General features: G+C 44.0%; 1 protein-coding gene and 2 pseudogenes across 1 annotated transcript; 1 reads left to right on the plus strand and 2 right to left on the minus strand.

Annotated features, from left to right (window-relative positions):
- Positions 1-5,651: 5,651 nt before the first annotated feature.
- Positions 5,652-88,861, minus strand: NID1 (nidogen 1). The gene is made up of 20 exons (XM_041746919.1): positions 88,487-88,861; positions 61,743-62,042; positions 59,678-59,904; positions 57,014-57,387; positions 54,474-54,623; positions 50,242-50,493; positions 47,738-47,938; positions 45,522-45,767; positions 44,830-44,973; positions 38,883-39,008; positions 33,636-33,785; positions 32,495-32,617; positions 22,295-22,522; positions 19,845-20,017; positions 15,734-15,860; positions 12,094-12,265; positions 10,868-11,025; positions 9,528-9,651; positions 8,738-8,850; positions 5,652-7,673 (listed from the first exon to the last, which is right to left on the minus strand). The coding sequence occupies exons 1-20, from the start codon at positions 88,709-88,711 to the stop codon at positions 7,552-7,554; spliced, it is 3,735 nt and encodes a 1,244-aa protein (XP_041602853.1). The 5' UTR covers positions 88,712-88,861; the 3' UTR covers positions 5,652-7,551.
- A 19,908-nt stretch (positions 88,862-108,769) lies between these two features.
- LOC121487032 lies at positions 108,770-115,794 on the minus strand (annotated as a pseudogene).
- Positions 115,795-116,056: 262 nt separating this feature from the next.
- LOC121488015 lies at positions 116,057-117,171 on the plus strand (annotated as a pseudogene).
- The last annotated feature ends 3,177 nt before the right edge of the window (positions 117,172-120,348 follow it).

Below are 120,348 nucleotides of genomic sequence, written 5' to 3' on the forward strand. Positions count from 1 at the left end.
CACTATTGTTCTGGGCTCCCTTGCTTCCTTTGGGAGGGTCTGTCACCCAGGTGTCCCCCATGCAGTACCCAGGTGGTGCTGTGAAAGGACATGAGGGGCTCAGGGATGTAGCTCGGCCCCATGCTACCCGCCTCCTTGGAAGCTCTTGAGGAAGAAGATGACAGCCGGGGGCCACAGATAGAGGTTTTCGCTCCAGCCCCTTCCTTGCCTGGCACCTGGCTCCCAGGGAGCCCAGTTCCTGGCCTTCACCTGCTTCTGCCAGGTCTAAGATGAAGATGGACTCCGCAGTCTCTAGCATCACTCTCTACTCTTCCAGTCTTCAGGAGCACCTACATCCCCCATGACATGGGGGTGCACAGCACTAAACGTATCTGGGCTGCTCACAGACCCTCTCACTCTTAGGAGGGGGACATATCAGACTCTACTTCATGCCTCTTAAGAGTCAAATATTCTAAATTTTACCATTTATGTTTTTTTTAAGTCAGGAGCCTTAATGCATGGTGGTTGTTTTTTGTTTAAGATTTATTTATTTGAGAGAAAGAGAGAGTGCACATGCGCATGTGAGCTGAGGGTAGGGGCCAAGGGAGAGAGAGAATCTCAAGCAGACTCCATGCTGAGAGAGGAGCCTGAAGCAGCCAGGTCCCAAGACCCTGAGATCACAGCCTGGTTGAAACCAAGAGTCGGCACTCAACCCACTAAGCCACCCAAGTGCCCCACAGTGGTTGTTTCTTCAAATCCATGAGTAGATAAATGAAATAATGGAAGCCTTGCTGGGATTTACTAATCAGACCCCCAAACCTTTAATTCCTCAGGTAAGAAAATTCAGTTGCAAAATGGCCTAGCTAATAGGTAAGGAGATTCATTTTACTTTAGGACGACTGACTGATTCACAGCCTGCTTCTAAGACCCAACGTTCTCTGTTCCCTCAGAGAAGCCTTTTTAGATCAGTTGTGCCCTTATTACTTATTTTGTCTTTTTAGGTGTACAACCTAGGGATTTGACAATCGTATGCATTATGAAATGCTCACCACGATTAAATATAGCTGCCATTTGTCACCATATGTCAACTGTTATCACAATATTATTGACTATATTCCCTATGCTGTACTTTTCATCCCTGTGATACATCATTTCTCTTTTTTAAGGATTTTTATTTATTCGTGAGAGACACAGAGAGAGGCAGAGACATAGGCAGAGGGAGAAGCAGGCTCCCTGTGGGGAGCCGGATGCAGAACTCAATCCCAGGACCCTGGGATCACGACCTGAGCTGAAGGCAGATGCTCAACTACTGAGCCACCCAGGTGCCCCTCTTTTTTGGATTCTTAAATTGCATGTGTGTATGTTTGTGCATGTTTGTTAGGTAAGTTGGTCATTTGAGGCATCATCCTATGGAGTGACCTTTCTCTCTTCATCTCACCCGTGAACCGTAGCCTTAAAGACCAGCCACTAAGGCTCCATATGCTCCGGAGGGGATATTCTTGGGGTTTTAGCAGAGAAGAATATGAGCCAGAAAAGATGTGCAAGGCCATGCCTATGGGCAGAGGAGACCCCACTGCCCTACCCACAGGAGGGCTCAGAGCAGAGGGGGAGGGGTGGCGTAAAAGGAAGAGGGGGTGACCCACTGGCTGCCCTGTCCCCCTTGGGGAGTGGAGGGACTGCTGCACCTTACCCATCTGCATAGTGGGTGAGGGAGGGCTGAGGGAGTCACTACAGCCTCTGTAGGCCAGGAGGTCAGGGGAGGAGGCTGCAGACACCCATGAGGACCACAGGACCAACAATTCCAAGACCCACAGAAGGACACCCTGTAAAATGGAGCCGCCAAGCCCAGGCACCACCAGGGGGGATTGGAAGGCCAGCCTAAGACTGATGGGGCTGGGCTGGGGGCATCCTACACAGCAGGTCTCAAGCTGCAGAGTTTAGGCTGGGGTCTGGGGGAGAATCCTGAGGAAGGAGGGGGTAACAGGACTCCTGAATCTGACTTGATTTTGAATCCAGAGTGACTGAGAAATTGCTGCATCGAACTAGACCTCCGCTACAGTGAGTTGTGGACAATGCAGGGCTCAGAGATTGAAAATCAAAATGAGCTATGGGACACATAGGTTTTTTTTAGTACTTTTTTGTACATCTGTATAATTTGTACCTACGAGTTATGCTGTAACATGTATCCTAATTGGATACAAGTATATGTAAAATGAGTATGAGATAGCTTTTTACTTTTTTTTTTTTTTTTTGGAACAAAACTACAGACAAACTTACTCAAAAGTAGAGATCACAGAGTTATGAACTCCTGTATCAGTAAGGGTCTCAGCAAAAGATAGATGTGGTCACATTAGGATAATTTGATCAAAGTTTAAAGTTATGACTGGGGTATGGGGAACCAGACTGAGGGGATAGACCCAGACAATTGTTACCTCCCTGATGCCCAGAGAGACCAGAGGAGGAAGTGGTTCTGGAGACCCTTGCAGGGTGTGGGGAGGGGGACCGTGATCTCTGGTCAAGAGATAAAGCCAGCCCTGGTAGCAACTCAGGAGGGAGTGTGAGGTGGGGTAAAGATCTCCTCTCACTCTCTTCCTTCCCTCCTTTGCCTGCTAGGTAGCCAGGGGGCAAGGAGCCATAGATGCCGTCCACATGGTTTGGCCTCTTGGGGTTCAGATCAGGATGGGGAGAGTAGACGGACAAATGGAAAGTATACGGCTTAATCTCATATACCAACACCCAGTTGCAACAAGTGTATTAGGTTTCTTTTGTTGTTGTAACAAGTTACCAGACATTTTGTGACTGCAAACCCACCATGGAAAATCTCGCAGTTGAGCTCAGCATGCCTTAGGTGGGTCCTCTGCTGAGAGTTTCTCAGGGCTGCAAACAAGGGGTCTGTAGAGCTGCACCCTTTTCAGGACACTCTGGGAAGAACCCGCTTCCAGGCCAATTCAGGTTGTAGCAGGATCCAGGTCCTTGTGGTTGTAGGACTGAGGTCCCAGCTTGCTGACTGTCGGCCAGGAGTTGTTCTGAGCTTGTGGAGGTAACCCTGCTTCTTGGCTTATAACTGCCTTCCTCCATTTTGAAGACACTGATGGTCAGTCAAGTCCTTCCCAGTTTTCAGCCTCATCTTGTCTGCTTTGTGTTTTTGTTTTAGTTGACTCTTCTGCCTTCCTCTTCTGGCTGTAAGGGCCCACCTGCATTGTCCAGGATACGGTATCTCCCTGTTTTAAGCTGCTAACAACTTTAATTCTATCTGCAAAGTCCTTTCACAGAAATATGTAGACTAGAATCTTGGAATCTTTAGAATGTAGCCAACTACTACAGTGATCAGCATTTTGCCACTCTTCGGTCACAAACTTTTTTCTTTTTTTAATTACAGTGATTTAAGAAGCTGTAATTCACATGCCATACAATTCACTCATTTAAAGTGCACGCTTAACAGTTCTTGATATATTACCTTCCCAATTTTTTAAAAGTTGTGGTAAGATATATATGTAACATGAAATTTGCCATTTTAACCATTTTTGAGCATGCGATTCAATAGCATTGAGTACATTCACAATGCTGTGCGACCATCACCAGTATTTACATCCCAAACTCTTCATTACCCTAAATAAAACTTTGAAACCGTTAAGTGATAACTCTCTGTTGACGCTGCCGCCAGCCCTGGTGACATCTCATCTACTTTTGGCCTCTGTGAATTTGCCTAAGTGAGGAACCTCATATATTTGTTCCTTTGTGTCTGGCTTATTTTGCTTAGCATAATGACTTCAAATTTCATCCATGTTGTAAAGTGTTGGAACTTCTTTCCTTTTTACGGCTGAACATTCCATTATAGGAGAACAACACATTTTATTTATCCTTTCATCTGTCAATGGGTACTTGGGCTGTTTCTACTTTTGGTTATTGAGAAAATGTTGCTAGAACACTGGGAGCAGGTATCTGTTAGAGCCCCCACTTTCAATTCCTTTGGGTATATAGTTAGAAGTGGAATTGCTGGATATAATTTTATATTTAGGTGGTTTTTTTTAAGTGGGTTCCTTGCCCAATGCAAAGCCCAGTGTGGGGCTTGAACTCACAACCCTGAGATCAAGACCTGAGCTGAAATCAAGAGCTGAATGCTTAACTGACTGGGCCACCCGGGTGCCCCTATATTCAACTTTTTGAGGAGGAGCCATAAAAGTGTCTTCCGTGATGCTGTGACATTTTACATTCCATTGGCAATGCATAAGGATTCCCCTTTTCTAAATCCTCTTCAACACTTGTTATCTTCTGGGGTTTTTTGTTCTTGCTGTTTACTTGTTGTTTTTTTTTTTTAATAATCATCCTAATCGTTGTGAAGTGATATCTAATTGTAGCTTTGACTGGCAATGCCCTGATGATTAATGATGTCGAGCATCTTCTCATGCACTTATTGGCCATTTGTTTATTTCCTTTGAAAAAGTGTTTATTCAAATCCTTGGTCCATTTTTGACTCGGCCAGTTTTTTTAATTATCATTGTTGAGTTGTAGTTCTTTATATATTCTGGAAACCAACCTTTATTAAATATAGGATTTGCAAATACTTTCTCCTCTTCCATGGGTTGATTGTTTTTCCACTCTCTTGACTGGGTCGTTTGATGCACAAAAGTTTTTATCTTTGATGAAGACCAGTCTGTTTTTTTTTTTTTTCCTTTTGAGGTTTGTGCTTTTGGAGTCACATACAAGAAATCACTGCCAGATCTAATGCCATGAAGATTTTTCCATGTGCTGGCCCCCCAATAATTAAAAACAGCAGTCAGTAATCAGAACACACAAGCCAATTTTTGGAGGATAGGGTTGTTATTGCCCACGCTAACTCTGGCAAGCCACCCTAGGAACTTGACCTGCTGTCCCCACAGCCCCACAGTGGAGCTGCATGATAGGGAATGGTTGTCACGATTAAGTGAAAGCTGAAATTGGCCACAATTCAGCAGCCTCTTCATCAAGCTCTCTCTTGGGTGCAGCAAGTGTTCTAACTCCATCTCGAGCTCCAAAGTAGTTTATGCAGACAGCTCCTACCAAGTCAGTTTTTTCTTGCTTTGCTAGAGATGTATTCCTGGAGCATCCCACTGTATCACCTTCCCCTGCTTAGGTAACTAGGTGTTATGACCAGAATGAAACTCTGGAAGTTTTCAGTTGTCCCCTTAGCCAGTTCCATGGATGCTGTCATTTCCCAAATGGGCTCTTATGCACCACTTCCATTCTGTCCACCACAGCAGCTCTGAGCACCTCACTCCTGCAACTTCCGAGCCCCCTTTACTCTGCCCAAGTTAGAGCTCCGTCTCCATCCCACCAAGGGGCCAGTGTGGAACAGACCAGGGCTCTCAGGCCATGGCAGTGCCAGAACGTGTCTCTGTTTCTCCCAGAGGTGAGGGGGAAAAACACACCTCATTGTCACAACTGAGTTAGGAAACTCTGTTGCTGCAGTTGAAATACATTTTTCTGAAAAATGAAAACAATGTCCAAAAGGGTAGTTTGGGGTCTCTGATGGAATGATTTCTTAAGTCAACGAGCCCCTAAGTCTTTGGTGGGAAACCAACCGCCCCTCATAACCTTGGGGTATCCACAGGGTGTGCACAGTATTAAACTGCTATCTTCTCGTTGTGAATCAGCCCCCAACTATAAATTTCTCCATTCAAACAAGATAAAGGTTTTTTTTAACAAAAAAATTGTTTAATTTTCTGCACTGATATTTGTACAACTGTAAACTCAAGGAATCATCTGATACTTGTATAAACCTGGAGGAATAGTTAATAAGCACCTTCATTCAATGGTTTCCACAGTTTAAGAATTGACCATTTGAAAACTTGTACAATGAATCTAGTAAAATGAATAAAAGTTATAAAATTATATAAAATTATGACAAACATTTGTTATAGAGGGCTCGATATGGGATGATAAATATAAAAAAAAACTGAAACTAATTCAGGGGGCTGGGCTGGATAGAAGACCCATGTGTTCCCCAAATCTCGTGACTCTCAGGGATATATTTGCCTCTCAAAACAAGCTCCAATTATTCAAGGTAAAGGGTCTTTCCCAATCCAGGTGCCATTGGGATGCCAAAGCAGATGAGGCCAACGCAGGGCAGGGGTACAGGCTTAGGGGGATGAGCTCACTGAGGTTTGCAGTAAGGGGAAGCACGTCTTCCCCAAGGAGAAAAACAAGCAAATTCTTCTATGTCTTCAAGCCTAAGTGTTCTTTGGCAAAAGGGACCGTTTTTTCTTTGGGATTATTAAAGAGCTTTTCTCATTGCTGTTGTTAAATACCTTTTTATATCCTTTCCTCTTGATCGATCTCCTTGTGATAGTTTCTGCTGAGCCTTCTCTACTTCCTTACCCTAATCTTTACTGACTCCAACTCCTTATGCTCAGCTTTGAATCCAAGATTCCTATTGTTCTGCAACTCTGGGAAGCAGCTGGTAAAAGATAGCACTAGCTACTTTTCTGGCCAGGAGAGGTTTCTAAACAAACCGTGGACATGTAAACATGACAGGTGACAATGGTCCCTTTAAGTACACCAATGAGCAATCAAGGGTCTGGATCAATAGCATAAATACTTGATCTGGCCCTTGTAGATGAGAAGACAGCCAGCAAGGGCCATGAGTAGAGGGAGAAGCTAAGGAGACATGAGCTCATGTTGGCTGAGGGCAGGAGGTGAGGCCCTGGTACCAGCCCGCAGCTATGCCTAAAGCCAGGGAGGCTGGGCATTGGTGCCAGCAGTGGGGTCATGCTGCTCAAGAGACCAGATGCTGGCATCCAGGTGCTCTGAGCAAAGAGGAATAATTTGGTAACTGCTGGTGAACTTAAGGCACATCCAAAGAATCCTCATTCTCAAACATCTGACTCTATACCTTCAAATTCCTACCACTGGACTCTCCTTTGATGGAAGTCTTTATCTACCAAAGGCTACTGCTGAAATGCCAGTAACTTATCTGGGAGGGGCTGCCCATTATCGCCCACAGATATCCACACGGCCCTATGACAGGGCAGGTTTTGAACGAAAGGTGGGACAGGATGCAGGCGGTACAGAACTCAGGGGGGGCAGGAAGCTAGGAGTTGGGAGAGGGAATTCAGAGCACCAAAAGAAAAGGGGGGGGGACAGTTAACTCCCTCCTTCATTCACAGCCTTGCTTAGGTGGCCCTGGCTGGTGCGTCAGGGAGTTAACAGGATGGAGTTAACAGGAGTCAGAGTGAGGCTTATGAGCCGCTCACAGGGGGCTTATAAGGCTTTAATGCCACAGGGGAAGGGGCAGCTCATGTGTGGGGAGGCTCCACTCACCATGGGGATGCTAAGCTGGGGAAAGGTTCCAGAGCACTGGGATGGGCATAAAATCCTCACTCGGAGGTGGTGGGGTTCTGTCTGTTTGGGGGGAAGAGGCTTTCTCATTCTAGAAGCCCAGGGCATCTGTTTTGGGAAACAGGGGAACACCATTGGGGCTCAGGCTGGGTAGGATCTGGGCGTGGAGGCCAACAGGCCAGAGAGTTTTCAGTCTGGACCCTTTTAAGGAGGGTGCTGCCGAATACGTGCAGAGAGAATGAGGCACTCTTGTCTTCATTTCCGCTCGATGCAGTCAACTCCCAGAGTGTTGTCAGGGCAACGGCAGGTCCTGCTTCCAGGTGTGGCCAAGCAGAGGTGGGTACAGCCACCATTGTTCACTGAGCAATAGTTGTGACCTGAAAAAGGCAAAATCAGTTCAAGGGCCACAGAAGAGAGTAACCTACATATTAGCCCCAATTTTGATTTCCACACCAAGCATGTGGGTGCTCCAGGAAGAGGGAGTCCTCGTCATTTAAGGATTTACCAGATGGGCAAAACTCAATTCCTGAGTTGGGGACTGATTTACCATCAGAGCTGGGAGCTCTGGAGCTGGGATTTTCAAGCACAGAGTGCTCTCAGTCTAGCCTGTCCGCTCGGCTTTGCATCAGCCTGGAGATAGGTGGCAAGCCATGGAGCGCAAGTCTGGGGAGGGGTCTCAGAGAGGTGGCACAGCAGATTCTAGAGCCACACTGCCTAGCTTCCCCACGGCTGTGCCACTGTGAGCTGCGTGGCTTTGGGCGAGTGGCTTCGGTTCCCTTATTAATAAAATGGGACAAGAACGGTACCTACCTCGTGAGGTTGCTCTGAGGATTAGTGAACTCATGAGTACCCAGCACTGAGAAGGCTGGGTTAATACACATGGTCATGATTATTAGCAGCAGTGATTTTTTTTTTAAGATTTACTTATTTATTTATTTATTTATTTATTTATTTATTTATTTATTTATGATAGACACAGAGAGAGAGAGAGGCAGAGACACAGGAGGAGGAAGTAGCAGGCTCCATGCCGGGAGCCCAACGCGGGATTTGATCCCGAGACTCCAGGATCGCGCCCTGGGCCAAAGGCAGGCGCCAAACCGCTGAGCCACCCAGGGATCCCCAGCAGCAGTGATTATTAATATGGCTGTTAGGTCAAACGGATGGACTCTTGAAGCAGCAGAGATCGTAACATGGATGTTCCTATTTGGAACCTGAAGGCTGCAATCTAGACCCAGCCCAAGATTCAGTACTTTCCCTCACCCTGGTCCACCACCTCCACCTCATCCTCTCATGTTTTCAGTGTGGCTCATCTACTAAATAATGAAGACCCTTGAGGGAAGGGGCTGTGTCTCACCTGCCATATGCTCAGGGCTACGAGAGCCCAGGCAGGGAGCAGCCAGGGCCCCCCAGCCCCTGACTAGTAAGAGCACAGGTGGGTTACCTTGGGGACACTGAGACAGGGCCGTGGTGACACCATACAGCCGGGTCTGCTTGTGGGGGTGGAAGGCATCCGTCTCTTTGGAAATAGCAAGATCTACAGCAACCACGGAATTCCTGTGGAACACCAAAGGGCAGAAGATAAAAGACACATCTGATGGCTCCAACTTTCTGCCTACAAGGTGGCCTTTTCTGTGGTTTTGGGGCCACGAAGAGACACGCTGGCCTTACTGCCTAGCCATCCCCACCCCCTCCTCCTGGGGAGGGACAAGCCTGCATCTCTCTGCCTTCTTAGAAAGGACAAAGATTAGCAAGCTCTCCCCTCAACTCTAAATTCCAAACTGGGAAATTGGCTTTCCATCCAGATGCCCTGGGCCCCGGTTGCTTGCTTGGCTTGACGCCCCATGTTTGCAGGAAGGGGTGGTTCAGCAGGGGCTTTGGGAATATTGCAGTTTAAGAAGTGTAATGCAATAGGGGCCTGGGGTGGGCATGGAGCCTACCAACCAAGGGACCCCAGGCCAGCTCTCGGCGAAAGAACAGACATTCTCCCAAGTCCAAGTATACATACTTGAAGCTGCCCAGCCAGGAGCATCAGATGATAAACAGCACCTCCTACCCCCCAGGTGCCCTCTGCCCTCACTCTTCTTCCCCCTCCTCTCCTGACAACCAGAAGGCCGAGGCAGACAGCAGGTGTCTCTGGGCACTGGAAGGTCAGGTCAAGAGGCCACATGGGGAGGGCTTGGCCTCCCAGAGACAGGGCAGCAGGGCAGGCTCCCCAGCCCCCACTGACGTACGTCTTCCAGTCCGTGTAGTACAGATTCTTCCCATAGCTTGTAACAGCAAAAGGGTACTGGAGCCCTTCAAGAACCCTGCGTCGGCCAGACTGCTCAGGCTTCAGACACTCTACCCGATTGGTGCCTGTGTGAAGCGAAAACAAGTGGTTTATTGTGCAACCAAGAAACGGCCCCTTTATGACAAAACCAGTAACGAGGGCCGGGGTGAGAGTAGTCGGTGTTACAATGACAGATCCTGGAGAACACATGAGACCTGCTCTTGAACAGCAGAAAGCTTTTGCCCTGCCCTGCTCCTCTCACTAGTCAACACCCCCCCCTCCATTGGGGGATCCATACCTGATTCCGATGCGGGCTGGGGCAGGGGGGCCTCTCCTTGTTCTGCCCATTCCCAGAGCAGCTTGGGGATTAAGTAGGAATGATGACATCTTCCAGCTCTCACTCAAGTCCCTACTGCCTGAAGCCTCCCAGCCCCTCCCTCCCTGCACTCCAAGCCCTTAACCATCGTTAACATGCCCCATGGTTGCAACTGCACATGGCCCCACATCAGCGCCCAGACTAGGGCTAACTTAAGCCTTGCATTGTCCTTTAGTTGTGCAAGATTTATTCCTGTGCTCCCTGGATGCAAGATGCAGTCCCTGCACCCCCGTGGCACCTGACGGTGTTGGGAAAAGGGTAGGTACTCAGGAGACACTTAACGGATGACTGACTATACTCCCCCACTAAGCATCCCGCCCACATCCCTCGATACCCCAGGGTAGGGGCTCTCATCAGGATTGTACACCTTTATTTTCCTTGGCTCCAGGTCCTGCCTGGGAACCCTGAGGACAGCTGTAAGCCACAGAAATGTAAGTCACGAATTGTATAAAAGATAGATAATAATATAATGAGGACTGGCTCTATGGGTCAGCAAACTTTTTCTTCAAGGGCCAGATGGTAATTAATTTAAGTTTTGGGGGCCGAGAGGCAAAATTGAGGACATAATGGATGCATTTACATAACTTCTGAAAATGTACCATTTAAAATGTAAAAATCATTTGCAGCACCTAGATATAAGCAAAACAGGTGGCTGGTTGGCACTGACCCATGGGCTAGAGGTTGCTGATGCCCAACTTAGCCAGCTGAGAACTTGCCCTGGATAGTGAGCATCAAGCCTAGAGAAACAATACATTTCAGAGAAAAGATGGACCGCTATTTTTGTGCAGGAGAGTAAGACAGCTATCTCATGCCCCCTTCCCTGTAACAGATACCAGCCCAGAGTGGGTAAGAATAATTGTTTAACTTAAAAAAAAAAAAAAAGCACTGTTCCAACCCCAGGGATCAGGCCTGGGGCTCTTCATCACCTGCATCCACCCAGCAGAGCTGAGATGAGTAGGCATCAAATGTCAGCCCATTGGGCAAGCCCAGGTCATCCTGCACAAGAATCCTTCGGTTGGTGCCATCCATGTAGGAAGTTTCAATTTTGGGGCTATCTCTGTTCCAGTCTGTCCAATAAAGGTTCCTGGAGGAGGAAAAGGAATGGAAAGAGGAAGAGAAATAACAAAGATGGATGAGAAGAAGTTTATTAAAACAACTTTAAAAGAACCTATGATGGGGCACCCAGGTGACTTAGTGGGTTAGGTATCTGGCATCAGCTCAGGTCATGATCCCAGGGTCCTAGGATCGAGCCCCTTGAGCAGGAAGTCTGCTTCTCCCTCCCCCCACCATAGCCCCCACTCATGCTCTCTCTCGCTCTCACTACCTCAACTAAATAAATAAAATCTTAAAAAAAAAAAAAAACACCTACGATGAAGACATTGTCAGACATTCAAATGCAGGATGGCTAATGGGTCTGGAGGTGATGAGACACCGTTTCCTTTGCAAAGGTACTTAGATTTGGTTCTTCAATTGAACGTGGTTACTGTTACTAATGAATTTACTTCCCTTAAACATAACTGACATATTGTATCTTGCTAAAGACAAATTGTGTCTTGTTCCAAAAGACAGCACAAAACAGAACACCACAGCAGAGACAAACACATGGGAATTCCTGTATGCTATTCCCACACATGGGGGACACAGCAGACCCAGGGGTTCAGGGTGGTGGTCAAGTGGCCACAGAACTAGGGATGTGGCCTCACAGGGAACGGATCAAAGTGTAAAGGTGCCAAGGGCCTGGTGTGGATTTAGAGCGTATTGTAGGGAAAAAGAAAGCACTGATATGAAGACAAAATCCTGGAAAGGGGTCTCCGAGGTAGCCGTGTTGTGTTGGCCTGAGGCCCAGGAGTATGTTTATGCTACTCTGATACCGTTCTGGGGGTGGAAAGAGCACAGGTGTTAATCCACATTCAACTCAAATGGAAATAACCAGTTTCTGAGCTGTCAACTTACAGAGTCTCTTCTTAAAAGATTTAAAAGTGGAGCATGGGATCAAGTCCATGATCATGGGAAATTGCAATCCTGTTCATCCTGTAACGCATCCATTTCAGGAGAGCGATGCTGGAGTTAGAGCCTAATATTTGAGGATATCCGAAAGAACAGTTGCAAATGGAATGGACACACACACACAGAGAGATTTATACAAAGATACCCTCTCACGGAATCCGTGACGATGCCTCTGGGATTCACCAAATCAGTCTCAAACAGCACCCGGCGCTGGGTGCCATCCAGCTTTGCAACTTCTATTCGATCCAAGTGAGAATCAGTCCAGAAAATGTTGCGGCCAAGATGGTCAAGGGCAATGCCTTCTGGACTTCCAAGATCTAGAACCAAACACAGAACATTTCTGGGTTTTGTAAGCAGGTATGATGAAGTTTTTCTGATTGCTCAGTGTTATTTCTCTTGGGTGCAATCCTTGCACTTTGGGAAAACAAATGGGTATGTGAAATGCCTGTTGCTTATAAGCTAAGCAACACTCAAAGCGACAAATTAAAAAAATGTCACTCATTCATTCAGCAGACACCTACCTTGTGTGCCCCACTGGGAACCAAGCCCACGACAACACCTAAGCTGTGTCCCCGGCTTCCAGGAGCTTGCAAGCAACCACAATTGAGACTGAGTTCTGTTTTTATGGGAACATGGAGGAGGATGCTGGCCTTGGCCTGGGGAGACCCAGGAAGGATTTCCTGGGGTGGGGTGGTGTCACCTCGTGTAGCTGGCTCCCAGAAGACCAGGAAGAGTTTGTCAGGCGAAGATCCTGGATAAGAGTTAGCCAGCTAGTGGGCCCAGCACAAAACTATAAAGGAAGATTGGACCCAACTTGAAGTGAACTATATATCATTTTGCATGGCTGGTGTCCATGAGGATGGGAGGGCTGCCAGAGGTGTAGGATGCTCATGTTAAGGAGCTTAGAGCTTATTCCACAAGCAAAGGGGAGGCATATGAAGATCTTAAGAGGGGAATAGCACAAAACAGATTTGCCTTATTCATTAGTTATTGGAGGGAAAGGGTCATCTCAGAGAAGTAACAGCAAGAAATCATAGCTGTTGTTATTTCTATAGAAGTTTTAGGAGTACAAAGAAGGGGATATCAGTGATCACAAGTAACACTCCCAGAAGTCTTCTGGGTTATAAGTAACTGATTTTCAAGCCAGGGGTTGCCACAGGGTAAGCTGACAGCAATACGAACCTTCGGTGCCACTTAACCTAACCACAAGTTCAAGACTGCAATGATTCCCCGACTACAAATGAAAGCAAATTAAACATTAGGACTGTAGCTATCAGGGTTCTGCTGGTGTCACTTAGGGTTCTTTCTCCTCTACTGACTAGAGAATTGAAGATCACTTAGTATGGTTGCAGTGTAAGCAGGAAGGGGAAGAGGCCAAGGATGGGATCCAAGGTTTGAGGAAATCATCCCCACACTGTGTTTCTTCATCAATGTGTAAGCAACTCAGACCCTCAGCTCTTGTATCAGCCTTCACTGGACTCCTAATATGACTGACTGCAGATGCTGGGAATACCAAAGCCCCACCCTCCCGGAAAGGACCCCTGCCAGAGGAAGTTTATTAAGAATTAGAAACAGCCCTAGAACAAGGTTTTTATTATTCAAACTAGCAGTAGAGATTTGTGAAGTATTAAAACATTTCCCACATCCCTAGGGGAGAAAGGACAGCAAGCCTGACCTCCAGAGACCTCTTCTGTCTTTCTGACAAAACCAGAATAAACCATTCTGGGGTATATTTCCTCTGCCAGTGACACAAGCCATTCAAACACACAGATAGAAAAGTAGAGGGAAAGGCGGCTCAGTGGCACTGCCTGACAAGATGCCCAGGGCCCTCAGAAACTCCGTGTCGTTCTGTCTCCTTACAAACAGCTCTAATCCTGACTTAGAACCCATGAGCAACCAAATCTTCTCCTCCATCCAGGAAAATGCTTCCTTTTGAACTCTCATGCCAAAGAAAGGTCTGTGCAGTTACTGTGCAGTCAGGGAAAGAAGGGAAGATAGCAAGGCAGTATATTCCATACTGCTTATGTCAAGAGGAAACAAATTATGACACTTATTAAAGATATTTGGCTAGGGGTTTCACTCAAGGAAAGAGAGACAACCTTACTATTTGGATCACATGAAATAAAGAAGAGCTCCCCACTTCCACCTTCACTCACAAGGGAGGCACCAACTTGTTTCATGACAAAAACTGAAGGGGAAGTCTCTTTCTCTCTTTTGAAATAAAAGAAAATTTATGCCCAGTGATCTTCCTTCTACAAAGATCACATTCTAGTTTAATTCTGTGTTTTCACAGTGGACTTTTGCCTGGAATGTTTCTTGCTGAGCTTAAAGCTTTCTTGGATGATTATCAGTTCCAGAAGCAACAGGAAATAGCAGTGATGACCTCCTCCCCTCTTCCACTGGGTTTTAAAGTCAAAGCATAGATAACAGCAACATTTTTAACAGAGAGAGAGAGGACACCCAGAAAAAGGCATTTTCAAAATTCTGTTCATTAAACCAAACTATGAGAACTAGCAGACATTAAATAGCACCCTGGCTTCCAGAAAATGATGCAGCAGCCTATGTCAAAAGCTAGATGTATTTAATTCAACCTCAGCTTGATTCCTATTGCATCATCTTTTGTGAAGGAACCAAGGAAGGAAGAAAAATAAAAAAAAACTGTATGACCAATACAGGCACAGGGACCCTTCCAGAATACCAACTGCTAAAAACATTAAATTAGAAATTGGAAAAGCAACATTCAGCCTCAAGGAAAAAGAAATACCAAGTGAGGCTCAAATGTTTTGAAGATGTATCTTTGATTTGAGTGTTTTGCAAAGGAAGCAAAATGATTTTACATGAGAACCATCATTGTCAAGACAATGTCTTTTCATTGAAAATATCTGCAAGTCAGCTGAGGAGTTACTGACTTAGTGACATGTAATATTTGACTTTTTCAGTAAAGGGGAATTTATATAAGTCCTTGGATTTTGGTTGTAATGGCCTTCAATCTTGATAAAACATATCTATGTAAAATAGTTATGACTTGTTGAATGGAGACATAACAATAACACACAAGTCCTTGACTTAAATCGACCTCTGTAAATTAAGAAATTGAGGTTAAATGTTGAGGGGTCAGCTGTGCCAAAGTGTTATGCACTTCATTATCAGTAACATAACTAAAAATTGAGGAATGTTTATGAAACTTCATCCTGCTTTACTGTACTCCTCTGGCACAGGCAATCTGAGCAACTCAGGGAGGGTAAGGTAGAAAAGACCTCCTTCCACCATTATGTTACAGGCTGAAGTGACAACTTTTGACCTGAAAACCATCTTGGGAATAAACAATTATCAGGGATTATATTTGCCAATATATTTGTAATTCTCCCAACTTCATGATGCATCTGCCTAATGGAGCATACCATGGGGCAGACATTCTGAGAATCAATTCTAGGCTCGACAGATAGAGGAGAAATATATATCCTAAGTGGAGGGTTGAGTTTGGCCCTTATTGTTCATTAAAACTTGCTAGATAAGTGTTAAGAGAAAGGCGTGGGCACTTACCCTATTTTAATCTTATTCTTCTTAGGCTAGCAACAAATCTCAGCTAAAGTGTTTGTGATTTAATGAAGAGTTCGTGGATGACTTTTCAGAGAAAGCTGGAAAGGGTGGTGTTGAGGCTGAGAACCCAGGTCCACTCAAATAATGATATCCTGTATGCAACCACACACTCCACCCCTCTGCTCTCCCCCAAGAGCCACTTGGGCTGCAGGAAGCCAAGTCGAGAAGGAAGAATTCTTGCCCACCTTGTCGAATGATGGTGGTTGGCTCTCCGCCATGCATACTGGCTCTCCCAATGGAAGGCTCACTGATGTCAGTCCAGTAAACCATCTTGTCCACACAGTCAAAGGCCAGTCCAATGATGACTTTATCCTGGAAGTGCAGACAGCTGTAAGAGTGGCCCACCCACTAGCAACTGAGTGACCAATGATGGTAGGACTCTTTCATGTGATTACAGGCATCTGGACTTTTTTAATGAAGTGTTTTTAGTCCATTTAAAAATGTTTATTACTGAGTTGTAGGAGTTCTTTATGCAGTTCAGATAAAAATCTTTTGTTGTATACATATGTATGCGTGTGTGTGTTTCTACTCATGTAGCTTTTTTCTCACTTTTTTTGTTTGTTTTTATTTTTAAAATTTTCTTAATGGTATTTTTGAAAAGCAAAAGTTTAAAATATTTATTAAGTTCAATTTATTATTGTTTCTCTTATGACTAATACTTTTTTTTTAAGATTTTATTTATTCATGGGAGACACACAGAGACAGACACACACAGAGACACAGGCAGAGGGAGAGGCAGGCTCCATGCAGGGAGCCCAACGTGGGACTTGATCCCGGGTCTCTAGGACCACACCCTGGGCTGAAGGTGGTGCTAAGCCACTGAGCCACCTGGGCTGCCCGACTAATACTTTTTGTATATTATCTAAGAAATCTTTACCTATCTAAAGATCATTTTAAAAGAGACACGAATAGGGCACCTTAGTGGCTCAGTCAGTTAAGAGTCTGTCTGCCTTTAGCTGAAGTCATGATCTCAGGGTCCTGGAACCAAGCCCCAAGTCAAGCCCCAGGTCAGGCTCCCTGCTCAGCAGGGAATGTGCTTCCCTCTCTGCCGCTCCTCCTGCTTGTGCACGCATGTGCTCTCTCTCGCTCTCTCTCTTTCTCATGCAGGCACAGGCACACACACGCACTCTCTCAGATAAATAAAATCTTAAAAAAAAAAAAAAGAAATAATGGAAAGAGGTAAAACCACTCTAAGACAATTAGATTGTTTATGTAGAAAATCCTGGGGAATCTATAAAACTATTATAACTACCAATTGAACCCAGCAAGGTTGCAGGGTACAAGGTCAATATAAAATTGTATTTCTATGCACTAGCAAAAACTAAAAATTTTAAAACAGTAATTCTTATATTTGCCCCCCCCAAAAAAGTATTTAAGAACAAATATTTTTAAATGTGCAAGATTCTACACTGAATATTATAAAACATTGCAGAATAAAATTAAAGAAGAGCCAAATAAACAGAGATGAATTAGTTTAATGGATCCTAAGATTTAATATTGATATCAATTTTTCCTAAATAGGCTTAAAAGAGACACAAATAGGGCACCTATTGTGCACATTTTGATATCAAAATCTCAGCAGGCTTTTTTTCCCCTTTGGTGGAAACTTACAAGCTTACTCTAAAATGTCTGGGTGGCTCAGTGGTTGAGTGTCTGTCTTTGGCTCGGGTCATGATCCTGGGGTCCTGAGATCGAGTCCCACATCAGGCTCCCCACAGGGAGCCTGCTTCTTCTCTCTCTGCCTGTGTCTCTGCCTCTCTCTGTGTCTCTCATGCATAAATAAATAGAATCTTAAAAACAAATAAAGTAAAATAAAATGTCTGTGGAAATGCCAAGTAAATATATAAAGAACTCCTACAACTCAGTAACAACAAACAAGCCAATGACAAAATGAGCAAAGGACGTGAGTAGACATTTTTCCAAAGATACACAAGCGGTCCATAAATGCATGAGAAGATGGAAATATCGTTCGTTAGAGAAACAAAAATTAAAACCACAATAAGACACTACTTCACAAGTATTAGGATGGCTACCGTTAAGACCAAAAAATAATAAATGTTGAGAAGTTGGAATCTTTGTACTGTGCTCGTATGTCTGTAAAATGGTGCAGCTACTGAGGAGAATGCTATGGCAGTTTCTCAAAACATAAAAAATAAATCTATAGAATTGCCATATGATTCAGAAATTCCAGGCCTGGTTTATATTCCAAAAAAGTGAAAACAGATATGTGTACACCCATGTTCACAGCAGTGTCATTCGTAATAGCCAACGGATGGAAGCAACCCAAGTGTCCATCGATGGATGAATGCATAAACAAAATGTGGTAAATCTATGCAACAAAATATTATTCAGCTTAAGAAGGAAGGAAATTCTGATACCTGCTACAACATGGATGAACTCTGAGGATATTTTGCTAAGCAAGCAGGTTACAAAAGGATACCACAGAATTCCAAAGGCATGGGGTATCTAGAGGAGTCAAATCCATAGAAACAGAAAGTAGACTAGTAGTTGCCAAGGGCTGGGGAAGGAGAGAGTTATTATTTAATGAGTACAGAGTTTCTGTTTGGTTGATGAGTGGCTGGTGGTGATGGTTACACTGTCACTGTGAAGTGGTTAAAATGGTAAAAACATACACAAAAAAATCAATTAAAAGAACACAATGAATATTAATCCTGGTGTCAGCACCCTCCCCTCCACCTATTCCACCTCAATTTTTTGCTTTTCCTAGTGTCACCTGACATTCAGGCTCTCCCTTGATCTTGGGCAACAATGACTGTCACAGGAAGCTCAAGCCTCTCCCACTACCTGAGCGTGTGCACTGGAGGACACAATGAAAGAATGATGATGATTGTCCCTGCAAGGATTTATGTTTCACTGAGGCAGCAGAAGAACCCAAAGATCACTTACTCATTCAGAAAACAGTTTTTGAGTGCCAAGCCCTGTTTTGGCTCTAGGAATCCAACTGTAAAACAAATGCCTCCATGAAAGAGATGGACAGTTTCTGGTCTCGCGTGCTTACATTCTTAGGGGGGACATATATATCAGATACAGAGCATATATGTTGATATACAATGTACTAAGCAGTGTGGAGTGCTATGGTAAAGACCAAGCATGACAGGGAGACAGAGCAGTGCAGACAGGGTGGCCAGGACAGGCCTCCCAGAGAGGTGACATGCCAACAGAAATCTGAACAAGGTGAGGCAGGAACTGCACAAGTGTCTGGGAGGGACAGGACTCCTGGTGGAGGCACAGCAAGTGCAAAGGCCCTGAGATGGGGATGTGTGTGGTGTGTTGAGGACCAGCCACAGGACCAGACAGCTGAAGCTGCTGAGTGGGAGGACGATGACAGGGAATGGGGTGGGAAAAGTAGCTGGAAGCCATGGGAAGAACTGGATTTTATTCTGGGTGAAGGGAGAACCCATCAGAGGGTTTTGTACAGGGGAAGAACATGAATCCAAGAAGCTTTGAAAGCCTTCTTCACTCCTTCTGGGACCTGAGGGCCCCCTCTGCTCTTGCAACCCCTGTCTGCTCTTGCAATCCTGCCCCCAGGTCTCAGGTCTGGTTTCTTTCTGAGCAGGGGTCAGGATTGCAGATGAAAGTTAATGGCGGGATCCCTGGGTGGCGCAGCGGTTTGGCGCCTGCCTTTGGCCCAGGGCGCGATCCTGGAGACCCGGGATCGAATCCCACATCAGGCTCCCGGTGCATGGAGCCTGCTTCTCCCTCTGCCTGTGTCTCTGCCTCTCTCTCTCTCTCTCTCTGTGACTATCATAAATAAAAACAAAAAAAAAACAAAAAAAAAACCAGAAAGTTAATGGCTTTTCAGAAGTGTCCAACCTCTAACAGACAAAAATCCCCAACTCACAAAGTGCATCTTTGATGCTTTGAAAAGCTTTAAGATGAAGCTTTTTATTGCCTTGGGGCAGATATGAGGATCTTTAGTTGATGATCTGCCAACTGTGAGCTCCTTTATTAATTTAGCAGGAATGGCGAGGTGGGACCTGGGAGACACACACGGACCAGATACTCAAGTTGTGTGGTGCCCCTAACCAAGGGGTCAGATCGCACAGTGGTCTCTGAAAGGCCTCCCTGATTCTGCTCCCATCCCCTCAGGGAGCTCCAGAGGCAGCTCGAGAATATAGTGGCCCCATCTAGAGATGCACACCTGGGGTCACACAGAACCCAGAGGCTCCTAAGTCCCAAGGCTCAAGCTCCAGAGCTGGATCTAACTACACCCTGCTTGATTTTCCAGGTCACTGGAGCGGAAGTTGTCACCAACTGCAATTAGCCAGCACTCACCGGAGCATGAAGCAATGTCTTGGCTTCTGTCTTCTGCATGATGCTCCCTTCCAGGGGGAGGTGCTCTATCTTCCCAGTCTGAGCAAAGAGTAAATGGGTCCCAGGTGGCAGGGGAATCACAGCAGTAGGAACTGAGGGTCCATGATGAATCGGGGGAGCTACTGTACTTAGACCTGTGTGGCAGGAGAGGTCATTGAGCAAGGCCTATGGGCAGCAGGAATGTATGTGGTGAGGCACGCATGTGGGTGCACGTACACACACACACACGAATGCCACCTTCACGGCACCACAGACTGCACAGCCACATAATGCCCATGTTGCATCTAAAAGCACAAGGAGCAGAAAGCCCACAAAGAGCATTTGTGAAGAAGATAAGGCAGGGCATGAGTTGAACATGAAAGGTCACATGAAAAAAACAAAACAAAAAAAAAAACAAAAAAACCCAAGGCCTTAGCCTTCTTCTTAATAGAAACAGAAATAATGTAACCATTCATGCCCTGCTGCAGGCACTGGCTGCCACAGTGAACCAAAACGACAGCCAGAGCAGTCCCCGAAGCCCCTGCCCCTGCTCACACTCCACTGGAAGATGCTGAGCTTCCCAATGTCGACCTGCCCTACACACCCCATCCTGCCTGGTGGGCAAGTCTTGGACCCAACTCAAAGGGCAGGAACGCACCCCTCCCGGGCTTTCTGGATCAGGGGCTAATGCTCCCCCACGTTCGGCTTCACCTCCTAAGTGCTGAATCCCAATGCCTGACATGACTCCCTGGCTCCCCTTGACAAAAACATGCCCTGAGAAGGGACAGGCAGCCTGTGCCGCAGGGTGAGGAGCCCGGAATGCTGAGTCCTGGCTCTTCCTGGGCTGTGTCTCCTGCTCTCTGAAGACAGAGCTGGACCTGGTCCTCACTGGGACCACTTCCACCTCTTTCTCCTGCCTGTCTTGCCCAATATACCCAGTCAGTGATGTAGACTGGTCTGGCTGATTTCTTTACTATCTCTGGAATCCATCCCTCTCTCCTAACTCACTGCCAGCAGGCCAGGTAGCTCCCTCCCTTAATGCCAGGCACTGGGACAGCCCCCACCTCCCCTGCCGAGCCTCTCACCCCATCTCAGCTTCTACCGATCAGCTAGCAGTATTTCTAAAACCCAAACCTGGGCAGCCCCAGTGGCTCAGCGGTTTAGCGCCACCTTCAGCCTGGGGTGTGATCCTGGAGACCCGGGATAGAGTCCCACGTGGGGCTCCCTGCATGGAGCCTGCTTCTCCCTCTGCCTGTGCCTCTCATGAATAAACAAATAATAATCTTAAAACCCAAACCTAGTGGGACCAATGTCTACTCAAGACCTTCCCCAGGCTCCTGGCTTCCCTCGGTTTCAACCCCAGGCCCCTCAGCTGGGCATCCAAAGCCCTCACCTTGGCTCCCCTCCTCTCTCCAACCTCTCAGCCTGCATCGGCTGCCTGGAATTGGCCTTCTAGCCGCAGCCTCTCTGGGGCTGCTACCTTGGCCCCTGCTTGATAACTTGGTTCACACCATATTGCTCTGGAACACCTTCCCAACTAGCCCCCCATGCCCACCTAAGCCTCCGGGTTTCCCGGGCTCCTCCTCTCTCACAGAGCTTCTCTCCTGCCCTACACCTGCTCACCTGGCCCCTGAGGTTCCTCAGGATCTGAAGCTCAGTTAATGCTGGCTGGATGAATTAATGACCACTTCCTACTCACTTAGCAGCCTTTTAGCAGCTTCAAGAAGCTATCTGGTAGAGGATCAATCCTTGATCATTAGCTCAATTGTGAATGGAGATTCAAGGACTGATTGTATTTGGTTTTGGTCACTTGTTGACAATTACCCATTTTCCACATTTGAGACAGAAGCAGGATTTTAGAGCTGGAAGCCATGCTACAGATTGCTTTGCTCCTCCTTTGGGTGGAGGCTGAGTAAACAGAGGCTGAGGCATCATGGGTCCCAAGCTGCATAGCCTGGCCAGCCCCCCACAGGCCCCGGCACCTCCCAGGGGAGGCCTTCGGTTGGTCTCTTCCATGCCTGATACATCCCATGCAGACGTTGGAAGGCCAGGCCACCATGGTAGGGAGTGTACTCCGGGGGGCCCTCAGCCCCCACACCCTCTGCTACCACAGCAGTACAGCTGCAGCCAGCCCCGCTGGCATTTGTGCAGAACAGGTACGCCCAGAAAAGGAAGAGAAGAGGTATGGGGGGGGAGGGCAGAGTGATGGAGGGAGGAGGATGCATGATGAGAAAGACAGAAGAGGGGTGCAGAGGGCAGAGAGGGAGGTAGGGAATGGGGTCCAGGCCAGTGGAGCAGTACAGGATTTAGGGCAGACACAAAGTGCCACCTGTGTCCTGGGCAAGGCCCCCCGATGCTCATGGGCACTGCAACTCTGGTCCCTGAGGCCTCTCTCAGACCCAAGCCCCAAGCTGCGCTGCCCTCCAACTTACAGGGGGGCGTCATCCCAGGCCTGGTCCTGGTGCCCTCCAGCTCCCGGCCGTCGCGATCCACACACCAGCAGTGGCCAGTGCTGCCGTGGCACTGGGTGGGCGTGTAGTGCCCGTGCTCGTCACACTCGGGAACAAACAGGCCCGGCATCACGGGCTGCTGTGGGTCCGTCAGCCCTGCTGCCCGGAGGATGTGTTCTCTCTCCAGCTGACATCGGGTTTTCTCCATTTCTACGACAGAGACAAGGACAAGGGAGGTGGTCAGCCGGGTCACCGGCCAGCATCCAATGGCCATGGCTGCTGGAGACTGCGCTTGACTCTAACCCGTGAAAGCTGCTGGTTTATGGCTGGGTTCTATTTTGTTCATTTTCTAAACTTTAAAATGTCATATTATTGAATGAATTTAACAGTCAAGAAGACTATATTTACATCTTTTCTTTCTGAAGCGGTTTTTTTTCAGTTTGTAAAAATTAAGACAAAACCAACAGAACATAAAATTAGTTATTTCAAAGTGAGCAATTCAGTGGTATTTAGTATAGTCTCAATGTTATGCAACCACCTCCTCTTTGAATTTGGATCCACTGCCTTCAGCTCCAAAGGAACCTTATACTTAGAAGCTGGTGCTCTCCACTTCCAGCCCCTGGCAGCTGGTGACCTGCACTGTCTCCCATGGATGGTCTATCCTGGACATTTCTAATAAATGTAACACATACGTGTCATGCATGTGACATGTGACCTGGCTGCTCTCACTCAGCAGAAGGTTTCTGGGGTTCATTCATGGTGTAGGATCCATCAATGTATCATTCCTTTTTTGGCTGAATAGTATCCCCCTGGATGGCTATTCCACATTTTGTTTACCCATTAATCAGTTGATGGGCATCACCAAAATTTGTTTTAAGAAACACGGTTTCTCTGAAATTTGTCCTTTTTATCATCTCAAGCTTCTTGATTATACACATGGAGTCGAGGTCAAAGATTTGGGAAACCAACACCCCAGGGCACATTTCCTAGCATTTGTGTTTCCTTTTTTTTTTTTTTTTTTTTTTTAGATTTTATTTATTGATTCATGAGAGAGAAAAAGAGAGAGACAGAGACATAGACAGAGGGGGAAGTAGGCTCCCTGTCAGGAGTCTGATGCAGGACTTGATTCCAGGACCCCAGGATCATGACCTGAGCCAAAGGCAGATACTCAACCACTGAGTCACCCCCGGTGCCCCTTGTGTTTCCTTTTAATGATGAGCTGTGTTTGGCATGAAACATGGCCTCTTAACCATGCAACTCAGATCCCTAGGCAAGGAAATACTTCTCTGTTGGTGGGGAATTGCTGACAGGAAGGTGTGGCCTGGAATCAACGATTCCCCAGTACACAGAGCTGTAGCTGGTTCTGCCCTGCTGGGGTGCAGCCACCACAAGGGCAAGACCAGCACCGCCCTCACCCCTGCAGTATCCACTACACAGAGCAATGCTCAGACACCAGCAAGGGACACTGATTGCTGAGAGCTACACTTTGGCCAAACCAAACCAGGACAACTGCTTCTATTTTTCCAGGCCTTTCTCTGTCCTATTCATTAGGTAACACACCCTCCCCCATGACCCTGCTTCCCTTCAAAAATCAGCTTAGGCATTTTAGTTCCTTCAGGAAGCCTTCCCAGGCCCTCCATGTCTGGGCCCCCTGTGCCTCCACAGCTCCCGGTGGACCCTGGGCTCATCTGCCCTGGAGCTCTCGTCACACTGATCCTAAGACTCTGCTCCTGGTTTGTCTCCCTGGGCAGATTTTACTGCATCTCCTTCACCTCCACTCAGGAAGCACCCGAAGAGCAGGAGTGGGGATGCTCACGGGAGTAGCTCAAGGAACTCACATCAGGAGAGAGGGGCCAAGCACAGTTACAATCTGGTGAGTGAGTGTCTTGACAGAAGAGCTCAGAATAGACAGAAACCCAGAAGACATCTTCTCCACAGGTCTCAGAGAGCAAAGGGGTGCCAAAGGGCCATTTCTGATCTTCACTGTAAGAGCCTGGACCTAGGACCAGGCTCACTGATTTTTCCTTTTAAGGGGCAGAGAGTAAACATTCAGTTTTGTGGCCTGTATGGTCTTTGTCACAACTACTCCATTCTGCCGTTGGGCCATGGAAGCCACCAAATTTAATACATGAACAAATGAGAGTTCCAATAAAACTTTATTCACAAAAACAGACAGTGGGCCAGATTTGACTTGGGGGACTGTAGTTATCAACCCCTGCTCTTGGGCATTACCTGTGATGTTAGGGAGAAATTTTATATGAATACACTAATTCACATATTACTATGTATTAACTAATATATTAATGTATCGGTAATAACATATATTGTAATGTAATATATAATATATTTCATAGAACTTTGTGTCTGAGAATAGTTTTTGATTCTTAGTTCCACCACTTTTGGTGTTATCTTCGGCATGTCAGCAATGCTGGACGAGTCCTACCCCTCAGCTGTAGAACAGCACTGGCAGGAGTAACTCATCTCATGTATTATTTTGAGGAGTATGTGAAATATGAGGAGACTGCACACAGAGGGAATTTTAAACTCTACAAATGTTCCTGTATGAGTATATCTATCCAACATGGCCTTCATGGTGGCTTCAGGGTGGGTGTTGCCAGTAAATGCTTAAAGTATCTTTTGTCTATGTTGCCAATTCCCACACTAGCCTGCTTCCAGTGATTGCTCCCTTGATCAGAAGTAGTGAACATGCCAGGAAAGTGTGTCCGTTGTGTTGAACCTGGCAAGAGAGAAGTGTGTATGCCTTTCCTTTTGTCCTAAGGGCTAATATAAACAAACAAACAAATATTTTATGTAGGAAGAGGTAAATAAGGATACAAAGAAGCCATCTCCTTGAGAATGAAGATGGTGGGCTTCGTTGGCTCTTGGATGTAGAACACGTTTACTTCCTCAGTATCTTGCACCTGCACAGGGTTTTAGAGTTCCTATAGAAACAGTATCCAGGGCAGCCCCCGTGGCGCAGCGGTTTAGCGCTGCCTGCAGCCTGGGGTGTGATCCTGGAGACCCAGGATCGAGTCCCACATGGGGCTCCCTGCATGGAGCCTGCTTCTCCCTCTGTCCGTGTCTCTGCCTCTCCCTCTCTCTCTCTGTGTCTCTATGAATAAATAAACAAAATCTTAAAAAAAAAAAAAAAAAAAGGATTAGGCATTCAGAAACCTGCAAGTAGGTTGACACCACATTCCAGGTACGTTTTTGTAGGTAATCACTTTGCCTGAAGAAAAAAATGAAACTGGGCCTTAGCAAGGTCACAAGGTAGAGAATGTTCCTTGGTGTCTGTTCCTTGTAAGGCATGGAACAATAAAAAAGAAAAGAAAGAAAAAAAAAAAAGAAAAGAAACTGTATCCACTCACACATGTTTTGTCTAATTCTCTTCTTGAATCCTACACAACTGGCAACTATAGTTTTTACACCAAATGAGAGACCCAAGACTCATATTAGGGAAGGGGTTCCCAGGCCACAGCGCTAGAAGTAGCTCATTTCAAGCTAGAACCTGGCTCTTTGGATTCCTAGTCCAGTGCCTGCCTGTCCACACCCATGAGCCCAGGGCCCAGGATGGCTCAAGCATGTTGGACGTGTTACGTCAACGTGATATATACTAGTGAGCTTAACACACTCGCTGAAATTATCTGTGGCCCACAGACTTATTTTCCTTCGATCGACAGCTGTATATGGTGCTGCCTTTCCAACTAGGAAACAGGCCTGTTGCTCTGCGCACTATCAACCACACCACACTTGTGAGAAGTAAGGGGTTGCTCCATTTTATGTGGCTGATAGTTTTGTGTTGATGTGGTGTTTGGCCAACATATGAAATCTCAAGTGATCTAGAATTTATGGTAAACCTTTTAAGTGCTGGAGGAGAAAACTTACCAATTGTGACTCAGGAAATGGAATTTCCAGTGTGTTTATGGGAAACTGTGATGGTGCTGGGTTTTTAGGGATAGCCTCTCAGGCCCAGCCAGAAGGCAGTGGGAACAGCTCCAGGATCCCACTGAGGATCCCAGCCTCCATGAGGAGTTCTCCACTGTGAGTGAGGTGGGGAGGAGTAATAGAGACACATTTCCTGGCCCTGTTTCTGGCTGATAAAATGACAAACCTGGGTAAGATTCCTTTTATTCATCTAATTGGATCTGCTTAGGGTGAGGAAGCAGTCAAGACCTGATATTTATCCAGGGAAGAGCAGAAAGTCTGGGATGACTTTCTCAAGGTTGGGGACAGAGTAAATGAGAGGAAAATGAAATAGATGGAAAAATAAGTAAAAAATCACCTTTTAAATCTCTTCACTTGTGGGCACCTTGGTGGCTCAGTGGTTGAGCATCTGCCTTTAGCCCAGGGTGTGATCTTGGGGTCCTGGGATCAAGTCCTGCATCAGGCTCCCTGCAGGGAGTCTGCTTCTCCCTCTGCCTATGTCTCTGCCTCTCTCTCTGTGTCTCTCATGAATAAATGAAATCTTAAAAAAAAAATCTCTTGACTTTCATTTCATTCCCTTGCCTGATTAAATTTCTTTTTCTGTGTTAATTCAAATGAATAAGTATTATAGCCAATGATACACTCAAAGGGGTAGAGGAACTCACTTGGGGAGCCTTAACTAATTCAGCCCCTTCCTGCCCAGCCTGCCCCCACGCCTAGGGGCTCTTCTGCGTACCTAGATTTATCTATTATCTATTATTAAAAAACAATCTAAATAAACACCAGAGACTTTAAGAATGCTTTTTTTTCCCAAAGGGTCTTACTCAATTTTGAGAAAAATTGCTATAGGAAATTCTCTTATATAAAGAGTTCAAGGAACCTTTTTGTAAACCAATTATTCAGGCCTCATGTTCTTTGTTTATAAAACAAAGGAGATGAATTACAGAATTTCTAGAGTCCCTTCTAGGTCTCACAGGGAAATTCCAGTTTCTAACATTGTTTTGACATGGTTTGTTTGAGGCAAAGCACACATAGAGACACATACAAGACTATAACAAATAAAAAGTGTACGTTGAACTGTTCCTCCGTTTTCTTCCAAGTTGTATTATCCTAAACGTTTTCATCTTTCCTTATAGCCCTGCTCTCTGAATTCCTGAATTATCTTTGTGTCTAAAGATATGTGGTGTGTCTCTAGGTGCAACACACTGGTAAGTGTGACGGGTGCCAAGTGTGAAGAGATGTGATCAAACATCAGTAGGCTCCGTATTTGCCCTTAAGGACCAGGCTTTACAACTCTAGCCAGGACTTTGAGTATGCCTCTTTGATCCGCTAATAATCCACTCTCCTACTTTCTAAAACTCTAGCCAATTACATTCCCCCAGACAAGGTTGGTGGCTACGGTAGCCAGCCCCCAAGAGGGCCCCAATCTCCCACCTCCTGGTATTCTCACGTTTAGGCAATTCCCTTTCACACTGTCAGAAGGTTGGCCTGTGACTAATAGTATCACCAGAAGTGGCAGCTTGTCACTTCCCAGATGACATTACAAAAGACCGTAGCTTCCATCTTGGGCTCTCTCTCATCACTTCCTCTAGAGGGAGCCAGCTGCCACGTCCCTGTGAAGAGACCCAGGCGGGGAGGACCTAAAGTCCTCAGTCCAACAACCCGTGAGGAATGGAGGCCTGCCAGCAACCATGTGGATCCTCAGCCCCCGATGAACCGCAAAGACCATAGCCCCAACTAATGCCTTGACGACAACCTAATGAGAGACCCTGAACCAAGACCACCCACGTAAGCTGCTCCTGAATTCCTGGCACTCAGAGCTGTGCGATAATAAATATTTACGTTTTAAGCTGCTAACTTTGAGAATCCTTTACTATATTACAATAGATAACTACAATTGACCCTTGAACAGCATAGGTCTGAACTGTGAATTTTTTTTAAAAGACTTATTTATTTATTTGAGAGAGAGAAAGAGCATGAGTGTGTGCATGCACAAGCAGAGGGAGGGGCAGAGGGAGAGAGAGAATTTCAAGCAGACTCCAAGCTGAGCACGGAGCTGATGTGGGGACTGATCCAGGGACCCTGAGATCATGACCTGAGCTGAAACCAAGAGAAGGATGATTAACCAAGTGAGCTACTCCAAGAGTCCCTTAATTGTGGATATTTTACCAAACACTATGTAAATGTATTTTCTCTTCCTTATGATTTTCTTTTTTTCTTATGATTTTCTTAATAACATTTTCTTTCCTCTAGATCACTTTATTGTTAGACTACAGTATATAATACATACACAGCATACAGAATAGGTGTTAATCGACTGTTCATATTATCAATAAAGCTGCCTATCAATAGTAGGCAATTAGTAGTTAAGATTTTGGGCAGGTAAAAGTTAGACACAGATTTTCAACTGTGTGGGGGGCAGTCAGTGCCCCTAACCACCATGCTGTTCAAGAATCAGCTGTAATATGGTGGCCTTCAAATTTTTTGGCCAGGACCCAGAGGAATACATTTCACTGAGCAACTCAATTCACACATATGTGCACACATCTCACCCATGTATGACATAAGTGTCATTTCACGAAATGGCACTTTTTTCTACTATGTACCCTTTACATAATCTGATGCTTTCTCAATTATTTTCTATTCCATTGCATTGAAAAGAAAATGAGAACAGCAATCTACTGAACTGATTTCACAATCCACAGGCGGGTTGTGGGCAGAAGTGCAAGGGGAACATATCTGAATTTCTTGTCTTGCCTGTCATCAGCTGACATTGCAGTAGCCATGAATTTAACTGACTGATTCACCCTCAAAGCCAGTTTCATCTGACTTTTTAAACTACTCCCCACTGTATACAGTAGGTGCCAAATTAAATACTGACTGTCCAATTCCCTGCACTTCATTGTGTTTGGCAGTAGGAGTCCACATGACACTACACATTATTTTTCTCTCTGCTAATATTTCATACAATATTTTAGTCAGATAAAGTTAAGAAAAATATGATAAAAACCTCTCTGTTCATATTCTAGCAGAAAAAAAATTACTAGAAATACAAAGGCAGTCCCTGCACTGCCCTCCCCCAACCCCAGTGCCTCTCTTCCACCATATAGGTAATCTTGAGGCCCAAGTTTTTGTTTTTCATTCCTATAGATGCATTTTGTAGCTTTCTTACATACATATATATTAGATAAACGGGATATAAATTATATAAACGAGATCATACTGTATATGTGCTTTTTCCTGTTTAACATGTTTTTGAGATTTATCCATCAACTTTAGCTCACTCATTTTAACTGCTGTATATTATTTCATTGTATGAATTGCACTAAAATTCACTGGTCCATTCCTCCTGTTGATAATTATTTAGTTTGTTGTTGTTGTTGTTACCAACAGTACTCAATGAACATTCACATGTATTTCTAGTGTGCATTCTCTCTTGACGATATAACTAGATGTTGAATTTCTTAAGAGAACGAGAATGAATACATAAACAATCCTAGTAGATAGCTCTTTTTGGTTTTATTCTTGTCCCATCGTCATATCCCAGCCTGCAGGGCTGAATTTGTTTCTATTTAGTTAACAGAGCCTTAGGAGGCAAGGAGTGAGATTAAAAACAAAACAAAACAAAACAAAACAAAATGAAACATCTGCTTCTTTCTGAACTGGCAATATGAAGCAAGCCCAAGGAAATAATGAATGCCAGTTATTTTCAGTAGCTGCTAGAATGTCTCAATTGAGATCATCATGACCTCTTCTCTATGCCACCTGTCTATCAGAATCTATGGGCATTGTGATGGTTTTTACCCATAACTTCAAGAACAAAAGGTTGGTCTCAGTTCATCTTGGCGGGGGGGTTGGCAAATGTTTCCTGTCAAAGGCCAGGTGGTAAATATTTCAGGCTTTGTATGCCTTATAGTCTCTGCCACAACTACTGAACTTAGTCCTTGTAAAATTAAAGAAGCTATCGGCTATGCATAAACTAACAAGCATGGCTGTATGCCAATAAAACTTTATTTACAGAAACAGGAGCTAGGCCAGATTTGACATGCAAGCAGTAGTTTGCCAATCCTTGTTCAAATCAGAAGAAAACAATGTGGACCAGAAACATGTAGTATTATATACCCAAAGTTTATCTATTATTTTTTTCCTTTTTGATGGGCAATCATCCTAAAAATTGGTCACACCTAGCCCTGTTGAAAGCGTGGAAAAATAAATACTTTTATATATACCACTGGTAGGAATGGAAACTGGTGCGTTCATTTGTTTCTTCAACAACTATAAATCTGTAATGGCCATCATGGGCCACATACTCCACTGGATACTGGGGACATGGAAATAAAATGCATATGTACCCAACACTCACAGACTAGTGTAGACAGACATTGAAATAGTTATTAATTGCTTTAAAATGTGGGGGTAAAATGGATATTGTGTGAAACACTATATAATTGTGTATATAGAGAACATATTTATAGCGGCACACTTATATCTGGCCAATAACAGCAGCAGTCATTACAAATAAGTAACCACATGACTCCAGTCTGAGGCATCAGATGTATTCTTAATCTCTTGATGGAATATCATGAGGTTTAGGGGACCAAATCCAGGCTGGAGTCCATCTAACAGACCTGGTTTGAGTCTCACTGCTAGCACTTACTATTGGTGAGACCTTCATTCTACCTTTATTTTTCTAAGCGTCAGTATCCTCTATCAATGGAGATTCTAGTAGCATTCATTTTTATTTTTTATTTTTTTTAAATATATATCCTTTATTTTTTTATGTATGATAGTCATCCAGAGAGAGAGAGAGGCAGAGACACAGGCAGAGGGAGAAGCAGGCTCCATGCACCGGGAGCCAACGTGGGATTCAATCCCGGGTCTCCAGGATTGCACCCTGGGCCAAAGGCAGGCGCCAAACCGCTGCGCCACCCAGGGATCCCAAGCATTCATTTTTAAAAGACATTTATGGGGGTGCCTAAGTGGCTTGGTTGGTTAAGTGTCTGATTCTTGATTTTGGCTCAGGTCATGATCTCGGGGTCATGAGATTGAGCCCTGCATTAGGTTCTGCACCGGGTGCAGAACAAGAGTCTGCTTGTGATTCTCTCTCTTCCTCTCCCTCTGCCCCTCCCCACCCCTATCCATTTGCACACTCGTCTCTTAAAACAAAAAAAGATGTTTATGAACATTACATGAAATAGTACAGGGGAAGCACCTAGCACACAGTAGGTTCTACACAAATGGCAGCCAATTACACTTTTTCATTCAACAGCATTTGCTGAGTGCCTCCTAAGTTCCTGGATTGATCCCAGATATGGACCTAGGACTGTCACTATCCTTATAGTCTAATGAGATGCCACACAAGCGTTGGGTCAGCAGGTAACTTCAGAAACTGCACAGTCCAGGTATGACAGGTAATATGGACAATTCTATAGAGTCCTCAGCCTGCATCTCCCGCCAGGGGTGACCCTTCATCCCTGCTCTTCACCCTTGCCCCAAGCTCTATTCCCCATGACTCTGAGAGACTGGAAGGGGTTAATCTTATGCGCGATTTTGACTGGGCCACAGGGTGAGTATATGCCAGATATTTGGCCAAACATTCAGGTGTTTCTGTGAGGATGTTTTGGATGAGATTAACCTTCAACTTCATAGACTGGGTGAAGGAGATTGGCCTTAACCAATCAGTGGAAGGCTAGAATAGAATGAAGAGGTTGGCCCTTCCCTGAGTAAGAGAGAATCCCTCCTTCCCAATGACCTCTGACCTGGGACACCAGCTTTTCTGTACTTTTGGACTCAGATGAAACATTGGCTCTCTAGTTTGGGTGTCTAGTTTGCTAACTGCAGATCTTGCTACTTCCAAGTCTTTATAATTGCAAAAACCAAGTCCTTATATCTCTTTATAAACAAACACAGACACACACACAGATGCATGCACACACACATCCTATTAGCTCTTTCTCTGGAGAACCCTGACTACTGTAGAACAGTTCTTACCCTGAACTGCTTGCTCCAGTTCCAAGGATAACCAAACTCTAGGTTGCCAGGACAGTTATGGGCTATGTGGCACCCCCTGGAGTTGAGCAGTGCACAACCTGCATGATTGTACACTGCAGCTGTTCTCTGATCTCCCACCTTAACAACTCTTAAGACTCTCCATGGAGACTCCAATTTCCTCACCTCACCTCCTCTCCCAGGGCCATGTACTCAATACTCAGGAATATGGCAATGGCCTACCAGCTCCAAATGTCTCTGACACCTTACCTCCAGGCACACAATGGAAGCCGTCTCCGTGATAACCAGGTTTGCACTGGCATGTGAAGGAGCCTGGAGTGTTGTAGCAGAAGGCATCGGGGTGACATCGACTTGGCTGGCATTCATCCACGTCTATAAAACAGCCATGAAGCCCAGGGACAATGAAATATCTTCTGGAATTCATAGTTTACACAATCATTTAAACCACTTGCTCAACTCTGGGGGACTCTGTTTCTGCTCCAGGAACAGTGATTTGAAAATTTACTAAACATTACTCATCAAAACGCCAACTCCCTAATTTCTATCTAGCGTATTTTTAAATGTGTTCATTTGAATGATAATGTTTTTATGGAAAATCAAGCAAGCCAAAGGAAAAAAAAAAGAAGACTGTTTTGCATTATTAAAGGAGCCTGCTTATCACAAAGGAGAGCTACAAAAATGTCCAAGAGTTTGGAGGCATTATTAACCCCTGACAGAAAAACCTCAGAGACAAGACAAGAAAACACATGTTCAATGAAAAGTAGCTCAGAAATTATCATCTTAGAAAAGCTTGGCCTTTGCAGGAATACCATATTCTGTAATGTTAAGTAATTTTGCATATCAAAGGGTCAGGGTATTTTTTACAGTGATCTTATCTACGTCATCTTTAAGAACATCTTGTCAGCCAACAATAGACTGACCTCAGGTCTAAAAGAATTCTGCATCATCAGTTATTCTCTGACTCTGTAGTCATTTATTCAAGAAGGGGACTTGGCTTATTTTGAAGCAGAACGTGAGAGGCGGCCAGGTGGATGACGATATGTACTTTAGTAAACAAAAAGCTGGACCTCATGCCCCTTGTATACAAGGATTGTTTGCCTTTTCGTGGAAGAAAACTCCTCAGTTCCTAGCAGACAGCAAGGGTCTCATTGTTGCCTAAGTGAGCTAGTCACATAGAACAAAATAGTAGAGGAGGGGGGCTAAGTGTCTTCCCCAGGAGAAACAGCCCTGAAGGAAAATGGAGGGTTCACACTATGACAGAGAGACAAAACGCAGCCCATTTACCCAACAGAGTTGAAAGAATAATTCTCTTAATTTCTGGGTGAGTAGGAATAGGCAAATGGGATTTTTTTCAGGTTACACAGGGCGAAAAATCAGAGCAACCACGCACCTTGGCAGGCTCGGCCATCCCCAGAGAAGCCTGGTAAACAGGAACAAGTGTAGGAAGACCCTCCCATGTAGACACACTGGGCCCGCTGGGGTATGTCACAGTCATGGAGGCCAGTTTCGCAATAGTTGATGGGGCGTTGGTCCACAGTAGCTTCAAACAAAAGGTTGACACACAGTGTTTGAAGAGAGGCCGCCAAGTGGTCCCAGTGCCCTTCTAAGTTCCCTCTGCATCACTGGTTTAGTCCACTGAGAATGCACCTAGATCTCGGACCTCCAGACGTCTTGCCAGGCTTCCTCCTCTGCTTCCCACTGTGTTGATATCCCTGGATTTCCTGTTTTCTCCCATCTGCCTCTGAATAGTCTGCACAGATGGACACCATGGCTGGTCGTTCCACCTGGTGCCCAACCTCTGGGGCTCTATCTCAGGCCATTCTCCATACCAGCTCTCCCAAACCCAATTTTCCTTTCACCTAGATGTGGAGATGGGCCATCTACAAGTGTATGTACACACTTCCTGTGGTGACTCTGCTGGAGCATTTGGAGCTAAGGATCTGAGACTTCCACATGGTGTTTGTACCGTTGGCCCACCAGGCAGGTAGACCATGGACCACAAATGCTGAAGTCAAAGTCATCCATTTCCCATGAAGGAAGGAGAAATAAATTTTTCCAGGTGTCGTGGAAAGACTGTGGGTTTTGGGGGTAGGCACCCCTGGGTTTCTACTAGGTACACATGTGTCTGCCACGTGACTTTGGATATGTTATATAATTTCTCAGAGCCTCACATTCTTCCTCTGTGGGAATTACTTCCTGCATGCCAAGCATAGGGAGGCTCAGTAGATGGAATTACCATTCCCTACAGCGTCTTAATGATAGAACTCAGAGAATGAGGGCTCAGGAAGTAGGTGAGTGACCTAGGGGATGGCCAATAATACCAAGATGGAAGTCAAGGGCTGAGGCCTCAAGGGGTATTTTCTTTTTTTTTTTCAAGGGGTATTTTCAATGGCTGGTACAGGTTCTCTGGGCTTCCCAAGGCACTACTTAGCTTCTGGTTTTAAAGCTCTAAGACCCAGGACAGAATCGTCTCCCTCAAAACATCAGGACAAAACCTCTTCTTCCCTCCAATGAGTCCCTCAGTGTCTGGATTATCCCAGAGAAGGATGGCCTCTCTTCTTTGTCCTCTTCACTGAGTCTTCCCAAGATTGATTCCAGTCTTTCTTGTCCTTGAGAGAGAGAGAGCTCTAAGCACTGTCAGGGGACATGTCAGGGAGAGGATACTCTTCAAAGGTCTATGGGAAATAAGAGGAAAGCACTGAAGGCTGGACATCCAGCCTGTGCACTTGGTAGCTTAGACTCCCGAACTCAGGACTATTAACTGACTCCCTGGAACAGGTACCAGCAAATCACCTCTCATGGGTCATAGGGTCACTGGATTTTAAATTACTATAAGTGGTCCAAATTCCTGTCTGGAAAACAGTCACCCAGATGATACCTAACAAGTCCAAGAACACACTCTGCTTTCTAGGATCCCCCAAGTGTAGGGAAGTACATGCAGACAAAACAACCAAGAAATGAGTTTCACTCTGCTTTTTTTTCTCTATCTCTTCCAACACATATCTATCTCACTGATAGCTTGTAAGTGGTCATTTTATAAGTGATGTTTGCTCATGGATCAGTTTGCTCCACTCTTATTAGCAGAGGAGCGCATCAATACAAGGTCAGCGGGCATAGGCTTCAACGTTCCCTCCCAGCAGTCATCGTCACACCTGTGTTTCTAAAATCCTCGAATCACTTCTAGAAAAAAGCAATTTATAACTGAATTTTTAAAATACATTTTTCTTTACATAAGACCACTTTTCCACACCAAAGCAGTTTGCTTCTTAAAGAAGTTTTTAAAAGTCAGCTTTATAATCCCAAATGGTTTAGTTCCACCTTTTAAATTTTTATTTTATTTTATTTTATTTCAGATTTTATTTACTTACTCATGAGAGAAACACAAAGAGAGGCAGAGACATAGGCAGAGAGAGAAGCAGGCTGTGGGGAGCCCGATGTGGGACTCGATCCCAGGACCCTGGGACCATGACCTGAGCCAAAGTCAGATGCTCAACCACTGAGCCACCCAGGCATCCCTACTCTTCTATTTTTAAAATAAATGATGCATTTTTAAAGTGAGGTTTCACATCAGCTAAAAGTGAAAAGCATCAGGACGCCTGGGTGGCTAAGCAGTTGAGCGTCTACCTTCAGCTCAGGTGATGATCCCGGGGTCCGGGATTAGTCCCGCATCAGGCTTCCTGCATGGAGCCTGCTTCTCCACCTTCTGCCTATGTTTCTGTCTCTCTCTGTGTCTCTCATGAATAAATAAAATCTTAAAAAAAAAACAAAAGGGAAAAGTGTCTTCTACAGTTCTCCAGAGCCAGCACACAATCCACAGCCATGGCAGTGGTCCTTAGTTCTCAGGACCATCAAGGAGGGCAGTGGCTGGCCCATCCCTGCAGCAGAGAAGCAGCTGCCCCAACAACCTAAGCCACCAGAAGGGCCCCCAGGATGCCTGGCTGTGCTTTCCTCAAAGGCTCCCAACCCCACAGAACTGGCAATTTCTCTACAACTCTGATCCCTCCTGTTCAACTAACAGGAAGGTACATGGCGGGGGGGGACTTTTGGAAAGGTGAGAAAACTAGGCTCAAATGAGTATTAAAAATTAACTAGAGGGGCACCTGGGTGCCTAACAATATCACAGGCAAGGAAGGGAGAACATTGGGTGAAGCAAGGCTAAACCTAAGGCCCTCTTCCTGCCCTGAAGGATGGGCAGGTTCACAGTGTTGTGCACTGCGCAAAGACAACCACGTGAGCATTCAATGGAACCTCAAATTTTCCCACCTTCTACACACAAAGCCACATATCCTAGGGCTGTGGCCACTCAGAGGGTGTATCTATGTCTTCACATAAAGGTGATTTATAGGCTGTTTCCTTTGTGTGAATATTCTTTGCACATTCTAGTTAACTGTAAAAGTTGGCATGCAGCGGAAAAGAGAAAGGTCATGGGTTTACAAAAAATGCTGAACGTGGAGTTCCATGAGGCAGCTCCTCCCAGGAGGGATCCTCAGGAAAAGATAGTCACTTCTGGCCAGCCCACATCCACTGCATGAGCCCCAGCCCTTCACAGCTGGCAAGGTACAGGGGCTGTCTCCCGAACTGTCCAAATTCTCTTCTCTCCCTTTCCTGCTGTGACCTGGAGAAAATCTTTCCAACTCAGGCTTCCAACACTGGATACAGTTTTAATGAGAAATTTCAGCAGAGGTGAAGCTGCCCGTTTGATTATTCAGTGACAAGCCAGAGTGATTTGTTTGAATACATTTAAGCAGACTTGGCTTTACCCCGTGAGCCACCTCTTCACACAGTGAGTCTCATGGGAGCTGAATAATAGGGGTGAAGAGCCAAGCAGGATGGAATTGTGTGGGGCATACAGGCAGGGGGATAATCAGGAAACCTCACGATGCCAAGCCCCGGGGACACACAATGATCTTCACATTTGTTTCTAAGCAGTAGGATCCACTGTTCAAACAAAATGTCATTCAGAATTTGATGTATGGAATGCCTGGGTGGCTCAGTGGTTGAGTGTCTGCTTTTGGCTCAGGTCATGATCCCAGGGTCCTGGGATCAAGTCCTTCATCGGGCTGCCCACAGGGGAGCTATGCTTCTCCCTCTCCCTATGTCTCTGCCTCTCTGTGTCTCTCATGAATAAATGGATGAAATCTTTAAAAAAAAATTTTTTTTGATGTATAGAGAAATGAAAGGCTGGAGGTCGGGGAAGAAGACAAATCTGCTCAGGCTTCCATGGATCCTCACTGGCAGCTCCTGAGGCATCACGAAAGGCTCCAGGGGACACAATGAATTCATGATCCAGTCCAAGGAACTGATGTCCAGACACGTGAAGTTTGTCTTCCTCAAAATCCAATGCCTTGGAGTAGACATTTGCACCCCACCTGCCCTACAGGGAGTGTGCACGTTGGAAGTGGTTGGACACAGAAACCCAGGACATAATTCCTCACAGCCATCTACCCCAGGACTGCACCCTCCACCCCTTGAGTCTGACTCCAAATGTAATATAAATGGTGCTGTGAACAAATAAATAAAATCTTTTTAAAAATTAATTAAATAAATGGTTGCTGTCATGAAAAATAAACGTTCGAATCTCCTTTATTTCAAAAAGCATGGAAGGAAGTCACACCAAATACCCAGAAATGGTTGTTCTCTATTGAAAAAGAAAAAGAAGAAACCTTAGCAGAGCTGACATCTGCACTCTGTACAAAGGGGACTGGCTTCTCTAAATCCACAGATGTTTGGGTCCTATTCAAACTATGAGAACTGCCTGTTCCCTTCCGCCCTCAAGACATCACCTCGCCCTGGGACCTCGGCAGCCCCATCTGAGCTTCAAGACAGAGCCAACAGAAAGCACACTAGGCTTTAGTGAACAGTAAGGAAGAGGCAAGGAGGTGGCTCACTGATGCCACAAAAGAAGACTGTTCTAAATTAGTTAGAAATGTGGAGTTCAGATGGCCCATTCAGCATGCTGCCCTCCAGACCCAGAGATATCCAAGAAGCTTTGAACTTAAAATTCTTGGAACCAACAGGTCAACGTGGTGGCAGTAGGAAAAAAGTGGAAAAATCAAAACAATCTGGCTCTTTGTGGTTGGCCTATCACCACCACCAGCCTAAAGCATTATTAGCCCAACAAATAGCGTCGACTCATTTACTCTGACAAGGCTAAGAAAGTTATGCTACCACATGTGGCTTATAACATCGAAATCCACACAGAATGGCCCTGAGTGAAATTTTAGAGGTAAATCAGGACAAATTCCATGTAAGGCAGTAATGACCCAAGCATCTATTAGATGCTTCCTGCACGTTAATCTCGAGACCACTAATTAGAAGGAGAAACAAGTCTAATTGTCTTAATAGCTTTTAAAAATACAATGAAAAGAATTAAAAGGCATTTTATAAGAAGGGATGTAATGCCAAAGCTTACAAGACGTGAGGTGACACAACGGCTAGTTCAGACAATAATGTTGCTTGTCACTTAGGTGATTCTCCAGGTGGGTGGAGGGAATTCATCTTTGGAAACCACTTCCCAAACAACAGATGCTGGCACCTGCCGTCTCACCCAGGATGGATACCTGGGGCAACACATTCACACAGATGCTAACACACACACTGCAAGAAGTGTTTCTGAAAAGTTACCCACAGAACTTACCCACACATGTTCCCTCCTCTGAAAACTGATAGCCCTCCACACACTCGCAACGGAAGGTTCCGGGATGATTGTTGCAGATCGCATGGCTGCCACACACCGAGGGCTGTTCTGAACATTCATCAATATCTGCAACGAATTTTTTTTAAATGTAGACTTAAAAAAAAAAGTTCTTCAAATATCACTAAATATATAAAATAGAAAGCATTTTGGCCTGCAAATGGATCCATTCTAAAAAAAATAAATAAATAAATAAACAAACTTTTCTGTATTCTACAAGTAACGTTAATCAGATTTTTCTGTTTATTTATTTATTTATTTATTTATTTGAAAGTTAGGGGGTGGGAGGGGCAAAGGGAGAAAGAATCTCAAGCAGACTCTGCGCTCAGCTTGGAGCCAGGTGTATGGCTCCATCTCACGACCCTGAGGCCATGACCTGAGCTGAAACCAAGAGTCAGATGCTTAACTTACTGGGCCACCCAGGTACCCAAATAATATTTTTTTTCTATGCATAACTTTGGGGGGTGACCTCAAGGCCTTCCTCCTACAGAAATGTACACTTCCCCTGCCTCTCCTAAGCTAGGTGCCAAGCCTGGGGTACACTAACATCAGAGTGCCAAATACACGTTAAGAAGATGTGTAGAAGTGTCCACTGTGAATATGGCTCCTAAAACTACAGAGCATAATTAAATATGCTACCCCAAGATATTTCCTTTCTCCCATTATAGTTACAAAGCCAAGTTGAACAATTTAAAGCCAAGTCGTGAATTTTGAATGCTATCTAGTGCATAACGTGCTAAAAGAAAGACCATTAGCTCATAAGGTTGTAAATGAACTAGGAGGGTGATGCCCTCTCAAAGGACATCACCAAAGTCATCACATGGGATAATACGAGACCAAAGAAAACATATGCTGTGGAGTGGGAGATAGCTAGGCTCAAATCCTGCCTCCTTTAGTTACCAGCCTGTTGTGGTCTTGAGCAAGTTACTAATTACTCAGCCTCGTTTGTAGAGTTTCCCAATTTGTAAATTAACACAATACTACTGATCTTGAGGTGTTCTTCTAAGGATTAATGAGATTGGATGTAAGCAGAAGAGCACCTGGTATGCTCTGGAGACATGGCTATTATTATAATTTTTAGGCATTCATCCTATACAACCAGTCATGGGGACAGATTTGGCTGATTCTAGGGACATGGCCCTCAGATGGCCCCTAGATATAAAGATCCAATCTAGTAGCTAACACCACAGCAAGCCCGATTGGCCCAGACAAGAAACTGAGCTAACTTGTCATTACTCTGATTACCTGTCCACAGATGGACTAAAATAAACACAATCACACCAGGTCTTTCACATGCCAACCTAATTCTCAGAGTGTATACAGTTACCTCTGGCATTTCTGGAACCCTGAGGCACGGGGATGTCATTTTATGATGGCTGAGACCAAATTCTCTCCTCTTCTCACCCTCCTCCAATGCCTTCATGTGAATCTTTCACACTTGGAAGACAAAGCCTCACGCATCCACCTCTGATGGTCAGCCAGCCCAGCCCACCTCTTCACTGGTGAGACAAACCCCTTACTGGCCTAGCGGACCACACTGTGTGAGATAAGCATTTTTGCCACATTGGCCCCATGGCTTGATCTATACTCATGCCAAAGCCCAAACCAAATGATATTCAGCTTTTTCAAAATATGCTGCAGTGCCTGTGCCTGTGAATTAATTAAGATACAAGATCTCACCCAAGAGGACTGCTCCAGACAACCTGGAAGGTTGCAGAACAAAGCCCCTCCCCAAGCAGCCTCTTGGGGGTATGGGGATATTCAGCAAGTGTGAACCCCATAGCCCCATCCACCAGCTGTTGCCCCAGCAACGCAGGAGAAAAAAAAAAACATTCCAGCTATCACGGTCTCAATGCGCCATAACTCTCAGAAGACACTCCCCACACAGATGTCTGGATGCCCTGTACAGAATGCAGGGCTCCAGAGCTTAGATTCAACTGCCAAAGCCCAAGAGTGCAGAGCAACAGTTTTCAATCAAAGGAAAGAGAAAAATCACCCGGGGAAGTCTTCCAAGGTCCATTCTCTGCCTGGATGTTTGTGGTCAGGAAATCTGTGTGGTTCAAAGAAGCTACTTCAGTGATCAATCCCTCACACCCTACCTACTGCTGGCCAATAGGATCCAGGGGCCCTGGGATAAGGGAGGGATGGCCCCAGCACATGAAGGTGTAGATATATATACATGTATGTATATGTATATATATGTATCTCCAAGCAGGGTGGAGCAAGACTCTAGCAGTTTCCCTGCTAATAGCCCAGAGTCCTTACATGTATAAATTCTCCCTAATACCTAATTTAAATCCTCCCTTCTGTAAACTGAGGCTAGGACTTTAATCCTTCCTTTACTGGAAAGAGTGAATTGGCGATAGCCGCCCCTCATAAAATTTCACAAAATCTGCTTCAAGTTTATTGTTCTCTTCTCTGGGAAGAGATTTCCTTGCACATAGATCATCCTCTAACCCAACAGGAAAGTCCTGGATAATTCTTGTAATTACTGCTTTCTTCTTTATTTTTTTTTTCAGAGTGGCTACTTTTAGATTTTCAACAAATCTAAATTTGTCTCTTTTCTCAAGGCCAAGCTCTTTGAGGAGAAGAGTCTCATGACTGATTTGTTAAGTGCTTTGTGTGCACTCAAAATTACTCGAACAGAGATTATCCAGAACTATCTCTACAGACTCCCAATTGAGAAATATATGGAAGCCATTCTGCTAGGCAGCAGAACTCTATGATTTTTCTGGAAACCTTCTCCAAACCACCTTGGAGGGTCGCCATGCAGTGTCTAACCAACACTGGGCTTGTTGAGGGTGTCATCTATCATCACGTCAGTGTTACACAAACTGAATTACAAAGGCTCATTCTCATTCTCCTCAAAGGCACTTTCCAGGTCAAAATAATACACGACATGATTTGCTTAATGCAATTTCCTATTAACAGCCTCATGTCTCAATGCATTAACACTTCGAGGCATGTTCTAGTGACCCAGAACAAAAGGTAGCCTAACTGGGAATATACTCACATTCCATGGTGCTAATCTGCCAGAATGAGGACTAACCAGAAAACAAAAGCAAGTCTGCACATGACCACCTGTCTTCCAGAGCGGGCACATCAGAGGGTTTTCTATGATAGCAACAGATAATGTAAGGTATGGCTGGTTGTGCCTTGTGAAGTGAGGCAGGCATTGAGATGAGATGCTAAAGTACAAGAGTGGAAGAATTAGCCAGAGGTCATGGTACAGCAGCAGTGGGTTGTAGTATCTCCATGCTTTCCTAACATTGAGTTGGCTTATGAAGTTGATGAAGAGCCACATAAAGACTAAGGAGGTATATGCTTCGAGCAGAGAAATTAGGGAGCCCCATCCCTGCATGGTGTCTATCACCATCTTCACTGCCTCAGGAGGGTTCTGCTCACAAGAACACACTTGTGTGCCCATGTGGGCATGTGCATCTGTGCAGTCGCATGTGTGTCCACACATGCACACACACACACACACACACACACACACACACAGTACCATGCTGCTTCAAACTGGCCTGAACCAGTTCAGCCATTCAAGATTGTTGGGCTATTTTGGGAAATTCTGGAAAACTCTGATCATTAGAGGCAAGTAGGAACAATGTCCCCTTCCCAGTTGTATGTTACCAGGAAGATGAGCCTCAGATTGAATTCTACCACCTGTGTAAAGTCATCAGCAGTCTGGCTAAACAGTTCGGTAGTCTTTTCCTATAAGCCCAAGTCCCTGCTCCCTATTATTTCAGATGGCACACTGAGCACCTCCCATAGAGTTTCACCCTGAGCCAAATAAAGCAATATACTGACAGTAGGATCCGCCAACCTTTATGTTAAATCAGCACATGAAATCTGCCACTAATCAGAGGGTTGGATTCCAGACCTAGGGCATTGTCCCCCAATGTCAAGGCTGCCAGGCTCACCAGATTCTTATATTCCATTCAAGGGGTTGCTCATCTTTCTAGCCAAACACCCATGTGCATGCCACTCTTTCACTGAGGGAACTTATTTCTAGCACTTCCTACATTTGCTAGTGAGCCCTCTGCTGCAGATTTAAGTGGCTCACCTTGAAGCACTTGACATTCTTACACTAGTTGCCCCTGCTATATGGACTCTTCACTGAGTTAGGAATCAACTAACTAATCCTTGGTAGTGGCCTGAAATTTAGTCACAAACATATAAGCTGTCTATGTGTAAGTGTTAAAAATGAAATTATAATTAAAGAAGTTCACTGAGAAGCAGCATATGCATGTTTGAGTCAGTTAAGTTCCAGTGTTTCAGTGTCACTGGCTCATGTTGATGAGTCTCACTGATTCTCAGCTATAGAAGTAGGAATGGACCTGCCACCCAGTGGAATGGCCACTACCAAAATAAATATGTAAATAAACCACAGGAATACGAATTGGCAAAAATGTGGGGAAAGTGCAGCCCTTGTGTGCTGTTGGTAGGAATGTAAAATGGTACAGCTGTTGTGGCAAAAAATATGGAGATTCTTCAAAAAAATCAAACATAGAAGTACCCTATGATCCAGCAATTCCATTTCTGAGTATATATACTCAAAGATCTGAAAGCAGGGTCTCAAACAGGTATTTGTACACCGATACTCATAGCAGCATTATTCACAATAGCCAAAAAATTGAAGCCACCCAGGCATCCGCAGACAGGCAAATGAAGGAAAAAAAATGGTAGTGCATGCACACCATGGAATGTTATTCCCGCCTAAGAAGGAAAAGTTCTGACCTAGGCTACAACACGCTTGGATGAGCCTTGAGGACGTTACGCTCAGTGAAATAAGCCAGTCACAGAAGGACAGGGACTGTGTAATACCACTCTATGAAGTACATAGAGTAGTCAAATTAATACACAGAAAGTAAAATGGCAGTGGCCAGGGGCTGATGGGGGCCACACAAGAGATTAGGAAACTATTGTTTATTGGGGACAGAGTTTCAGTTTGGCAAGTTGAGAAGAACTCTGGAGATGGATGGTGGTGATGGCACCACTATGTGAATGTACTTAATACCATTGAACAATATGCTCAAAAATGGGGTAAAACCACAAATTTTAGCACAATTAAACATAATTTTTATTTAAAAAAATCTTTTTAAGATTTTATTTATTTATTTATGAGAGATACACAGAGAGGCAGAAACATAGGCAGAGGGAAAAGCAGGCTCCCTACAGAGAGCCCGATACAGTACTCAATCCCAGGACCTGAGCCAAAGGCAGATGCTCAACCACTGAGGCCATCCAAACATCCTAAACATAATTTTTTAAAAGGCAAAAATGAAAGCATCAATCTCAACAGAGTTGCTGGAAGAAATGAGACTGTGTTTGTGGAGTATCTACACCAAGAAAGCCTGGGCTCATTACAGTTAGTTCTTTATTATTAGTGTGATACACAGCACTGACTTTAGCTTCCCTTTAACGTTGTGTGTTTTTAGGGTGCCTGGGTGGTTCAGTCAGACACTGGTGAAGCGTCTGCCTTCGGCTCAGGTCATGATCCCCGAGTTCCTGGATCAAGCCCCACATGGGGCTTCCTGTTCAGGGGGGAGGCTGCTTCTCCCTTTCCCTCTGCCTCTCCCCCAGCTCATGCTCTCTCTTGCCCACTCTCTCTCTCAAATAAATAAAATCTTAAAAAAAAAAATAGATCTGTGTGTTCTTAAGGTGAAGTAGAGCATGGCCTTGTGAATTCTCCTCTGCTGCTGGGAGTCTCTGCATTGGATCAGGTGGAAGAAAGGGACACTACCCCTGACATTACATGGGGACCCCAGGGCTGGGTACATCCACCCCTGCTCCCTCGCTTCACCTGGTCCTCTGGTTTGTGAACTCTGGATGCCTTCTCCTGGCCTATTTCCCAGCCCCCACAAGTCAGAATGAATGGCCATACCAGAGCAGGTCCTTCCGTCCCCTCGGAAGCCAATGGAACACTCGCAGGTGAACTGAACCCCGGGGCCAGGACGACAGGCCGCGTTGGTGTCACACCCATGAGTGCCGATGTAGCAAGGATTCTGAAGGGCATCAGGGGAGCCATCTGCAAAGGAGAGATATTGAGGCAAGTGAGTAATTCAGAAATGCCGGCAGAGAAAGGAAGGTCCAGCTAATGACCCAGAGAATGGCCAAGGGTTCCTGGAACAAGAAACCAGCCTGCTCCCGCGTCACCATGGGGCAGGATAGGTGAACTAACCCTCCAGATCCATGCCTGTTTTTGTAAATAAAGTCTTACCTGAAACCAGCCACATCCATTCACCTGCATATAGTCTGTGGCTACTTTTGTGCTATGGTGGCAGAACTGAGATCTTGTGACAGACACCCTATAGCTGGCAAAGCCTAGAGTGTTTGCTGCCTGGCCTTTTAAGAAAGAACGTACCACCCCCAACGCCTAGAGCTCCAGTTGTCCAAGGAGGGAGAAAGACACCTGCCCTGCTCCTGCTTTATGGAGCTAGGCAAGGACAAACTTGGTCAGCTGGGGAAGTGCCCTGGGTATGAAGGGAACACCAAAACAACTAAGAAAGAGAAAGACCTTACTGCCAGACCCCAGATATACAGAGCCCCCAGGGCTCGAAGAGCTGCCATTCCTACCCCTCACGGGACCAATGGAGTTGCTTAGTGCATAGCGCAGGATCTTCTCCTCCTGGTTGTATAGCACAAACACGCTGTCCACAGAGAGCTGCTGGGTGCTGGGCAGGACCGGCCGGGAGGTGTCGTGGGCACACTCCTGGAAGGTGATGGTCTGGCGCCACTGGTAGGTGTAGATGTTGGAAGAGGCAGCACCACCTTGCTCAGGCTCTGTCACGGTGTACTCCCGGGTGGAGGAGGACGTGATCACTGGGGTGCGGTGGCAGAGAGAAAGCAGACAAGGTAGGGAGACAAATGAGGCAAAAAATAGTCTTAGTTGAGGGCTTTAAAACCATCGGCGGTATTCCCTGTCCAGATGAGAGACTGGATGGAATGGGTTACATAAGACCATTTATTTCAGCATTGGGGCTCACTGTGTTACCTAGATTTTCCATATTATTACGGTATTGTTCATATTAGTCATATTTACTGCTTCCTCTTATCAAGAGTTCTTTGTAAGTTGTAAAGCCACCCAGAAGCAACCCAGAGATAAGAGGTCTGCTGAAAGAGCACACACTTGAAAGCAGATACACCTGAACTTACACTTTGCACCACCACTCACAAGGTGGACAATCACAGGTCAGTTACAACTTCTTCAGCCTCCGTTTCTCTTACACTGTGGTTTGGGGTGAGGATGACATAATGTATGTAACATTTCCGGACCCATGCAGGATAGTACTATTAAGATAAACTACCACGTATGGAGCACTGACCACGTGACTAGCAGAGAGCTTTATATAGGTTATCTCACTTGGGATTCAATAAATAGTGGCTGCTATGCATAACCCTAGATGAAACAGTTCTCTAATACAAAGAGAGAGAGACACTAAATGGGTTTCAATATCAATTTCTGAAAAATTACTAAAATGCTGTGAGCATACCTTCACAGAGAACAAGACAGCCTTCCCTGCTCAGGAGAGAGCCTGCTTTTGACCCATACTATGAAACTTTCAACTTCCGATTAAAAAAAGAAGAAGAAGTATAAAAGGTCCTTTATATTTGTGTGCTCTGCTGTAGTTCACAACAAAAGCCAGAAGATAAATAAAATTAGTATAAGCTGCCTCCTGTCCAGCTCCCACATGCTACGCTGCCAGAAACACCATCTGGTCACAGGCTGACTGCAGACTGGGGTCCTGCTGCTCATTCCACCTCCTATTCACCAACCCTCAGCATCCCCAGGAGAGCTCAATCAAGTCACAAAACCTTGGTAATTAGTACAACCTTTCTGTATGGCAATTTAATAAGAGCCTTTAAAAAGTTCCTATTGTTTGGCTCAGCAATTCTATTTCTAGGAATTGAATCTTAGAAAAGAATCAGAAATTTAGTCCAGACTTTTGATGATGGCCTTTTGACTGATTATGAGATGGGAAAATTGGAAATAACTTAAGCTTTAGAAAACAGAATGGCTTAAATTAACAGCTGTATAATAGTGTGGTATAATTGCAATTTCATTTAAATAAAATTGCTCTACCCAACTGTAGAACACGTAATAATATGGCATCAGTGTGAAATTTCTTGACTGTGATCATTGCACTGTGGTCACATAAGAGAATACAAAATGGGTGACTTATTTAGGGAGAAAGTCAGAAGAATAATATTTCGGTGGAGGATTATAATGACTATAACTTACTCTCAAAAAAATGTATCATTTGGTTGATATATATACATATATATACATATATATATACACATAAGATATGTATATATCTTATATGTATAAGATATATATGTATATATATATACACATAAGAATGGCCAAGTAAATATGGAAAAATGTTAACAATTGGTGAAGCTGGGTAAATGGTCGATAGAACCTGTGCTACTTTCAACTTTTGTGTAAGTTTGAAATTTTATATATAAATGAGGGACAGGCTGAAAGGAAATAATTTAAATCTAATAATAACTTTGCCCCAGTTTTACCACTACGCTTTTTTTTTTTTGCACTAATTTCCTACTAGTGTGTACTATGTCTGTAATTAGGGGAAAAGGTGACTTTAATAACCTAGCACCCAGATACTTCCCACTAGGAAGCCCAGGGGATGGCCCAGCCCCAGGGCTCCTGCAGCAGTGGGTAGGTCTGGAGCCAGTGGGGAGCTGGAGCTGTGCTCGTACCCCTCCCACTCCCCCACTTCCACCCCTCTCATCTCACCCCCCCACTCCACATGGCAATGGTGGCTCACCCCCACGAGAGTAGTGGTAGAGCTCTGTGTAGGGCTCGATGTGCACAGAAGAGCCAAATGGGATGTGCGGCACGTGGCCCTCCAGCTCCGTGTTGATGGTCAGGTGTCCATGTTCGTCGATGCCACTGAACTGCTGCTTGATGACCAGCTTGCCCGGATACCCCACAAAGGTCACCTCGGCCTGGCGGGTGAACTCACCTCCTGGAAAGCAACGTGAGTCATTTTGCCACCTGGGAAGGAGTAAAAATGACTCCTAGGCTCAGGGGTTGCTCATGATGGAGGCTCACACCTCCTCTACAGTTCGGTTGGCAGAAATGGAGCCCGTGATGCTGGGGACAGGGCTGGAACATCCCTGTGGCCCAACTGAGTCATGCACAGAGGAGGGAAGCTGCTTCCCAGCCCCACACCTGCATTGGAGATGGGCTGGCTCAGGACTAGAGCTGGACAAAGCAAAGGACCAGAGTTGGTCTCCCAGCTGTGCTAGGTACTAATGGAGCAAATCTGAACAAGTTACCTAATGTCCCGAGCCTCCATTTCTTAAGGATAAAAGAGTGATACATGCTACCTGCTGGAAACTAGATGAGCTAAACTATGTTTAGAAGTGCTCTGCCAAATGTCAAGCTTTCCAAGATGTTAATTATGGTGATAACTATTGTAACACTTCAGTGTGCCAGTCAGGATGGGTGAGTTGCTCAGGGCAAACCATTGCCAATACCAGAAACCACCTGGGGAGTACTTACTATGGGTGTTGGCTCAGGAACTCCCCTTGGTCTGTGCCAGGCTGCAGCCCCAAAGAGGCAGCAAAAATACTTCTCCTTCCAGCTTCTTTTCCTTTCCACATATGCATACTCCCATTACAGCTGGGGTGCTGGCACACTATGGATTCAGGGCTAACTCTGGCCACTCAGGCCCACAGCCCTTGAGCCAAGAATGCTCTTTACATTTTTAAATGGTTTATTAAAAAGTCAGAAGAATAATATTTCATATTACATGTTATCATATATATTTCACATATATACTATGTGAAAATTACATGAAATTTACATTTTAGTGCCCATTAATAAAGTTTCATTAGGACACAGCTACACTTGCTCATATGACATATTATTTATGATTGCTTTTGCTCTGTGATCACTTAACAGAGTTGAGCAGTTACAACAGAGGTCATATCGCCTAGAATATTTAGGCAAAGCAAATGTTTACTATCTGCCCATTTGCAGAAAGTGTGACAACTCCTGCTTTATAGTACCCAAGTCCCAGGCGGATGTCCAAGTGCTAATCCACGTCCTGGGACATTTAAGGACCACGGTAGTAAAAGAGATTTACTGTGGTAGGAAATTTGTAAAGACTCCCTCAACCCTGCTGAAGTTGATGTTGTTACAAAATACCACCAGTTTAAATGAATCCACAGAGAGAGCAACACCAATTTGAAAACCTGTGCAGGGATGGAGTAGCGTCTGTGGGTCTGACTGCAAATCTCGGCTGTCAGGAAAGAGCATGTTTGCATGAGAACGTGAACCTGGTTATAATACTCAGGATATATATGCCTGAAGGATAGAGAAAAAATATTAGGCCATACAGTTGATATCTCATGGGTAGGTCCACCCTTTTTCAAATATGTATCCTCTTCTTTCTTAAATGGCCACATTGCAGGCAACTATGTATTTAATGTCCCATGACTTTTGGAGGGTTACCATGGCAAAGCCTAGAGACCCTGGTACACGGCCTTTTCACAATAAAGCCATGGTTGAGGCTCCAGCAAGGTGAAGAGGTGGGGGAGAAAACAGATCTAGGTAGTCAGAAGCTGCAGATGGGTACCAGTGACCCAGAACAACAGGCTCCAAATCCTGGAAGTGGCTAGAGAGGAAGGACACAGTCTCTTAAACCCAAACTATTCCAGGAAAAGGCCTCCAGCATGCACTGGGAAGCTGGCCTCAGCAGAACATGGGAGAGGCCATGACCACACTACAGAAATGTCCCCCCAACCATCTGCCCCCGGGTCTGCTAAAGACTGCACTGTCCCTGATAGGGCACAGCCTCTGGGAAAATTAGGTTTTCTAAGACTCAGGAGGATTATGTTTATCAGGCTTAATTCACTAGCTAGAAACAGCAGATTCCTTTTCTCCAAGCAGATGCTAAAGAAATGTCAAATATCAGATCAGATTGGCTGGGAATTTGAGGCAGGCTTGATAACAAAAGGAGGGAGACTGTCACAGCCCCACACTTTGGGGTTTGACGATGTATGAGATGACATCATTTGCTCTGCTGGAGACTTCTAACTCACCATGAAATCACTCCCTGATCAAAATCCATTCTAGATAGCCTTCATGAGTACACGTTCATGAAAAAAAAGTATTGACCATTTTACCTCAACATCTTAGGTCTAGAGCCACAAAATGCTCATCAGTAAGTGTCTGCAAACCTAGAGTTTCCTTACTATTAACCCCCAGGCCTCCCAGGCACACCTGTGGGGTCCACTGATTTTACTGTTGAAGATAAATTACCTGTTATACTGAACCCATTCTTGAATGCATCCTGTTCCACTGCAAACATCCATCCAATGATGCCTCCGATGGGGGCCAGAGGAAGCAGAGAATAGCCCACAGTCTCGGGAATGGTGCTGATGGCTGTGTAGGAGCGCCCGTGGTTCATTACCACGTAAGAGTGGAGGTCGGTGTTCTCAAAGACGATCGGAACTGGGCTGTTCCCCACAAAGATCCTTCCTTTCACCTTGCCATTAACTCGCTGGGGGGAACCTGAGCAAGAAACGAAGAAGCCAGCTTTTTTTTTTTTTTTAAGATCTTATTTATTTATTCATGAGAGACACAAAGAGAGAGAGGCAGAGACATAGGCAGAGGGAGAAGCAGGCTCCCTGCGGGGAGCCCAACGCAGGACTCGATCCTAGGACCCCGGGATCATGCCCTGAGCCAAAGGCAGACACTCAACCACTGAGCCATCCCGGTGCCCCAGAAGCCAGCCTTTTAAAAAAGAGTAACATGCCTGGTGGGACCTGTACTCTAAAGCAAAGAGATAGAAAGGCATTGGGGTAAAGGGCTTTGGGATCATTGAGAGCAGTTGCCAGGACAGTAGTCACAACTGTCTGTGAGCATTGGAAATTCCAACATCCTTCCTCTATCCCATGCTGATCCATAACGGACAGCACGGAAGTAGCTCCAAGGGGAGTCACTGTGTGATGAAGGAGCTTCAGGGTCAAATTAAATCATCTTAGGAGAACGGTGTCAAGAGTGATCTTGATCACTCTTAGGTGTATAAGAGACAGAATTCGTAATTTCACTGGTTAGTCCTGGGAATCTGGGACATTTGGCAGCCTGATCTATCACACACCTTAATACACAGCTCTGGCTCAAATATGGTTCTATCACTGAGAGTGAGGACCGTCTGGGTCCCGGAGCTTCATTCAACCCAAGCTCCAACAGATGTGGGCACTGCAGATGTCACAGGACACACAGACATGGCCTCTGGCCAAGGATCGGCTCATGGACTGGGGTGTGTTTGTGGTTGACTGTTGCATTCAGAAAACTGGGAAAGATGTGAAACCTACTGTGGAAATGTAAAAGCCTTCTTCACAAGTTACCAAAGAGTATATATAGAATAGTTTTTGTTTTAAAAACACACTAATAATAAATGTTAGCATATACCTCGGGGAAAATACAAGAAGAGATATACACAAAACTGCTAACAGGGGTCAACTCAGGGCAATAGGGTAAACTTTCATTTTTCTGTAATACGTGCCTCTATGCTTTGTGAGTATTTATAACTTGCATACATTACTGTTTAATCAGACAAATGTAAGATCTAAAGAAATTAAGTCATTTTTGCATTCAAATAAGAAAACTGAAGGTTACCACATGACCCAGAAATTCCAACTCCTAGGTGTCTTCCCAAGAGAGCAGGAAACATATGTCTATACAAAAACTTGTACACAAATGCTCTTAGTAGCATTATTCATAACGGCCAGGATATCCGCTGCTTGGTATAACCACGCAACAGAATACATAGCTAGAAAAAAAAGGAATAAAGTCCTGGTATGTGCCAAAACAGGGATAAGCCTTGAAAACACCAAGTGAAGTGAAAGAAGTCAGACGCAGAAGGTCACATATCATATGATTCCGTGGAATGAAATGGAAATATTTTGGAAGAGGATAAGCCATAATGGCAGGAAGTAGATGAGCTGTGGAGAGGGGTTAGTGGATACAGTGTTTCTTTCTGGACTGATAAAAATGTTCTACAGCTAGACAGAGGTGACAGCTGCACAACTTAGTGAGACTAAAATCCAGCAAACCATGTACTCTATTTTTAAAAAATATTTTTTTATTTATTTGAGAGAGACAGAGATAGCAAGAGAGCAGGAGCGGGGAGAGGAGAGAGAAGCAGGCTCCCCAGTGAGCAGAGAGCCCAATACAAGGCTCAATCCCAGGACCCTGGGATCATGACCTGAGCTGAAGGCAGACCCTTCACTGACCAAACCCCCCAGGTGCCCCAAACTGTGTCCTTTAACAAGGACGTTAATTATATCTTTAAAAAAACTGAAGGAAGAGGTAAATAAATCACTTTGGACTGTTCAGGTTTGATGCAGAATTAAATTCGATCAGTTATTGATTGCACATACTTTGTTTCTCTTCATAGATTACCAGGGACAGGACTTTCAGATCCACCCAGCTCCTTCACCTGGCCTCAGCGGTTTTCTGCACCCAGAAAGTTCTCAGTAAAGTCTGTTGAATAACACTGGACACAGGGGCTTGCACCTGAGCCTCATTGCTCATGATCAGAAAACCCTCTGCTATGTTCACTATGCCCAAGCTGTTAAACAGGGTCACTGACAAGCCAAGACATACTTGACACAGACAGTGTTTCAGCACACAAATTGTGTCATTACATTGGGGAATGCTATGAAGTTGGAAGACTAATATCGAAAAAATGCATCCCCCAAACAATTACAGAAACAAGCAAGAAAGCCAAGTGAAGGAAACCAAACAAATTTTTTCCACCAAACCTTGAGCCAGAAAAATGTTTCAAAAGTAGCAAGAATCCAACAAATATGTAAACCACAGAAGTATTATGGGGCGGGTATATAATGTCAAAATATGCAGCTGAACAGTTTGTTACATCTGAGCTTGTCACCAAACACAAACTGCTCAGCATTTCCAGCTCTGATACTTGGCATGGAAAGAGGGAAGGAGAGGTTGCTCTTTAAGAATAAGCTTTCATTGTAAATTCTGGAAGTTTCTCTCCGGGTGAGAGATGTACAAAAGCCAAGCCAAAAACAAGAAACAGAGGCATACCATACTACCTGGGGTGGTGGGATTTAAAAGAAAACAGAAAACACACTTACAGAAGTTCAAAACATTTCCCCAAATTAACATGAAAGGTATACATAATTTTCTTTCATCAGATGGTATTTAACAGAACTCCCTTTATCTCATTGCGATCTAGAAGGAAACGTTTTTTTTGTTTGTTTGTTTTTTTTTAGCAAATTAAAATAACTGATTTCACTACAGCTATGGCCAGGGATGTGAAAAACAGAAACTGTTCCTCCAACTGAGTTTCAATTAGTTAAATTTTGCAAAGCAGTTGAGATTCTTCAGCACGAAGAAAATGACCAATGAGTGACAAGTGAGGTGATGTAGCACCTAAAAGGACCAATGTTCAGTATGGTAGGGTTTTTGTGGCTTTTGTTTTAATTTTAGTCTATGCCCCCAGGCTCCCAGAGGTCTTACTCTCTGAGTAAACTATTCTCTTACCCCCCTAGACTTCCACCGAGAAGACTGTTCTGCTCATCTGAGAGCATCAAGACTGGTTGGTCCTCTTGGGGGTAGAGCTTAGAACTGATACTGACCCACAGCTGAATCCATTTTGGAGTCAGCCCCACAATGGATCTGGTGCTCCAGAATTAACTGGTGTACCCCTTACACTCCGCCATCATCATGCAGTGATTTCAGAGGCATGAACAGAGGACAGTGGGAAGGGATGGGTGATTGGAATATACTTTTCCCTACTACAAATTTTGGTCCATGCCTGCCCACCATGGCCCTGCTAGAGTTCAACAACCATTAGGACAGTCAGGCCTGTGATCAATGCCACATGGGAGGTTGGAAAGAAATGGAAGAAAATGAGAGGCATTAACAATGCCTGGCTGGTCCAGGCTACATTATTTAAACACTTCAGCCTTTGTCCCATGTTAGGGGCCGTTGTGAAGATGGGCTCCCAAGGCATCAAGATGGAGAAAAACATAGCACAGGAAAGAAAGAGGCCTCACTTTATTAGAAAAGTGGGCATTCCCTGAGAAAAGCCCTTTAGAAAAAAAAAAAAAAAAAAAAAAAAGCCCTTTAGAGAAGATGAGAAAAATGGGAATGAGATATTAAATATCATTTTAGATCTAGTATCTACTAAAAACACTACCCACCTTTAGAGATGTAGCCAACATTTCAAAACAAACACCATAACAAAAATTTCACTCCCTCCTTCTCCCCACACAAATGGGACACATCAAAGCCAAATACCTCATTCTTTTCTTTTTTGAGAGAGAACAAGAGCGAGCAAGAGAGAGAGAACAAGCAGAGGGAGAAGGAGACAGAGAATCTCAAGCAGGCTCCATGCCCAACGTGGAGCCTGAGACCAAGCTCGATCACACAACCCTGAAATCATGACCTGAGCCAAAACCAAGAGCGGGACTCTTAACTGACTGAGCCACCCAGGCGATCCCAAAGCCAAATACCTTCTGCAACACATTGCCGGCCATTCCCAGTATAGCCCGCGACACAGCTGCAGCAGAACCCCGTGGCAAAGTCCCTGCATTCGGCATGCACAGAGCACTGGTGTCTGTTGTTGGCACACGTCTGGCGGGAGTCCGTGTTGTAGCTGAACACTGTTCAGAGAAAACACAGCACACCTGTAAGCACCCTGCATGGCAGTGGACCAGGCTTTATTATACTGTGTGCACTTGAGCCTCGCAGGAATTCCCACCTGCTCTAGTAATGCTGACTACTTGTAGCTACTTAAGTCATATAGTGGCTCCTGTACTCAAACCACCAAGGCAAATGGATCTAAAAGGAGCTTGAGAAATCACAGGAGTGAGTTATTTAAAAATGCTATAATCCAATGTACTGGATCACTGAATCAATATTATCACTGTATCCCTACTAGGTTACTGCCACCCAACATCAATCTTAACATGGTGTCCATGTAATATAGTCAGATCAGCTTCACATTTTGGGACATATCTTTGATTTTTTTTTTTTTTTTTTACTATCTTATTGTGGTAAAAAAAAAAAAAATATATATATATATATATATATATATATATATATATTATAAAATTTGTCATTTTAATGACCTGAAAGTATTTTTAAAACTTCCCCATTCTTCTCCCAGGGGAAAACTCTGAAGCTCTTATACTGAAAAGATGACTAGAAATAATTCCTTAGTCATACTTGGTCTAAAGGTCTTTGACTCAAACAAAAAGAATTTCTATTTCAAATTCCTACTTCCCAGCTTCATTTTGTTAGAATTATGAACTGGCTCATTAAAGTTAATAATCCACAGCAAATTAATTTGGAATCAGGTTCAAAAGCACATGCGGAGACATTTTAGAGGGGATAATGATCCAATTTGTGATTGACTGTGACAAGGGCAGATAAAAGTAAAGTTTAACGTCAGGTCAATTTGATTAGTCTACAAGCTCAGAAGGGAATTTCCGGTGTGTAAAGGTGGCGTTTGGAGCTCGGAACACTAGGACCTTGAGCTGAACACACAAAACGTGACTGGTTGCTTCAGCTCCAGCTGCGGGCCTGGCTTCCAGTGGGTCCCTTACTGCCTGCGTATCTGTGAGTGACTTTTCAAATAACACCAGGAATATACTGCTGACTATAGAAAACTGACCTTTCTACTAAAAACAGGGAAATAAAACCATGGGATGGAGGGACAGAAAAAATATGTTTTAGGCACATTTGGAGTTCAAATTGAGGCTTTTTACCAGTACCAGGTAATATACCACCCCGAGTTGCTGGTGCTAGCTATGATCTCATTTCAAAGTGATGGCTTCACGGATGAGAAATTCACAGACACCTAGACAGGGGAAGAGCAGGATAAGACTCCAGACTCAACATCTGTGAGTAAACATAACCCCACATGTCTGGGGGACACCAGTCTGGAAGCAGCTGTAAGAGCAGAGTGCCATGTGCTAAGAGATGTTAGCATTGCCCCAGGAAATCCAGGGTGTATGGAGACTGACACTGGGCTCTATCTCACAACCCTGAAATGAGACATGAACCCATGTTCTCATCATGCCATAAAGGGTAACTTCTCTATTTCTGTGCCTTAGAAGTAAGTAAGCACATTCCCCCTGGGCCACCAGATCTTGTCCAGGTTTGGGGATACTCCAAAAAGAACAAACATTTATAACGACTGCTATGAAACAAATCAGAAAATGTAAGGAGAAATAAAAATTGAGTGAATAATGTGCAATGGAGTCGATTTTTCTGGGGGCCTTATAAATTCATAGAAGCAGGAAAGAGTCACAGTAAATATCATTTAAAGGCTTAGACTATCTCATGTAAATGAATGTTAACAGATTATATGTCAACCTGCTGAGTAAAACATAATTAACACAGTTTAATTTGAATATCTTTTATAAGACAAATCAAAGCATGCAAGAGCTCAAGGTTTTCCTTCAAAATAGAGCAAAAACCCGACAGAATATGGTTGGCTAGAAAAGATTGTATTTTAAAATTATCTTTAAAAGGGGGATCTATTTGTTTTGTATTTTGAAATCTTTAAACCCAGATTGTTTTGTATTTTGAAACCAACCCTGAAGCTGACAGGACTGGGGAGGAAAAATAATCAACCATCTTCATGCCAAAACCAAGAGGAAATAGACGTCAAAGATAAACTGCGTAAATAGCCCAAGAACCTTCCAAAATGTTTTTTCAGGTGTGTGAATATATTTCTGATCCCAGAAGTCACAAATAAGAAAATCTGACTTTCAAAATACTTCCAAAGCCCTCTTCTCTTTCAAACAGACAAAAGGAGTCAGAGGAAACTTGAAAGAGCACCCCCTCTGCTGTTCCTGTGACCACAACCCTAATCCCCAAAGATCCCTTGGAGTCTCTGAAGCCACCAGGCCCATCCAGCAAAGTTCTACAGCTGCGATGGCCACCCCTACTTCCCCAGGTCTCAACCTTCCAAACGGCCATATAAGGCACACAACTGACCCCCTCCTGTCCTGGGACATGCCAGCTATAACGTAAATGGCCGTACCGACTCCTGTCTCCTCAACCTCGTCCACATCTATGACCTGTGCATGCTGCTGGGGAAATGTCTCTGCTGGTGGCTGGAAAGACCTGGTCCTCTCCGTGGGAGGTCCGGGGTGTCTCTCAGTGGGCAAGCGGCGGGGGGAGAGGACACGGGGTGCGCTGTAGGTGCCAGGGTCTCCCCTCCTCGGATCCTCATAGGGGAAGGGTGTCGTGCTCACGTCCCCCAGGCCCAGATGGGTCACCGATTCATAGTCTTCATCATCATACTCTGCTCCGTCATCCAGTCCAAGGCTCACGTCAGAGGGCACCACGCCGCTGGCTGTGGCTGGACTCCCGATCTCGAACACCCAGACACCCTGCTGCCCAGAGTTGCTGCTCCTAGAGGAAGGACAGGCTTCTTAGAAACAGGCCAGCAACCCACAAACTTCCCCCACTAACAAAGCAGGAGGAGCCCTTAGAATCTGCATGTCAGCCTGGAACACACTGCCTACTTTGTCTGAGTCTTTGGTTCTGGCATAAAGCTCCTAAAATCCTACTAATCTCTGCAGTGTCTCTTGTATGCTGATGAGATGAGCAGTGGCTGGGACCCCAGAGATCTTCAGGATGAGGGCGGGACAGCAAAAAGACCCAGGCATGATTAGAGGGTTGGAGCTTTCAGCTCCACACCCTGACTTCGAGAGAGGGGAGAGGAGTTGGAGACTGAGTGAATCACCAATGGCCAAGGAGTTCATCAATCATGCTCATGTAATAAAAACCCCTAAACAATGAGGGTGGGAAAGCTTTGAGGTTGGTGAATATAGGACATGCAGAGCTGGCATGGAAGCCTCAAGTCCCCTCTGCCTCTGATACCTTGCTATATGCATTTCTTCTACTTGGCTGCTCCTGACTTGTATCCTTTAAAATAAACTGGTGATAGTAAGAAAAGTGCTTTCCTGAGTTTTGTGAGCCATTTCTAGCAAAATTATAGAACTTGGCAAGGAGTCACAGAAACCCCTAATTTATAGCCGGCTGATCAGAAGTAGAGGTGGCAATGTGGAGCTTCCCCATAGCTTACATCTGAGGTGGGTGCAGTCTTGTGGGATCAAACCCTTAACCTGTGGGGCCTCTGTTCACCCTGGGCTGTCCGTGTCAGAACCGAGCTGAACTGTAGAATGCCAAATGGATGTTCAGAAAGTTAGGGAATTGGTTGGTGTAGGAAAAAAAAAAATGCCATCTATTTGGTGTCAGAAGTGTTGTGAGTGAACACAGTACAGACTTGGATTATCGGAAATGTCAACTCTAGCAGCTGTGGGATCTTGGACGAGTCTCAGTTTACCTTTTCCATCCCAAGGGTATGGTGAAATGTAAATGAGATTCAGGATGTAAAAGACTTGTATAATTTTTTAAAAAGTACAATACAATGACCCTAATCTCTTCTTCCTTCTCCACCATGTTTACTGCTCTTATGCATCTGTGATTGGAAGTGCTCCTATCAGAAACTATGTAAAATGACCAGCTTATACAATGGAAAGAAGGAACAGACATTACTCAGTGGAGGATACTGAGCAAAACATTGGGGTGGGACAGGGGAGAAGGAATCAAGAAAGGGGGATAAGGGGGATAAGAAGGATAAGGAATCAAGAAAGCCCTGTAGAAACAGGGTATGTATTCCATCTGTTGGTCCCAGGACTCCAAGAGAGGCAGTGGTGTGCAGGAGCTTGCTAGCACCAGCTCATGAGAGCCAGCTGCTAAATTTTAATAATTTTGCAAGCCAGTTCTTAAACAGACCCATTGTAAAAAAAACTAAATCCTATAAACTTACAATTAAACAAATTATATTAAAAACAAAGGCGTTAAGTACTTGAAACTCATCATGTTGAATTATTTAACTATTATCGATGTTCTGGAAGTTATTTAAGTCTACTGCATCCGTAGGGTAAGAAGAATGGTTTTCTTCTCAACTCCATATTGAGCAACATGACAAGGGTAGCTGGAAACTGGCCATGAGTTTCACACCACAGAAACAGGCGAACACAATAAATGAGGGCTTTTGCCACCCACACAATGCCAGTTGCTACTCACACCGTTAAGTCAAGGGCAAGGGATTTTTAGATTCAATTGGGTAATATGAAATTGGGAGGGTGGTGTTCTTTCTTCACTTTTCAAGGCACAATGAGAGAGAAAAGGTTTTAGTTTTAGAAAAAAAGCAGTCTGAGTTTCCCCTGCTTTTGCCAAATTCTACAAAATAGCCCAAAAGAGCATTAATTCTGTTGTGAGAGTTTCTATTCTCATCCACGTGGCGGGGCAGGGGGTGTGAAGGGGGAGACGTTCTTTTCACAGCTGTGGGTTTATAGCAGGAGATAGGGTTTGAAGAGCGTTTATTTGTAACTTTATGCTTGTAGAGGAGATGGTAGCAACCATTTCAAATGCGCATGCTATCAAAAAAAAATGGGATACCTGTTCATTGAAAGAGTGTATTACTTTGAATTCATCAAGGAAAAGGCACTACATGATATAAAAAACTGTATAAAAAATTTAAATCTGTGGGAACGTTTTCAGGACATGTTCTCTAGTGCCCATTACTGATACATAATAATATATACAATCCTTAATAAAATAATAAAAACCATCATCTTAATAATAAAATGATCATCAAGGGAGAATCTACTGAAGAACAAGGAAAGCATACTTGGCCAAATTTCCAATTGATTCTCTGTCGTTAGCAAATATATTGTATGCTCCTTCGCTCTTCCAGAATAATCCCTGGATGCCTTGACTGAATGCGACCACAGCAGGAACTTGATTCTCGTCCTTCTTGGAGAATGTCGTATAGAACTGCAGGCCATCTTCAGGATAGAGAAAAATGGCATAGGAGCTGTAATCGGAGGAGGCCAGAACAGCCTGGAATGTGTTTCTCTGCGAAGATGAGTTGAGACTCAGTTACTCAGGAATATATCACTAGACCTTAAATCGTCCTATTCACCAGACTATCTAGACAAAGTTCTGAGATAGCAGTACTCTCACCTTATTCTAGAAGTATTTTTGTAGCAAGAGTTAGGCATTCCAGGATGGCTCCACTTAAATCTCTAAGGCTGGATCAACATGACATTTTCCAATTAATTAATGAATACCTTCTCCATGAAGCTTAGCTGAAAATTATAGAGATGGTAGCTCTACACTGGGGCCTAAATCTCATGCCACTGAGCAAATTCTTATCCTTAGAATTTGTTTCCATGGCCATTAAACATATTAACCACACTTATCATTTGTCATACATTTATCAAACCCAAGCAATGTACAATCAGAAAAAAAAAAAAAAAAAGAACATGAGCATTGGGAGAAAACAGATTTGAATCTAAATCTTCGCTCTCCTCATTATGGGTTATGGGACCTCGGGCATGTTACTTAAATTCTCTAAGCCTGGATTTCTGAACCTGCTAGATGGAAAGAAAACCACATACTTCACAGATATGTTAGGAGACCTGTGTATGATATGAAGAGCCAGGCACAGAGAAAGTATTCCCTAAATGTTGTTGGTAACTTTCCTATAAATACATGGTCTCCACACTTGAGAATTTCCAGTTTGATGGGAAATTGACATGTGAAGAAAACATTGCAAAATGGGGGGACAGATTCTATAATGGAGTTGTGTGCAAGTGCTATAGAAGCCACAGAAAGAAGTGCCCAAAGCTTAGGGGGCAGGAGCAGAGGAGGCTGTGCGAGTTTAGAGGATCAAGTACGAGTTTTACACCAGTAGTGGGGGCAGGCAGAGAGGGCAGCAAATGCAAGATCCCAGGGCCGGGCGAGATTCATGATCAGAGAATTATGAACAATTTTGATTCAGCTGTGGCAAAGGATGTGTGGAAAAGTAAGGAGAAGGGGAGATTAGTCCCAAGAGGTGGGCAAGGACTCTGTACAAGGGGTTGGGTGTTCATCACTCAAGGGGAAGGGACACACAGTTGAGAAATTTAAGGATTTTTTTGGTTGCTGTTTTTTGTTAAAGATTTTATTTATTTATTCATGAGAGACACAGTGAGAGAGAGGCAAAGGGGGAAGCAGGCTCCCTGTGGGGAGCCTCATGTGGGACTTGATTCCAGGACCCTGGGATCACGACCCGAGCCAAAGGCAGATGCTCAACCACTGAGCCACCCAGGCGTCCTGAGACATTTAAGGTTTTAAGCAGTTTTCAAGTAGAGCACTCAGTTACAAAAAGCAAAATGTGTCCTACAGGCCTATAACAGGCTTTCCCAAAGTGTGTTCTGTGGGACAAAATGTATCTTACTAGGGAGGGAAAAAAGGAGTATGGCCAAAAGATTTGGGGACTGCTAAATTTTTTTTAAAAATTAGGCAAGTTTCTTTATTGCAGGACTTTTTGGAGCGAATCACCAAGGGGGAGATAACGTTTTGCACTTCTCAAACTTATTTGGCCAGGGGAGGTCTTTTGTTCAAGGACTATCTTATAGGACTGGTGTTCTGTGGAACACACTTTAGGAACTACCGACCTAGAACATCCTCTGTTTAAATGGAGTGCTTTTGGATCTTTCAAGTTTCTCTCTACTCTGTAATACTATAAAAATCAAATAATGGTGGAGCGAAATTATTGTTTCTAAGGAGAAACAGAGGCATGTCCCAAAAAGTGACTTTAGATGTAGAGATGGCTTCCTTGACCTACTCAAGAATCTCTCTTCCTTCAAGGAAGACCAAAGTATATAAAACCAACCTATTGACAACCTTGTACTTGGAAGAGTGCTTACCTTGCCTTCCTGGTCAGGGTCCTTGCTGGGCCCCTGGTAGGGGGCCACAGATTCCCAAGTGACAACCACCACACTACTGGGCTGGAAAGAGACTTCTGGGAATCCTCTCTGGACACACTCTGCAGCCAGCTGAGTGACAGAGGGTGATAAGTCTTCCCGATAATAGACCTTCCCAAGGCCATCTGTCGTGTCCAAGTCCGCCAGAAAAGGTGCGATTACTCCAAAGGTTGGTGGGAAAACCCCAGGATAGGATTCTTTGGCTGGGGGTTCACTCATGGCAATAATGCCATTTGTGGTGACCTGTACAAGAGAAAGCATCGTTAAGAGGAGAGTGGGGAAAGAATTCTTCCTCAGGAACTCTGAGCTTCCACTCACAGAACACTGTTCAGGTACTCCCAGTCTGTCAAATACAACAGAACTGGAGAAGGACATGATCCTGAATTATAAAATTCAGCACTCCTCTCCTAGGCATGATGGCCTGGTGGAAGGAGCATGGTGCAAGAATCACAGGACCGGACTCTGACATATACCCATCAATGGGCCTTGGACATGTGTCTTGAGCTTTGAGTCCTGGGCTTCCCACATGTGCGTGCTTTGCAGCATGCAAACCTAAGCCATTATTAAAGCCTTCACTAATTTACCCAACAAATTGACTGACCATTACATACCAGGGCTGTACTAACTGCTGTGGGTCCCAAAATGAGTAGTACACAGTCTCTGCCTTCAAGGAACCCACAGTCCAGAGGGACTGACATACATGGAAGATGATACAATGAGTAATGGGTCAAGAAGTAACTGGCAGCACATGGCTGGCTCAGTCCATAGAGCATGGGACTCTTGACCTCAGGGTCATGAGTTCAAGCCCCACTTTGGGCCCAGAACCTACTTTAAAAAAATAATAAATAAACAAATTAAAAAATTGAAAGTGCATCTCTTGAGAAAAAAAGTAAATTGGAATGGGGCATTATGATATCATTAATTATTACGAATAGTTTAATGTGTCAGAATAATAGCTAACACTGAATATTTACCATGCTCCAGGCATTTTATTAACATTTAATCCTCAGAAGAACTCTATAAGACTAGATACTACTATTATTCACATTTTTCTGATGGGGCAAGTGAGGTATGTTAGATTTATCCAAAGTTACCAATGAGTGACAGCACTGGGATTCAAACCCAGGGGGCTGGACTCCAAAGTTGGCCTTCTTCATCCCTACATACAGCCTTCTTGAAATCAGTTATGCTTCCTATAAAAAGAGATCGGTGTTCTTATCCAGCTAACCACCTCACTCCTTGGGAAAAAGGGAAAGGACAAAGAGCCCCTTGATTGTTTGAGGGTACTCAGTGGTGGGGGTACTTGGGTCTCCCTCAAAGCCATGCCAAGGATGAGGCTTTGACTCCCTCTCTCTTTCTTGTTAGCGCACAATCCACCGATGACATAGAACACCACTTCAGTGCCCTTTTTACTTCGAGAATCTGTGATTTGAAAAAAAAAAAAAAAAAATCCCCATCAAATGGGAGCAACTTTGCAAATGGCACCTTGGTCTGTACTTTTAAGAGCCTGTGGATCACAAGAACACGAATGCAAAGAAAGGGACTCTTTCTTGTTCAGGAGTTGATGGGAAGGCCTATGGGTTTTCCAAGTCACTTATTTCCCTCCCTCCTCCTCCCACTGCCTTCTCCTCCACCCCCTTCAGGCCTCATTACAAAGGGGAAGGGCTAGGGAGGCTCTGGGCCTGGGAAGGGACAGGAAGGAGAGTTCTGGGAGATTACATGTAGACTTAGCAAACCCCTCCCTTTTTACCAGGCTTCATGGGCTGTTAACTGTCGAGGGGCACACTTTCTAGCACCACCTGGCACCAGCGATGCCTTTCTGGAGCGTGCTGGCAGGCTGTGGAGGAGGCAGTCAGGGAAGGAGCTCGGCCAGCTCATTTCTCACCCTCTCCTCTGGCCAGAACCATCTACACATCCCCTTGGACTGGACATCCCAGCGGGGCTTACCGTGTGGGGGCGTGGGAAACAGCTCACTTTCCCAAGCCACCAGATGCTGGCAGTTATCAGCCTCTAGTGGGAAGCGATCACACGGAGGCCACATACAAACAACTTAGTTTTTAAAAAGCTGTTTTCCAGTGAAATTCAAGTCAGTCCAACAATTCTTTTTTTTTTTTTTTTTTTTTTTTTTTTTTTAGTCCAACAATTCTGAAAACACTCCCAGTGTCTTTTATTCTTTAGAATCTGGGCACAGGACTGTTTCTATTATCACAAGGAATGCTTGGGGAATCAAATTTTTAGACAACAATAAAGAAGCACTGCAACTGCTTTGGACACAGACCACATAACCCCCATTAGTATTAGTACTGGAAAATTATTTTTCAGCCCTTTCTTCATGGCACAGTCAACTCAATTGTTAGTGATAATGAAAGATGACATCTCAGATCAATTTCATTTACAGAACACCCAGACATTTTCTTTGATTCTTAGCTTTAAACTTCTCCTCCATGAGTGTTTCTGTCTTTTTTTGTTTGTTTGTTTGTTTGTTTGTTTGAGATATACCAACTGATGGCTGACTTGAACAATACTTTCTTACGTTTGGGTGCCCATCTCACCATACAGATCTGTGGAGCATGTGATGTTCCCATTGTTTTGTTCCTTTTTCTCCATCTTCTTAAAGTTGAGCAAGTCCATAGAAGAACTGGGAGCAAAAAGGGAAAGGCCCCTAAAGTATTTAGGAAGGCAGGAGGATGGATTCGGGTACCACAACTGCTAAGGGGACTGGAGTGGGGTCCATTGAGAGATTCATGCCAGGCACCTAGTTGCTTAGAACAGGAAACTAGGGAGTTGGTCTTGATTCCTTCCCCTTTCTCACCCATGCCCCATGTATTCCACCTCTGAGGTCCCTGGCACTTTCTCCATCTCTACCACCAGCAGCACCCTCTCCCCTGCCCCATGCATTCATATGACTGGCTCACTCCCACCCTCCAGGGCACAGTGAAGTATGGCCTCTAGGAGAGCCTCCTCCATCTGTCCAGTGTCAACTCCTCTTGCTGACCCCTCTTTTTCCCTCCCCTCACTCCCTGACCCCCATTTCTGTCCATGTTTCCTGTTTGTTTCCTTCCAAGTGCAGACCATAATGTGTAATGACCTTATTTGTCTGCTGGCTCTTGCTACTTTCCCCACGAGGAGGTATGTCCCTTCAAAAGCTGTGACCATGTCCACCTTGGTCACTGCCATAGCCGCAAAGCTTACATACCACCTGACGTGTTATTCCCTTCCCTCCCGGACTTCCTCCAGAAATCAGGGTAGGGAGGTTCAGACAGAATAAGGTCCAGAAACCAAAGTTGTTTTCGAAATAGAGCCCGACTGTGTGTGAGTTCTGTTTGTATGAAGAATTGCAGCATTGTGTGTTGCCCTGGTCCTTCCCTCTAGAATGCCACACTGGTTACTAAAACAATGTAAATACAAACTGATAACTTGAATCAAGCAAGTCTCCAGATCTAACCAATGGTTAACAGGAAATACAGGGGACAGAAGAACATATTCCATGATACTATAGGGACATGATCAGCAATATCCAAAACATGGGACACTGTGAAGGACAAATAGCCAGTTTCTTCAACAAATACACTTCAAGAGAAAAGGTGGTGGGGGGGATCTGTAGATTTGAGAAGTCCTAAGAAACATATCTGCCAGATCTGGATCCAGGATCAGACTGGATCCAACTTAAGCTGAACTCAGTCCAGCATGAGGCCTTGGGTGAATAAAATTTTGTTTTAAGGCTGAACAAACACATTAACGTTAACAAGATAATCTTGAAATACAGTGGCCACAACGGAGAACTTTTAACCTAGATAAGCTTATACGCTTATGAGGTATCCTAGAAAAAAGAGTCTCAGCCAAGCATTCACCATAAAAAGTAGAGTGAAAATTATTTTTCCTGCTCTACAGCTTCTGGTGACCAGGATATGACCTGCCAGGACACCCTACTTGCTCCAGAGCATGCAGATGGGCTCCTGGGAAAACTGGCAAAAGCCAGCAAAGGGTGAGAATTCGCGCCAAAGTCAGCTCTCTCCTAGATCTCTATCTGCAGAGCCTGGTTAAGAGAGGAAGGTCAAATTTCATGTTGTCCCTTCCTTACCAAATTCAGATTGGCAGGCAAAAACATTTGTAACAATTAGGTCTTTGAATTGTGACCTGTGAATTTTACTTTTGGGTACCCATTGGTTGTTGATTCTTTCTCTCCAGGGGACAGCTACTGCTCTCTTATTTATCTGGTTTAGTGTCAGAATGGGGGGAGGTGGGCAAAATTTGGCCAGGCAGAGATGTGTGCTGCCTTCCATTTGCGGCTAGGGTCCTATCAACTATTGCCAACTCGCAGGAGAATTGTCTAAGTCTTTCTTTCTTTTGGTTATCTTTGGGAGTGGCTAGGGGATTATCTTGGGCAGGTGGTATCCTTTGCACCCTCTTTGGGGATGCCTCTTGCATCCAAGGGGTTGGATGCAATACTGCCAGGAATATTAATATTCTGCCAGCTGAAACCTGATGAGATATCTGAAAGGATTTTTTTAAGTAGCTCTATGGTCAGAAGTTGACCAAATCAGAAGTTGATATTCAGAGATGATAGGAATATGTTTTTAGGCTTTCTCACCTAAGATAAAATGAAACTATTCACCCAGAGGAAAAGAAAAACATTCTAAAGTCTTTTGTGTAAGGATTTACTAAAATATTCTGAAGACATCTAGCACTAAATCTAGAACATAAGTATCTTTTGATTTCCATCTTGGTGGAAGATCTGCTCCCTGATATAAAGAAGCAAATTGAAGATAATGCATTTAGATGGGCAGTTCAGCCCCTCAGTATCTTTAAGGCTACATCTCAATTGTTTGCAGAATTAAGAGCAACTGTCCTTATCTTACAAATCTTTGCAAAACCAGAAATACAGCTCTAGAAACAATTGAAAGTCTACCTATTTTTACCAACCCCCAAAACTCCCTTATCCATCTCAGAACACTTGCAGATATTGTGAAAGATCAGGACTTTTGAAACAGAACTGCTTTGAAGAAAATGAAGGAAACATTTAAATAGCAACTCCCCGAGACTTCTGATAACAGACAAATACACTCTAAAACTCCTAGAAAAAAAACTTGCCTTCTTTCTCTGTCCCTAGAAAATGTCAATTTTACCCTGCCTTTGAAATGTAAACATCCCAGGGGGTAAATAAAACACAGCCCACAGTCACCTGAAACTGAAAGAAAAAAGATGAGGGAGGTGGAGAATTTTCAAAATATTAACAGTTTAAAAAGCTCCCTCCCCACACATCTAGTCCACAACCTCCATAAAATCACTGTCAAGAACAAATACAAATTTTAAGTCTCTTCCACAAATATTCGAAAAAGCTTTAGCCACTTGCCATCTGAGCAGGTAAACTTTCCATCCGCCAGAAACAAACTTTAGACCCAACTGGTCTTCCATAAACTAGTGAGTTTTGCATTATCATACCTGCCTCATGGCTAAAAATTTTTTTTTAAGATTTTATTTATTTATGCATTAGAGACACACACACAGAGAGGCAGAGACATAGGCAGAGGGAGAATAGGCTCCATGCAGGAAGCCCGACCTGGGACTCGATCCCGGGACTACAGGATCATGCCCTGGGCCGAAGGCAGGCGCCAAACCACTGAACCACCCAGGGATCCCCATTGCTAAAATTTTAAAATAAAAGCAAGGCGATCTCCGTTTGCATCTGTCTACATATTTACTGTATATATATTACAAACGTATGATTTTTCTTCTACTCCAGATAGTAATGCCAAAGTTAATTTGTAAAGAGCTCTATTTAATTGGCTTAAAGACAAACACGCATTCTGTCGGTCTAGTGTACACTCACAAATATAAAAATTAATCCAAATTTTTTCAAGTTCATGTGATCTTGGATAATCTTTGATAAATAAAAGCTAGTATAAGTTTGTTGGTTTAATTAAAACAGGCTCGTCTTTAGAGTTATCAGCATTAAATAGAATACTTTTATTCCATGTAGGTTTACTAAAAGTCAAATAAGTTCCTGATATCTGTTACAGAATTTGTCAGTAAAAATGATAAGGTAGGGCAGCCCCAGTGGCGCAGCGGTTTAGCGGGTTTAGCGCCGCCTGCAGCCTGGGGTGTGATCCTGGAGACCCCAGGATGGAGTCCCAGGTCGGGCTCCCTGCATGGAGCCTGCTTCTCCCTCTGCCTGTGTCTCTGCCTCTCTCTCTCTCTGAATTAAAAAAAAAAAATCTTTAAAAAAAATGATAAGATAACCCTTAAGCGTTTAAGATCTTGAGAAGTTTTTATGACTAATCTAAATGTAATTATCAGAACAAGTGAGTTAAACAGATACAAGTAAGGTGAGTTTATAAATGAATTTTTCAACAATGATGATGCTTGATGGTATGTGTACTTAGTTTCCAGGGACATCTTGGTGGCTCAATAGGTTAAGTATATGACTCTTGATTTTTTGCTCAGATCGTGATCTCAGGTGGTGAAACTGAGCCCTGCATCAAGCTCTGCGCGGAACATGGAGCCTGCTTGGGATCCCCTCTGTCCCTCTGCCCGGCCCATCGCCTTCTTCCCACTGGTACCTAGCACACAACCACACACCCTCTCTAATTAAAAAAAAAAAAAAGTTTCCAGAATCTTTCTGATATCTGGAAACCTAAGTTATACTGAGAAAAGTTAAATGATGGATATTCATTGACTATCTAGATCATTTCCAAATAAGAGAAAATACTGAAACATTAATTACAATAATTAATTAATTATCTATCTTTGGCTTTCTTTTACAGAGGAATGCAAGATTTTGGGTCTATTAGTGAACATATTCTGTGCCACACTGGAAAACTTACTATTAGGAAGTATACACTTCCAGAAATTATAAAATGTATTTGTCTGTCATTCCACAATTGCTTCTTAATCTTCAATAGGAATTAAGGATTCTAATAATTAAGAATTCTAATTAATATATGTAATTAAGACTACTAGAAATAATAAGAATTTTTAAAACATGTAACAATATCAATAGTGTACTTACGTAAAACAAAAACTGAAGCTTAATTTTCTTTTATCTGCTAGAAGGACAGTTTTCTTGGACTATTGTGCTGCTCTTGCACACAATAAAAATTGTGGATATTTTTTTCTTTACCTCTTAAGAAATCTACCTGGAAAGAAAAGATTTTTGTCTTGCCAAAATAACTCACTGTGCTTTCATGTTGTCTTTCTCAGGTCTTTGATTACTTTAGAAAACCCAGTCTTTTCAATAGCAAGAGAGTGAAGTTTCGTTCACAACTTCATAACCTTCAGTATCTACCCTTAACATTGTCTATTGTCACCTTGATTAAATAGATAATTAAATATTAAATCATAATGATCTGAGATTCTATTTAATCAAATGTTCAAGCCTGTTGACATTTTCCAAAAATCAAATTCTAAACAGTTTTTTTGACCCCAAAGTAAGTTTAAGATTTCCCGGAGGGTCCTGCTATTAAATCTCAAAGGATTTGTCTCTCACCTCATAAAAGAGATGTTACGTTACTTGGGTTTATTTGGTATTTTTTTTTTTATTTGGTATTTTAAATTACATAGAGTTCATCATCAAATAAGTGATGTTAAAACTTAGGTTATATTGTATGGATGCATGTTATTAATGTAAGTGCTCTAGAAATTGTATGAAATTCCAAAAAATCTGACATGTCCTGGTATAATGTTATCAGTCACAATTCCAGTTGTTATCTTAAAATGTCATATGTCATAGAAATAACCAAATTTTCTTGTCAGTTCTATTATAATGAATTCTCATCAGATCTTTAAACATGGTCATTTTGTGTCTTTTGTCATGTACAGACTATTACTTTACTCTGACACTTTTGCAAAAGTGCTTCACTGTCAGAAAGGTTCATAGAAAGGACTCTGACAAGTACTCTAGAGTATACATTTCTGATAACTTTATGATTATATAACCGAAACTGGATTAAAGCAGAACAAGAATTAATAACATGGGATTGAATGAAATAATGAGGGGTTTTTTTACAGACTTTTCTTTGAGACATTGCTGGTTCCTTAATGTTTTTTTTTCCAGCTTTAAGGAAAGTATTTTTACTTTTTCATTTTGTAAAGTATACCTTTGTAAACATAATTTAAACATTTACTTTTTCTCCCTACCTGATCCCTCCAGAATGTGGAAACTTACTGAGTATTGTTATTTTTATACAATATAGTTATTTGCATACGTTCAATAAGAATCTGTCCTCGTTGGACACAACTGGGAACACTAGTTACATGACCAAGGCTTTGACTGAAATGTCGGACTTCAGAATGTGTACAGGGGAACTTGGCTGGCTCAGTCTGTACTTTTTTTTTTTTTTTTTTTTTTATGATAGTCGCACAGAGAGAAAGAGAGGCAGAGAGAGAAGCAGGCTCCATGCACCGGGAGCCCAATGTGGGATTCGATCCCGGGGTCTCCAGGATCGCGCCCTGGGCCAAAGGCAGGCACTTAACCGCTGCGCCACCCAGGGATCCCCCTGGCTCAGTCTGTAAAGTGAGTGATTCTTGATCTCAGGATTTTGAGTTCAAGCCCCATGTTGGGTGTGAAGCCTACTTTAAAAAAAAAAAATGCTTAAAAGAATGTGCATAACAGATTTAAGAAACTAAAGTTGGTTTTACTGAGCCAGTAAGAGCTCCTTGGAGAAAACAGCCTAGTACCGTGCTTACAGGGTTCTTAGTAGCCCAACCAAGTGGTTAAGGACAGGCACTTCCTAGCAGCCCCAGGGAACCTCAGGATATCCTGGGGACCTCATGAAGAGAAAAATTCACCCAAATCTATAGGTATTTCAGGCTAAGTCTGATGACGAGTCCTTAGCTTGGCTTCTTAGCCTGTAGAGGCTTTTTTTTTTAATTAATTAATTAATAATTTTATTTATTTATTTATTTATTTATTTATTTATTTATTTATTTATTCATGAGAGAGGCAGAGACATAGGCAGAGGGAGAAACAGGCTCCATGTAGGGAGCCCGATGTGGGACTCGATCTCAGGACCCCTGGATCACAACCTGAGCCAATGGCAGATGCTCCACCACTGGAGCCCCTGGAGAGGCTTTTCAAAGTCCAATCTAAGATTCCTTATGAAAGTTTCCAGCAGGGGTGCCTGGGAGACTCAATCAGTTAAGTGTCTGACTCTTGGTTTAGGATCAGGTCATGATTTCATGGTCATGAGATTGAGCCTTGCCTTGAGCTCTCTGCTCAGTATGGAGCTGGCTTGAGATTTCTCTCTCCCTCTCCCTCTGCCCCTCCCCCCACTCACACATTTTCTCTCTCAAATGAATAAATCTTAAAAGAAAAAAAAAAAAGTTCCAGCAAAGCATGTGTAAAAAGAACCCTGACAGTCAATCACTATTCTTGCTGCACTTAACACAAATAATCTGGTCAAATTTAATTTTTCAACTTATTTTGCAAACAGATTAGTCTTACCATGATTCTCTTTGATAGAAATAAGGGTGAATGTTTCAGTAGAAACCAATAACACAACCCTGCGGATGTCAGATTCCACTCCAGTTCGTGGTGTTTGAGGTTTTGTTTTACCCCTGTAAACTGTACTGGATCCTGAAGTCTTCAAGTTTCCTCAAAGGTCTGGCTACAACTCCAGACTAACATTTCCAATTTTCTCCCACCATTCTTCTTCTTCTTCTTCTTCTTTTTTTAAGATTTTATTTATTTATTCATGAAAGACACAGAGAGAGACAGAGATGCAGGCAGAGGGAGAAGCAGGCTCCCTTCAGGGAGCCTGAGGCAGAACTCAATCCTGGGACTCCAGGATCACAACCTGAGCCAAAGGCAGAAGCTCAACCACTGATCCATGCTTCTGATTTGGAATCACAAAGAACAAAGACTGCCTTTGAACCTCATGGTAAGGGACTATGCCAGGTCCTCCTTACTGCCCAGAGAACAGTTACACTTGAGGGACTTGAACCATGGCTCCTCCAGGCCCTAGGAACTGCACACCAGCTGGAGATATAAAATTGATATTGACTAAGGAGGTTCCTCCCAAGAAGCGGATGGCATCTTGAGGTGGACAGCCCTGCCAAGGTCACGTATCAAGATCTTCACGTCTCGGGTGCCTCAGTAGTTTAGTTGGTTAAGTGTCCAACTCTTGGTTTCAGCTCAGGTCTCAATCTCAGGGTCATGAATTCAAGCCCCACACTGGGCTCCACACTGGGTGTAGAGCCTACTTAAAAACAAAAACAGAAGGATCTCACCTCCAATATGAAGTCTCTATTCCTTTTTCCTTTTCACTACTTGTGTTTTCTCTCTGAATGCATGGGAAGACAATGCTTTCTAACTGTGGAACTTATCTTTGAATCGATTGTTAAAGCAGTAACTTAGAACAAAATCCTTAGACTCCCTCCCCAAAATTGCTCTTGGTCATAGGACAAACCTTAATTACCTTTTACTTGAGTAAGGAGGTGTGTGTTCTATGGCCAACATCACTTGCTGTACTTGGCTTAACAATGGGTTGTTTTTTTTTAATTATTTGATTCTGATTGGTTTGGTTCTTGGATACCATGGCTCCAAAGTACACTCTAGACATTGGGACTTATCCTGCTTACAATAATCATGGTAGTCTCCCTGAAACACTGTGTTCTCTCAAAAGCTTTAAATGCATGTTTACAGCCACTAACCACCAAGCAAATTATCTTCTTAAGACTAAGTCATCAGAAAGGAAACAAAAGGAATAACTGACTTTTTAAAAAATATAAACCCAAGGTCATGACCTGCAAATACTCCGGAAAGATTCAGCTAAAAGACATAATGACCTGTGAATACCACAGAGAGGATGAGAAAAAAAAATGCAAGAAGTTCAGAGCTTGGAGAAGCACCAATGCCTTAAATTTTTTTATCACATCTCTCAGGCTGAGAGCCTGATCAAAAGGGGAGAATTGTAAAAAACAAAACCAAATCCCACAAGATAACATGCCTAAATGGAGTCACTTATGCAAAGCTCACATCATCAAACCAAGACTTAACTCTTTTTTTTTTTTTTTTTTAGTTTCAGAGGTAGAGTTGCATATAACACCCAGTGCTCATCACATCAGGTGTCCTCCTTAATACCCATCACCTAGTTACCTCATCCCGCCCACCCATCTCTCCTCCAGCAACCTTCAGTTTGTTTCCTAGAGTTAGGAATCTCTTATGTGCTAAGATTTAACTTAATTACAGTTTTGGCTCTTCCAAAAATCTGAAACCAATCAGGAATCACCTGACCAACACTAGTTAGGGAACCTCCTGGACAGACCATTACCATCCTCTAAAGGAAAGGGACTTTGCAATAACCAATCCCATTTTTATCCTAGTAGGAACCTTCCTTGTTCCTGCTCCATCTAGCTATGAAAGTCTTTCATGTCGTACAGCTCCTCAGAACTCATTTCTATCTGCTAGTTTGGATACTGCCCAGTTAGAATTGATTTCTGTTCAAGTAAACTCTTAAAGTTGTTAATATGCCTCAATTTATATTTTAACAACAGTTCACAATTAGTACCTTGGAGCCCTAAATCAGGTACCCTGACTCCCAATGGCACCAGCACACTCTTTGCTACAGATTATACCACAAAACTCTTACAGATTGAATGTATTCCTGAGACAGCTTGTCTGAATTATTGAGAGAATAATAATAATAATAATGTTATATTATTGTCTATAATACTTCTTTATTGAAAACAGCTAATTCCAGGCCATTGAAAATGTAAATATTGCCTTGAAATCTTACTTACGATTTACACCAGGAAAAAGAAGCTCCTTTAGTAAAATTAAACTTCAGTTTAGTGTGTTACTAGCACAACTTAATGCCCCCTTCAAAAAACATATCTAGGGGTCCCTGCCTGGCTCAATCAGTGGCATGTGCAACTCTTGATCTCAGGGTTGTTGAGTTCGAGCCCCATGATGGGTGTAGAGCTTAAAGAAAAGAAAAAAAAGAAAAGAAAAGAAAAGAGAAGAAAAGAAAAGAAAAGAAAAGAAAAAAGAAAAGAAAAGAAAAGAAAAGAAAAGAAAAGAAAAGAAAAGAAAAAGAAAAGAAGACATATCTATTCTCTCCCTCCAAGGAGCACACCAAACAATAGGCTCTTCATCCAGTCACACAGGGCAGAACACGTCACTTATATCACAAAACACCCCAGGGTGAAAATGCCCAGCACCACATGGCTAACAGCTGGAGCCACTTAAGTACAATTGTTTCAACTCGGCTGACATGAAGAGGGTGGACAGAGCAATTAACTCTTACTGGGGACTGTTCCCTATTTTAAAAAGCACTTCCTGTTTCAGGCTCATCTTTAAAGACAGCATGTAGCACTGGAGAAAGTCTGAATGAGGACACTCAACAAATTACATGTTAGAAAAAAAATTACATGTTAGATTCCTTATATTCAAATGCACACTCAAGTTGTTGAAACAACCATATTTTTAGGCTTCAATGAGTCTAGTAGCAGTCACCAGGCAGAGAGCAGCCTGCAAAAGTGGAGGAAAGCCTTCCCCAAAACAGATGTAGTTAAGAATACTTGAGGTAGGCACAAATAAGAAACAAATGGGGTTGTTTTACAAATGCAAATAGCTACACTGAGAAGACCATGAAATTGCCTGCAGTTGCAAAAGCGAACTCCATGGGTGAGAGAAACCCAGAATTTAAGGAAAAATTATTTGGGGGTAAAGAATGGAAAGGCAACAAACATTTACTGAGTGTGGGCTACGTCTGAGGTCCTTTATTAAAGCTGTCTGCATTTTTAAAAAGGTAATACAAACATCCTTCTTTTCACATATATAAAAAAGACAAGGAAATGAGACTTAATTTAGCTTCATGTCACATAACCAGCAAGTGATGAAACCAAGATTTGAACTCACATTTGCTGGCACCCATAACATTTGCTCTTTCTGTTCTATTTGGCTAGTTCAGAAGAATCATGAGCAAAAGTCATGTAAGTTGCAAAACTTCGTGGGATGGCTTCATGGATTACGACTGGGTAGCTAGAAAAACGAAAAAATTAGACAGGCCTAAAGAAAGAAAAGGTTGAGAAAGAAGAAGCCCAAGAAACAGCCAAGTCCAAAATACAATCAAAGAGGAGGTTGACTGATTTCAAGCCTAGGACAACCAGGGACCCAGGGCCTGACCCACTTTCATGGTACTTTATGAAGCATTTTTATTCCAGTTATCTGATTAAATCTACTAAAGTGGGCATTAATATTATCTTCATTCTCCTGAGAAAAAATTTGTTTCAGTTTTTAGGTCTTGCCTAAGATCATCCACAAGAAGTGCCAGAACAAAACTCTTAAGTCCAAATTGCAAATTTTTTCCATTAACCCCACAGAGCCAGAGAAATGGCTCTAGATTGAATTAGAAATAAAAACAAAAGTCTTAGCATAGAGGGATCCCTGGGTGGCTCAGTGGTTGAGCACCTGCCTTCAGCCCAGGGTGTGATCCTGGAGTCCCAGGATCGAGTTCCACATCGGGCTCCCTGCATACAGCCTGCTTCTCCCCCTGCCTGTGTTTCTGCCTCTCTCTCTCTCTCATGAATAAATAAATAAAATCTTTAAATTTTTTTTAAAGTCTTAGCATATAAAAACAAGGGAAAACCTAGGGGTAATAGTTGAGAGGTGTGTCAGTGTTTTCATCTTAATCCAGTTATCTAATGAGAGACTTTGGATCATTTACCCATCTCTTCCATAGGATATTTCTACCTGAGATTAACTTCCACCATTTAAAAATGGTTAATCTAAATAAATAAATAAATAAATGAATAAATAAATAAATAAAAATAAAAATGGTTAATCTTCAAATGTTCACTTCCAGTGTGTCTATTAAAGAAGGGGTAGAAATGTTCCTCGGTATTCCAGAACAGAAGCCGCTCAAGAAAGGATGGAGAAGAGCTTGTCTAAACTCTCCATACTGGGGAGAAGCATGTTCCTCTTTGACACTTGGGAGGTAGATATCAGAAGTTACCAACTGGAGCCCCAGAAACTCTCCTCATTTGGATTACACCACCACCTGAACACCAATCCCTTAATTTGAACATTAGAATTATAGAGAAAGAATTAAGTATCCATCTGCTTTTCCAGAATGAGCCATATGTCAGTATTACCCAAAAGCCCCAGATGATGGGGGCTTGTAAAGTTTCTCTTTACAGAAGGACATCAACTAATAAATGTAGAAAGAATGATAAACAACAAAACTAAAACACCACTTGGCAGCACTTTTTTTTTAAGATTTTTAAAAATTTTCATTTGAGAGGAATGCCTGGGTGGCTCAGCAGTTGAGCATCTGTCTTTGGCTCAGGGTGTGATCCCGGGGCCCCGAGATTGAGTCCCACATCAGGCTCCCTGCATGGAGCCTACTTCTCCCTCTGCCTGTGTCTCTGCCTTTCTCTGTGCGTGTCTCTCATGAATAAATAAAATCTTTTTTAAAAAATGTATTTGAGAGAGAGTATGAGCAGAGGCAGGGGGATAGGGGGCAGAGGGAAACGAGAAGCAGACTTCCATTGAGCAGGGAGTACAATGCAGGGCTGGATGCAGGACCCTAAGATCATGACCTGAACCGAAGGCAGCCACTTAACTGACTGCACCACCCAAGGTGCCCATCACTCAATAGCATGCATTTATTTATTTATTTATTTATTTATTTATTTATTTTTAAAGATTTTATTTATTTATTCATGAGAGACACACAGAGAGAGGCAGAGGGGAGAAGCAGGCTCCCCACAGAGATCCTGATGTGGGACTCGATCCCAGGACCCTAGGGATCCTAGGGATCATGACCTGAGCCAGAGGCAGATGCTCAACCACTGAGCCACCCAGGTACTCTGACAGCACTTAATTTAATAATTGATTCAGGCAAAGATCATCAATGAATGATGCTAAGCATTAGTTGAAAAGTTGATAGGAAAGGGGCCAGCTGCATAAGGCTGAAGTATCATCCCATAGCTTGCTCACTGTTCACCAAGGGGAAAATATGACAGATATGATCTCGCTGTCATCTCCTTAACAGTAGCAGCTAGTACAGCAATAACCAGACATCATTTGCCTCCTGATGTTATACAGTATGACATATACGACTTCATTCATGAAGTATTCTTGTTAAATAATGTTTAGGCTACTCTATAGTAAAAATACTAATGTCCCAAATAAAAAATACACTAAGGACTTGAATAAATGTTCTCTAAAGAAGATCTATAAATGGCCAATATTGGCCTACATCACTGAGCATATGAAAAGATGCTCAATGTCATCAGCCATCAGGGAAATGCAAATCAAAACCATAGTGAGACTTCACACCCACTAAGTTGGCTAGAATCAAAAAGTCAGATAAGTGTTGACAGAAGATGCAGAGAAATTGGAACCTTCATACATTGTTAGTGGGAATGTAAAATGATGCAGCCACTTTGGGAAACTGGTAGCCCCCAAAATATTAAGCAGAGTTACCATATGACCTAGTTTTGGAAGGAGAAATTTACCTCTACCCTCAAAGGTTCTTCTGATTGTCCTAAGAATTAAATTAACATGAGACAAATTAACAGGACAAAATCAAATTTAATTTCGAACATACAGGAACACCACATACAGAGGGTATTCCAAGACAGGAAGGTAAAATGAGGTATATGTATATATGCCATCCTGAGCTAAGGAATGAGATCAGAGAGTAGGGAAATTCACAGGACGATAAGAGCAAATGTTTGAAAATTAGATGCTTGTCCCGCCAGGTAAATGGTCACTCAGAAAAAAATTCTCTCTAATAAAAACTCTCATTCTGGGAAAGACCCCAACTTACATTCTTCTATGTAGTTAAGGCAGGGGCAAATGATTCTCTTGAACCCACAGGATCTTGATTGCATTCTGCTCAAAATAACCCACATGCTAAAGTGGCATATTTAAGGGAGACTTGTTTTGAACCTCTTTATTTGCAATTCCACTCCTCAGTAGACCCAGGAGAACTGAAAGCATATGTTCACACACAAACTTGTGCACAAACATTCATAGCAGTATTATTCATGAATAGCCACAAAAGAGAAACAATCTGGATATCCATTAACTTATGAATAGACAAAAGGGCAATATCACTCAGCCATAGAAGAATAAAGTACCCATCCACGCTACAACATGGAGGGACCCTGAAAATGTTATGCTAAGTGAAAGAAACCAGTAACAAAAGATCACATATTATATGATTCCATCTATGTAAAATGTCCAGAACTGGCAAATCCATACAGACAGTAGATTATTGGTTACAAGGGATCAGGGGAGTGGGGAAGCTGGAGTGGAGATGGGGTGTGACTGCAAAAGGATATGAGGCTTGGTTTTTTGTTGTTGTTGTTGTTGTTTGTTTGTTTGTTTTTTATAGGAGGCTTGTTTTGAGGGCAATCAAGATATTCTGTACTAAGGGACGCCTGTGTGGCTCAATGGCTGAGAGTCTGCCTTCAGCTTAGGTCGTGATCCCAGGGTCCCAGGATGGAGTCTCACATCGGGCTTCCTGCATGGAGCCTGCTTCTCCCTGTGAGAGAGCCTGTGTCTCTGCCTCTCTTTGTGTGTCTCTCATGAATAAATAAATAAAATCTTAAAAAAAAAAAAAGATACTCCGTAGTTAGTGATGATGGTTGCACAGCTTTCAAAATATACTAAAAATCACCGACTTGTATACTTTAAAGGGATGAAATTTACGCTATGCAAATTATATTTCAATCAAGCTGGTATTTAAAAAATCAAGGAGGTATGTAAAATCAGGTGGTAGTCGTAGATATACATACATTTGTACATTTGAGAATCTCTCTGCAAGGAGATTAAAAAAACTTCATGAACAGTGATTGTCTCTAGGGAGGAAATTATGGGGCTGGAGACCAGGGTGGGAAGGAAATTTCCCTCTTCCCTGTTTTTACAAGTTTTTTTTTTTTTTTAAAAAAAACCATTTGCATCATCTTACTAGTTCCAAAATGACTTTAAAAATAAAATTGCATGTGTTTTCTGTTTAACCTGAATGTTTTCAAGATTGCCAGTTTTCGGGAAATACAGAGATGGAATAACAAGCCAAAGTACATTACAAAGAAATAGTCAAATGCAGAAGGTAGGGCATTCTACAGGACAATAGGCAGTGATTCTTAAATAAACTAATTAATCAAATGGGGAATTTCAAGATTAAAACAGACTAAAGAGGGGCTGGGCTCCCTGGTAGCAGAGTCAGTTGAGGGCTTGACTGTCCAACTCTTAGTTTTGGCTGAAGTCATGATCTCAAGGTCCTGAGATCGAGCCGTGCATCAGGCTCCACACTCGGTACAAAGTCTGCTTCAGATTCTGTCTCCCTCTTCCTCTGTCCCTCCTTGCCCACACACACACTCTCTCTCTCTCTGAAATAAATAAAATCTAAAAAAAAAAAAAAAAAAAAAAAAAGACTAAAAGAGATATAGTCAAATGTAATGCTTGTCTTTCTTTAGACCTCTCTGAGTAAGTCTAGCTACAAAGGACAGCTTTGGGAATACTGGAGAGCTCTGATATGAAATGGACATAAATTGATAATAGGGGATTATTATTGATTTTGTTATGTGTGATCATACTCGGCTGGCTAGATAGGGAAATGCTCTTGTTATTTTAGGAATATGTACTAAAATATTTAGTGATGTAAGTCACAAAGACTATAATTTACCTTGGATGCATCAGCCAAGGGAAATTAATGAAACAAATATGGAAAATGCAAACGATGGTTACATTTAGGTAATGTGCCTATGGACACTCATGATATTATTTTCTCCCTTTTATGCATGTGTTTGAAACACTAATAATTAAAAATTAAATAAAAGAAAACAATTTACTTGAGGATAAAAGCAGTTAAGGAATCTGCTCCTTAGGAGCTAAGAACCAACTTTTTTCACAAGCAATGCAGCAGTGAGCAGTATCGTGCAGTGGGGAGTAGTCTGATGCAGTGGTAAGTCCTATCATGGGGCAGTGGGTCGTGGAATGCAGTGGTGAGCAGTGTAATGCACCAGTGACCCTCAGGAGAGCAGAGACCATGTGTGAGTCACTCATCACTGCAGCCCCACAAACCCAGCCCAAAAATCCGTACAGACCTGGGGCTGATAAGATATCATCCAATGAATAAACAAAGAAAGGAAAAGATGAAAGTGCTATCCAACATAGCATAGTATAAAGACTGCAGAATTCAGAGTGAGAGGATCTGAGTTCAGGTTTCAGTTCATACTTACTAGCTGAGTGATTTTTGACAAGCTCCTTAGCTGCACATGTCTGTTTCCTTGTCTACAATAGGAAGCTCATCCCAAGAGCCGCCTGAGCTACCTCACAGGGCTGCTGCCATGTCTCAAATGAGATCATACACACCAGTAAGCCTCCTTGTTCCCACCTTCCAAATAGGTCTGGAACCAACGATCCTCATCCATATGCCACCATTACCTCTCATCTGAACCCTGGCAACAGGACGTCTCATCCTGGAGTTCACTCTTCCTCCTCTACCCTGCCCCCAAAAATCCTCTGCCTGGGAGGCAGCATAAATTTTTTAAACTTTTAATAATCAGACTATTTACAAGGGAAAATTTCAACACACACAGTTCAACACCCAACGAATGCCCATACACTTATCAATCATCTCCCACAATTATCAACATCCTCCAGTTCCTGATTCACCCAGTCCTCTCACATATGTGCATATTTATCTTTTCTTTTTTTGAAGTATTTTAAATGAAATCTCAGATGTCAAATTATTTCACCTGTCAATCTTGCCTATGCATCTCTTCCAGAAAAGCAATTGGTCTCAAAGATGTCTTTTTATGGCCACTTTGTTTCAATCAGGATCCAACAAGTTCCTCACCCGGCACTTGCCTAACATGCTTCCCAAATCTCTTTTAATCTATAGCGGTTCTCCCTCCTTCTTTTTCTCCCATGCCATTTATTTGTTGAAGAAGGTGGGAATTTTAAAAATAAATCGTGTCACTCACCTACTTAGAAAGCTCTAAAGGCATCCCGCTGCTTCACAGAATAAGATGAAAAATGCCTAGCACTCTTTCATTCATTCAATAAATCATAACAGAGCAACCACTGTGTGCCACAGGGTGCTAGTGAACCAGGGAAATGGCGGGGGGGACTATGGCAAGTCAAAACCTGCCTTCATAGGGCTCAGACTCTAAGGGAAAAGAGAGCCAACAAACAGAACAACAAACTAATAAATGAACAACCTGGTTTTTAGATGGCAATGCATGCTATGATGAAAATAAGACAGGATGGGAAAAAAAGAATCACAAATGGGAGTCTGCGTGTGAGCAGAGCCTGCACGATAGGCAAGTGCAGCCATGGGACATCAGGGCCATGTGTCCCAGGCAGAGGGAAGCCAAGTACCAAGACCCAGATGGGACAAGCTGGCTGTGGTCCCGGGAAAGAAAGCAAGCTGGTGTGGCTGGAGCCTGGCCAGTGAGAACAGGGTCAGGGATGGGGGCAGGGCCACGAGAGGCTTTGAGGGCATGGTGGGGAGTTTGGAAGCCTTGGATTCCAAGGAAAACCCTTGGAGGGCTCTGACCTGGGGGTGACAGGGTCCTCCTGCACACTGGACTTTGCACCACTCTTGTGACATGACAAGCTCCTTCTCTCGACACTCATGGTCTCACACACAGGAAACTTTCCTCTGAACCATAGTCCTGCGCTCTGCCTTCTGGGGCTCACATTTAATCATCCTGAAGTTCCAGATGACTTGGGAAGGTTCTCCTGAACCTCTCCAACTAGCTCAGTTGCCACCACAATATATGGACTTCTCCCTAGTAGCACTCATCACAGTGGCAATTGGCCAATTATCAGTATAATTATTGGTTTAATGTCCCTCTTCCCCAGTGAACTGTAAACTCTATGAGAGCAGAAACAACACTGATCTTGTTTTAATCTGTAGCTCTGAAGCCTAGCACTGTGCCCGGCATATCAGACAGTAAAATTAAGTACTTGCTGAATGAATAGCTTAACACTGCACTGCTTTTTATGAGAAATACTAGCCAGTGTCCTGAAACAGTAAATGTAACTATTCAACACCTGGTCACTCAAAGAATATTTAAAAATCTTAAAATAACATGGACCTCAGAGATAATCTTGTCAAACCTCTTCATTTTATAAGTAACAAGACCAGACACAAGAGGGTGAAAAATAAAATGGTTGGACCTCAATTTTGAGTTGATCCACAGGGGCACCTGGCCAGCTCAGTTAGTGGAGCATGTGACTCTTGATCTCAGGGTTGTGGGTTTGAGCCCCATGTTGGGCACAGAGATTACTTAAAAATAAAATCTTAAAAAAAAATAAAGTCGATCAACATAATGATTCAATTTCAGTTTAGCCCCCACTGGAAATTCATACTCTATTAAGTATTCTATGATTCATCCAGGGCCTCTGCTAGATCACACTGCCTTTGGGCAAATCAGCGGCAGGCACCTTTTCCTCTGAGTGGCCCCAGCCCCATGCCGAGGTTAGGGCTAGGCGAGTGGCCTGTGTTCTGGGCTCCAGCTCTCACTTGTCCCCTTGGCCATAGCCCTTGCACAGAGAGCAACCTGGGCCACTGGCCCGGACTGCCACTTCCAAGGAAAGTCACAGGGACCGTGTCAAACATGGAGAAACCCTAATTTTACTTAAGCTTTCTGTGAAAGAGTGTAATTGGAATGCCAAAAAATATGATAAAGAAGGAAAGGCAGAAAAGACTGAGGGTCAAAAAAAATGGCCACTCTGGAGACCAACAGGAATGTTGCAAGAACACACCCTGAAAATGCAATCCGCCAGAAGATCCAGGAGATTAATTTCTCCAGCATGAGTGCTAGGGCTGATGCTGCCGTGCAAGTGTTCGTGCTGTACTAAGAACCCAAGAGAACAAAGGCCATGGCCATGTGGCTAAGTGTTGGGATGCTACACGGACGGGTATGGGCCTTGAAAAGCTTTCTCCCCTGATGGACAACCTGAACACCAATGTGCCCTCCTGGATGTTTCACCGCAGCAAATGTTGGACAGGGTGAGCAGCGACTCTGCAAGCAGCACAGCAAAACTGCATCCAGAAGCTGCTGCAAGAAACGATTGATGAAGGTAGCCTAGCTCTCCTTGATCTCCACGTTGCAACCACCACAGGTTCAGATAAATTCTGCCCACACCAGCGTTGCTTCCCCAGAACAGACTTGCTCATTTAGGTGATCAAGAGTAATTTAAAGAGGCCCCCGGGTGGCTCAGTGGTTGAGTGTCTGCCTATGGCTCAGGTCATGATCCTGGGATCCTGGGATCGAGTCACAGGGAGCCTGCTTCTCCCTCTGTCTCTCTCTCTGTGTCTCTCATGAATAAATAAATAAAATCCTTTTTTAAAAAAATAAAATCCTTTTAAAAAAAAGAATTATTTAAAGAACTGGTTCTTCAATTTTCTTTACTTGTTTCTGAAATATGTTATATGTTTATAGAGATAAGTTGCACTCCAGTTACACTGGGTACATAGCATATGGCTAGAAAGCAGAAATACTACTTGTATAGAATGCTTTCTCTTGCTTTGCTATACTTCCCGATACATGAGAAATTCCAGGGACTTTTCACCTTGACAGATTTTATGGTTCTCTACAGTATGTGTAAGAGTATGAGAGGCATATTTTTGTTAGTGCCTCTGACAGAGCGAGCATTCACCTGTTACATATGAAACATCTTTCTCAAAAGTTACATCAAAACTATGCTACCAAAGTACTACAAGAATAAAGTAGAGGGTGCCTGGGTGGCTCAGTGGTTGAGCCTTTGGCTCAGGTCATGATCCCGGGGTCCTGGGATCAAGTCCCACTTCCAGCTCCCCACAGGGAGCCTGCTTCTCCCTCTGCCTATGTCTCTGCCTCTCTCTCTGTGTCTCTCATGGATAAATAAATAAAATCTTTTTTAAAAAGAATAAGATAGAAAATAAAGGTTTTGGCTTTTTTTTTTTTAAAGACACAATCTCAGCTCTCAATGAAGAAGAAAGCCCACAGTTTGAGAGCACATTACCACACAATAAGCTGTTTAAATACATTAATTCAAGAATGTTCACAATTCCATGAGAAAGGCGATGATGTCTCTGTCTTACAGATGAACAAACCAGGGCTTTCAGAGATCCACAGCAAGTAAGTGGCAGAACGGAGATCCAAGGCCACATGAATTGGGCTCCAGAGACCTCACTCTTCCCACATTATCTACTGATACTCTAGGTGAACAGATTAAATGAAGATATGTGAACATCTATCAATAGATCAAGCTCCGAATCAGACAGTGAGTTCTAAGGACTGAGGACTTGACACAGTCTGCAGATACCAGTCAGTTAGGAAGGAGGAGGGTCTTGTGTTGACCCTGAGAATGGAAGTGAATCTGAGAGGTACGAGATGGGTAAAGCAGAAGAACAAAAGAATGAACAAAGGGCCAAAGTAAGGCATAAATGACTCCCTGAGAAAGGTTAAGGCAAAGCTGGAGATGAAGCTCGAATGGTAGGCGGAGGCCCCACATCCAGACCGAAGAGTGCATGATCTGTCTTCTGAAGTCAGGACAGGGGGTGGGCACTAAAGAGGCTGGACACATTTGGAAAGTGTTGTTGCCAACAGGACAAGAAAGATACAAATGTGAGGACCTGCCATGAAGGTGTAATGGGGAACTGACTGCCATGTTAGTTAAGCCAATGGACAACTCTCATTCTCACCTTTTGGACCCATTTAACATGGTGTGATTTACTCCCTCCTCCTTGATACACTTTCCTCACTTGGCTTCCAAGACTCCTTCTCCTTGCATTTCCTCTCTCCTCACTGGCCATGCCCTCCATTGCTGACTCCTCTTCTTTTCTCTGACCTGTTGGAGGCTCCCTGGGACCTCTTCTCCATCAAATATATTCCCCTGGTGGGGTTCATTTAGTTCTCGTTTTAATCTATGTGCCGATGACTTCCAAATTTATATCTGAAGCCTAGGCTTTTCTTCTAAATTCCAGACTCCTATCCAACTGCCTGCTCCATCCCAGAGCCCTGATATTTGTAGCATGTCAACTACTAAAATATCATTTATTATGTTTGCTGTTTATTTTCTTGGTCCCACTCCTCTGCTAAGAATGCAAATTACTTGAGGATAAGATTCTTTGATTTGTTCACTTATATTTTGAGTGTTTGAAATACTGCCTGGCACATAGTAGGCACTTGGTAAGTATTTGCAGAATAAATGAATAAAGGGACAGCATAAGGCAGCCTCGAGGCAGTGTGAGAACCCTCACGAGGTACCACTACCAAGGGAAAGCAAGCGGCAGTGAAAGTAGCTGAGGGAAGGAGGGACATGAGTATTATCAGTTTGCCATGTGAAACCTGTACCGACAGGTGGGCATTTGGGTAGAAACATTTGGTAGGATTTGGGAATTCTGGGACCAGTGTTTTTTGTTATTGCTTCATCTGTAAAGAAGGGCAGGTTGTCTTGAAGATTAAATAACCTAAAACTAGCAAGTCCCTGACACATGGAAGATACATTCACCCAATAATTGTTTTCCTTCTCAGGGGCTCTTCATTCTTCTTAGTCAGGTACCCCCAGGACAGTCCAGACCACCCAGCTCATATGTACATCCCTGATGATTCACCTGTTCACATCCATCACACCCTGGATCCCTCCTTGTCAACTCCTGAGAATGCAGCCCTCCCTCGTCAGCCCTCTTTGAGGATTGCCTTGCTCAGGGTTACCTTTCTTCCAGGCAGCCCTTATGCAATGACTGACCTGCTGTGAGGGCATTGAGGCCCAACCCTCTCACGCAGACTTGAGACAGCTATGGAAAGTCATCCCACTTCAGGGCTCCCAGGGGCTGGCTGAGGCCTTTTACTGGGGCTGCAAGCCACTCAGCTTCAGCCTCTGCTCAGCCCGTCAGCACCTCCTTCCCTTCTATAGGTAAGGCACTCAACCCAAAGAAATAACCTGCCTGCTAATCTCCATTCAGACTCAGCTTCCTAAGAGCCCAGCCAGTGGCAGATATAACATCCAACAGAGCTCTGGGATTCTTCCTCATTGAAATGCAGATGAAACCCAAGTAGAGGGGCACCTGGGTGGCTCAGTGGTAGAGCATCTGCCTTTGGCTCAGGGTGTGATCCTGGGGTCCTGGGATCAAGTCCCACATCGGGCTCCCCCCAGGGAGCCTGCTTCTCCCTCTGCCTATGTCTCTGCCTCTCTTGTCTCTCATGAATAAATAAATAAAATCTTAAAAAAAGAAAGAAAGAAAGAAAGAAAGAAAGAAAGAAAGAAAGAAAGAAAGAAAGAAACCCACATAGACCTGGAAGGTATGGTTTGACCAAAATCCTTTTTTATATTTTTTAATTTTTTCCCAATCGTAAAATCCTTTTTTTTATCAAGAAATTTTCAAAGTTTTTAGAATGTAATGTGGTTAGTCTAATGCCACAAATAAAGGTGAGGAGGAGGTCCCAAATTTAACAAAAGAATTCAGTGGGTCTGTTAAGAGGGAAAAAAGAAATTTCATTTTTATTTTCAATAACCTCTGGCTGGTATGTAGTATTTCCTGTCATTATGAATGCAGGCAACAAAGCCTAGTGGTAACTCTTAATAATCTTGCCACAAATAGAAAATCACAGGTATTCTCACACCACATTTTAGTCTCACAGCACCTGTCTTCAAATGTTGTTTACTGTCCTCATGATCTTGAAAATTCAGTAATTATCTGACTACCACCTCCCACTGGACCCACGGTTACACCTTACTATTTAATAATGGGTAAAGATAAGCACATATGTTACTTCAGGCAATTTTTGTTTTAATTTTTTGATATTTTAAAAAATGTATTTATTCATGAAAGACACAGAGAAAGAAGCATTGACATAGGCAGAAGGAGAAGCAGGCTCCCTGAGGGGAGCGGGATGCGGGACTCCATCCCATGAGCCTGGGATCAGGACCTGAGCCAAAGGCAGAGGCTGAACCACTGAGCCACCCAGGTGCCCTTACTTTTCATATTTTTATCTGGACTTCAACATGACTGATTTCCTGGGCAATCCTGCAGATTTTGGTTTTTGTAATCAAAAATATTCTAAGAGGGGGTGTTACAGGCTTCGTCGGACCCCGGGAGGTCAGGGCGGTCAGCTCACTAGGGCGACACCGTCCCAGGGTAGACCCTTTCAGGCAAAGCCCGCGAGCTGCACGTGGGTGTCGCCAAGGCGCAGTCGGCCGGCGCGGGCAGGACGGGCTCCAGCCGCTGCTGGAGTCGTGTCCCCCCCCACCCCCACTTCTGGAATGCGCTCAGCTTTATATGAAATCCACATGGTGCGCTGCTGGGGAAGGCGGCGGCACGAAAGGACCCGACCAAGCTGACAGCGTCCCCAGGCCCGGCCCATCCTGAGAAGGCTCCAGGCTAAAGGCCCCCGGGCCCGCTCCCCGCGGGCCCCGTGGTGACCCTGCTCCGCCACAGGAACCTGGATCGCCAGGTCGTCCTGCCTTCCCGGCCCTAAATTCTGGCCCGAAACGAGCCCCCAGCCGGAGAGCGGACTCACGGCCGAGACACACCCGGAGCCCGCACACAGACGCGGCTGTCGGCGCCATCCCCGGGCCGCGCGCGGCTGTGACCGGCTGCTCTGCCCCGAGCGCTGCCCGACCTGCCTGCCCGGACCTGCCTGCCCGCCCGGCTCGCGGGCCCAAGGGACGGGGCGGCCCAAGGACCGAGGTGGCCCCCAGCTGCGGGGGGTGCCGGGGGCCTCGGGGTGCCGGGGGCCTCGGGGTGCCGGGGGTGCCGGGGGCCTCGGGGTGCCGGGGGCCTCGGGGTGCCGGGGGTGTCGGGGACCTCGGGGTGCCGGGGGCCTCGGGGTGCCGGGGACCTCGGGGTGCCGGGGGCCTCGGGGTGCCGGGGGTGTCGGGGACCTCGGGGTGCCGGGGGCCTCGGGGTGCCGGGGGTGTCGGGGACCTCGGGGTGCCGGGGGCCTCGGGGTGCTGGGGCCTCGGGGTGTCGGGTACCTCGGGGTGTCGGGGGCCTCGGGGTGCCGGGGGCCTCGGGGTGCTGGGGGCCTCGGGGTGCCGGGGGCCTCGGGGTGCTGGGGGCCTCGGGGTGCCGGGGGTGTCGGGTACCTCGGGGTGCCGGGGCCTCGGGGTGCCGGGGGCCTCGGGGTGCTGGGGGCCTCGGGGTGCCGGGGGTGTCGGGGACCTCGGGGTGCCGGGGGCCTCGGGGTGCCGGGGGTGTCGGGTACCTCGGGGTGTCGGGGGCCTCGGGGTGCCGGGGGCCTCGGGGTGCTGGGGGCCTCGGGGTGCCGGGGGTGTCGGGGGCCTCGGGGTGTCGGGGACCTCGGGGTGCCGGGGGCCTCGGGGTGCCGGGGGTGTCGGGGGCCTCGGGGTGCCGGGGCCTCGGGGTGCCGGGGGCCTCGGGGTGCTGGGGCCTCGGGGTGCCGGGGGCCTCGGGGTGCTGGGGCCTCGGGGTGCCGGGGGCCTCGGGGTGCTGGGGCCTCGGGGTGCCGGGGGCCTCGGGGTGCTGGGGCGTCGGGATGCCGGGGGCCTCGGGGTGCTGGGGCTCCCCGGGGCCGGCAGGGCGCACGCGGAGCCGCGCAGACGGGGCGACGGCGAGCACCCCGGCCCGCAGCCCCTCCCGCTGCAGTGGCCCGGCCGGGGGTCCCCGTCCCCGCCCAGGGCGCCCCCGCCGGCCCCCGCCCCCCTCCGCCGCCGGCTCGGCCCCACGCCCTCCGCCGCTGCAGCCCCCGCCCGCCCCCCGACTCGCACTCACGTAGACCGAATCGAGGTCGGATTTGTCGAAGAAGCGGAGCGCCCGCCTCAGCTCCAGGGCTGGGGAGACACGGTCGTCCCCGGGCTCCAGCTGCAGGTCCCCGTGTTCCGGACCGAACGGGAAGAGCTCCTGGCGGCTCAGGCAGCCCCCGGGCCCCACCAGCAGCAGCTGCAGCAGCAGCGCCCGCGTCCACGCAGTCTCGCCCCGGCGCCTCGCGGCCGACATGGTCCCGAACTGGCGTCCCGCAAACCCAGCGGCTCGGCGGACGAGGCCGGGGAGGGCGGAGACGTAACCGGACGCCCCTCGGCTGCCCCTGCACCCGCCTCCCGAGGTTCCCACCCCGGGAAATAGCGGAGGAGGACCCGGGGAGGTGGGGGGTGGGAGGGGGAGGGGTGGGGGAGGGGGAGGGGGAGGGCCCGCCCGCCCCGGGCCGGACGCGCCGCCGAGGCCGCCCAATGGGCGGGGGGGGGAGGGGCTCCGCCCACCCCCGCGGTCCTGGCGCGTCGCCCTGGACCCCGCGGGGGCAGCAGCGCGGGGGCCGCGGGAGAGCCGAGCGCGCGGCCTCGCGCCCCGGGCCTGGGGTCCGGGCCCAGTGGAGGGCGGGCTGCGTGGAAATGCTCCGCCTTCGGGAGCACAGTCCACCCCGGCGCTGCTCGGCGGCGTCCGAGGTCGGGCTCACTGGGCCGCACTCTGGCAGGAAGAGGGGGTAGGTAGGTGCAGGAAATCAGGGACAGGGGACTGGACCGGAGCGCGTTCATCTACTCCTCCATCCAGGTTTTCAGCGTCCTTGAGTGAGGTGGAAGTTCGGCCGGACGTGGGGTCCCACCCTCGGAGACACAGTCACGAGTGTATATAATAATCCGGTGTTTGGTGGGGCGGGGCCCCCAAGTGATAAAATGACATTAGGGCTGGAATAATTGGCCAAGGAGAACTTCCGAGGGGGACCTGGGACTCGAACCACGGCTTCTGGAAGGGGATGGAAAGTCATCAGGAGGCTGGGGAAGGGACGTTCTGGAAAATGGAGCTGTGAGCGGATTCAAGACACAATCTCCCAGTTGAGAATGTGGAACGAGGGCTGTTGGGAGGAAAGCCTTAATACCAAACCTAGGAATTTGAACTCGCTCTTAACGCTCAGAGAACAGCTATTCAGAGTTCCTGACAAAGGGCGATAAGGCATGTAACTGGTGTCCTAAGTAATGGGTTGATCATTAATTTGGCATTCATTGGGAGGTCATCAGAGGGCTGTTGAAAGGGAAAACAGGGGTGAGGGGTAGTGAGAATGGAAAAGATGGGTGGATATTGAGAAGAATTGGACCTAAGAGGCATTACAATGAAAGAAGGAATGAGACTTGATTATGAATCTGATATGGGGGTTAGGGAGAGAAGTTAGAATTGGGTGTAAGGTTTTGAGCCTGCAGGATTGCAAAACAGGGCTGCCTTTTGAAGTCAGGGACAGTGGTGTTGGATACATGCTTGCTATCAGACCTCTTAACCTAGAGAGGTCAACACGGGGCATTTCTGTTGCCTGTCACCAGCTAAAATGAAAGACCTAGGATGCAATTCGAAATAATTCTCACAGTAAACAGAAAATTCAATATAATATTTAAGGAGCAGGAGTCCTGAACCAATAGAAAACATAAAAAGCAAATGACATCCACCCTCTGAACAGAAAGTCTTTGATCATTCTGGATGTCTTTTTCTTTTAAATTCATTAGCTGTCACAGAAAACACTACATTCCTACAAGGTATCAGTTCGTTTTGCAACCACGATAACCCTAGGAGAGAGACCATCCCCATTTCCCTGAAGAGGGGCACAGAGATCCAGAGAGGTTTAAATCATTTTGCTAAGGCTGCACAGCTGGAAGCCTGCAGGTGACCCAGGGTCGTCCAGTTCCAGAACCACCTTAACCACTACATTAAATGGCTTCTGTATTGATGCAGTTTCTCTCTTGTTAAAAAGTGACTAGTGCTCCTTGCAATCCGTTGCCAAATCTGATGGCTCTTCCTTTATCTCCCTCCTGGAATAGTGGGGCGCTGGGAGCCCCTGTCCCCCACCCCTGAAGCACACTTCCTGACTGTGCTCCACACCATCCCTGGCTTCAACTGCTGTACCTCTGGGCTTCCAGGCCCCAGCACTGCCCATTCAACCGGCCAACGACTCTTTCTGGAGGCTCCTCTTCATCCTCTGTGCTTACCTGTACTCAGCATGGGCCCTATGACACCAAGCCAGCCTTTTCCTGCCTGTTGCCTCACTCAGACTATCCTCTTTCAAAGCCCCCATCGTCTGTCTCACTTCAGAGCTATGCTGAAGCTGTTGCTCGTGCCTGGAATCCTCTCCGTTTTTGGTACTCAGACAGATTCTGCAACTCCTATTGGTTCACGGCATTTCCCTCGGCTCCTACAAGAGCAAGTTCTCCAGAATACCAGTGCAAAGCTCCAAGACTATTAAGACACAATCCCTTTCGGGAGCAGCTCACAGTCTGTTGGAGAAGACAGACAGACGTAATAGTAACATGGTGAGATGTGAACTAGTCTTAACAGAATGAATACCAATAACAGTTGCCTAAGTGAGTAGCCTCAAACAGATGTGGGGAAATGGGACTTGCAGAAGTTAGATAATACGCCCAGTTTTGTAGTTTGTGGAAGAGCCAGGATTTGAATGTTTTCAAATTTCAGTGTATCTGAAACCAAAGCTAATACTTTTTCTGCCACACCCTTCTGCCTTTCTGTGAAAGGAGAGGTTTCTCCCCCAATTTCCATCCACAAGGTATATCTGCTCTGTTGTTTATACATAATGTTCATTTACTATTTACATGTTCATTTATTCTATCAGAATGGTCTTGCTTAAAAAAAATAAATAAAAATTAAAAAAATAAAAAAAAAGAATGGTCTTGCTTAAGTGAGTCTAGTATGTACCATAAACTGTCTGTCCTTTCCTATTAATAGCCCTGCACTCATTGCACATCGTTTGGTGCTAGGGAATGTGACATCTATGCTATGCCTCTGACTGAGACAATGTAGCTGCCAGCTACTCCTTTAGGATTTCTAGTTTTTTTTTTTTTTTTTTTTTTTGGATTTCTAGTTTTAAATACATTTAGATACACAATCTTCATCATTAAATACTTAATTTTATGTTATGCCCTGGTCATTTTCTAAGTATATGTAACAATTACATATTTTCCTCTAGTTGTTTCATGTGTTTTTTTCCCCTCCAATATAAGCTCTTTGGGGGAAGCCTCATGTGTTCTTTTCTTTTCCAGAGTTCACAGAGCCTCAACTAATGCTGTGTGCATGTTAATAAAAGTTAATAGTTTGAAAACTCAATAGTACTTTTAAGAACCATTTGCTATCTGCAGTAGCATATGAACCCAAAATGACATAATATACCAGGTTTTTAAAAAAATTATCTTTTATTAAACTCGGCACATTAGAGACTTGTACTTTTTCACTGAGTGCTATCAACCGGATGAGACAGGAAGACAAAATTCAGGAAGCAGGCATATCTATAAGAAAACAAGTTAAACTTTCTTTTTTTTTTTTTTTTTTTTTTTAAGTTAAACTTTCTATTTGGTTTATTCAGACAAAAGTCTAGGCAACTGAATGGAGAAATAGCTCAATTGGCTATTTCACTGAAAAAGACTAATCTCACTGAAAAAGTTCTAATCTCGTTCTCCTGTGAGGTTTGGCCACTGAACACATATGGTCATGGAAGATTCCTTTATTTACTAGATGTTATGTAGACATAAATGTACTAGTGTTTCAATTCCAGGGGAGTTTACCTAATTTGTGAATAAGATGATCACTATTTTAAACAACTTAACCTCAATTCTTATCACTGATAAAGATAACACAAATTAAATAACCACTCCTAACTAAAGAAGAGAATTATTTCCAAGAATATTTCTGTAACTATGTCATTGTTCCAAAACAATGTTCATCCCAAGACAAAATTATAGGGAACTATTAAGAGATTGATCCAAAAAGTTTATGTTTATGCCTTCTCAGCTGCTATTCTTAATTATCATCTTCTAATAATGGATTTTCATATGTTAATCACTTTTTTCCAATCTTTATTGAGGTATAATTGACAAAAATTGTATACATTTAAGGTGTACAATGTAATGATTTGATATACAAATGTAAATGATTACCACAATCGAGGTAATTAACATATCTATCATTTCACAGTTGGCATTTTTTGCGTGTGTGATGAGAACACTGAAAATCTTCTATCTTAATGGGATGGCTCAGTAATTTAAGCATCTGACTGAATCTCATCTCAAGACTCCATCTCAGGGTCTTGAGTTCAAGCCCTGCATTGGGCTTTACTCTGGGCATGGAGTCTACTTAAGGGCGCGCGTGCACACACACACACACACACACACACACAAACACTACTACCTTAGCAAATTAGCAAGTATACAATACATATTATTAACTATAGTCACCATGCTGTACATTATATCCCCAGAATTTATCTTATAAACTGAAAGTTTGTACCATTTGGCCAACACTTCCCCATTTCCTCCATTCTTCAGCCCCTGCAACTACCATTGTACTCTGCTTCTATGAAAGAATAGCAAAGATTTTTTCTTTTTTTTTTTTTTTTCTTTTTTTTTTTTTTTTTGAATTTTTTATTTATTTATGATAGTCACAGAGAGAGAGAGAGAGGCAGAGACACAGGCGGAGGGAGAAGCAGGCTCCATGCACCAGGAGCCTGATGTGGGATTCGATCCCGGGTCTCCAGGATCGCGCCCTGGGCGAAAGGCAGGCGCCAAACCGCTGCGCCACCCAGGGATCCCAAGATTTTTGATATTGTAATCCATATTTATTTTAGATGGCTCATATGAATGTTTTGTTGAAAATAATACTGATTTAGCCACAGTAATCAGACAAGAAAAACAAATAAGAGGCAAATAAGAAGAAGTTAAACTGTCACTACTTGTAGATGACATGAGACTATATATAGAAAATTCTGAAGACTTCACCAAAAAAAAAAAAAAAAAACTACTAGAGCTGATAAATTAATCCAGGAAAGTCACAGGATACAAAATCAAAATACAGAAATCCGTTCCATTTTTATACACTAATAATGCAGTAGCAGAAAGAGAAATTTTAAAATAATACCACTTAGGGCAGCCCTGGTGGCGCAGCAGTTTAACGCCGTCTGCAGCCCGGGGTGTGATCCTGGAGACCCGAGATCAAGTCCCACGTCGGGCTCCCTGCATAGAGCCTGCTTCTCCCTCTGCTGTGTCTCTGCCTCTCTGCCTGCCTCTCTTTCCACCTCTGAATAAATAAAAAATAAAAAAATAAAAATAATACCATTTACAATTGCACCAAAAAGAATAAAATATCTAGGAATAAAGGTGAAAGACCTATAGTCTTAAAACTATAAACACTGATGAAAGAAATTGAAGATGACGATGACACCAAAAAATGGAAAAGCATTCCACGTTAATGGATTGGAAGAATTAGTATTGAAAATGTCCTTATTACCCAAAGCAATCTACAAATTCAATGCAACCCCTATCAAAAAAACACCAGCATTTTTCACAGAACTAGAATTTTAAAAATCCTAAACTTGTATGTAACCACAGAAGGCCCTGAGTAGCCAGAGAAATCCTCAGAAAGAAGAACAAAGCTGGAAGTATCACAATACCAGGTTTGCAGATACAGTACAAAGCTGTAGCAATGAAAACAGTATAGTGCTGGCGCAAATATAGACATGTAGGTCAGTGGGACAGAATAGAAAGCCCAAAAATAAATCCCACAACCATATGGTCTGACAAAGGAGGCAAGACTATACAATGGGGAAAGGATAATCTTTTCAATAAACAGGGCTAGGAAAACTGGACAGCTACATATAAAAGAATGAGATAGGACCACTTTCTAAACACCATACACAAAAATAAACTCAAAATGAATTCAAGACCTGAACGTGAGACCTAAAACTATAAAAACCCTGGAAGAGAACATAGGCAGTAATTTTTTACATCAGCCGTGGCAACATTTTTCTAGATGTGTCTCCCTAGGCAAGGGAAACAAAAGCAAAATGAAATTCTCAGGACTATGCCAAAATAAAAAGCTTTTGCAGAGCGAAAGAAACCACCAAAAAAACAGAAAGACAACCTACCTACTGAATGGGAAAAGATATTTGCAAATGACATATCTGGTAAGGGGTTAATATTCAAAATATGTAAAGAACTTATACAACTCAACACCAAAAAAAAAACCCAAACAATCTGATTTAAAAACGGACAGAAGACCTGAATAGACATTTTTCCAAAGAAGATATACAGATGGCCAAGTCACATGAAAAGATGCTCAACATCACTAATCATTGGAGAAATGCAAATAAAACCACAGTGAGATATCATCTTGCACTAGTTAGAAAGGCTAATATCGAAATGACAAGAAATAGCAAGTGTTGGTGAGGATATGGAGAAAAAGGAACTCTCATGCAATATCAGTGGGAATACAAACTGGTGTAGCCACTGTAAAAAGTGTGGAGTTTCCTCAAAAAATAAAAAATAGAACTATCATATGATCCAGTAATTCCACTACTGGATGCTTACCCAAAGAAAACAAAAACACTAATTTGGAAGATATATATGTACCTATGTTTAGTACAGCATAATTTGCAATAGCCAAGATATGGAAGAAGCCTAAGTGTCCATCAATAGACCAATGGATAAGGAAAATGTAATACACGCGCACTGGAATATTATGCAGTCATAAAAGGGATGAGATCTTGCCATTTGAGACAATATGGGTGGGCTGGGTGGGCTTAGAGGATATTATGCAAACCAGAATACGTCAGACTGAGAAAAACAAATACCATAGGATTCTGCATAGAAGTGGAATCTACAAAAAAAAAAAAAAAAAGAAGTGGAATCTACAAAACGCCCAAATGGATAAACAAACAAAAGCAGAATCAGACCTTCAAGTACAGAAAACAAACTGATGGTTGCTGAGAGAAGAGCCGTGGGGAGTTGAGCAAAATGGCTGAAGGGAAAAGGGAGATACCAGCTTCTATTTGTAGAAAGAATAAGTCATGGGAATAAAAAGCATAACATAAGGAATACAGTCAATGATATTGTAATAGTGATTTAACAGGACAGATGCTAACTGCACTTGATGAACATAGCACAATGCATAAACCTGTCAAATCACTAAGTTGTACACCTGAAACAAATGTAACATTGTGTCTCAGCCCTACTCAATCAATCAATCAATAACTAGAAAATAATAGTGATTTGTGATGGGTCATACATATGGCCTCAGATTGTCATAACATTCAATCGTCAAGTGCAAATGAAGGCATTATGTCTTATTAATTTTTTTAATAAGACATACTTAAACTCACAATCCTGAGATTGAGACCTGATCTGAGATCAAGAGTTGGACACTTAACCGACTGAGCCACCCAGGCACCCTTCTTAATTTTATTTTGTTATTAAATCTTCATAAAGTCCTATTCCTGTGTGGTAAATTTAATGTAACCAAACCTGAACAGGTCAAACTTGTATAAATAAATAAGTTCAGCATAAATTGTGATGACCAAATGATTGTAATGTACGTCACTGTAACTGACTGTACTCAGTCATAGAGGAAGAAGACCATGATGACTCATTACTCTGTCTTAGCTAATTAGAGCTATGTATTTACACGGATTTACAAAACTATGTTGGTAAAAATTTCCTCATTGGAATGGGATTGAGCAATAGTCACCACTTGGCTTCTGGTTCTGTATGTTACACTGAGAACCACTGACCACTTAGCAAATGGGTAGCCATCGGATCTTGCAAAATTTAAAAAAAAAGTAACACATTTCCTTACAAGATTCTTATGAGATCAAGTATGCTTAGCAGGGTCAAGTAAGTATGTTTGACTAGAACAAGTTCAGACCATCTAGGCCAGTGGTATAGGCTACATGTTATCTCCTTAGTGCTTAGAATCTGCACCTTCTGGGGTGAGGTTGCAGTAGATAGTGTTCTGTGGATATTTTACATTTCAATAAAATAGATTAGACAACTGCCTTCACGGGATTATCCTAGAGGGTACAAAAGACTTCTTCAAGTCCTAATTTACCACTGGTTTTAATTTTGTTTGTCTAACTTAAGGTTTTCCTTCCAATTAAAATCAGAGAACATGTTTTGACATAGCAGAGGGAATTTCAGGAGACTAGAAGAGGTACAAGGATACAATTGAGGAATGAAAGATAATAGAAACTCAGGGTGCTTATGACCCAATTGGCCTAGTTCACAATCTCCCTCAGGTCAGCCAGGTATAACCATTCAAGTATTGAAGACAAAGTACACATTTGGTGCTAGGTTTTTTGGGCAGGTTAATTGACCCCTAGATAATTTTATCTAGCATTTATTTGTATACCTTCAGTAACCCTATATTGATCATGCATTCATTAATGACTATTTATTGAGCACCAACTATGTACCTGACACTATTCTGGGCATTGAGACACACCCAAGAACAAAATAGTCTGGTGGGGGGGAGATGGACAACAAGGGAGTGAATAAGCAATTAGATATTGTGTGGAGAGGTGGTGGGTAAAAGTGCTATGAATAAGAATAAATTAGGAAAAAACTGAAGAGTATCGTGACATGGGTGGGTGTGAGAATTATTTTATTTAGGAAGATCAAGGAAGTCTTCACCGAGTACCTGTTCCCTTTGGAACAGAGGCCTGAAGAAGTTAGGGAGCCACATGTGGACAGGATGAAGGAGCATTAGTAAGTAGAAGTCTGGACAGGGCTGCATTCAGGGTGTGGGGATGTAAACCACAGATGTAAAGTTCCTCAGCAAGAATGGGCTCCCTCTGTTCAGGACCATCAAGGTGGGACACTTGGGTAGCTCAGTGGTTGAGCGTTTGCTTTTGGCTCAGGGCATGATCCTGGGGTCCTGGGATCGAGTCCCACATCGGGTTCCCTGCATGGAGCCTGCTTCTCCCTGTCTGTGTCTCTGCCTAGCTCTCTATGTCTTCCATGAATAAATAAATAAAATCTTAAAAAAAAAACCCCAGCAAGGTCAGGTTGGGAGAGCTGGGTAAGCAGGGGTAAACCCCTTGGCCCTATTGGTCAAAGTAAGGGCTTTTGACAGTCAACAAGCACCTGAAAATAGTTAAATAGGCAATGTCAAAACTGGAAGGAATCAACCAAATTACCAGAATACATCCATGACCGAATTAAACAGCTGTCTCCAGTTTTGGAAAACATTGAAAATGGTATGAATCTAGTACAAAAGAGCCAAGAAGGAAAATGATTCCAGTTTGAGACTAAATGAGATATTATCACTGAAAGGTTATTAGTACAAAGACCAAAATACTATTGTTTCTTCATTGAATTTAGGTACTGTCACTTCTGCTAGGATGCTTGCTTCAATAATGCAAATCTATTCTAATATGAATGATGTATTTGTAAACAGTTTCAGCATAATGCATTTTGGCATTTGTATATGCAAAATTTTGCCTTCGAGAAACACCAGCTGAACACAGAAAGCTGCACCCGCTTGAACAGAGCCATGTAGGAATGTGCAAAATGCACACAAGCACAGCTCTTACCCAGACAGTGAGCCACACCCATCCTCATCTGGGTCTAGGACTTTCTATCCCACTTCAGATATTCCTCCTTCCACTCCTCCACTAACCTGCAAGCAGCCCCATTGGCAAAGGTTGTCCTGGCCCTGTGGTCCCAGGGATCCTCTCTTTTATTTCCCACCTAGCCTACTTTGTATTTTCCCTCTCTGTTTTTTTTTTCCCCTCTCCCCCTTTATCCCACTTTTTTCACTTTCTTCTTTTTTGTTCTCTTCCTCTCACACCCTGGGAGCCCGGCACACAATTCTACCGGATGTTTTTCAAGGGAAAGTGCCATAGATGCTGTGGTATGTATGCATTTCTCAACCATTCAACATGTGTTAAAGTGAGATAATATGCAAATATCTATACAGTGTTGCCACTAAAGTACATATACATCATTTTGTATTCACTTTTTTCCTATTAATGCTATAGTATAATGATTTTCCATGTTGCAGTATAGCTTTATTTATATATTTCATATGCACTGCATTTATTAGAGCATAATTAATCTGACCATTTCCCAACTGTTAGCATTTAGGCTGTTTCTAATTTTTTTTTTTTTGGCTATTATTTAATCACATCTGCAGTAAATATTGCTCTTCCTCTGGGGATTATTTCCTGAAATCCTCTTCCCCAAAGTGGGATTACTGGATTAAAGGATGTGAACATTTTTTTAAAAAATCAACTTTATTAAAATATGATTTATAAGTAATAAACTGTAATAAGGATGTGAACATTTCCGTTGTCCTTGGTATGTCACTGTTGAGAGTAAGGGCAAAAGGAGACGAGAAATAGGTTGTGGGCAAAAATCACCACCGGAGAAATAAGATGCGTGTCTTTTAATCTTTCTACAGGTCCAGTTCAAATGCACTTTCTGCAAAAATCCTTCCCAAATCCCCCCAACACAATTCATCTCTTTCCTATATCTTATTTGTCAATGATTTTAACAATACCTCATCTTGGCTGAGAACTCTTTAGTTTACAAAGTGTATCTACAATCTCAATTATATTGCAGTATTTTCTATCCCCATTTTATAGATAAGGAAACTGAGACTCAGAGTAAATGCCTTGCCCAAGGATATTGAATGAACAAGAAGCAGGGCCAGGTAGTTAAACCCAGAGTCCTATCTTTTTTTTTTTTTTAAGATTTTATTTATTTATCTATTCATGAGAGACACAGAGAGAGAGGCAGAGACATAGGCAGAGGGAGATGCAGGCTCCATGCAGGGAGCCCAATGTGGGACTCGATCCTGGGACTCCAGGATCACACCCTGAGCCAAAGGCATACGCTCAACTCTTGACCCACCCAGGTATTTAAAGGACAACTCCTAACTATGGTGAAATTTTATTTTGGCTTTTTTTTAAAGATTTTATTTATTTATTGATGAGACACACAGAGAGAGGCAGAGACTTAGGCCGAAGGAGAAGCAGGCTCTCTGAAGGGAGCCTAATACAGGGCTCAATCCCAGGACCCCAGGATCATACCCTGAGCCAAAGGCAGATGCTCAACCACTGAGCAACCCAGGTGCCTCTTTATTTTGGCTTTTGAAATAATGTTGATTTCTCCACACAGCCTCTCCAAAAGGCTGGGCAGCCTCTTCAGTTTTCAGAAGCTCCACCAGGAACAAGAGAGCACACCTCGCTGTCTTCCAGAACAGTAATTCCTAGCAGGGTGTACTGAGAGACAGTAGGCTGGGAGGCGGGGAAGAATGTCAGAATCATCTTCCACAGATTCTGATCAACCTGAGGGGTGTGCCAGGATCTGGGAAAGGGGTGGGGAGGTAAGACGGAGAATTACTGATCAAAACTTGAGATGTGTTTGTTGAGATGTAACTGTTCATGTGATCACATTTGCTCACTTCGTTCCATTCTGGATAATTCCTATCACAGTGGGATTTCCTATGTACAGACCCTTTAATTCTGATTACAAACTATTCATTCCTATATAAACAAAAAAGTATAGGAATAAAAAAAATTTGAATTCGTACAATGGAAGCTGATCAAAGAAGGGCATTTCAAACCCTCTTCATTATAATCCTGTGAAGAAATGTGTTCTACTCATGGCTGAGTAGTCCAGTGGGAAAAAGGCTGGCCTGGAAATCATGCATGCTAATGAACATGAAAATCAATGTGTTCCTTAAAGTGTTCTTCATATTTACCTAGTGAAAGCCTCCTGGGAAGTTTCCCTTCCTTCTTTCATCTGCTGCCTGGGATTCAGATGTGTTAACTGGAGCTCAGCAGTTGACTTAAACCATGAAGCATACCCAGGGAGAGTGCTATAACAAGCTGCAAGGGCCCCAAGGATCGCATGGAGCTGCCCCACTGCCTGCACTTCTCTTATGTGAGAGAAGGATCATAGTGAAGGGCTAAGCTCTACACAGGGGATGCATCACAGAGAGTCCCCTCTACAGAGTATACCCTAATCCCTCATAAACTGATGGCTCAAGCTTCCCCTGCAGGGTACATCCTGATTCTCTGCTTTTTCAATGCTTGCAGGTTGGATCTGGACTTTGCTCTGACAGGGGCCCTTGTATAGGATCTGGACTGGAATGGGGGCATGGAAGAGAGGAATCTACACTCATGTGGTCACTAATGTACTGATGCAGGTGCCCACCTGGAGGGGTGCTTCTCAATCTGCCCATGGTGAAGGATTGCACCCAATTTGTCATGGACTGATACTTCTATAAAATATAATTAAAATGAAAAATACAATTAAAATTAAAACGTTTCACAGTGCTTAATTTCACATCATTTAGTTATTTGATCGAATAGACATAACATCACTCTATCAAATTGATATAAAACTTTCTCATCACAGGTGCTCTTAGGTTTTATACTTGTCTGGCTGAATACTGGTAACAATCCGCAGACTAGCTCTGGTCTGTAGACCACATTTTGGGTAGCATGGAGCTTTTAAGCTACATCTAAAAGGAATAGTATGGGTGTGATATGTATATTAATTGAAATGTCTACTCTAGATAGAGTGAATAATTTTATATGAGATAATTTTTATACAGAACAATGCTATTATAAACATAAGTTATTTGAAACAGTCACTGCTGGTTAGTTTTCTCCAAATTGTTGGAGGCAGTGGAGTGGAAAGCAATTCACTGAGGTCTTAGATCCTCTGCTTCTGTCTATATTATTCTTATTCTCAATATTAGAATGTGTTATAATTTTAACTGTAAAGCTCCTAAAATCATACCTGTTAGCCCTCTTTTCAGTGTCAGACTACAGATTGAATCAGATTACTATGAAATTCAAGGTCAGGTTTGGAAAAGAAAATAATTCATAAATGCAAGCCAGCCTTAAGGGTGCATGGAGGGCAAAGGGATAATTTTTGGTGATGGGAGGGGGATGGTAAACAGATGTCAGGTGACAATTTAAGCAGGTGCTCTACCAAAGAATTGGAAACCATCTGATGGGCAAATGGATTTGTTATCTATAGGGAAAGTTGCAGGCTTTCTCAATACCACACTAGTGTTAGGAGTCCTTCCTTTATTTAAAGGCCATACATCAAGGCACCAAAGCAGGATTTGGCATGGGTGAAGAGAATGCCTTTCTTCTGTAAAATGAGAGGAGTGTAATTTTGAAAGAATTGCTAGAAAAGGAAAACTAGTGTGTATGCTGAATTGTATCTCTCCCAAATGCTATACGTTGAAGTCCTAAGCCCCAGTACATCAGATGTGACTATATTTGGAGATAGGGCCTTGAAAGAAATAAGTTAAAATGTGGCCATTAGGATGGACCCTAATAATATGACTGATGTCCTTATAAGAAGAGGAAATTTGGACACCTAGGAAATACTAGGAGTGCATACACAGAGAAAAAAAAGACCATGTTGAAAGGCATCAGGACAGTAGCCATCTTTAAGCCAAAGAGAGCGGCTTTGTGGGGAGCTTATACCTGACGCCTTGATCTCGGGCATCCAGCCTCCAGCACTGGAGAAATAAGTATCTGTTGTTTAAGTTACCCAGTGTGTGGTACTTTGTTACAGTAGCTCTAGGAAACCAAGACACAGTGTGACACCTCAACTTTCTGAGTATTCTCAACTATATCTTTCTTTTTAAGTTGTGCATCATGTTTATGACATACACTCAGGCAGAGAAGACTGGAAGGAAATCAGCAACTTGCTAATCATACACACATTAAGGTGACTTTTGTATCCTCTATTTAAAAAAAAAAGTGACATAGTTCTATTCTTTTTCCCATTTTAAAAATAATTTTTATTTTGAAATAGCTTAAGACTCATGAGAAGTAGATGGATCATTTTATTTTTAAGATTTATTTATTTTGGGGAGAGCGCAACAGAGAGTGAGTGGGGGAGGGGCAGAGGGAGACAATCATCAAGCAGACTCACCACTGAGCACAAAGCCTGAAGTGGGACTTGATCTCATGACCCATGAGATCACTACCTGAGCTGAAACCAAGAGTTGGATGCTTAACTGATTGAGCCACCCAGGTACCCCTAGGTAGATCATTTTAAAGAAGTAATGCAATAGAGCTTAAGGATCTAGAAATGGATTCCTTTGAAATTACACAAGCTTATGTAGCCCTTGGAGGATATAGCCCACCAAATCCCAGTTGGAGGCCCTGCCAGTTACATAACTCTTATTGAACCATTTACTTGTTTTTCATTTTATTTTATTTTTAATTTTTTAAAAGATTTTATTTATTCATGAGTGACAGGAAGAGGGAGAGAGAGGCAGAGTCAGAGGCAGAGGGAGAAGCAGGCTCCATGCAGGGAGCCCGATGTGGGTTTCGATCCCAGGACTCAGGATCACGACCTGAGCCAAAGGCAGACGCCCAACCACTGAGCCACCCAAGCATCCCCATTTACTTGTTAATATCCCATTCTGCATCAATCTGATAATAATAACCACTTGGTCTGCTTGTCTACCTTCTCTCAGCTGTTATTGACATCTTGCTCATTCTAGGTCTAGATCAAGTGCTTTGAATAATCCTGAGTCTTTCCTGATGCCCTCAACTCTGATGAATATGAAGTCCTACCTTGGTCTACTTACCTTCTATAGTAAGACTACTGTTTTGTATTATACTTCATATAATACTACCACTGTTTTGTATTATACTTTTGTATTATACTGTTTTGTATATACTTCTCTATGTTTTTGTGCTATCCTCATTGCATAAATATTTACTAAGTTGCTACTATATGTAGGCTCAGATCTGAGGAAACAGCCCAGAACAAAACAAAGTCCCTCCTCTCACAATGTTTCCATAGGTGGGAAGACAGATAATAAATAAACAAGAACCTACAGCGGCCAGTGGTAACCCAAGCTGTGAAAAATAATGGAGCAGGGTAAGAGGACAGAGACAGGGAGGTGTTGGTAAAAAGAAGGCATGCTAGTTGGATGGGACATTGAGGAAGACCTCTCTAATGAGGGGACACTAGCCCAATGATTCTGAAAATGTGGGACAGGCAGCATCAGCAGCATTCGGGAACTTGTTAAAATACACATTCTCAGGCCTACCCCAGACCTACTGAATCAAAAATCGTAGTAGTGGGCCCCCCATCTGTGTTTTAACAAGCCATCCAGGGCATTCTGATGCTGGCTAGAGTAAGCTGGCATTTATACTATCATTTCTGAATTCTCTTTTAGAGCCTGGTGTAGGGCCTTGCATACATTAGTTGTCAATGAGTGTCTTTTGTCCAAATGGAGTAGGTAAGGAGTTGTTGATCTCAGCCTTCATAAGGAATAGTGATGTATGCTATGTGTCACACATCCACGACACCTTGGGTTATACTTGCTTCTCACTTTTCCTTGCCCTCTTGCCATTCTCCTTCTTCTTCCTGATACTATTTCCTTTTTATTTTTCCTTTTACTTTGTCCTACATATACCATCTCTTTCCTCTTATATCCTCTTTTTTTTAAAAAAAAGATTTTATTTATTTACTCATGAGAGACACATACAGAGAGAGAAAGAGAGAGGCAGAGACATAAACGGAGGGAGAAGCAGGCTCCATGCAGGGAGCCTGATGTGGGACTCCACCCCAGGACTCCAGGATCACACCCTGAGCCAAAGGCAGACACTTAACCGCTGAGCCACCCAGGTGTCCCTCCTCCTATATCCTCTAATAAATAAGAGAAAACCCATGTACTTCCCCTTTGATCCACATAACTCTGAAAATCAAATTTGTTTGAAACACAGCCATATATTTCCTACTTGATTTCTTCTAACTGAAAGTAAAATGGTAGTCCTCCCTACATTCTTCATTCATTCACTTGTTTGTTCCTTCAGCATCTACTATATACTGGACACAGTTTTGGGCAAGAGTAGATAAAATCTTTCTGTAAAGAGCCAGATTGTAAATATTGTAGGCTTTGTAGGCCAAGGACTAACGTCCTCAATTTTTAAGATTTTTTTTTAAGATTTTATTTATTGATGAGAGACACACAGAGAGAAGCAGAGACGCAGGCAGAGGGAGAAGCAGGCTCCATGCAGAGCCTGATGTGGGACTCAATCCCAGGACCTTGGGATCATGACCTGAGCCAAAGGCAGATGCTCAACCACTGAGCCAATCAGGTGTCCCAAGATCTTTTTTTTTTTTTTTTTTTTTTGAAGATTTTTAAGTAATCTCTTCACCCAATGTGGAGCTCAAATCTGCAACCCTGAAATCAAGAGTCAAATGCTTTACTGAGCCAGCCAGGTGCCCCAGTAATGTCCTCAACTCTTTTTTAAAAAGATATTTAAGTAATCTCTAAATCCAATGTGGGGCTCAAATCAACAACCCTGAGATCAAGAGTTGCATACTCTACTGACTGAGCCAGTCAGGTACTCCAGTAATGTCCTCAACTTTTTTTTTTTTTTTTTAAGGATTTTATTTATTTCTTCATGAGAGAGAGAGAGAGAGAGAGAGAGCCAGAGACACAGGCAGAGGGATAAGCAGGCTTCATGGAGGGAGCCTGACGTGGGACTCCATCCCGGGTCTCCAGGATCACGCCCTGGGCTGAAGGTGGCGCTAAACCACTGAGCACCCCGGGCTGCCCTGTCCTCAACTCTTGAAGCAACTTCTCTCACCAAAAAGCTAGAAATGGTTTTTGTTTTTTTCTTTTTTTCACATTTTAAAATATAAAAGCCATTCTTAGCTTGTTGGCTATATGAATACTAGGGTTGGGCTGAATTTGGCCCTGGGCTATTAGTTTTTGCTGACCCCTGGTTTTAGGTTATGGAGATACAGCATTGACTGGAATAGATGAACATTCCTTCTGTCATAAAACTTACATTATGGTTGAGGGAGAAAAAATAATACAATTATATTACAAAATGTACAAATCTAATACAAAGATCTTACAAAATGTAAGAAATGCTTAGTGCCATGGGGAAAATGGAATAAAGTAGGGGCATTGGGAATGTAGTGGTGGGAAGAATGTTAAATGAGATGGTGAAGAAAAGCTTCAATGAAAAAGGTGTCAATTGGGAACACCTGGGTGGCTCAGCAGTTGAGCGTCTGCCTCAATAAAATATAATAAATATTGTATTTATTATAAATATAGATATATTTATATAATATATATTTAGAATAAATAAAATCTTTAAAAAGAAAGGTGTCAGTTGAGCAGAGACTAAAAGAAAGTCAAGGAATGATCCGTGAGGCTGTGCAGAAGAAGAGTATTCCAGACAGAGGGAACAGTCAGAACAAAGGTTCCTGAGGTCAGAATATACCCGGTGTGTGAAGTGGCCAGCAGGGCTAGAGACAAGAGTGAGATCAGTGTATATACTAATGTCTTGTATGTGTGCATGCATGTGTGTGTGTATTTGTGTAGTGTTTGGGATGTGAGGAGAGAAGCAGCTGTTAAAAAGGGATGTTCCGGGGTACCACCTGGTCCCTGAACTCTATCTCATGTCCTGAGTCTGATCCCATTCTGTTCCCCCCAATTAAAGCAGAAAGGATCTGATATCAGCCCCCGTCCAGAGTAATTCCACCTGATTCTCTGCTATGGTTAATCCAGGTCTGTTACTGCTTCTGAACAGAGGCAGGAATGCAGTCTGATTGATAAGCAGGGCCTTGGTTCCAAGGGAGGACTGAAAACTTCCCTAGAACATTCAGGTAACCTTTCAGATTTGAAATGAAGGGAAAAAATAAAGGATTTCCTGTTACAGTTGAAAGGTTCTGGCTTTGAAAGGACCACATTGGAAAAGGTTGGATGTTTTGTTTTCAGGATCTCTACTGGGGGAGGGAAAATAAGCCACTTCCTGGGAAAGGAAGGACCTCCCCTCCACCCCACAATTCGTGTGTATCAAGAGGAAGGGAATGTGGGGGCTGTGTTCTAGGGCATCTTCAGGCATACCGAGGCCAGCTGTGACTTGGGTCCAGGCTCTAGCACTTAATGCCTGACTTAGGACACAGTTCCCACCGTGGCTCCAAAGTAGGAGGGCCAAGGATGCGAGGGAGGAGGAGACAGCCTTGCACAGTCCTCAGCGGGCCCCTCAGTTGTACGAGTGTCAGGCTACCTTTCTTCTTCACTTGTATGAACCAAGCCAGTGCCCATTCCCTAGGGGTGCACCGCTGAACACCGGAGCTCGACGAGTACCGCCTGGAACTGCCCTGGATTGACTAGTACTGCCCCGCCAAGGGGCAGAGTTAATGAGGCCCAAGAGGGTGTGTTCTATGATGAAATAGATACAAACATGGACTCTGGGGCTTGGGCCTCATTAACTCTTATCTTGATCCTCAGTTCTCTCTGGTGGGCCTGCTACCTCCCATCTTCCATACCACTGCCCGTGTGGGTTTTCAGAAAGGACAATTCGATTCCCATAATTTTTTTTAAGATTTTAATTTATTTATTCATAAGAGACGCACAGAGAGAGGTACAGACATAGGCAGAAGAGAAGCAGGCTCCCTGTCAGGAGATTCTGGCTGTCTTCAGCTGAGCGTGGGCATCACGTAACTCTTTCGTGGGGCATCCAGGAACGGAGACCTCCAGCCACACAACGCAGACTCTCCCAGTAGCGACATTACCGCAGACCGGCGAAAGGTTCGTCGCGGTGCAGAGCCAGCCCCAGGGCTGTGCGGCGGGCCCCGAGCAAGCGCGTGCACCGCCGCGGCCTACGAGGCCCTCCCCGCTTCTCCCGTGCACCTTGTGCCACCTCCTGCTCGGCTCCCAGATCCTAGGTACTTCCTCCCTCGGGTTTTCTTTGCCCTTTTGCCTCTAGGAAGACAGACTTGATTGGGCATGTGAAGGATTATGCTCCCGGCACCTCCGAGCGCGGAACTCCGGGCCACCGGGTACCAAGCTGTGCTCCCAGCAGGCCCCGCGCGCTGTGCTCCCAGCAGGCCTCGCGCGCTATGCTCCGGACCGGCCCCCGCGCGCTGTGCTCCCAGCAGGCCCCACGGGATGTGCCCCCAGCAGGCCCCGCGCGCTGTGCTCCCAGCAGGCCTCGCGCGCTATGCTCCGGACCTGCCCCCGCGCGCTGTGCTCCCAGCAAGCCCCGCACGCTGAGCTCCCGCGCAGGCTCTGTCCTTGTGCCCGCGCCTGCGCAGGAGGATCCCTGGCCCGCCAAGAGCACCGGAGGCCGCCTGAGGTAAGGTGAGGTCTCCTTCTAAATGCCAGTGAGGGAAGTAGGCAGACGGCTGGGTGCCTGCCAGACCCTGGAAAGTGAGGGGCCCTTTGGACTTGCCTCCCCGCAGAAACCCCGGGCTTCTCACTGCCCGTGCTGCTGCCGACGGGTAAGGTTGTGTGAGGGGCTGCCCCGCGGTGTACAAGGGTTAGCAACAAACGTGGCCTCCACCCACTAGATGCCGGGCAACCACAGATGTCCGCGGTGTTTCCCACGGGCCCCAAGCCAGCCCCCTCCCCCAGGAGGACGGCGTGGTGGGATGAGGCAGGCCCAAAACTTGTCGTAGGACCCCCTGGTATTTAACCGCCCCCCCCCCCCCGCCCCACATGCTTGGCGGGGCAGTACCAGTCAATCCACGGGCAGTTCCAGGCGGTACTCGTCGAGCTCCGGTGTTCGGCGGTGCACCCCTAGGGAATGGGCACTGGCTTGGTTCATACAGGTGAAGAAGAAAGGTAGCCTGACACTCGTACAACTGAGGGGCCCGCTGAGGACTGTGCAAGGCTGTCTCCTCCCCCCTCGCATCCTTGGCCCTCCTACTTTGGAACCACGGTGGGAACTGTGTCCTAAGTCAGGCATTAAGTGCTAGAGCCTGGACCCAAGTCAGGTCTGACTCCAAAGGCCTTCTGTTTTCTAGTTCTGAAAGTGTGACTGTTTCTTCTGTGTAAAAGCATTAGGAGATGTCTTTTGTAGTGCTGTGATTAAAAGGCGTTTGGAAGGGGCATCTGGGTGGCTCAGCGGTTGAGCCTCTGCTTTTGGCTCAGATCATGGTCCTGGGGTCCCGGGATCGCGTCCTTTTTTTTTGCACAGGCAGGTGAAACAATTTTATTTCACAGTCGTCTTTAAAACCACAAAGACACTATGTTCTTCATATAAAAACATTAGTACAGATAACTATATTTTCTAGAAAATGATTATATAGACCCTCTCAAAGAAAATTGCACACCATTATATGGTTCAGACAAGTTACCTGGGAAAAACACATCTGGACCGATTCCTAAAACATACCAGAAGACCACGCTGCATCTTTTGGTTCAAAGTATAGATTACTGTCATCCGTAAGGGCTCCTACATTCTTACATATTTGATAATACACATATAGACTGGTTTGTGACTTAATGCTCCATTGGTTCATCAGCCTGTTCTGCAGGTTCATCAGCAGGTTGAGCAGGCTGTGCCTTTCTCTGTGGTCTTTCTTCAAGACCTTCCAGGAACGGAGATACATCATCATCATCGTAAATCGTAAACTCCCAAGTCTTTACCAACAATTCCAATGGAAACATTCTTTGTAGTTAGGTCCTGTTCTGCAGGAAGTGTCTCTCGTAAGGCACGCAGACCATATTTAACCAGTTCATTCAAATTGCACTCCATAAACCCAGACATATGTCTCTCCAGGTAAGTACGAGCTGATTGAGAACGGGCTCTAATGGACATGGCTCTACAGTCAAAATAGTTGGCAGATGGACAGGTTTGGAAAATGTGAAGGCCCATATCATAACCAGCAACAAGCAGTCCAACACCATATGGTCTCCGGCCTTACCATTGTGTTGGTATCTGGGTCTTGCTTCCAATTAGAGATATAAGACGAGACACAGGAAGAGGTCTGTCAAATACAAATCTGGAATCCAAACACTCCTGGCGCATAAAATTACATAACAGTCTAGCATCAGCAGTAAGTCCCGCAATTGAGATACCAATATGGTTATCAACATGAAGAATTTTCTTCTGATGAGCTGCAAGCTCTGACTGTGCTCTCTTCCATGCAACCAACACTGCATGGGTTTTTGATTTCAGACCAACTGTAGCTGAACCTTGTTTGACAGCTTCCATTGCATATTCAATTTGATGAATCCTGCCCTGAGGGCTCCAAACAGTGACATCATTGTCATACTGGTTGCGAAACACTGTTCCGCCTGGGTCCTGCGGCCTCCGGCAGAGGTGGCGGCTTCAGGAGTGCCACCTGGGATCGCATCCTGCATCAGGCCCTGCAGGGGGCCTGCTTCTCCCACTACCTGTGTCTCTGTCTCTCTCTGTGTGTCTCTCAGGAATAAATAAATAAATAAATCTTAAAAGGGTGTTTGGAAAAATGGCTATCTATTACTACCTTTTTATAGAACATAGATCATTAATTAGAAAGCCTGACCAGTCTATGGAAAGAAAGTTCTAGGAGTATAACATTATTCTAAGATGTTAGAATAAAGTGTTTTTCTTCAATATGACTAGTTTTTAGGTGTCATTTTTTTACCTAAAATATGCATAATTGGAGCCTATTGTATTTCACAATCTGGAAGTAATGGTATGCCTGCATACTTCTAAAAAGAATTGTACAAAACTGCATACCTCATTGCACATTTTTTTTTTTTTTGTATTTTTAGCATATGAAACAGTGACACAGTTAGTGGACCTGGCTGTTCTTGTGAGGTAGGATATGGTAACCAAGGCAAGAGACCCCTTTACCAGGCCATTCTGCAAACTTTGTTCAGTATCACACAACTCTCCTGAAGGCTCTCGTAGGAAGTCCTACCCAGAGTCTCCTGAGAACACACCTCCTCCTACATCAACAGCTCCATCATCTGGATCACAGCACTCAGGGAAAACCACATCAGGATCTCTAGGGAATGGGAGTGCTGGACAAGACTCAACTAAAACCAAGCAAAGGAAGAGAAAAAAGAGCACTGTGGCCTGTGATGTAGAGGCTTAGTGATGCCATCCAGCCCTGCCACATCAGATTGGTCCCTTTTCCCTGTTCACAAGTGCCTATGACCACAAGATTGGCACCTTTTCTCAATTCACAAGTGCTTACTAGGGGAATGGGATGGCTTTTCTGGCTTGCTAAGGGACTGTGACTGCAACAACAGGAAATGCAATGTTCCATTAAGGTGATTTCTGTTCCCCTCTTTGGACAAAATAAAATATAAATTTACCTTCTCTGTAAAAACTAAACAAACCATAAAACTTTGATAATAAATGTAAACAGTAGCAAAGTAGATAACATCCAGAGTATCATAAATGTTGGCATTCCAAAATGTTATATCACTCTTTGAAAAGTAATGAGAGAAATCTAAATAGTTTGAAAACCATCAACATCTATTTTAAATTATATGAATAAACTAAAAGAAGAAAAAAAAGGCAGATTTTGTCACTCATGCCCTGGAATAGTATCACTTTTATATCTTTGTCATTGTGTTGATTAAAAAAAGAGACTCCTTCCTTACTAGACTCTGTGTTCCTGATTTACTTCTAGGTCCTACCACAGGAGTAAGCACACAGTAGATGCTCATGAAACTCTTACCAAACTGAACTGATTTTGAGCAAAGACTATCCTGTTCAAAGCAAAGTCTCCTTAACAAGAATGACCCAGACATAAATCAACTAGATAACAAAACCTGGGGTATTAACATGGGAGACCAAGTCATTATTCTCAGTGTTCAGAAGGGTCCTGAGAGGGGAATGACAGCTATAGATACATGTTTCAAACAAGTATAATTTTTAATTGTTGCCCATGGAATGGAGTCTTCATTTGTTCAGATGACATTATCCCACAGATAATACTAAGGAAAAAACACAGCTGATTGTCATATTGTTTAAGAAAAAAAGCAAATGAGTAAAACAGTTATGAAATTGTTACTAACATATTATCTTTAAAAAATTAGAAATGTGTTATGGGTAGATTTTTTTTAAAAACCTAATACAAAAATCTAAAAAAGTATTTTCTAAAAGTGGTCTGAGGTACAAAATGTACTTTTCACTTAAAAATCTGCTGGCTTTGTGGTGCCTGGATGATGGCTCAGGTCATGATCCCCAGGTCCGGGGATCAAGTCATACGTTGGGCTCCCTGCTTAGCTGGGAGCCTGCTTCTCCCTTTGCCTCCCACTCCCCCTGCTTGTGTTCTCTCTCTCACTGTCAAATAAATACATAAAATATTAAAAAAAAAAAAAACCCTGCTGGCTTACATGGGGTGCTGTGTAATGCACATACATTTTGTTTCAGCCTGGAAGCTCTATGAATAAGTAGATGGACAGAAATTCCTGAGTCTTGGAATGCCTGGGAGGCTCACTGGTTGAGTGTCTGCCTTCAGCCCAGGACGTGATCCCAGGGTCCTGGGATTGAGTCCCACCTTGGGCTCCCTACATGGAGCCTGCTTCTCCCTCTGCCTCTCTCTCTGTGTCTCTCATGAATAAATAAATAAAATCTTAAAAAAAAAAAAAGAAAATGAAACTCCTGAGTCTTAGTTTTGCAAACGCAGTAATTGCATAGACCTTCAGTCTAGTTAAAAGAGCTGAAACTAAAACAACCAGCAAGCCACTCATTTCAGTTCCTATATGGTGCAACATTTTGGCTCACTGCACACACTCCACAGGATTGTTATGCAGCATGGGAAGGTTTACAAAAGTCAAGACTCATCTTCTTCCAGGAACTAGAGGGCTAAATATTTACAAATGTAAAGAGAGACTGTATGACTGAGACCCTCTTAAAGGGAGGAGTGGTTGACTGAGAGGGTCTTTTTTTCCTTTCTAGGTTTACATTGAAGATATATTATGGCAAAACAAATGATGAAAAATGAAAATGTGTCCAACTGGTTGTTTGGACAGCAGCATCAGCTGGCTAGTTTGGCTCATCTGCAGAGCATTTTCAGACTGACTCTTCTGTCTTTGCATCAAATCCATCCATTACCACTGTCTTGTAATGTTAGGGCTCACCACAGAGCTTTCCTGCTCTCTCTGAGTCTGAGCAATAGGCCCAAAAAGTGAATTTCTTCTTTTTTTAAGGTTGTATTTTAAATTAGTGGTACTATTCTCCATTGTGGTTATTTTTTGCCAAAATTTCTATAGAATAAAAACCTTTCTTTTATAAATTATAAAAATAATGTTTAACTTATAAAAAATTCAAACATTCAGAAATGTATCTTATAAAAAGGAAACTTCTCCTTTCCCCTGTGTATATTCCATATTCAGAGGGAATTTGGGATTTATATTAGGAACATAGCCTCTGGAGTGCATGTCCCCATCTCTTCCACTCTTATTGGAAGACCCTGGGTAGGTTCCTTGGCCTTGTGTTTTAGTTTTTCTCATCTATAAAATAGGTACAATTATGGAACTCCCCTCATAGGGTTGTTGTGAAAGTGCCTGTAACAGTGCTTGGCACGTAATAAGCATTAGATTTGTGATAGTTATGATTATTGGTAAGACTAAGCACATAGTGTGTTACTTAGAGTATAGGATTAGCTGCTGTAATAGAAACCCCAAATTACAGTGGCTCAAGCAGCACAGAAGTTTCTTCCTCTTTTGAGAAACAGTTGGAGGAGTGGGCAGGTAGCCTCCGTTCCATGAAGTTTCATCTCCTTGGAGGGATCCTTGTCCATATCCAAGTGTTATCTCTGGGGTCCAGTTGCAGGAAGAGAACAGAGGAAGCAAACGACAACTAACTTCTTTTAAAGGATGTGACCACTTAGTTGTATGTATCACTTCTGCTCACATCCCATTGGCCAGAATTTAGACCCTCTGCCAAACCCAGCTAAAATGGAGGCTTTGGCTGTCGATGTTTTTGCAGGATTGGGCTACATTGCCCACTGGGATCTTCATACCCACCCAAGCTAATGTAGTTTTTAGCTGCCCACTTACAATGGACAGGAGTGGCAGAAAACCAGAATTCTCATTCTCATTCTTAATTTTTAAATGAAATAAAGCAGAGATACTGAAAACGACTAGCAAGCTTTGCTCCACACTTTTTCTTTTTTTAATGGTATCATTTCATGCATATTGCTTTATGTGTAGATTTTTCTCTTAGCAGTATATTGGGTAGGTCTCCCTATGCCAGTATACACATACCTCATTTATGTTGCCTGTCAGCTCCTTGTGTTCCAGGAAATAGAGGTCTTACAACTCGCTGAACCAAGCCTTACTGATAAGCATTGAGATTGGTTTTGATCTTTGCTCTTACAAAGCTTCCACGTTCATCCTTTTATGTAGGTATTTTTGCAATTTTTTTGCTAGCACTTCTATAATGTAGGTTTATAGAAGTGAGTTGCTAAGGAAAAGGCATGTAGATTTAAACTTCATTACATACTACAAAATTCCGCTCTGAAAATATTGTGTCAATTTGGGCTCAATAATGTCTTCTTATCTACGTAGGAGAAATCTCTCCTTTATAGAGACAACTATTTCCATGTGACAACCTCGGGGAGAGGGGCTGTAGCAAGAGCCTCACCCATAAATGATAGTCTTGATTTATAGCTGGCTCAGTCTGAAGGTATGGAAAAGGGACAAAAAGGAAGAAGAAACCTGACATTTATTGGGGACTAGGTATTATTATATGTATGGAAGCAGAGGCACAGAACTATTAGTACTTTGCCTGGTTCACCTAGCTAGTCAGACCTCACTCCCCACTCTTTGCTACCTCTTTTTGAAAGCTTTCCTCATTTTTTCTTCTCTTATTAGCTTTATTGATGTATTACAGTACAATTCACCAACCTGAACTATGCAATTTGGCAAATTTTAATAATTGGATACAATCATGTAACCCCCATCACAATTATGCTATGGAAATTTTCCATCACTCCAAAAAGATTCTCTGTATTTTGTTTTTTTTTTTCACAGTCAATCTCAGTCTTCCACCCAGCCACTTCATCTCAGTTTCCTCATTTGTTAAATTGGCTAATAATAGCACCTACCTTCTGTGGTTTCTGCAAGGGTGAAGTTATTGCATGTGAACTACTAAAAACAATGCCTGGTGCATTAAACATGAGTGTTGTGTTTGGTATTCTACTTTCACCATCATCTTCATCACTTGTTACTGTGTACCTGATAAGTTAGCTAAACTGGATATCATTGGTATTCTGAGATTTTATTGCCCAGTGCCAAAAATAACTCTCCAGATCATATACAGAATAGGTTGCCTCAGGAAAATGGGGGACAAGAGCTATTATGGGGCAACTGCTCTTGATTTGGAGACAAAGTTTCTAATCCAAAAAAAAAAAGTTTCTAATCCATGGAAAGAGCTCCATGGATTGGATTTTTTTTTTTTTTTTTTTTTTGCAGATTTACAGTGTTGTCCCCTTTCATCACAGTGGGGAAAACTTTGGCAATGGGGCAGGAGAGGTATAGTGCTACACTAGCCTGCTAAGAGTGTGAGCAAATATTGTTCCAATCCATTAGTTTCCACTAAATCTCCAAAAATGTGGCCCTCTTTGAGTGGTGGAATTACATTAACACAGCTTCTTGAGTGCCTTAGATATGCATGGCACATTGTTGCAAAACTAGACATACTTTAAAGCTAACTTGAAATCATTATCTTTTGCAATGCCCAAGATTGTTAAAGTAGCTGCATTACATTTCCACAGACCTCCAACATTTCCTTCCTTCCTGGCCAGAATGCTTGACTCACTTCTCAAAGTGTTGGCTGACCAGGGCAATGTGCCACAGCAGCCTGGGAGGAAGCTCCACAAAGCTGGAAGGCAACACAGGACATCTGGTCTGGCCTGGCCCGCCACATAATGCTTTCAACAGACTGCTGTCTAAACAAGGCCTGAGCCCTTGGGCTCACATAGTGTCTACCCTATAAGCAAAGACAGAGAGATGGACAGAGAAATTACAGGTGAAAATTATTTATTCATAAAGAAGAGAGAAGAAAGAAAAGAGGCATCTAAAACAGAATTGTAGTTCATTACAGGGAGGTTTTTGAAGCTCCTGGAGCTTTTTTATAAGTTCTGTGAGGGACAGGTCTTACTTACCTTTGTGAGCTACTCAGCAGAAAGGCACACCGTGGGTTCTGGGTGAGCTCTCTTCTCCCTTGGAAGCACTGCTGATAGAAAACCTTCCCCTTCCATCTGCAATAATCCCCAGGATACTTGTCGGGCACTCTTCTTTGTATCCCCTCTGCATGCTGGTGTCCTCTGAGTTCTCTCCTCTTCCTACTAATGTCCCTTTTCAAATGATTTCATGTCCTCTGCTGGTTTAAATGTCCTTGTTTGTGTTGTGAATCCCCTAAATCTCCAACTCCAGCCCAGATTTCTCTATTGAATGCCCAGTGGACATTTCTATTGCTGCCTCATATTTATCTTAAATTCAACATTTCCAAAACTGGAAATTGAAATTCTTACCTGCAAATGTGCTCTTCCACCTAACTCCTCATCTAGATCCATGAAACCATCTTTCCCTACTTGTTCTATCTAGAAACCCAAGTCTTCTTCAATTTCTCTCTTTCCATCTTGCCCCCATGCTTAATCAGTAATAGTAATCATAGCTAATACTGATTTAGAATGTCCTATATTCCAGACATTATATTAATCCCTAATATTTTAATTTAGTACACCAATTATATGAAGTAGGTACTCTTAGCTGCATTTTGTAGATGAGGAAACTGAGACACCGATTGTTTGCTCAAGATCACAAAGTAGAGTGTGGAGGTCGTTGGTGTCACCTGCCAGCCGCCGGCTCCTGCCCCTGCTCTTCGGCTCCCTGCCCGCTCCAACCAACCATGCTCTCGGCCCTCGCCCGTCCTGCCGGCACCGCTCTCCGCCGCAGCTTCAGCACCTCGGCCCAGAACAATGCTAAAGTAGCTGTGCTTGGGGCTTCCGGAGGAATTGGGCAGCCCCTTGCGCTGCTTCTCAAGAACAGCCCTTTAGTGAGCCGCCTGACCCTCCACGATATTGCTTATACACCCGGAGTGGCCGCAGATCTGAGCCACATCGAGACCAGAGCAACCGTGAAAGGCTACCTCGGACCTGAGCAGCTGCCGGATTGCCTCAAAGGCTGCGATGTGGTGGTTATTCCAGCCGGAGTCCCAAGAAAACCAGGCATGACACGGGATGACCTGTTCAACACCAATGCCTCAATTGTGGCCACCCTGACTGCTGCCTGCGCCCAGCATTGCCCCAAGGCCATGATCTGCGTCATTTTAAATCCAGTCAACTCCACCATCCCAATTGCAACGGAGGTTTTCAAGAAACACGGAGCTACGACCCCAATAAAATCTTCGGGGTGACGACCCTGGACATTGTCAGGGCCAACACTTTCATTGCAGAACTAAAGGGTTCGGATCCCGCACGAGTCAATGTTCCTGTCATTGGCGGTCATGCCGGGAAGACCATCATTCCCCTGATCTCTCAGTGCACTCCCAAGGTGGACCTTCCCCAGGACCAGCTGACAGCCGTCACTGGGCGGATTCAGGAGGCCGGCACGGAGGTGGTGAAGGCCAAAGCTGGAGCAGGCTCTGCCACATTGTCCATGGCATGCGCTGGAGCTCTGTTTGTCTTCTCCCTTGTGGATGCAATGAATGGGAAGGAAGGAGTTGTCGAATGTTCCTTTGTTAAATCCCAGGAAGCAGACTGTGCCTATTTCTCCACACCATTATTGCTGGGGAAAAGGGGCATCGAGAAGAATCTAGGCATTGGCAAGATCTCCCCTTTTGAAGAGAAGATGATAGCAGAAGCCATCCCCGAGCTGAAGGCCTCCATCAAAAAGGGAGAGGAGTTTGTGAAGAACATGAAATGAAAGGGCAGCCAGCTAGCAGTCCGTTTCCCTAACTTATGAAGGCATCATGTCCCTGCAAAGCCATCTCCTGCCCTCATGTTTCCGTTGCGTTAACCACCAGTGTCATGTTAACGTCACCGCCCCTTCCAATCACAAGTCCCTCACAAGGTGACGGTGGCCTGCTCAGAGGGCATGGAAACTCCATGTCCCTTCCTCCATACCTTGTTCTGTGAATCTCTTTCATCTCTCTGTTCCTGAGTTGTATCCTATTAGGACAAACCAGTAATCTAATTAAGTGACCTGTCTTCCTTTTCTACAAGCTATCCTAGCAAATTATCAAACTTGAGAAGGGATGGTGGGAACCTCTGATTTTATGGTTGATCAGAAGCATAGGTGACAAGACAAGAAAGGCTTGCAATTGGGGTCTGAAGTGAGGGCAGTCTTGTGGGATGGAGGCCTTAACATGTGGGATCTGATACTATCTCAAGATAGACAGCATAAGCATTGAGTTGAATTGTAGGACACCCAGCTTGTGTTGGAGAATTGTTTGGTGATGCCAGAAGTATTGAGAGCAGACTGGTAAATAGAGGAGAAAGGAGTTTTCCCCTTCCAACATTGTAGCCCTCCTAGGCAGAATTAAAGGTTCTTTCCTCTGTGCCTATGTTACTTTTATTTCTTTAGTAAGATGTAGCAATAATTCCCTTATTTGCATGTTACCATAGAGTCCTTGCTGAAAACATACTGTTGCCACATCTCTCCTAAAGTGGACACATTGCCATTGTTGCAAGTAGATTCTTAAATGTTGACCCTTATTCATTGGATAAAGTCTTACTGGGCTCCTTTGCTTAAATCTCAGATTCTGTGCTAAGTTAAAGGGGTGGAAAATTAGTAAGGCAGGGAACCATGCATCGAAGAGCTCTGAGCTCATGTTAAATAACTTTCATTATTTACTTTATCCCATACTACAAGGACCAGGCTCTAATCACATATGTATTTCCAATGCCTAATATAAGGTGTGCTTGGGGCAAGTATTACATAACTGTTTGTCAAATGAATGAATGAACCTTCTGGACCAATTTATGAATTGAAAATAGAAGTGAGGAATGAAGATAAAATCTCTCTCAAGAGCCTGACCTCTTACTTTCCAACTATCATCCACAGAGAATTCCAAAACCCCAAAGCACATTTTCAGAGCCAGCACTCCATAGGCAGCAGTGGACTCCACATGATCCATTTAGGGGCCCCTGGCTTGAGGCCCAGATAAAATGATTGTGATCTTGATGCCAATCTGTAGAACTTTCATAGGCCACGGAAGGGTAGGATTTTGCCTTTTCCTACATATAGAACATCTTATTAATCAGTGAAGCCTTTAACATAAAAATGGGACCTACAGTTCACTTCCAAACCCCTGAAATTACTTCCTTAGTTCTCCTGTTCTAAAAACCAAAAGGGATTACTCATTGGTATTTGTGGGAAATCTCCACTGAGCTTGTTAAGCTGTCATTATCAGAGGAGGAGAACAAAGGTCATGTGAGATGACAATGTGGGTCACAGGCAGCTGAGCCAGTTGAAGAATTTCTGCCATCACTGTGGAGCAATTTCAGTGACCCCTGTCCTGTCTCCAGAAAGGTTGTGAGACTCCAGGAAACAGAAATAGCTCCCAGGTTGATAATTTACCACCAAGTCCCTTGGTTCCAGAAACTAGGCAAAGCTGCCACATCGATCCAAGCCAATGACACTGGATAGCCCCTGGCTTCCTACAAAGGGTCCTATCAAAGCTAAAGCCAAGTCTAGAGTATGGAAAAGTGGGGAGAGACAGTCCTTTGTCATCCCTCAGTTTTGGAGATTCATCCTTTATGAATCTCAGGCTTTAGTACCTGTGTGACTTGTTCCTCAGGGTTGGGCCTGAGGTGGGCCTCTGGAGCAGCCCTGAGAAGCCTGAGGGATGGAGAGGGCCTGGGGGGGGGGGTCTTCTGTGGATGTGCATGAGTAAGGGTGAGTGTGTGTGTGGATGTGACTCTTTCTGATCTTAAACCATCCCTCACATCTGCTCTCACTTAGAGGCTGATGGAAGGCCACCTGAGCTCTCCTCTCACCCCATCTCTGTGTCTCCAAGCACACTTTTATGATGATGACGATTTCTTGGTTGTATTGCGGTCATCTAACTTTTCTGTCTGACCTAACTGAAAGCCCCCTGAGGAACCTACAGCATCCACTCTGGCTTGGGATTCCTAGTCTACAGGGGGTATTTGACAAGTAGTTAGTGACATTTGGCTCAATCCCATGCTAACCCCAGGTGTTCTTCAGTATGTCCCTGGAGAGTTTTCTCTCCCTCATCCCTCCCTTCAGCTCCACAGGGCACCTGGTCAGGCAGCCTGTGTGGGATGGGAGCAACAGCTCACCCAGGTTTTGTCAAGGGGGCCCTGTTGCCACTCCACATAATGTAAGCCCCACCTGGCCCCATGGGGTCCCTACAAGGTGCCACAGAGTGACTGAAGGCCTGGCCTGAGGACCAGAGGTGCTGGGCTGTGGGGTCTGGACAACATATTGGCCCCCTCGGAGCCTCAGTTTGTCATTGGTGGCATGAGGAGCAGCACCTTTCTACCTGCCTCACAGGGGTGTTGGGAGGTGACAGCAATGACAGCCTTTGAAAAGCATCAACCAATGTGCAAATACCAAGTCATATCACTATGAAAATCGGGCTGGCGATTTGGGGAGAGAAAAAAAATGTGTTTATCAGTGTTCTACAAATAAGCCATTGAAAACGAATGTGAATGAAGCAAAACTCCAAAGAGGAAGAGGAGAAAGCATCCTGAGCCTTTCTGAAGTTGCTCGATGGTGTGGAAATAAAGCTTTGGGGTTTGGCATTGGCAGAGTGGGCTCCGCAGGTATAACTTGCCCAGGGCAACTGTGAACACTTTTGTCCCAGACCCAGGAGGTCCAGACTACAGTAGGGAGAAGCTCTCCAGCAAAGCTGCTGCTAGATGTGTGGCTTGTTGGTTCAAGCAGCTGGCACGTTTTTTTCTTGTTTTCATTTTGCAGTGGTTATCTGATTTTAGTAGTTTCCTAGGCACACATTTCTCTCTCTCCTGAGAGAATTGTTCTGGCTTTGTATGTAGAATCACTTTTCAATTTTTCTAGACCAGTGCCCTTTGCTTTTCCCATTTTCCCTTCTCCAGTCTTTGTTTAGTCTACTTGATGTTTGAATTTGAAGGGAAGGTAGG

This window comes from Vulpes lagopus, chromosome 3 (assembly GCF_018345385.1).
Source record: "Vulpes lagopus strain Blue_001 chromosome 3, ASM1834538v1, whole genome shotgun sequence".
Taxonomy (NCBI): domain Eukaryota; kingdom Metazoa; phylum Chordata; class Mammalia; order Carnivora; family Canidae; genus Vulpes; species Vulpes lagopus.

Bases quoted from the DNA above. Each gene is read 5' to 3' on its own strand.
- NID1 (XM_041746919.1), bottom strand. From the start codon at position 88,711: ATGTCGGCCGCGAGGCGCCGGGGCGAGACTGCGTGGACGCGGGCGCTG. The intron at 39,009-44,829 runs GTATGGCCATTC...AATTCGTTGCAG, and splicing joins GGACGGAAGGACCTGCTCTG to ATATTGATGAATGTTCAGAA. The intron at 9,652-10,867 runs GTGATGAAGAGC...CGCTTCACACAG, and splicing joins GCTCTGCTGGGTGGATGCAG to GCACCAATCGGGTAGAGTGT.